This window comes from Poromitra crassiceps (genome assembly GCF_964638095.1).
Source record: "Poromitra crassiceps genome assembly, chromosome: 6".
In the NCBI taxonomy this organism is placed as follows: Eukaryota; Metazoa; Chordata; class Actinopteri; order Beryciformes; family Melamphaidae; genus Poromitra; species Poromitra crassiceps.
The window spans coordinates 40,862,079-41,006,257 of NC_139627.1; the positions used below are offsets into that span (position 1 = coordinate 40,862,079).

The 144,179-nt window shown below is 43.7% G+C and overlaps 6 protein-coding genes across 10 annotated transcripts; 3 read left to right on the forward strand and 3 right to left on the reverse strand.

Moving 5' to 3' along the window:
- Positions 1 to 13,017: 13,017 nt before the first annotated feature.
- On the reverse strand, positions 13,018 to 22,590 carry LOC310778974 (immunoglobulin superfamily member 2-like). Its single transcript, XM_083639446.1, has 11 exons — positions 22,491 to 22,590; positions 21,361 to 21,738; positions 20,680 to 21,096; positions 19,827 to 20,228; positions 19,320 to 19,694; positions 18,254 to 18,631; positions 17,772 to 18,152; positions 17,210 to 17,629; positions 16,045 to 16,446; positions 15,538 to 15,912; positions 13,018 to 13,255 (listed from the first exon to the last, which is right to left on the reverse strand). Exons 1-11 carry the CDS (start codon positions 22,558 to 22,560, stop codon positions 13,038 to 13,040), a joined length of 3,816 nt encoding a protein of 1,271 aa, XP_083495572.1. The 5' UTR covers positions 22,561 to 22,590; the 3' UTR covers positions 13,018 to 13,037.
- Positions 22,591 to 28,940: 6,350 nt separating this feature from the next.
- On the forward strand, positions 28,941 to 35,326 carry klhl6 (kelch-like family member 6). The gene is made up of 7 exons (XM_083638701.1): positions 28,941 to 29,343; positions 29,419 to 29,584; positions 31,185 to 31,634; positions 32,316 to 32,553; positions 33,386 to 33,588; positions 33,834 to 34,047; positions 35,012 to 35,326. The coding sequence occupies exons 1-7, from the start codon at positions 29,081 to 29,083 to the stop codon at positions 35,308 to 35,310; spliced, it is 1,833 nt and encodes a 610-aa protein (XP_083494827.1). The 5' UTR covers positions 28,941 to 29,080; the 3' UTR covers positions 35,311 to 35,326.
- Positions 35,327 to 35,788: 462 nt separating this feature from the next.
- LOC310778359 (uncharacterized protein) lies at positions 35,789 to 44,610 on the reverse strand. The gene is made up of 8 exons (XM_083638757.1): positions 44,526 to 44,610; positions 43,999 to 44,278; positions 43,659 to 43,801; positions 40,087 to 40,375; positions 39,165 to 39,307; positions 38,534 to 38,848; positions 37,753 to 37,920; positions 35,789 to 36,405 (listed from the first exon to the last, which is right to left on the reverse strand). The coding sequence occupies exons 2-8, from the start codon at positions 44,118 to 44,120 to the stop codon at positions 36,206 to 36,208; spliced, it is 1,380 nt and encodes a 459-aa protein (XP_083494883.1). The 5' UTR covers positions 44,121 to 44,278; positions 44,526 to 44,610; the 3' UTR covers positions 35,789 to 36,205.
- A 187-nt stretch (positions 44,611 to 44,797) lies between these two features.
- Positions 44,798 to 45,591, reverse strand: LOC310777891 (protein rapunzel-like; the record flags this gene model as incomplete). Its single annotated transcript, XM_083638237.1, has 2 exons — positions 44,798 to 44,812; positions 45,004 to 45,591. 2 exons carry the CDS (start codon positions 45,589 to 45,591, stop codon positions 44,798 to 44,800), a joined length of 603 nt encoding a protein of 200 aa, XP_083494363.1.
- Positions 45,592 to 48,173: 2,582 nt separating this feature from the next.
- On the forward strand, positions 48,174 to 90,689 carry LOC310778983 (uncharacterized protein). Of its 5 annotated transcripts, none has more exons than XM_083639461.1 (15): positions 48,174 to 48,308; positions 63,539 to 63,871; positions 66,106 to 66,387; positions 67,786 to 67,893; positions 68,790 to 68,867; positions 69,153 to 69,227; positions 69,336 to 69,449; positions 78,580 to 78,645; positions 78,782 to 78,895; positions 79,106 to 79,470; positions 84,372 to 84,507; positions 84,586 to 84,681; positions 86,012 to 86,518; positions 86,597 to 86,692; positions 88,032 to 90,685. In XM_083639461.1, the coding sequence occupies exons 2-15, from the start codon at positions 63,589 to 63,591 to the stop codon at positions 88,421 to 88,423; spliced, it is 2,712 nt and encodes a 903-aa protein (XP_083495587.1). In that variant the 5' UTR covers positions 48,174 to 48,308; positions 63,539 to 63,588; the 3' UTR covers positions 88,424 to 90,685. The 5 variants fall into 5 exon arrangements, with proteins under 5 accessions (XP_083495587.1, XP_083495585.1, XP_083495586.1 ...); XM_083639459.1 differs by lacking the exon at positions 48,174 to 48,308 and adding an exon at positions 49,010 to 49,294 and having other exon boundaries at positions 88,032 to 90,686; XM_083639460.1 differs by lacking the exon at positions 48,174 to 48,308 and adding an exon at positions 49,010 to 49,294 and having other exon boundaries at positions 68,793 to 68,867; positions 88,032 to 90,686.
- Positions 90,690 to 101,463: 10,774 nt separating this feature from the next.
- LOC310778490 (uncharacterized protein) lies at positions 101,464 to 118,236 on the forward strand. The gene is made up of 12 exons (XM_083638934.1): positions 101,464 to 101,740; positions 102,475 to 102,771; positions 108,684 to 108,956; positions 109,247 to 109,342; positions 111,719 to 111,832; positions 112,265 to 112,555; positions 113,347 to 113,409; positions 113,501 to 113,605; positions 114,038 to 114,325; positions 114,593 to 114,655; positions 114,747 to 114,860; positions 115,293 to 118,236. The coding sequence occupies exons 1-12, from the start codon at positions 101,692 to 101,694 to the stop codon at positions 116,291 to 116,293; spliced, it is 2,754 nt and encodes a 917-aa protein (XP_083495060.1). The 5' UTR covers positions 101,464 to 101,691; the 3' UTR covers positions 116,294 to 118,236.
- The last annotated feature ends 25,943 nt before the right edge of the window (positions 118,237 to 144,179 follow it).

A 144,179-nucleotide genomic window follows, 5' to 3' on the forward strand; every position in this document is an offset into this window, starting at 1 on the left:
AGATCCCCGTGCGTAATCACTGTGGCAGCTGCTGCAACGGGGAATTGCGTTCAGGTGTGTGCGCCGTCACTCAAACTCAACTTCAATGGAAACGCCTACAAGTCGCAATTGTACATTGTCGAAGTTGTAGAAATATCGCAATTATTTTGCGAAAAACTGTAATGGAAACACAGCTACAGAAACAGAAAATGACATACATTTTAAAGTGGATAATTTCAAATCCTTGCCTCCATTAATTTTTTTGTTTTCTTTTTAAAACCGGCCTTTCATGCCCGCTGCACATGCTTTTATGAGAAATTACAACATTTAAACAATTAAGTAGATTTTCAAAGTTGTCTAGTGTATCATAGGCTTTAATGTATTTTGGAGTGTCCCCCCCTATCAATTCCCCAATGGTCAAAAATTGTTAAGTCCCCCCTGCATTTTCTTCGTGTGTGTGTGTGTGTGTGTGTGTGTGTGTGTGTGTGTGTGTGTGTGTGTGTGTGTGTGTGTGTGTGTGTGTGTGTGTGTGTGTGTGTGTGTAGGGGGAGGGGTTATTGTGTCCCCCCCACTTCTCAAACCAAAGTTACGCCCTTGCAGACTATCTCCATTTCACGCTGTACCAGTGCAGGAGAGAGTCTGGCTCCTCTTACTCTCCCTCTGGTATAGAAGAAAAAGCTCCGTTATCTTTACAACCATCCACCGAAAGTACCAAGCAGGCCTGCTTTATTGCACAATCCAAATGTTCGTCAAAACTCGCCCTTTTCAGCGTGTAGGTTGTTAGCTTGCGTTGTTGTTTCACAGTGGCGGAGGCATTTAAAGGGAGACATGCAGGGAGTGGAAAGGGATTTCCCTTCCGCGGCCTCCCTACCTGTCAGCGGTGAGGTAACTCACAGGTCATCGTCTTATTGTTGATCACCCACTGCCCACTGAGAATTGGGATCTGGACACGGTTGACGTGGCACAAATCTGTGACTCGGATCCTGTGCTGGTTTGCACAGTCAGTAGATGTGTGAGAATCCCAGTCCCAGACAGTGATGATGATAACAAGGTACGATGGCTTGGTATGGAAAATACATCGATGTCCAGGTCTACTTTGGTTTGTATAGTAACTAACATCGTCCCGCTAGCTACTAGTAACTTGATGTTCTCAGTTGCATTCATCTCCGGTGTGCGTGTCTTCTCAATGTTCACACCCACAGCTGCTTTCGGCCAACAGCGGCTCCAACCCTGAGTCCACAGGATAGCCCTCTGCTTTGCCCAAACGCAGTCCAGTGCCAGCGTCAACGTGCTTCAATAAGTCTCACATGCATTCATCCTTCCAGTCTCTCTCTGACGCAATCATTTATAGATCAGGTCACCTTTCACCCCCGGAAGTACAATGTCAGTACTTTCCCTAGAGCTCCCCCTAAAGGCAGACCTCCAGTACTACATTAATAATAGTGTCATGATACTATGCCTCCGCCTAGTGTTCACTTAAATCCCTATAAACATAATAAGTACTCAAAGTAAAAGGAAAATATATATTCTAAAACTTGAAGATTAATATCACTTATAATTTCATGTCTGAAGGGCGTAATGTAACAGTAGTGCCTGCCAGCTAATTTCCTAATTCAGTGAAAATGAATAAATGAATGAATGAATGAATGAATGAATGAATGAATGAATGAATGAATGAATGAATGAATGAAAAGGAGCTTCTTGCAATGGCCAAATCTGTATAACAATTAGAGAGAGACTGGAAGATGATGAGAATGTATGAAAATGCCACGGGATCCTACGCTAACTTGTCTGACTCTGACTCTGGCTGTGCTCTGGACATGAAAAAGATGAGATATGTAGACGTAGACCAGATCGTTGCTCTGCCCTCAAGCCCAGCTGTCACACTATAAGACCCTGATGATGTGTGACAGCCAGGCCTGCCTGCCTCAATGTCAACCAGCCGCTTAAAAAGAAAGAGACGCAGATGAGAAAGAGAGAGAGGGAGAGAGAGAGGGGTAGAGAGAGAGGGAGAGAGAGAGAGACAGAAAGACACACAGACAGATAGATAGATAGATAAATATATAAAAAAATATATATACATTTTCATATTTCCCCAACCTTGGCCAGTGAGCCATAGGAATTGATGCAGGTGTCACAAAAAACACTAATAAGGATCATTATGAGATGTAACCGAGATAAATGTCAGTCATAATAAGTGGTATTGTGCATTTTCTTAACTGCAATATTCTCAAGGAATTGGTTACCATGGTAGCCAGACAATGGGGTGGGGGAGGGGTGAAGAGAAGCATATCCTTTTTTGTTAGTTCAAATGATTAAATGGAACACATCACACATGCCAACAATAGATATTGTTTTGGAAAATATGGGGAAAGATAACAATCTCCAAAATGTCTGTCAACTGCTTGTTAAATACAAATGTATCACCAATTAATGATGGCATATCTATTCCTGATGAGAAGATTTAGAAAATAATTGAGGAAGAACGATTTGACTTCAAGAATATGCGCGCATGCAGTATGTAAAACTATGATAGATTGAGCAAAATAGTAATGTTTATGTGACTGTGTAGCTCTTTATGGTGGTGTGTACGCTACTGTGCATGTTTATTGTGTGTGTGTGTGTGTGTGTGTGTGTGTGTGTGTGTGTGTGTGTGTGTGTGTGTGTGTGTGTGTGTGTGTGTGTGTGCGTGCGTGTGTGTGTGTGTATGCGTGTATGCGCGTGCGCGTGCGTATGCAGATGTAGGCGCACGTGTGGGATGAGTGCACCAGGCCCTTGGTGGAGCTATACAGAGTTTGTCAGCTAATTAGCGACATGAGTTAGTGCGACAGCAGTTGAGGGAGAGCTTCACATGCAGAGAGGGGCTGATGGAAGCGGATGGGCGCAGCAGAGCATCGGTACTGGTGACAGGGGAAGGAGGAGGGAGGATGACAGCATCTAAACCATTCTAATGAAGCTATCAGCTCACTGGCTTAGTCACAGGCAGCCGTCAAACCTGGCACGGTGGTGTGCGTGTATAATATGTGAATGGCCCAGACAGCACAGATGCAGCCTCAGACATAATATGCGCCTGCTTAGAGAACCAACAATTGTGTAGTGCATGTGAATGCACTGCCATCTTTATTACCTCCGACCAAGGAGGTTATGTTTGGTGCCGTTTGCTTGCTTGCGTGTTTGTTTGTCTGTCATTAGAATTGCGGAAAAGCGACTGTCCCGATTTTCATGAAACTTCGTGGAAGGATGTAGGGTAACGCTTTAGAATACAGCCCGCAAGATCTTTACTTACAGGGTAAGTACAGGGTACAAAGTCTGTACGGTACAAAGTCTGTACTTACAGGGTAAGTACGGGGTACAAAGTCTGTACTTACAGGGTAAGTATGTGGTACAAGATGGGAATTTACCCTGTAAGTACAGGGTACCAAATCTGTACTTACAGGGTAAGTACAGGGTACTACATCTGTACTTTGGCGCAAGATGTGACTTACAGGGTAAGTACAGTGTAGCTACAGGGGCACGGGCTGTATTCTAACGCAGTGTTAATTCCCTTGTAGGTACATACTAACTATACAGTGTAAGTACAGGGGTGTGGACTGTATTCTAAAGCAGTGTTGTACCCTGTACTTACCCTGGAAGTACAGATGTGTAAGTACAGATCTTGTTACCCTGTACTCTGTATTCTAAAGCGTTACCGGATGTAGCATGGGCCAAGGAAGAACATTTTGGAGTGGATCCGGTGTTATGCCGAGCGTTGCTGGCGGCAGCTAGACCTACAGTAGGCTACTGTATACTTGAACGGCTGGGGATGCAATTCTCGGCAGGGATGCAGAATTCGGCATAACAATTATGGTTCTACCTGATTTGAATTGCTCCACTGCCTGGTCTTTTCTTCTAATTCATTATATGAGAGGTAATGTGGGGACAACATCCACTAATCAATCCACAACTGTTGGCATGGGGTGGCTAAGCAGCAGTCAATTGAAATTTGCAATCATCCTTTCTATTAGTGAGGTAACCTTCTGTGTCTGTTACCATGGCATTTTGAAGGTTACAGGTGTGTCTGTTACCATGGCATTTTGAAGGTTACAGGTGGGGAGGAGGGGCATCTCCCTCTTAAATGTGCACAAGAGAATGTGATGGATGTGGGTGTCGATCTCCCTGAGTGAGTTTGGCGAGAGGTCTGCATGAATGTGCTTATTGTTACAAGTTGGAGGATAGATGACTGGGAGATGAAGAAAAGGACGATTATCATACATCTTGAGACACAGAAGGCCCAACCCAATGAAATGTAAGCACTGCTAATGAGAGCTATGGAGGGAGAAGGAGAAGGAGAAGGAGATGAAAGCAAACTCATACAGTACAGACATGCTGTGAAGTGTGTAAGAAGACGACAGTCACTGTGTCTCCAGTTTTCGCATGAGCTTTCCAACAGGAACAGCAGAGCTCCCATGCCTCCTCCCTTCCTCCCTCAGGCAGATGCTACAGGACAACGCACCAAGGACATCTTGAAGGCTAGGCCGTGATTAACCTCGCGTCACCAGGCTCTCTCAGAGGAGAGAGAGCCTGGTGTGCGTTAATACAGGCAGGAAGACAGAAGAAGACCCGCCCCCGTCTTTCGGTGGCCTGTGCTGCAGTGTTTTCGTTCCCCCACAGAAATACAACAGTAGGCAGTCGCTACGAGTTAGAGAAAAAATAAGAAGCATGGACATACCAAACGGAGTGTTTGTTTTTAGTTACGCTAGTTACTCGCGTCGCCCATGTTTTCTAAACGGAATGCAAGAATTGAGCGGAATATTTTTCCTGGAGCACCGCACTTTGGTTCCGGGTGTTCCGCCCATAGAGTGAGGTTTTTCCATCCAGGCTAGGCCATGATGGGTGGGATGTGAGGAAGGCCTTACTGTAGGTATACTGGCAAAAGGCCTCAAGTGGTATACTTTATTGTTATTTTATTTCACCTTTATTGCACCAGGCAAGTCATTAAGAACAAATTCTTATTTACAACGGCGGCCTGGAAAGGGACAAGAGCCACTTGAGGAAGAAGTGGGTTAGACAATAAAAACAAGTTAAAAGCACAAAATGCAACAATAATATCAACAAACAGGCACAATGAAACACGGGCAGACAAATCAACAGATGAGATGTGGGGAGAGAGAGAAGTGTTATGGGGATATTACATGGTGGAGAAACAGTTGCAGGTATCAGTGAGAATGGCGTCTTTGAAGGCAGAGATGGAAATCAATGTTTCCAGTTTGGGATTTTGTTTTTTTGTTTTTTTGCAGAGCATTCCAGTCACAGGCAGCAGCAGATTGAAATGATGCAAGTCCGAGGGAGGTGTTGGTTAACTGGATATGGAGTGAGGACCGGGTGTTGTGTGTGACAGACATTGGGAGCAACAGGTAACACAGGTAAGGGGGTGTTAGGCTGAGAAGGGTCTTGTAAACAAGAGTGTATACCGGCGAAAGGCCTTAACTGGCTGATTATCAGCTTGCTTGACCTCCGCTGATAGTCTCACTAGCTGAGCTGTAATTGCTCCCATCCTCTGAAACACCATGAGCGAATGTTTTGGAAGCAGTCCACATGTTCCTCTCTGCTCTCATCCCTCAGCTAACAGGCCTCCTCTCTCTGCAGAGGCTCCGTCGGTGTTGCCATCAGATAAAGCTAAACTGTTCACAAGCAATCTTGAACCAGCTGAACTGTTGTTTTCCCATTTTCTCACGTAGCCAAGTAAAGTTCAGTCAAAATAAATCACAGTTGTGCCAAATGAAATGTCCTGCCTAATGAAATGTCCCTGCTCTATCCGACTTCTCTGACTTCTGCCGCTGTGGCTGGCGACGCAGCTCGCATGTGACGTCCCAGAGCATTAGTCGTATCAGTTATCCATACTGAGCGGATGTCCTGTCACTATAGGGTTTGATAGGAATGCCTAAAGATTGATTAACGAGCTACTCTGAATAATAGTAGGAATGACAGTTACGGTAGCAACCACGAGAGGCTGCAAGATCACACCACAGGAATGCAGCAGTTGCATGCAGTCAAGAACCTTTGAAAAGGCCCCTCCAGACCTATAAACAAGCATCAACACTATTAGGTTTGTTTATCCTGTTACCAGCCAAAAGTGTGCTGGATTTCCCCCCAAAATTGACAATTTGTCATGCGGATGTCTTCCCTGTCTTGTTAAATGGAGTGGTCCATGGAGGATAGAGAAGGAATGACAAAGGAGGGGGGGGGGGGTAAACTCCACCATGAGTCAGTTGAGATTTATTGTTTTATTCATGTGCCTACCGGTGCAATATTCTTTACAACAAATACAAAGAAAATCAAGAGTGATTTCATTACGACACGTCGGTCAATACATGCTTCATGAAACTGATTTCATTATGTCAAAATGAAAGCAGAGATTTTCATCATAATCCTTATTTCGTCTCTGTCAGATGTGACACACAACACAGCGCAAATGTGATTGGAGGTAGCAGCACAAACACATGTCGACGTACGCATACAGGCATGCAGGGCACATGCGTACAGTTACACGTGTGCACGTGCACGCACGCACATACTGTACATATACATGATGGAGACAGACGATCAAATCTCAGTCTTGATAAGAGTAGGCTGGTGGATAAAGCAGCGTCGGGGTGTTCATAGCATGTGAGAATACATACGGCGGTTTGTTGAGACCTCCCTCGACAGTGAGCAGAAACAAGCTCTTACTTCATATTGCACCATTTAAGCTGTTTTTGTTTTGGACTCGCCTGCTCCTATACCAGCCGGCACTGTCTCGAGGGATAACCATCGGGCCTCAACAAGAAAAGCCAGGCAGCTCTGTACAGAGAGAAGGATGTACTGTGTTCGTTTGTGATGGTGTGTGTGTGTGTGTTCTATTTCACACGCACGCAAGGCACGCACGCACGCACGCAGGCACACACACACACACACACACACACACACACACACACACACACACACACACACACACACACACACACACACACACACACCAAGCTCCAAGTAGCCAGCAGAGAGATCTCATATCAACTGGTGATGATGGCACAGAATGAAGTCTATTGGCAGTGACTTAGGACAGGATGAGCTGCTGTGCGTGCATTAGAAATCCTATCAGATGCTCAGACTGGGTACCATGGTGACTGTTGTTGTTGAGCAATGAAATACTTATGTACTAACCCTCGCTCCAGCATCTCACCTTTATCTGTGGACTGTGTCCTTGTGCTTATGGATAACAACGGCCCCCTCTAGTGTTGACAGATGACGAGCCGACCAACGAGGGGAGGGAGAGAGACAGGCACAGTGAGAGAGAGAGAGAGAGCAACATAGAGTAAAACCATGTAGCCTTTGATTCAGCCAAGGAGCAGAAAGAAGGCAGTTCTGTCAGGCCTGTGTGTCTCTGTGAGCAAAGAGAATGTCAAAGAGAAAGAGAGGGGAGACTCAGGAGCCGACGCCTACAGAGATTTGCTGATTCGAGGTGAGGAGACGAAAAGGGGTTCAAACAAGGGCAAATTTGGCCCAGGAGGACCATGTGCGTCCTCTGGAGATGATGCGCCACTTGTCCTCTTCTCCCTACTTATATGCCCACCACGTATATAGCCTCAGCCAGGAACGATCAGACATCACTGATGACATCATCACTGATGATGTCCTATCCGTTACCCGTTCCTGACTGACTGAATGAATGAATGCATGACTCACCCCAAAAAGCCTTCTATTGACCACGTGCTTGCGCACGCTGCGCACGTGGTAAATATACTTTTCAGAGTCACAAGTGGCATTATGTATTTCATGCAGATGGAAGCTTGAGTGTCTCTCTCCCTCTACCGTCCCTTCCCCCGCAGAAACACTGTTCTGTCATCAAGGAGCTTTATTAGGGGTTAACTTTAATTAACTGCGCCATTTATTCATTTATTTTTAATCTGCTTTCTCTTTGTGTTTGGAATGTGCTATAAAGGCCTATAGAAAATCTATTTCTCTCTTCCTCTTTTTTCTCTGTGTGTCTGTACGTGCTGTGTGTACCTGTGTGTGTGTGTGTGTGTGTGTGTGTGTGTGTGTGTGTGTGTGTGTGCACGTGCGTGAGTGTGTGTGTGTGTGTGTGTGTGTGTGTGTGTGTGTTTGTGGTATAAGCTTGTGCCCATGCTCTTGTCTATGTTATTGGTAGTTCCTTTGTTATTATTATACAACTTTTTCATCAAGCCAGTGAGTTCACAGCACATGAGGGACAGGCCATCGGGCTAAAGCCAAATCACAACGGTCTGAGATCACTTAAATTAAAAAAAAAAAAAACGTGAAAAAACATGTGGAACACATGTGAAACCCATGGGAAGCGTGTGGTTTTGGAACATTTTCACATGTGGAAAACATGTTATCACATGTTATAACATGTGATAACATGTTTTGCCACATGTTGTATAGCAACATGTTTTCCCACATGTGGAAAATAACATTTACATGGGTTTCACATGTAATCACATAGGTTTCACATGTAATCACATGGGAATTTACATGGGTATCACACACTTGTTGATACAAGGGAAGCATGTTCCAAAACCACATGCTTCCCTTGGCAAAGCACATGGGAAGCATGTGTTCCACATGTTTTCACATGTGAAATTTAACATGTTTTCCCATGTCATCACATGTGAAATTGCACATGTGCACAAATCACATGTGATCACATGCGATCACATGCGATCACATGTCATTTTGCACATGTGAGCACATGTGATTTAGCACATGTGAAGTTCATGTGGTTTTTCTGTAAGGGATGAAAGTAATGGAGATGAACCAGCCAGGTGTAACACAATGTGGCAACAAGATGTTACTTTATGATATCCTGTGACTGTTCATATGGTTCATGCTCATGTTTTTACCATTTCAAATAGAAAAGGCTACAGAGGCTGCTGCAGTACAGAGGAAAATAATGCATGATGAGCGACTAGCATAGCTGCCGCTGTACAGTAGCCTACATGCCATGTGTATCCCACTTATATCTAAGCTGCATCAACACAATCATTGATTTGCCTCCCAAATTCAATGTTTGCTCTGCCAGGCATTGCCATGGAAACACGAGGGAGCAGAATGACAGTAAAGTTGAGAGGGAGATTTTAACAGTGTATTCTCTTGTGAGAGAGCCAGCCCACTAGACTGTGAAGGGCCGGCATCATGCAAAGAGCAAAGGCAGAACTACTCGTCTCTCTGGGGCCGAGGGGACAACACTCAGCCTCAGTTCTTTGCGCTACTTTAGATTTTCATATTCTTCAGGAAACCACTGTTGGTTTTAGCCTGGGTTGTAGGCTACAGCAGGACTGCTATAGCTACGTTCAGCTGACGAGAGCTTTTCCTCTGATGTCCAGGCATGTTTCCTCAAAAATGAGAGGACAAAATGGATTCTATTGTAGTCTCTCACACAGATGGGGTGTTAAACATTGATACAGGGCTGATGCAGAGACAGGGAGAAAGACTACTTTAATTTGGGGGAGTGTACATTCCATCATCCATTTTTGTTGAGTAGCAACATCTGTTAAAACTCAGCACACCCAAGTTCAAGTTCAAGTTTATTTATTTATTTGTCCCAAGCATAGACTATTATTATAAGTCCATCGTCCCAAGAGGGAGATGTGTGCTGTAGCAAGCATAAAAACCATGTAACAAAATATATACAATATATCATAGTAGCCCAAAAAAAGATCGAAATAAAATGTCACCCAAATTCACACTATCCTGTGGCTCACCTGGTAGCATGCGTACGATGGAGGCTCGGTCCTTCGCGCGGCCGACACGGGTTCGAATCTGACCTGAGGTCCTTTGCCGCATGTCATCCCCTCTCTGTCTGCCTACTGTCCTATCTAAATAAAATAAAGGTGCAATGCCCAAAAAATAAATCACACTATCCTTTTTTGCCACATCACACTCGTCGGACTCACAGTGTGCATGGTGTGAGAGATGTGTACCCGTACGCACATTCTCACGGCCCGTGGATACAATTCTGAAACCTGTGTGGAAAGTGGCGCAGCACACTTTTCGTGTGGACACTGTGTACTACACTTGTACATTTGCTCCCAGATTGCATTTACCACAGCTGGTCGTGGTTCTGTAGCCTCCCTGTGGGAGTGTTGTTTTATTTAGGTAAAGTATTGGTGCTCTAAAGTACCAGTATCTTTGCACTTTATGCGTATCGCATGTGAGGGGGATTGTTCGTCTTCATGTCCTGTGTTCCGTGTGAGCTCACTAAACCAAATTCCTATCAATGATGTTGAATGGCAATAAAGTAATGGCACTTGAAACCTGAGATGTCTCCCAAGTCAGCTAACCAGCCCTCTGTTTGAAAATGTAACACCCTTGACAATAGGACAATAGGGACACTTAAACGTAACAGCTTGTAGGCTACTCTGAGCTAAGAGGATGGGCACTATGTAGTCTAAACGGATGGATGTCGCTTTTTTAAGCACCTGCTTCTTGAATATGAATGAATGAATGAATGATTGAATGAATGAATGAATGAATTCAAAACAGTGTCATTAGAGTCAATCTGGAATTTACAGTAGCCTAGCAAAAAAGCCATAGCTGGTCTTTCTACACAGCATTTCAGTGTTTGAATCCAATTTCCGGTGGTTATCAATGATGGTGCCCAGGTATTTATAATGACCATCTCCACTGCCTGACCCTTCACAACACTGCTCAGGGGGGCTGGGGAAGGTCAAACACACATACGGTAAGCAAGCAACACAAAGAAGTACAAACGTTTGTTTATTCACACATCCGCTCATCTCACGATTGACAGATATGGCATATTGTGAATTGGGTGGCTTTTCATTTTTAAAAAGTGAGTCTCCAGAAGACAGAACAAAGTTTGGGAACCACTGTATTATTATTAATGCATAAAAAAAGGCGAATCATCAAAAAAGATGGACACTCATTGAGTAAAACAAGCACACCATGAGAGCAAATGCACTGAAAGAAAACTTTCCATGGCCTGAATGCAACATCTTACCAGAGACCCTGAGTCACTTGACACATTTCGACAGATTTGCGGACCGCAGAGCCATCCTGTTCACAGCAGAAGAACCACAGAGCACTTCCCGTCTCGCCATCATGCTGATCGATGTTACCACATGACGTGCCTCGCTCTCTCTTCCCCACACTGCCAGACATGCTATTGAAAGGATTCCTCCCTGACATGCGTGTGTCTATGTATTTCTTCATCTTGCATCAGAATACTGTATGTCACTTTGCGAGTGTAAACCCACAAAGATGAGCGGCTGCCGAGCTCATTGTCCATTGTAGGCAGAACGAATCTGGTGATTATGCAAATAAGCTTTGGCGATGAAGCTAAAAGTGTCTCTTTAATTGTATCCGTTTAATGAAGTTCATCAGTTCAACAGGGGGAGACGATTCCCAACTGCATGACGAGTACAACATTTAGACTACATTCATAATGAAACAGCTGCATCACACATTCATTCAAAAAGAATCGCTAAACTTTTGCTCGAGACAGTAGCTTCTGAAGTCATGGTCATGTCTTCTACCTCCAGAAGTTCTTTCAAACGTACAGTTAGCTTATACGCTTACTGTGGAACAATGTTACTGTGTTAAATGTACTGTGCACACACACTCACTATTTGAGGTACGTTTTTTCTGGGAAATAACTGTGCAACACCTGACTCAAAGCCTTGTTCACATTGAACGGTATTTAACTGTGCAATATCTGAAACATCTGTATTTAAACCTCTGTACAACATCCACTTTTCCCCCATGTTGAACGGCATACAGTATAACCATGCAATATCTGGAAACATATAAGCCTTTGTTTACAATCCTATGTGGAGTATTTACAGTACACATTTACTGTACATACATTCCTTCATAATATACGTATTTAAAATAGACACTTACACCACACTTATTATTGTATAGTAGTTACTGTAAATTTACATTCCTTCATATACGTATTTAAAATTGACAATTTACACCACACTTATTGTATACTGTACATTTTTGCTAATCTTAAAATTAATGTATTAACATGTATCTTGGCCAAGTGATGCACTCTTGCACATTCACGGATGGATTTACAAGTTTACATGAAAGTCGACAGTCAAAGATACTTATAGACAGATATGAGATTACTACATGTTTTGACGTCCACATTGAAGGCAGCCCTCTCTAGACTCAAATCTGTTATCATGACGCTGTACACAGGGCATGGTGGGAGAGGGAAATCTTCAAATGTATGTGTCTGTGTATGTATCTATGCATAATGCTATAATAACTATGTGTAACATAAATGAAAATGTATATGAGTACATTAAACTATTGTTGTCTAAATAAAGGCTAATGTAACTTAAATTGTATCCGTCAGTCTAAATGTAACCTTCTTGCCTGGCCTGTTTTAACTTGTGCACATCTTTCTTTCGTCCTTTTCTGTATGTTGAGAGCAAAGCAAACCAGAGCCCAATTCCTTGTATTTGTACATACTTGACCAATAAAGCTGATTCTGATTCTACACACTGTATAAAAAGTCAACATTTGAATGATAAAACATCAATATACAATCCTTCCACTATGCCTATATTTTCCTATCCTATCTTATTTTCTCCCCTCTCCTCTCCTCCTCCCCTCCCCTCCCCTCTCCTCTCCTCTCCTCCTCCCCTCTCCTCTCCTCTCCTCCCCTCTCCTCTCCTCTCCTCTCCTCTCCTCTCCTCTCCTCTCCTCTCCTCTCCTCTCCTCTCCTCTCCCCTCTCCTCTCCTCTCCTCCCCTCTCCTCGCCTCGCCTCTCCTCTCCTCCCCTCTCCTCTCCTCTCCTCCCCTCCCCTCTCCTCTCCCCTCCCCTCGCCTCTCCTCTCCTCTCCTCTCCTCTCCTCTCCTCTCCTCTCCTCTCTCCTCTCCTCTCCCCTCCCCTCCCCTCCCCTCTCCTCTCCTCTCCTCTCCTCTCCTCTCCTCTCCTCTCCTCTCCTCCCCTCCCCTCTCCTCTCCTCCTCTCCTCTCCTCTCCTCTCCTCACCTCTCCTCTCCTCTCCTCTCCTCTCCTCTCGCTTCTCCCCTCCATCCACTCGTCTAAGAAGTGCAGTCCACTGAGTCTGCACTGGGTTTGGTTTTCAGAGGGTGTTCTTCTGCCCACAGAGAATCACCTGGCTTCTTGACTCTTGAACCCCGAAATATCTTCAGCACCAGTAGGAAGACGACCACCAATAAACAGATGATAACACCTGTGAAAACACCCACCAACATGCTTTGGGTAGATACTGGCCCAGAGACTTCTTCAACATCCCCTCCTGAAGGCAAAAAGAAGCAATAAGGTGTTAGTTGTTGTGGCTGGGAAAATGCATTGCAGTTCACAAGATTTACAAATTGATTTCCCAAAATGGCAGACTATTTGTTCAAAGCAACTCCAAATCACATCACTCTGTGTTCACCTTCTGCATAAACACTGACAGTCAATATTCCTGACTTTTCCGCTGCCATCTTCCTCGCGCTCGATTCCTAGGCTCGCCCGTCCTGCAGCTTGCCAAGCTGGCCCTGCAGCTCACATACGCAGCTCAGCTGTTGCAGCATATTGGCGCGCGCGCAATGTCCCCCTCTCTCTCTCCCTCAGTCTCTCTCCCTCTCCTCCTCGCCCTCAGTCTCTCTCCCCTCTATCCCTCTCCTCTCTCTCCCTCTCCCTCAGTCTCTCTCGTGAGCCTCAGACTGATGACATCATCACTGATGACATCACTGATGGCATCATCACTGATGACTTCATCACTGAACTATATAGCCTCTGCCTTAGGGCAATTAGCCTTAGGGCAATTCATCTGCCCTAATTAAAAAATCCATCTCTGTCAGGTCACCCGCACGGGTGCTCTTTACACCCCCTGAAAGTTTCAGTCTGATCGCACGTAGCGCGGCATAGCTGTGGCAGAGCGTGTGACTGTTTGACAGGATGTTTGAGTGTCTGTGGTTGTGTACGTGTTATGTCTAATGCACATCAAAATAATTGTGCTTTTTCCTTTCCTGTAAAGGCCCCAGACAATGTGTGAGCCATCGCTGAGCGTCTGTCGCTCGAGTCTCTGCGGTGTGTCCCCGTTCATCACGGTGTGTCACCGTTGGCACAGTCGGCCTTGTTGGCAGCGATTCAGCATGTTGAATTTGCATCGGAGGCGTCGGTGAGAGAAATCATTCTGATTAGCTGGTCAGCCACTGTGGCCGGGTGCCACTGTAATGCCATGCTAAAACATATTTTCAAAATAACAACATTTTTGGCCGAAATTGTCTGAGAGAGAGAGAGAGAGAGAGAGAGACAGCACACTGCTGCATCTACCCTGTCTACATTAGAATAATTAATTTTTATAATAATTGCAGACATCAGGCTTGCAGAAAGAGGAGCAACTGCCTCTATAAATATTTAAAGACCCCCTAAAGTCAAAAATCAGTTTTTCTTCTTGCTCTTTCAGTTGGATGTCCGAGCTTCACTGTGCAGAATGATGTCTGTGTGCAGAGTTTGACACTAGGAGGCTGTTTCCACAATCGTCTGCTGAAAGTGGAAAGTTTCTCTGAGCTCACTGAAAAGGCGATTTTCAACGAGCAAGCTTCGTGACATCACGAATCTTTGAGCCAATCCCTGTCCAGTATTTGGCAGTTGAAGCATCAACACATTCTTACTCCCAACTCGTCATGTGCTGCAGATCGGCCAGGAACCCTTGTCTTCACTTTATCAATAGTGAGAATGTGTTGAAAAGCCTGTGTTGTATGCTGTGATTGGCTAGTTACTGTATGTTCTAACTAGATAACCATGATTGGTTGCTTTGGATTTTTAAATGAGGGAGGAGGGGAAGTCATTTTAAGGATTCTAACAAGATAATTTAACCTTTTTTGTGGGAAAAACCATCAGACAGACACAAATTATTATTCAAAGTAGAGTATTTTATACACATCTTGAAACATGACTTTAGGGGTCTTTGACTCTGTACTAGCTAATAACTGCGAACAGTGTTTCTATATAACTCAGTCTTATAGTAACTGCTATAGTGTTTCCCATCTGTGAGATGAAATTATTGGGGAAACACTAAATAAACACCCAGCTTGCTGCCCTGCTGGTATGGAGAGTTCATTCGTCTGACACTATTAGTACATAGGTTTTCCGTGCTATAGTTGACCGTCGGCTGTAGTCATTTCGGTGTGTTCAAGGGCAACCTTTTTGGCCACGACACAGGCGACACGAGGCGACACAACAGTCAGCCTTCGTTGCCACTAGTCGGGTTGGTGTGTTCTGGGCTTCAGTCAGTGTGGGCTGAGGTGCTGACTGAAAACAACAGCAGTAGCGAGCACACTTCAAAGGTGCAGGGCCACGGTAGAAACGCACAAAAGAGAACAAAAGTCCTTTAGGTTTTTTTAATACTTAGCTTGTACAGCAGCAACAACGAACACGTTTCAGCGGGTAGCCTTCATCAGCGTCGTGCCGAGACAGGCGGACATGGCGTATATATACAATCAAACTGGAACTACATCCAATCATCAAATCAGTTACCAGGTAAGCTGGTAGCTACTGTATAGGCCTAATAAAAAACATGTTTCTTACCTATAAGATTGACTGACACATTGGCAGTCTGCGATTGGCTGTTGGTCTTTTGTATTTTGCCGTTGCTCGTGATGGTCCATTCAGACACGGTGCACTGGTAGACACCTGCGTCAGCCTGTCTGACCTCATTCAGCTTCAGGGTGAAGGTGTCAGCTGATGGACGCATTGCCGTGACGCTGCGCTGTCGGAACTCCTCCCCTACCTCCATCACCCCCTCCTGGCTTACACCGATGACATCCCTGAAGAGTGGCGATGTGCGTTCCCAGGTGACAGAGAGCTGACCTTTGACCTCGCCCACTTTACACATGAGCTTCAGCCCGTCACCTTCATTAACACGGACATCCTTCTCTTCCATTTCAACCGAGAGTCCACTCTCTGTGGTCACACAAGACACGGTGTGAATAGCAGGCATGTTTGAGTGTCTGTGGTATAGTTTTGTCTAATACATGTCTAGAATTGTGTTTTTAACTTTACTGTAAGTCAGTGTGGGCTGAGGTGCTGACTGACCTGTGGCTGAGATGGTGACCTGCTGGGAACTGGAGTCCTGGGCTGCTCCCTGTGTGAAGGCCCCATCTGCGCCTCTGTCCTGAGGCCATGCTCTGCATACATACTGTCCCTGGTCCTGGGTTCTGACAGGCCGCAGGATGAGCCGGTGATCTTTGTTCCCGGTCCGGGTCGCCCTCAGCTCTCCTTCTTTCTCTCGCCCGCTGTACTCCGGCGCCACAGACACAACCCCCGTCGGGCCGATGCGGGCGAGCTCCACATTTTGCCGGAGCCAGGCTACCGAGAAGAACCGCTCAGCCAGGTTCTGAGTGTCCACACTGCAGGATAAAGACAGCTCCTGCCCCTCCTGCAGAGCTGCCTGCTGTGCAGAGACTCTCACCACCAGAGACCCCTTGTCTACCACCTCTAACCAAGACAAGAAATAAGCACAGCGAGATCAGAAACCACACATCCTGTCACATCGTCCACAAACGCTACGCTTAGAAGAGGAGATCATGTGCAAATTGAGGACTTGTAGACAAAGAGGCAATTTTGGGCGAATAAGAGTATTATCAAATGAACGGTCTCAGTGAGATCTTTTCAGCGCCAAAGGCTTTGCAGAAGGCAGAACATAATCATTTAGTGATGTTAAGAGAGACCGTATCAACTAGAACAAGCTAAAGCTGAACTGACACACACACACAAACACACACACACACACACACACACACACACACACACACACACACACATGGACTTGGAGACAGCAAACAATGTAACACGGTACCATCAACAAACATCAGTTAAAGCCATAAAAAACATACAACATAGAGAAGTTAGTGCAGTCATTTTGCTGAAACCAAGGTGCAATTGTGCCTCTAAGTATGCAACACAAGCAAGTGCAAGCACACAGATATGCACATGAGATGATGTTGGTAGGTGAATAGTCATAGTGCTGTACAGTACATACATGTGTTCACTGTTCATAGTGCTGTACAGTACATACTGTACATGTGTTCATAGTGCTGTACAGTACATACATGTGTTCATAGTGCTGTACAGTACATACATGTGTTCATAGTGCTGTACAGTACATACATGTGTTCATAGTGCTGTACAGTACATACATGTGTTCATAGTGCTGTACAGTTACATTGTGTTCATAGTGCGAGTGATGCAATCATCATACCTGCAGCTTTTACACGCAGTGCGATCGGGCCAGAATCGTCTGAGGCCTTCTGCTGCCAGCCCCCTCCTTGCTGATCCAGTTGGTACTGTTCCACTTGGCACCGGTAGGTCCCGCTGTCTCCCTGGCGGGCGCTCTGGATTCCTAGATGGAAGCTGCTGTGAGTGGGCCTGGAGAGACGAAGTCTGCCCTGCAGGCCCCGGAGCCCCTGGTTGTCTGGGTACCTCAGTAGCCCGCTGTGATCGAGCTCCACCAGGGGGACCATCGTCGTCAGGGCAGGATCAGATCCTGTGTAGAGCCAAGTGAGGGAGTAGAGAGTGGACGGGCTGGAGGCACCTGAGGCCAGGGCACACGTGAGCTCCACCTCCTCCCCCTCCACAGCCCCTACCTGCTGCTCTGTCTTGTTACAACGCAAGTCATTGGCTGGAACATGAGAGAGAGAGCAGAGAGGAGAAATGTAAACGAATGGAGAACTCACTATTCTGTCCACTTAATGGCACGGGTTCGATGCCACTGTGTAAGTGTTTTGTTAAATCTGTGCACACTTTCAGCAAACGTACTGTACCTGGCTCACTAATGCGTAGCTCTGTGGTTGCGTTGACTGACGAGAGCTCATACCACCGGCCACGAGGATCCTGTAGCCACTCCAGCACCTTACACATGTACACGCCTCTATCCCCGATCCGAGCCTGCCGAACAGTCAAGTCAAAGCTAGGACCCTCACTGCGCTTCATGCTGATTCGCTGGCCATGGCTCGACTCTACCTGCGGTCCAAATGTGACCACGGCATCACGGTTGGAGCTTAAAATGGCCTTGCTCTGGACCAGCCAGGTGACGGCGAAGCGAGACAAGGGAGAGGTTGCCTTCTTAACTGAGCATGTGATGTCTATGTCAGTGTTGATGTTTCCTTCCATAGTGGGGGTGGAGGTCAGAGAGAGTTCACTCACTAGAGGGAGACACAAGAATTTTGTCATAACGTGCTGAGAAGGGAGAGTAACACAATGCACAACACAGGAGTCAGAACATTATGAACATAAGCAGCAATACCTGGGTTCTTCACCCTCACAGCCAGCGGGTTGGAAGGCAGCTTCTTGTATCTGCTCTCCAGGATGACAGATGCCTCACACTGGTAGCGTCCCGCCTCCCATTGGCTCGCACCCATGATGAGCAGAGTCTGCTGGACTTCATTCTGAATCGGAAGGGTCTCTGTTTTGACCTGGTAGCGGGGCTGGTCTCCTGACCAATTGATGTCACCATTAGGGTGCAGTGTCAGGATGTTATCTGGGGATGAGGCGTTCTCACGCTGCACGCTCCATGTCAGCGTCATCGGCAGGCGTGGCCCTCTGAGCCGACACAGCAACTTCACCTCGTCGCCTACAGTCGCTGAAGTGTCGCGACTGTGTAGAGACACTCTTAAAAAGGACTCTGTAGGATAATTATAATAGTGTTAGCAGTGGCTAGTAAGAAAGGAGAAGTTGGCTCAAAGTAAAAGAAAGTGGTTAGAATGATACTGTCTGTCTCTGCTTTCAGGTATGCTACACACGATCAGAAATCTGTATTACCTGGCACAAAGTTTCTCAATCTTATTTCCTTCTTTAAAACAAGATGAACATACGGTAGTGTCACCCTGGTATATTAAACATGACCAGTTATGCTAAAGAAGTAATTAATTAAGCAAATTCATGTATTAATTACCTCCACATTGGATGGAGGTTATGTTTTCGCCCTTTTGTCTGTCAGCGGGATATTTCAAAAAGTTATGAACGGATTTGCATGAAACTCGGCAGAAAGGTTGGTCATGGACCAACTTAGAAGTGATTAACCTTCCACACCCACTAGCCAAAAGGGGGTGTGGCAAAGGCTGTGGCCATGGGCCAACTTAGAACTGATGAACTTTCCACGCCCACTGGCCAAAGGGAGGTGTGGCAATCGGGGGGTCACATGCCGTTACAATCTACTCCATAGGTACATCATATCATATCTTATCTTTACTTATTGTTTTCACAAGAATTTGTTGACACAAATGCTAAAGATGTCACAATGTCCCACATACAATAGGCTCGCTATACCATGGTAGCTACTGTATAGGCCTAATAAACAACATGTTTCTTACCTATAAGATTGACTGACACATTGGCAGTCTGCGATTGGCTGTTGGTCTTTTGTATTTTGCCGTTGCTCGTGATGGTCCATTCAGACACGGTGCACTGGTAGACACCTGCGTCAGCCTGTCTGACCTCATTCAGCTTCAGGGTGAAGGTGTCAGCTGATGGCCGCACTGCCGTGACGCTGCGCTGTCGGAACTCCTCCCCTACCTCCATCACCCCCTCCTGGCTTACACCGATGACATCCCTGAAGAGTGGCGATCTGCGTTCCCAGGTGACAGAGAGCTGACCTTTGACCTCGCCCACTTTACACGTGAGCTTCAGCCCGTCACCTTCATTAACACGGACATCCTTCTCTTCCATTTCAACCGAGAGTCCACTCTCTGTGGTCACACAAGACACGGTGTGAATAGCAGGCATGTTTGAGTGTCTGTGGTATAGTTTTGTCTAATACATGTCTAGAATTGTGTTTTTAACTTTACTGTAAGTCAGTGTGGGCTGAGGTGTTGACTGACCTGTGGCTGAGATGGTGACCTGCTGGGAACTGGAGTCCTGGGCTGCTCCCTGTGTGAAGGCCCCATCTGCGCCTCTGTCCTGAGGCCATGCTCTGCATACATACTGTCCCTGGTCCTGGGTTCTGACAGGCCGCAGGATGAGCCGGTGATCTTTGTCCCCGGTCCGGGTCGCCCTCAGCTCTCCTTCTTTCTCTCGCCCGCTGTACTCCGGCCCCACAGACACAACCCCCGTCGGGCCGATGCGGGCGAGCTCCACATTTTGCCGGAGCCAGGCTACCGAGAAGAACCGCTCAGCCAGGTTCTGAGCGTCCAGACTGCAGGATAAAGACAGCTCCTGCCCCTCCTGCAGAGCTGCCTGCTGTGCAGAGACTCTCACCAGCAGAGACCCCTTGTCTACCACCTCTAACCAAGACAAGAAATAAGCACAGCGAGATCAGCAACCACACATCCTGTCACAAGGGCAACACAAACTACACTTAGAAAAAGAGTACAACTTGTCCTGACTGCACCTTCTAGTGACAATGGGTACAAGTCTACCTCATTGTATTTCTATTGTATTGTGTGTGTGCATGCGTGCGTGCGCGTGCGTGTGTTTTCACGGATTGCCTTATATACGTACCATTGAGTATATGTATTACTGTTTTTGAAATGATGTACCTACTGACTTTCACTATGTCTTGTAGTGGAGCCCTTACATAAGAATTTCACACGTACAGTATGTCCTTATACAATGAACAGAGTGACGATAAATATCTTGAATCTTGAAATAATGTGCAAATGACAACTCATATCACACGAGTGTGTGCTACACAGAATAACACATCAAGCAATCAAATGCTGAGATGCCTCCAACCTTTGGCTTTGACATTCAGGGTGGTTGCCTCTGCGCTCCTCTGTGCGATAGAGTGCCAAGAGCGGTCCGGATCCTGGATCCACTCCTGAGCCTGGCAGTAGATCTTGCCCTGGTCCGACAGCTTCAGCTGAGCCATCTTTAGCCTGTACGTGGCCTCTCCAACCTTATCCAACCCAATGAGTCCAGCTTGGTAGCGCCCTTCAAACCCCGGCCCCGGACTCAGTGTCAAATCCTTCTCCAGAGAGATGATAGGGTGGGCATTCTCCTCCCCGTCTCTTTGGAGATACCAAGTAAGAGACAGATGGGTGTGCTGGACGGTGTTGCTGGAAGCTTGGCACATTAGAGTGAGCGGGTCGCCTTCATTATGGCTCAGGGACGCAGGCACGGGCAAAGAGATGATTAGGGAATTGTCGATCACTATGGCATGACATTGGAGAGTGAGACCAAGACATCAAAATTAGATACAGCTTCTCATTAACAATCAGATGGTTTACTGTTTACTCTTGCTTTGCAACACAGCTATAAAGTGACTTTGGTTAATTTGTTTAGAAGAAATTTAGAATTCTAATTGTGAATAAAACTGAAATAAAAATAATTATTAAATTAAATATTTAAGTCTAGCCATAACATTTTAACATCAGAGCTAGTGGTGAATGGTCATTATATTTAAAAAGTTCTTACCTTTAACTGTAGTCTTAACGCTGTACGTTCCATCATAAGGTTGTCCCGGCGGGTTTATTACAAAGCATTGATAATCCCCTCCATCTTTCTCCTCCAGATGTTTGATCTTAAAGAGGACTGAGTTTGGCAACACGTGCTCCACAGTGATGTCATTATCATGCACACGTTTGCTATAGACAGAATAGCTAAAATCTTGGTCATTGGTGCTGATGATGTTGATCTCTTTGTCAGGTCGCTCAGGTCTAAACATATGAAATTGAAATTCCTTCCTGGTATCTGGATTGGGGAAGCCACTCACATTGCAGGAGATGGAGAGCGGGTAGCCCAGCACACGATAAAGAGGGCCAGATTGCGCTTCAGTTAGCACTCTGGTCTCTCCTGAGTATAGAGACACAATCACATGTCAATCACCTTTGAAACCAGTGTTAGACTCCAGGGTCTAACATCCTCTGTCGCACTGTTACACTTTAGATGCAGGCAAGACAGCGTTATCATTTAGAAACTGTACATAATTACAATAATATGTCTATATGTTCTGCTTTTTCATTACATGTTGTATAAGGACAAGACCTGGAAGTAGGGACAACTTTTTGATGGTTTTCTCCAAAATGTAAAGAATGATAATTAGTTGTTGCCTTATTCTAGTTTGATGGAAATCATTTGCCAGGGTTTGTCTGTGTCAAGAACAAATTGTTTGTGTCTAAGATAGTGTGAGATGAAAACAGAAGTGAAGCATCTTCTATAGCTCAGTTACACCAGAGATATTTCACAATGTTTTCATCATAGCATGCTTTGCAAATTACAATTTTATAACAATATGAAGAAGATACCATTTCAAAAGTACATTAGGCCATTTTTCAACGTGTCAGATCCATCAAGTGTACCTTGTCTATTCTCAAGATGAAAATGGAACAATGGGCTATACTGAAGTCAGACAGACAATTATGCTTTACTTAAGATGTGCTCAACAGAGATAACAAGCATGACTGATCTGAACAATCAAAATGTTCTACATGAGAACTATATTTCGCACCCTCTGTTATATCACATTATTATCACTCAACCACTCAGCAGAATCAAATCAAAGTGCAGGAATTTCATGTGATGTACAAAAATAATGCTCTTCTTACCACAGTGACTAGTGAGCAGACCCAGGCAAAACAGCAAAGTGGCCCAAACGGATGGCAGGCAGCGCCTCATCGTGAACCTGCAGCGCTCATAACACTTGTGACTAAGTGCATTCGGTGAGCTGTCTCTTTGTGTGTGAATCTGTCCGTCTCTTGAGAAAGGCTTTCTGCTTCCTGTCTATACAGCCAGAGGAAGTATGATATGTTTGCTCACCACTGCATGCAGATGTGAGTTATAGTCATTGGAATGTCTCAGAAGGCATTTCAATGACTATAACTCACAGTCATTTGCAGTCCACTGACAGGTGTCAATAATGTGAACGTAGTGTTAAGGAGTAGTGAACTACATGTAGTTGAACTACATAGTTTAACTACATTTTGCAGTAGCTTGCTGGTACTGTACTTCAACTACACTCATATTTGCGTAGTGAATCAGTTAAACTACTTTTTGGTCATCTTTGTGTAGTTTAACTACTCAAACTTCAATTTTGGCCAATACAATGAAAGGATGCATATTTTTTTACTGGCATGTGACTTTTTTGTAGGCTATTATATTGTATTTCATGTATTGCATGTGTACATTGTCAATTGAATGCTTTCCTTCACCAAGTAGTTTGAACGACTTTTTCTGTGTAGCTTACAGTAGTTTCCTAAACTACATATCTGCCAGGGTAGCTTTGCTGTAGTAGTTCACCTACTTCCATGGTAGTTGGTCACTTCCTAAGCTATGCTTTCAAAGTAGCTTCCCCAACAGGTGCACGCCTGTGAGCATGTGTGCCGGGAGAATTGTCAGAGAATATGTTTCCTTGTCAAATCTATCTTTGTTCCACTCTAGATAAATGCATTCTCTTGCACACTTGTCTTGTTACCCAGGCTTGTGACCTCGAAAGAACTCATGGCTGCTATTGTGGATGAGTATTTTAAACGAGGCAATAGTGCCACTTGGTGGAAAAGCTGAAAACTTCAACATGTGTCAACCTGTGTCATTTTTTATTCACAAACTAAATTGCTCTTAAGTATGTGAGTAAGCATGTACACAGGCATTGTTTGTGACTGTTTGGAGATTTTTTTTTAAATAGAGAAGATGCAGAGAATTCATATTGTACTTAACTGATAAAAAGAAGTTAAAAAGGAGGCAATCAGTTTAACCTCAGAATACAGACAAATATAGAATAGTCTATGTAGGGGTGTCAAACTCATTTTAGTCCATGGGCCACATGCGACCCAATTTGGTGTCAAGTGGGCCAGACAATGAAAATCAATAATCAATAATAACCTATAAATGACAAAACCTCCCAATTTTCCAGTTTATCTTAGTGTAAAGAATGACAGGTACAACCCTACAACACGTAGGGTTATCTCAGCTACCATCATGCACATGATCAAATCTACTGTACTGTGCATTACAATCAGGGGTGTAGTGGAGGGTAAACGCAAGTAAACACAATTTACCCACCCCTTTAATAAATGAGGCAGATAGTTTACTCACCTATTTTCAGATCAACTCTATCAATCAATGAGGGCAAACAAGGTGGGTAAACTACTCACCTTGGATAGTTTACTGTACCCACCTCTGTATTTATCACTACACCTCTGATTACAATTGATGGCCACTCTGCAGTTCTCTATAGTCAAGCAAAGGTAATGAAAATAGCTGACCATTTAGTGATTAATACAGATAACATTATGCGACTTAATATTTAACTTGCTCCTGAAACCTGCTACCTCTTAGCCTTCACAAGTGCATCACATTGGATTGAAGGACTTCTCAGTGCAATTTTCACACTTTGCAAAGTCATCCTTTGGGACGGATTGTATGGAATTATTTATCTAAATGCAAGAGGTCCTTCAAGCAATTTGCGAGCATGATTTATAAATTTCACATTTAGATTTTGCACCCGTGGACTGAAAAAGCCCTCGTGTGTGCTTAAATTTGCTCTGCTTGTCCTCAAACTGTACGCTCACACTCAAACATTTTCTGCCTGGACATATTTCCTGCACTTGCACTCAAAGAACCCCTCACACTTACATTTGCTCTGTTTGCGCTCAACCTCTGTGCCTGCATGCAACTGTCCTCCCCTCCCCCTTCAAACTGCTTCTGTGCGCTCTTGAAACTTCTGCTCTCGGATCTCTTCTCTTCTCTCAATTTTTTTGTGCAACAATCCTGTCAGAAATCCACAGCCAATAGAATGCCAGGATAGTGTCACATAATCGCTGAGATCTTTGGGGGGGCTTTTTGAGTCCAAGGGTGCAAAATCTGAATGTGACATTGATAAATCATGCTCTCAAATTGCTTGAATGACCTCTTGCATTTAGATAGGCAAATAATTCCATAGCATTGGACCCTTTGGGGGTCCGGATCTGGCCCCCGGGCCGCATGTTTGACACCTCTGGTCTATAGACACAAAGGCCTATGCACACACTCTAACCTCCCCCCACCACAGCTACCATCAAGTGCCATTGAGTACCTTCAAAGGACAACACAAATGGTTCCGATAAATGACCTATTCTTACAGGTCTATTCTAACAAGACAAATGATATGGTAGTATTAAGAAAGACACTTGCAGTGCAATTTAAAAAAATAATTTTGTGATTTTTGTTCCTTTTAAAGCTCACATTTATTGATAGCGTGCTGTAGCTAATTGTTCAGACAGCAACTTTTGTTTTATTTGCTTTATATTGTAGGAAACCACACCTATAATAACACATGTAGGCTACGTAGGAGTACAGAAGCTCAAGTGTTTGTGAATCGTGTGGTAGTGCCCATGTTTAAATAGGAGGATTGAACCTGACGCTTGGACTTGTGATTCTGACAGATCAGTGGTGGACTCGTTTCTCTGATCCCCTTCATTTCACATGGTAAGTGAAACATGACATGAAAACATTCAAACTGAAGGATGGGTTCATTTCAATATTTATGGTGATTTTTAAAGGAGGCGAGGCAGAGAGTGTAGTCTTCCAAGGGTTTTGGACCTTGTTCAGGACAGCAGCTCTTCAAATATCCGTCAACAGAAGTGAAGACCTACAGAGAGTGTGCCTCCAGGGCCAGACAGCAGGCAGACAAGTAGTAAAGTAGCCTACTCTTTTTTTTGGCACTGACAGAACTTGTTTCAGCCAAAGTGAGCGGTGCCAACTTGTGTGTGTTTCTGGTTCAGCCAATCTGCCAATCTTTAGTGTTTACAGAGATGCACATTCACCCACATACTTGAAATGACTTGGCTGACTTTTTCTTTCTTTTGGCAATCTGGCTTAGCCTACAATCTGGTTTAGCCTACAATCTGTTTTAGCCTACAATCTGCATCAATCTAAGTAGACATTGTTCATTCCTGTAGCCTTCCTAGCCCGACCTTGTTTATGAGCCCGACGAGTCAGACTTGAAAGGAAGCTTCTTATACTGCTAAAATGGTACAAATCAATTCCCCCCCTAGCTGTGTGTGTGTGTTTGTGTGTGTGTGTGTGTGTGTGTGTGCGCGCGCACGTGCGCGCGTGCATACGTGCGTGAGTGAGTGCACGTGTGTGTGTTTGTCTGTGTGTGTGTGTGTGTTTGTCTGTGTGTGTGTGTGTGTGTGTGTGTGTGTGTGTGTGTGTGTGACAAGCTGGTAATTCTTTGTTGTCAGACACTAATTGGGACTGTTATGAGTGACACATAGACCACTTATACTGTCCCCTAGCATAGGACCAGCATGAATACACATGTTCTCTATAAATAGGATGTAGACTATCTGACTGGTGATCAAACATAACACTCAAAACTTTAAAATACATTGTGAACATTCCCAGCTTTTCACATACACAAAATCTCTCCAAAGTGGAGTTGTTCCCGCGCGGCCGCCCTGCACCACTAGTGAGCCGTGAAAAAAGTTGCATAAAGCTAGTTTAAGAAAGCATTTAGACTGGTCTCAGGTTGGAATAGTCTAATTAATATGTTACTTGAATATTACAACTGGCTTATTTTGGAGTACAGTGTCTAAAGTTGAATTAAGGATTTTGTTGTTATGGCAACGAGTCGGCTTAACTGCCAGAGGAACTTTAAATGCTGAAGCTGTTGTGCAAGAAACTCCAAATATTTCTCTCTTTTTTAGAGCAGGGGTTCCCAAACTTTTCCGTCCAAGTACCAGTAGGCCTACTACGTACCAAACCAAATTTCCGAGGGACCACTTCCACTGCGTATACCGTATACTACTGCGTATTAAAACTGAGCCTGCTGCAGCCTCTGAAAGTAAATGCTCAAAATAATATAATAATATTTCTCAAATATCGCAATATTTTTGAAAATCGGCCCAATCCAGTTACTCCTCAGGGTTAATGTGTGTAAAAAAACAACAACAAACAAACAAACAAACAAAAACAATTCTCTGGCGGATCACCAGGCCGGTGTCATGCCGAGTTTTGCACCCCCGCCGAGAATTGCATCCCCACCTTCCGGGAGCATATTGTAATGATTTATACGGAAACTTAACTGTTTAAAAATGATATAATTGTCGGTAGACGTGATCTCCAAGCCAGGGGGTCTGTCCTGGCTCACGGAGACCGACTTTGATGCATTAGATCCGCGTGGAGGTGACTTCCATGCTTGGGGCTCTCTTCTGGCTCATGGAAGCCGACTTTGGTGCTTAAAATCCGGGTACAGATGACCTCGAGACCTGGGGATCTCTCCTGGCTTTATGGAGGGGGGTGCAGATCTCGGCAGTTTGTACCTGCCGAGATTTGCATCCCTGTTTTTAAGTTAAAACAGCCCCAAAATATGGTGGGGGTGCAATTCTCGGTGGGCAAAACTCGGCATGACACCGGCACCAGAGCCCCGCAGTTTGGGAACCAATGGTCTCTAGAGACTACAGTAGATAGCTAGTCTTTACAGTAGAATGAAACAACCAACACATTCTCACTCCCACACTGCGTTGATTTGACCACTTTGTCACGTGCCTTTGGTGTCAGATGTTGATGCCCACGGTACCCTTGTGCATCGTGTTTGGACGCACACGGATGCACACTGTGTTGGGGTGAGGCACCCTGGTGCACTGGGGTTGGGTGAAGGCACTGGTAGCCACTTGGTATAGGGTTTGCATCAAGGTTAGGGATGGATGTCATCCGCTTGGTGGTTAAAAGCCGCGAAGCAGGCTGACCCGTGCCTCAGTCACCTCCGATGAAGCTGTGTGCATCCTAAGCCAACGTGCCGGGGTCCAATGGACACAAGGTGCCATGCGAGTTAAACTCCGTGACAAAGCGACACAAATTGATGCAGTAGGAGTGAGAAACAAACAAGAAGTCGTAGCAGCAGCAGGTAAATAAATATAAATGTCTCTAGCAAGTTTGACTTAAAGTCACATTTAAATCGCTGGAACTATGGAAGATGCGAGGCAAGGCACGCCTCCATTGTTTGTGACCTGTCCTGTGACATGATCTATGGCAGGGTTCCCCAAATAGCATGCGGCCCGCGTGCGCCCGCTGTGTGGCCCGCACTGGAATTGCATTTTTCTTTCTGAACACAGTGACCCTCAATACAGGCTTTGAGCATCCCGGGGCACTTACTGATACTTATGCTTAAATTAACCCGCTCATATTCTGGTTTATTTCGAGAAAAACATTTTGGCTAGGGGAAATTCTAATTGGCTGGTAACTTTAAAATCTAGCAGCCATATTGGCAGGTGATCAAGAAAGTCAATTTCAAGCCCTGTAGGGAGAGCAGGTGGTGACATAGGAGTGAGTGAGAAAAGGATAAAATATTGGTGGTTAAGACTGAATAATGACATCACAACTATTAATTTAAAATTAGTTATTCCTCTAAATCTGGCTTCAAATGCCCCCTTCGGCCCCCAGCCCTCAGCAAAATGTGGCCCTTGGTGAAAAGTAAGTGGGGACCCCTGATCTATGGCATTACTTAAGTTAATTAACAAAATAAGTTCAGCAGCAAAAATGACCACTTAGCCTATATGGTTACTTTGACTTACTGGGGATGGCATGTGTCTCTCTCCCCGCGATATATTCATGACGATGTCAAAACAAATGAGGAAGCCTATTTTCTGCATGTCTCTGTACTAACATCTTTCCCCAGACAATATGCACATGGAAGCTGGACTTCAAACTATGGTCCCTACAATTCAGTTGATTCTGCATGGGTGTGGCATGTTTGTTAGGCTAAAGGACACTTTTACCTGGCAGGTGGGTGGGCACCGGCTGATGTGTGCACGTTCCTGCATGTGCAGGACAGTCTGGCCTGTTCAGAACTGAGGAGGCTAAATGAGGAGATATTCACTCAGCTCAGCTCAGACCACAGCATCACATGACTCCAGAAGAGGAAGTACAGTATGAAGAAAACAAGCCTTGCTATAGTAGATATGTTCCACAAAGTGGGTCTCCACCAATCACAAACCAATAAGAACAGGAATAGGAAGTGAGTAGAAAACAGGAAAGACACATCGACACCTCCAACCCACAGAACTGTAACGGGGCGCAGACCTCATGGCTGTATTTGAGGTCTTTCTCCTATACTGAAATTGCACCTGACATAGCTGGACGTGAACTTGTTGAACTGAACCCGGGAGAGAGAGTGACTTTCACACAACGCTGTTGCTGATGTGTTGTCGGCGTGAAGATGAGTGACTCGCCGGAGAAGACGACAGACTGTCCCTCGTCCCTCATGCCTGCTGACGTCTCCAGCCCAGAGGGGGACGAGGCGGGCAATGTGAGAGGTTCCAGTGACTTGTGCTGGGAAGACGGAGGTCTCCCTGTGGAGCTACAGAAAGGGATGGAGACGCTGCGTGTGAGCGGAGAGCTGACCGACGTGACACTGTGTGTTCAAGGACAGGACTTCTCCTGCCACAGAGCTGTACTCGCTGCTGCCAGTAACTACTTCAGGTACACATAATCCAACATATAGATCTGCTTTGGGATGCGATTGCTTGGTTTTCGACTGAATGTTTTTCTCTTTAGGGCAATGTTCTGTGGCGGTCTGAAGGAGAGCCATGAGGAGCGTGTGGAGATAAAGGGGCTGGACAGTGGGACCATGCGCTCCCTCCTGGACTACACCTACACCAGCCAAGCCATCATCACACACAGCAACGTCCAGAGAATACTGGAGGCCGCCAGTCAGTTCCAGGTGAAATACTGATTAAAACACTGTGGCTTGCTTGCTGTGACCATTGTAATGTCAAGGAGATTCAATGAAACTGCTTGATATAGTTTGCTCTCTTTAATCATCATGCTGTCTTCCACTCAGAGAGTTCCTTGTTATACTTGAACCCATCAATAACATACAAACACAAATTATGAATGAGCATTAAGAATAGAGCCACTCTTAAAATAGTAATCACAATAATAATAAAAGGTTTGAAATAATTACATGTTAATATGTCTCATAATTGCCATATTATCAACCACTTTCTGGTATTAACACCCTATTGTTGTCAACCAATATGTTGTTTATTCTAATTGCTTATTGGTTACAAAAAAATCTTTGTTTATACATTATAGATTCCCTGCATTGGCAGGGAAGTAGGGAACACTACTGAAGTTTGATCAGAAGTTAGTTGGAACAATGTATTAAAGACGAGTGCAGGCCGCTATACTACAGGACTGGAATTAAAAAGCATCCAAGATCATTCATTTCATGACTGTCAAAAAGCCATATCTGGCAGGTTTAAGAAGCACTTACGGACTGGTAAGAATATTACCTTTGCTCTCGTCTTGGCGGTTGAGTTTCTCCTCTACACAGCGTCACAAACATTGTCAAGTGGGTGAAAGATGAGTCAGACGGGGAAGTGAGAGTTGGCCAGTTGTTGACACTCAGGATCAGCTTTCCATACAGGCTCAAATTACCAACACAGCTGGGCCAGGTGTGTGTGTGTGTGTGTGTGTGTGTGTGTGTGTGTGTGTGTGTGTGTGTGTGTGTGTGTGTGTGTGTGTGTGAGTGTGTGTGTGTGTGTGTGTGTGTGTGTGTGTGTGACAAGCTGGTAATTATTTGTTGCCAGACACTAATTGGGACTGTTATGAGTGACACATAGACCACTTATACTGTCCCCTACAGGCATTTTCAGGCCAGGTTTTCACATTGTTCAATTATCTTGGGCCACCATACACATGTTCTCTATACAAATAGGATACAGACTATGTGGCTGATGGTCAAACATGACACTCAGTAGTTTTAAAATACATTGTGAACATTCCCAGCTCGTCACACACACAAAAATCTCTCAAGTGGAGTCGTTCCCGCGCCCCACACCACGAGCCGTGAAAAAAGTTGCATAAAGCTAGTTTAAGAAAGCATTTAGACTCGTCTCAGGTGGGAAAAGTCTAATTAATATGTTACTTAAACGTCTTATTTTGAAGTAGGAACGTTCACCACCATGTCTAAACTTTAATTAAGGATTTTGTTGTTGTTATGGCAACGAGTCGGCCTAACTGCCAAAGTGGGAACTTTAAATGCTGAAGCTGTTTTGCAAAAAACTGCAGTCTAGAGACTAGAGAGCTACTCTTTACAGTAGACAGAAGTGTGTGTGTGTGTGTGTGTGTGTGTGTGTGTGTGTACTGTGTGTGTGTGTACTGTGTGTGTGTGTACTGTGTGTGTGTGTGTGTGCGTGTGTGTGTGTGTACTGTGTGTGTGTGTGTGTGTGTGTTTCAGTTAGTGTCTATGAATATGTGTGTATCAGTGTACTCCCTCAGTTTTGGGCTGAAAGAATTGCCATGTCCTCCCCCTGTAGTTCCTGCGGGTCGTGGAGGCGTGTTCTGGCTTTCTGAGCAAGTCTCTCCACCCAGAGAGTTGTGTCGGGGTCCTGCGTCTAGCGGACACCCACGCCCTGCCGGCTCTGAGGACCAGGGCTCAGGACTACATCGTCTCTGAGTTCTCCCAGGTGCTCCAGCAGGAGGAGTTCCTGGAGTTGCCAGCGGATGCTCTGGAGAGCGTCCTGCAGAGGGACGACCTGAATACGACACGCGAGGAGTGTGTTTTCGAGGCACTGATGCGCTGGGTGAGAGCCCGACAGGAGGAACGCTGCCCTCTACTGGCCAGGCTGCTTTCACATGTACGCTTGCCGCTCTTGGAGCCCACCTTCTTTGTGGGAAAAGTGGAGTCGGACGAGCTGATTCGCTGCTGCAGCGAGGCATTCCCTGTGATGCAGGAGACCCGCGACTATCACCTGTCCGGCAGGGAGGTAAGTGTACAGGGAAAGCCAAGACCTGTTTCTCTTATCTGATATACTGTATGAAGACTTCTTTTTCAAAATGGTCTTTGACTATTTTGGAAAACATCATTACCTTCAATCAGAGATGGAGACTTGGACTTGTGACTTGAGTCGCACTTAAGTCAGACACACAGTGACTTGAGACTTGATTTGAGACTTGCCTTCAAAAGACTTGAGACTCAAGAACAATCCTTTTTTGTGTGCATTAACATTGAGGGAATGTCTAGTACTAATAATTTCATCTAATGCTGATACTGTATGCTTATAGATAAAGGAGTGAGAATCATACAGTACATGCTTTGAATTGATTAGTTAGCTATGCAGTGTTCTATTCTAAGCAGACCGGATGGCATGCAGCAGATGATAGAACGCTCATCCATAAGAAACTTGAGACTTGACTAGGACTTGTGACCAAATACTTGAGACTTGTGAGCATCTCTGCCTTCAATATACTGTAATAGGCTCCAGTCTGCAAATGGTGATTAAGCGCAAAAGTGTATTGTTGTTATTTTGTTATCCACTAGCCTTTAAAATGTCGATGATTTGTTTTGATGCATGAGATCATTGATAGGTAGTTTTGTAAGAATTGTTGTCAAATGATGGATAGCTGATGTGGTACCATGCTTTACACCATGTGTCGTGTGCTTGCAGGTGGTCTCTGAGCGAACCAAACCCCGCCTGCGTCACTTTCTATCGGAGGTGTTCATGATCATTGGGGGCTGCACTAAAGACGAACGCTTCATTTCCACCGTCACCTGTCTGGACCCCCTCAGACGCAGTCGGCTGGATGTCGCCAAGTTGCCCATGACAGACATGGAGGAGGAGTCCCAAAGCAAGAAATGGGTGGAGTTCGCTTGCATCACCTTCCGCAATGAAGTGTATATATCTGGTGAGAGATTACACTAAATGCGTCTTCACATTGACACAATGACTTATTAAATATGGCTGACTGACTCCTCCAAGTGTAACTGAGGTGAATCAGCGCGGATTCCTCATGAGTCCAGTATGGTAGCGAGTGGATTGGTTAAACTCACTCCCCAGTATAAAGGCATGTTAATCAGCTCCACCAAGGGAGCTAGCTCTCTTGGTGGAGTGGTTAGTGTCTTTGACTCCCAAGCCGAAGGTCGGCGGTTACACGCCGTTACACAAGCACAGATAAAATACTAATTGTCAATCAAACATCTACTGGTTAAGGATCGGCCAAATTATGGTTTTCATGTATTTTCGCATGAAGTATATATTCCCATGCATCTTCTCATCAGGTACATGGACTATCATAGAATGTGTGTCTAGTTCCTCTCACTCAGACAGAGCTGTTTGTCAGTTAGGCCGTAATGTGCAACTCAACCCAAACAACAGGAAGTCGGGGTGACAGCATCTGCTGCAACAGTGGTTGTGGTTTAAGGTGTTTCCCAACTCAGGAACTACCTTGGCACCGGTTTCCTTAACTGCTGTAGAAGAAACAGCTACACTGTGCCATAGAGTTCACAGCTCTGTCACCACAATGATGACCTTATGGCTCTGTGTATCGCTCAGACACACCGGCATGCTCATTTACTGGCAGGGTCATGACCTACTTCCCTAAAGTGCAAGAGCGCCTGCAACAGAAACCATCACCCTACCTCTGTGGGTGTTAAGCTTCAGCATTTTTAGATCTGATGGGATGTCAGCTGCTGGTCTGCGGTTGGTTACACTTCTCTCTAATGCTCTCGTTGTTGTAGGAGGCAAAGAGACAAAGCAGGAGGTTTGGAAGTATAACGGCGCTCTGGACAGATGGATCCAGATTGAGCACCTGGCAACTGGCCGCTGGAGACACAAGATGGCAGTTCATGGAGGGAAGGTCTATGCACTCGGCGGATTTGATGGGGTTCAGAGACTCTCTAGTGTCGAGGCCTATGAGCCCTTTCACAATCGCTGGAAACAGGTACACATACCCGAGTTTGAAATGTAGAATATTGGTGGTTTTGTCTGATGCATGAAGATGCAGTCCTCACCGGGAATTTCTTTAAGCACATGGCCTGAGAGCCATGATATTATTTATTTAATACTATAAGTAACATATTAATAACTGTTCTGCTCCACAAAGTGTATTGCTTTGTAATCAATAACAGTATAACTCACATAGCCTTACTTACATGCCTGTGTACATGCTATATATTTTTTTTGCAGGTGGCACCTCTTCTGCTAGGTGTGAGCTCTTTTGCAGCAGCAAGCTTTGACAGGTGGATCTATGTGATTGGGGGCGGGCCCAACGGGAGGCTGGCCACTGATAGGGTTCAGTGCTGGGAGCCCGGGACAGACTGCTGGGAGCTGCGGGCGCCCATTCCCATCGAAGCCAAATGCACTAACGCAGTCACATTCAAGGAGCGCATCTATGTGGTTGGTGAGTGGCCTTAAAGTCGATGTGAGGGATGATTCAAAGACGATAGAATATGAGTTCAGCTAGAGAACGTTTTATTTTATGGTTTGGTATGTGTATGTGAGAAAATTGGCGCCTACTCTCACAGAATAATTGCTGGCACTAAAGCAGTGGACATCAGGGTGGGAATTTCTTCATTTTAGGATCCTTTTGGCCTTCAGCGTCGCTGAAATTCTTTAGGGCACAAGGCCATGAGCCAGGGCAGAAAGGCCATTGCTCTATTGACATCGTGAAGAGCGATTTTTCATAAATGTGTGTTAAAATGATTCAATGACACATTGAATCCTTTGCATAGGGCAGGCTACATTAACCACGGACGCGTTTAAAGCAACTGACAGCAGCAGGCTGGTAGCAGGGCACTGCCAAGGTGGCCTTATAGGTTGAGGCGATGTCGCGTCATAGACTCAGGGTTAGCTGGCTCAGCCTGGCTGGGGGCGTGGTCAGGGTGGGGTAAATCCCCCGTTCTATCCATTCAGCAAAGTTAGAATTTAGCTGCTAGCCCAGCCCAGGCAGCCACGATCGGGGATTTAACCACCGCAGTAAACGCACATCTGAGCAGACGTCTTGTGTTCTGCTCTAGAACCCCCAAACCTGTAGTTTAGAGCCGCAGCACCGTCCTTTGGTGAGTCAGCCCATTGAGATATATCGGCGGTTTTACCCCAGTCGCACGCCAGCCGTATAACATTTTGTGGCCGTTCCCACACGTGCCGACTGTCTCTATAGGGACGTCACGGCCAGAGGGAGGGGCAACGGAGTCCGTGTAATTCCCACCCTGGTGGACATGTTGGGTTACTGTTGAAGATGTGAGTCATTTTAAGACAGTTGCTTATTAAAGAAGTAGAGGCATCTGTTGAAATCTTGACTGAGGGATTTCAGGAATCTATATTGAAAGGAAACTTCACATGCACTGTTTGATGTCTGCTCTCAGGTGGTGCCATGCATGCCATGTTCTGCTACTCCCCTCTGTCGGACTCCTGGTCCCTCGTGACCCGACTGGGCGAGAGGGCGAGCTGCGCCCTCGCTGCCTGCAACAACAAACTCTTCATCACCGGGGGCCGCGATGACAAGAACCAAGTCATCCCCACGGTCATGTGCTGGAACGCCACCAGTGGTGCGTTGACAGAGGAGTGTGTTTTGCCTTTAGGAGTTTCACACCATGGCAGTGTCACACTCATGAAGTCCTACACACACATACACAGAATAGTGCCTGCTGCCAAGAGTGTATGACACCAGCTAGCGCAACCCAGGATTTGTATATACATGTATATATCTACACATATATATATGTATTTATATATATATATATATATACGGTATGTATTTATATATATATATATATGTATTATATTTACATATATATATGTATATATATATATATATATATATATATATATATATATATATATATATATATCCAAAGCGCTCTGCCATGGAAAAAATATCCTTTTGTGGATATGGCCCCTAAGCTGTGATAATAATGATGTTGCCAATGCCAGTGTTGCATCGTATCTTATACTATGAGGACTCAGTCACCATACCAATAATATTTTGTTATAGTGACTGGAGAAATAACATGTGATTTCAGACTAATAAACATTGAATGTGAAATGTAATAACAATTCAAGAAGTGATAGTTTTGCCTCCTTGACTACAAAAAATTAAATAATTAAAAGAAACATGCAAGCCAAGTGCTAAACAGGAAAAACAAAAGTGTTTATTCTGAAATTGTCAAATTGTCTCGAAATGCTGCCATCTCATGGTGAACTGACCTTATCACAGTGTTTTAGTAATTGAAATATCTACGTCTGAATTACTGCAGATCCTTAACTGGGCCTATGATGTGCTGCATTACCTTTAACAATTGTAAACTTCTACACACAATATAAAAAATCTATCAAACAAAAAGGGGGGCGGAGTAGTGAACTGTGGATGGTGGGTCACAAACTAAACTAACACGACACATTCAATTATTATGACCCCTCCCCCGCATTACTGGGAAAAAAAAGTAAAGTAAAATGGTCAAAATACAAGAATCATGTATTTAGAAAGCCTACAATTAAGGGTGCATTCCAGACATGTCTAAACAAATTGATGAGAATTGTTTTAAAAACTGAACCCAGATTTAACATTTGCACCATTCCCATTGCTTATCCCTGTTGTAGTCAGGGGTGGTTGCACACCAATCAGCACCACCAACTGTATTTCTATCCAGTATGCAGTTGTTGTTGTTGTCCCACCTGTTAACCCAGTTTCCAACCGACCAACCGTAGGTGAAGGGGAAGTGGCAGGGCTTTCCTTTGGATCTCTCTATGGGTTGGACATCTGGGAACAGAGAGGCAATGCTATTAGAACACATTCTTCTCACATAAAAACAAGTCAAACCATAAGCCTAGTTAAGCCGGAGCCAGACTGCTGCCACTCAACTAGTAGATTAGGTGATTACTTTCACCTGTGTCACAGGCTTCATTTAGCTGCCTGTAGCCCCATAATGTTCTGCTATTCTCTGTTCCTCTGCGATCCACTCTATAGGCTCTTTCACACACAGATCACGCAAAATTGTAGTTCGGGAAGCCCGTAAAGCCGGGCAGCCTCGCCACAGAAATTGCTTTCACACAGAGCCAAGCAGCACGGCCACATTCCCGTGCTGCTGTGTACTTTCAGGTGAAATCCCCCGCTCCCGGATTGAAAGGCGAGCGGAGGGATTTCCTGCTCCTCCTAGCCCAAATGAATATTTTCATAGGTTAGTGTAGCCTGGCTACTGTATGATGAACGAATTCATTCAACAACCAAGACTTCCCTCCTTCTCCTAGTCCGCTGAGCAGGGAAGATAGGTGCACTCGCATGGTGGGCGGACTCGCCAAAACGGGCTCCACCGCGGAGTGCTCTGGCCGATTTTCTGGCAGCGAAGTGTTGCATGAATTGCATTCAAGGAAAGCCAACTTTATTTATACAACACATTTCATAGAAGTAAATTCACCTACTAAGCAGATCGATATGGTGTCACCTTGTGTAATTCATTCAACAACCAAACAGTAGGGAATGCACAAGTGGCTTAGCTACCCGTCTCCGATGTCCCCCTACCGAAGCCGATGTCACAATGCACAATTGCTCAAGTGACATCACTGATGACATCACTTCCGGTTGAGTGACATCACTTCCGGGACAAAATTGAAACAGAGCCCATGCTCCCTTTTATAGATAGATAGTCAGTCAGTCAGTCAGTCAGTCAGTCAGTCAGTCAGTCAGTCTGTCTGTCTGTCTGTACTGCAACATTTTAGTCTTTTATTCCAAGACTAATTTCTCCCATGGCCATGGGAGACAAATAAAGTGAACCTGGACCTTGAACCTTGAAGTGAGCTGGAGTTCAATTTAGAATCTTTGTTGTCAAGTTAAAACCGTCTATGAAGCACAGCTGGTACTACTATTTAACATATCAGATGTGATTATTAAATTGTCTAGTATTTTTTCCCTCTTTTACATTATATTAAACATAATTGACATATTGTATATTAATTTATTGGGCAAGTAGCTTTGGTATAAGCAGGTTTATATACAGAGAGCAAGTCCATGCTAAATTAATTAACCAGAACAACACTTTCATTCATTTTGTGTCAGGTCGAGTGCTATATCTCTCTGTACATTATCCTTTACATAGTGTCGGATACTCACCTCGGCAAACCCCCCATCTCTTGTTCCTGTCGTAATCACCGTAGGTTGAACACCATTTTTGACCATTGCTGCTGTCAACAGCTGTGCAGGAGGTGTATGTCCTGCCCTTGTAGGTGAAAGGAAAGTAGCAGGGAGCTCCAGCTGATCTTCTTCCAATCGTATCTACAGCTGTGACAAAAGTGGATACAGCTTTTAGAACTAGTTTTTCTTATCAAACTTTGATCAACGTGAGAAGAGGCGCGCACAAATTTGGAGCATTATTTATCCCCCTTCCTGACAAGGTAACGTGATAGCTGGTACCAATGGAAGCATTGGGTTTCCTAGCTTCATACACAGGCCTTCATTCTAGCTTTAAAAATAAGTATATATATATATATATATGAAGAGTTCATTTGCAAAAACAGGTAAACGCCATTCTTAAAATGAACAAACAACATCGGTTTGATACTCCCTGGAGTGCACATAGAAAACATTATTGAGGTGATTTATGTGGAAATGATCAGATGAATATGTTTTAGTTATGATTGATAATAAACATTTCCCAAAAATAAATTAATTACAGTATCAATACATCAATATATAAAATAAAATGATAATAAATCCAAACGGAGATACCTGTTTTTGCAAATGAACTCTTCATATACATACTGTATGTATATATATATATACATATACGCCATATATATATATTCTTGTAACATTCACAAACATTTATGAATAGATACATTCAGTATATAACTTTTTACCATATTGCAAAAACACAACAGTAAGATTAACTTACGTGAGCACACAACACCGGCATCTTCACCATGCCCACAGTTATGGGTTCCAAATCCTCTGTGTGAGCACTGGGATAGAGAACTCTCACTGCCAGAGCAAACAACATCATTCAGCCATATCTGCCCACTCCCTTGACCAAAGTAGGCACCACCAGGGGCACTAACGGCACTCTCACACCCCATCTGCCTGCACACCACCTCAGCATCGTTCATGTCCCAACCATCATCACACACGCTTCCCCATCTGCCATTGTGTTGGATCTCCACTCTTCCAGAGCAGCGTCCATTTCCATCAGCCAGTCTAATCCGGGTATTATCTATAAGACAGAGGAAATGCCTTGTTATTTTAGCAATCAAAAAGTGACATAAGTGTATTATACAACAGTTAGTTCCGGCTGAGCAATTTGATTGGACAAGAAGCATTTTATTGAAGTATAAGTAAAATCACTGCTCTAAAAAAATATATATTTAAAAGTAAAAAGTAGCTAATTAGCTAATTTATCCAGAGTAAAAGTAGTTACTTAGTTACGTGTGTGCATGTGTGTGTGTGTGTGTGCGCGCGCATGTGTGTGCGTGCGTGTGTATGTGTGTGTATGTGTGTGTGTGTGTGTGAGGATAGTTCATACAACTCACCACTTGCAACATAGACCTCCACTTCACACAGTGTCAGGTATTCTGTCCTGCCAGGAATCACAATGTTGACATAACGGCCCTCCATTCCATCACACCTGAAGGTGTGGGAGGAGCCAGCTGGCATAGATGGAATCACAGCACATCTGAAGAACAAGACAAAAGAGTTTAAAAAGTACACAGACTGTAACTTCATAAACACCCAATTCATTCCCTTCAGTAGTTGTGGTGAGGTACTGATGATGGTAAATTGGTGGAACAAGTGCATTGCAGTTTGGGGATCATGTTAAGATATCAAGTACAGTTGTGATATACATCCATGTCACTGTCTGGCTGAATATGATCATACAATGTATATCCACTTTGACAAGCATCACAGGTATCTCTTTGCTAAAGCTGTGACAGGGGGGCCTCTGACAGGGCCTTGCTGCACCCGCCCCCTCCCTCTGGAATGCCCTCCCCAGTCACATTTGACAGGTCAAAACTCAGTCTTTCATATGTCACTTCCACTTCATACATACAAAACATTTGTGTTTCCCCCTTAAATGGGGGCGGGAACATGTGCCACCTACAAAATTACGTATTGACGATCTGATGTAATACGGCTGGCGTGCGAGTGGGGTAAACCCCCAACACCCCCCCCCCCCCCCCCCCATACCGTATATCTCAACTCACCAAAGGACGGTGCTGCGGCACTACAGTACAGGATGGGGAATTCTAGAGCAGGTACATAGACGTCTGTTCAGATGTGCGTTTACTGCGGGGGTTAAATCCCCGATTCTGTCTGCCTGGGCTGGGCTAGCAGCTAAATGCTAACTATGCTGAATGGAGAGAACGGGGGATTTACCCCATCCTGACCACGCCCTCAGCCAGCTAGCCCAGCGAGCCCAGTTGAGTCAGACTATAGGTAGGACAATACAGATACCTGGGATTGGTGTTTCCATTATCACTGAGGGAATTTCCAATGCGGATCTCCGCTCCATTGATCCGTTCAGCACAGCAGTCCTCTCTGTTGGTGATGGTGACTTTACTGACTTTATGAGATGTCAGAAGGTCCAGTCTCCACCAAGGTTTCAATTCTGCTGCAGTGTGGGTGCAAGACCTCTGTTCCCAGTGGCTAGCACGATTCCCATCAATGGCTCTTTCAGGTAGGCCTACTCCAACATCGTAGACTGAAGACTGAGTTACTTTTCCACCTAGAGCAATATTCTTACCTAGACAAAATAATGAGATTTGCCAGCAAAGATGGCAGAATCACAACACAGAAGTGTTAGAGAGTCATGGCTGACATCCTGGTCGTTGCTCCACCCCCTCTGCCGATCTGGGGAGGCGTAGAACACAACACAACACACACACAGACCTTCAAAATAAAGCCCTTAGACGTTCAAAACAAAAGCCGAAAACACACACAGACCTTCAACATCAAAGCTCACAACCCACATGGACCTTCAATATAAAAGCCCACCCAAAACACAGACATCATATCATCTTTTTCTTCAAGTTCATCCTCAAATTCAACCAAAACCGGTGCGCAAAAACAAAATAGCAAAAACTACGCAGACGACACCCAACTCTATATAAGTCTTTCCTCAGGTGAATATGCTCCCTTAGACTCATTCTGTCAGTGCATTGACCAAATAAATGACTGGATGCGACAGAATTTCCTCCAGCTAAACAAAGACAAAACAGAGGTGATTGTCTTCGGCCCCAAAGAACAAAGGGTTAAAATCGCTGCACGCCTTGAGTCTCTATCCCTGAAGCCAAAGGATCAAGTTAAAAATCTTGACGTTATTATTGATTCCGATCTCAATTTAACTCCCACATTAAGTCAATCAGAAAATCAGCTTTCTATTATCTTAAAAATATAGCAAGAATTAGGGGCTACATGTCCAGACAGGATCTAGAAAAACTAATTCACGCCTTCATCTACAGTAGGTTAGACTGTAACTGTAATAGCCTTTTCTCTGGTCTCTCCAAAAAAGAACTTAGACAACTCCAGCTCATTCAGAATGCTGCCGCTAGAGTTCTAACAAAGACTAAGAAAGCTGATCATATTACTCCAGTTCTTAAGTCCTTACACTGGTTGCCAGTGTGTCATAGAATATATTTTAAAATACTGTTACTAGTTTACAAATCACTTAACGGCCTAGGCTCAAAATACATCGCTGAATTGCTCCCACGCTATGAACCGTCTAGACCTCTCAGGTCAGCAGGGTCCGGCTTACTAACTGTCCCTAGGATCAAATCAAATCATGGGAAAGCCGCATTCACCCACTATGCTTCTGCTAGCTGGAACAATCTGCCTGAAGACCTCAGATTTGCCCCAACTTTACTTACTTTTATAAATAGACTAAAGACTTTTATGTTTACCGTCGCTTTTAACTGCTGAAAATTTGTTTTATTCCTCTGTAAGTTTTTTTTTTGTGATAAATTTTTTATTGACATCATTAATTCAGCATAGTTACAAGACATTATGACAGACATTAGCCAGGATGCATGAGCCCTCCTCCCACCTGCCGACTCATATCACCCACCCAATACCCATCAGAACATGTGCTGAGTGACATCAAGTTTTTATTTACCACCAAACAAAAAGAAATAAAAAAGAAATAAAATATAGGAGAGCACCCTCTCCACCCCAAACCCCCCACCCCCCACCCCCCGCGGTCTCTTGTTTAAAGTAACGGTCTCACACTTCGCTATTGGAGCACTGGTTCCTGAGGCACTGAGGTCATTAAGTCAGAGATCTGAGATGCCACATCTCTCCAGAGTTCAAGAGTTGAGGACTTCGCTCTATTAATCCTCGCTGTGGAGAGTTCAAGCATTACTATATCACGAAAGTATGCTAGCCATTTGTGAATGTTAAGTGAGTGAGGGGGAAGCCATCTTTGGACTTCCTCTGTAAGTTTTTAACTATTTTTGCAACTACTCTGATGTGATGCTTTTAAATGTCTATTTTATCCTCTTCTTTTATTCTCTTATTTTCTTGCGTCGACCATTTTATGTGAAGCACTTTGAATTGCCTCTATCTGATTTTATGCAAACCCAATGCTGCGGCATGTACGGGCAACAGAAGACGCAAGGTACCAGTAGAGCAGTGCTGACCATTTTGGGGCCCGCGGGCCGATTTTTTATCCAGAATGCAACTCGGGCAAGTTATCAGATATCTGCACTGATTGCAAAGGGTGGACAAGCTTTTTCATGTGGTGACTTTGTGAAACAGTGTCTGAATGTGGCTGCGGATACTGTGTTCACTCCTGAGATTGCATCCCTGCAAATTGTCATGACAAATTGTTTACAAAAGATGGACAATAAAGCTGATTTTCAAAGTACCTTGAGGATTTTTCAAGTTGTGAATTAAGTCAAATTTCTCTCTTGATTACAAAGGTGGAAAATACAACTGTTTTTAACTGGATGTTTACTGATTAAATGTTTAAGCTCCCCACAAATGCAGATGCTTTTTTAAATATATATAACCAATTGCAAATTATTACAATTACCAAACAGATAAAAAGTAGATTATTATATTGAAATCTTACTCCTTTCCCTGTTCTCTCCATATAGTCTCCCATACTCCTCTATACTCCCATACTCTTCCATACGCTCTCTCCTCTCCCACATTTCCCATTCTCTCCCCACCTCCTCCCTCCCCCTGCTCTCTTCTCCCCCACCCCCCCCCCCCCCGCTCCCCCCCCCTTTCCCCTCTCCTGCTCTCTCTTCTTGCTCCTTCCCCACCTCCTATACCCTCCAACATTTCCCATTCCCTCCCCACCCCATCACTCTCTCACATTCCCCCTGCTCTCCTCCCTTCTCCTGCTCTCTCCTCTGCTCTATTTTCTATATTTCTCTATCAATTGTTCAAAATGTTATCTTTATTCTGTATATTCTTGCTACTGTTGTGTCAGCTAGAATTAGCTAGACATATTTTCTGTGAAGCCCTCTGAGACATGCTTGTGAATTAGGGCTATATAAATAAACTTGACTTGACTTGACTTGACTTGACTTATTTTAGATTTAGAATGTTAATTTTCTATAAAACACAATACATTTTAATGTATTTCCACAACGTTTATTTTTGGCCCTCGGCCCTCCACCCAGATTGAGTTTTGGCCCTTCATGGGAAAGAATTTGGGCACCCCTGCAGTGGAGGGTATGCTTGGCGTCCAAACTACAGTATAAAGACAAAGCTGTTATGAAATGTCTATTTTATCCTCTTTTTTTCTTTCTTATGTCATCCATTTTATGTGAAGCACTTTGAACTGCATCCGTGTATGAAATGTGCTATACAAATAAACTTGACTTGACTTGACTTGACTTGAGGCTTCAGGTGGATTTAGGTCTGCAGGAGTGTTTTCTAACTAATCCGTCTCCATCTTTGTGATTACAAGTGCCAACGTATTCTCGTTGCTGTCTGGCTCTTGGCTACTCAGGTCCATGTTTGATCTAACTAGGCCTACTGTAGGTTTGCACGCTTTTAGGATAGTTCATACAACTCACCACTTGCAACATAGACCTCCACTTCACACAGTGTCAGGTATTCTGTCCTGCCAGGAATCACAATGTTGACATAACGGCCCTCCATTCCATCACACCTGAAGGTGTGGGAGGAGCCAGCTGGGATAGATGAAATCACAGCACATCTGAAGAACAAGACAAAAGAGAAAAATACACAGACTGTAACTTCATAAACACCCAATTCATTCCTTTCAGTAGTTGTGGTGATGATGGTAAATGAGGGGGAACAAATCCTTTGCAGTTTGGGAATCATGTAGATATCAAGTGCAGTCATTGTCAAACGTTGAAAAATAACGAAGTGATGACAATGCAGATACTGTACCTGGGATTGGTGTTTCCATTATCACTGAGGGAATTTCCAATGCGGATCTCCGCTCCGTTGATCCTTTCAGCACAGCAGAACCCTCTGTTGGTGATGGTGACATAACCGACGTTATAAGACATCAGAAGGTCCAGTCTCCACCAAGGTTCCAATTCTGCTTCAGTGTGTGTGCAGGAGTCCTGTTCATAGTCGCTCGCATGGTTCCCATCAATGGCTCTTTCAGGTACTCCGCCAAACGCCACTGAAGACTGAGCTACTATTCCACGAGCTATATTATGACCTAGACAAAATCATGAGATTTCTTAGCAAAGATGGCATAATCACAACACAGAAGTGTTAGACTAACGTGACTCTAACAAAATCAGAAAATTGTTTGCATTGTTAGTGCATGCACAAGACGGTGTCTGCTATCATGTTGCAATGCACCATGAACCCCCCCCCCCCCCCTCCTCCAATGAACAATTCTATTGTGACCCCACGTACATGGCTGCACCCTTGGGGACAAACCATAAGAAAAAGTAACCCACCCGTCTTTACTTCAGTCCTCCTCAAAAAGAATGAGAATTTGCTTTGCCAGGTGTCCCAACCATTATCCTTGGCACATCTCAGTTGTACATGTCCTTCATTTGTAGTTTCAGTAACTGTTCTGCTTTGGTCTTCCCAGGTATTTCGGTCGAACATTAGGTCTATATGTTTCATAATGTTTGCGGAGAAAATATTGGGCCACAGGCATGTTTTAGAACTACATTTAGATGATTTCCTGTTCCACTCTGTGGTCATTTGCTCTTTAATGCTTTGATCAATTGTCCCCTTTCTTTGAGGGAGAAGGCGAATGATGTCCTTAGTGTGGGCAGGAATTTCAATAAAGTTTCCATATAGTGTATCAGTTACTGTGTCCGGGGGAAAAACAATGACTGTCCAGTCATAGAAGTTAAACTTTTGGTCCAGGTGATGCTTAATGTCCGATTTCTGGATGACTGAGGATGATGCTGTCATTTTTCTCACGTCATTCTCAGCCCATCGGTTAAAGTCGTTGGCACAGTCAATCAAGGAGTCTTTGACCACGTGTTTGAAGTTGGACAGCCACGTGTCTGCTTCTTTCACCTTGGGTGCAATATCATGGCCCTTGATTTTGTAATAAAACAAATTCACCTGCAAGCCAGAAACCATCAGGGCAGTAAAGTGGCAGGAGAAGTCCACCACCAACTTGAGATCACCACTGCTCTTCTCCATCAACAGTTTTAAGAGATTGCGGTTTAAGGTGACATGGCCACCAGTCATATACCTGTAGAAGCTCATGACACTGTTTTCTGTTCCACTGCTTAAATAGAAATCTGTGAATTCCTCTCTCTTTCTTCTCTTCTCCTCCTCAGTCTGGGCCAGAGGAGCACTGTTCACATACGCATTCATCTTGTCCCAGGAGTTTCTGATGTTGTTCTCATCTGCGGAATACACACTTGCATAGTTTGTCCATTCCACCATTGTTTCCAGGGAGGTGATGCGGCCTGAGATGAAATCAAGTTTCCTGTTGACCTCAGCAAACTCTTGTTTTATGAACTCAAAGTGTGGATCAGTCTTGGAGACAAAGGCCATGGTAAAACCAACCAGTGCTCCAAAGAAACCAAGACTAGGTGCAATCTTGGACAATCGATCAAAGACATTGAAATCGTATATGTCTTTCATTTTTGCTGAGACACTTCCCAGAGTTGTAAATAGTTCCTTGGTGGCACTTAATCCCTTTTCAATTTGATCTTTCTGCTTAGTGGTCAGCTCAGCAACTGAAAAGGTGCCGTGCAGAAGAAGGTAGAGCACAGAGATGAGAGTCTTTGTGGTGCCCATAGTTTCCCTGTGAAGACAAACAACAAACATTTATTACACAGAAAATATGGAGCTCCTGAGTGGCATAAAATCAGTTGTTCCTAGACCTTCTCAGCTAGTGATCTGGCTCTCTCCAGCTGCCGTTGAGGACAACGGTTGTGTGACTGTGGTACTAATAGCAGTGTGGGCCTCACGCTTGGCAGCTGACACACTTGGTGGGACCTGTGCCAGGCGCAGGCCTAGGCCTGTGCGAGGCGGAGGCATAGTTTGGTTCCAGAGTAGCTCTGAGGCACATTCTCTCTCTCCAGCCCGGCGGCTGTTGTCCGATGGCGTGTGTAAACCCGAGGTGGCTATATCGACAGTAGCCTACTCTTTCCACCTCTGCATCCAAGATGAGAGTAGCTCATTTTCTGTTTGCTAACATGTGCTTGCACTTAATTTGGTATTCAGAAGGCAGGGCCAGAGATAAGTCTAACCATCAGGTAAATAAATAAAGTCAAACATACGGCCCATGGGCCAGAACCACCCCACTGAAGGGTCCAATGCGGCCCGCGAGGTGACTTTGCAAAGTGAGAAAATTGCATTAATGAAATGTAATGAAACTATTTTCATTACCCTTGAAGGTAGAGAAGAGCTGTTTGTGGTAGCTGAGATGTCTTTTCCTCATGTTACTGAACAGAGTATTGTCATTATCCTTTCCATCAGTTTTAATGAGCAATTTTGATTTATGTTTCTCAAGGCATCAGGCTGTCCATCATCTGTTTTGTAAATGGATGGTCCATTCAATGTGAATGTTTTCAAAATGCACCTGTACTGTTTACGCTAAAAGAAATGGGAAAATGTTGAGCCATTATGATTTTCTTTGTCTGGCCTACTAGATCAAATTGGGTCACATACTAAAATGAGTTTGACACCCCTGAAGGCTAAGTGTCATGGGAGTGTGACACTTTATAGCCAATAAATAAAACTTTCATAAAGTGATATTATGTTCATTATTATATTCTCGGCTGCAGTTATTACATTTTCACATTTGTTTTTATAACCCAGCTAACAATGTAATAACCAGCCAATATTGTAATAACTTATTACATTATACAAAACAAAGTTATTACCTTATTGGTTCAGAAATGCATTGCATTATTGGCATTATTTACATTATTGAATTGTACAACGTGTCTAACAATAATAACCTAATTACAATGGATCAGTTTTTGTCAGGTTTCATCATTAGTACATACGGTATTTACATTTAAGTGGAAAACCAAAAAGTGGGACACAGAAGCACTGTTTTTATTTTATCTTTTTAAATTGTAATATTATGGTAGTTAATATAGCTAATTATACACCGCATCTGAGGGATTTACTCTGCTTTGCAAAGTTTAGGAAATATGTTCTTTTTTCCTTTTTCTTTTTTCTCTTTACACTTTACAGTATAACAAGTTATTAGAGATTAGAATGAATAAATGGCAAACTATTGTAGCCTATTTGATGGATGTGCAATAGTGACTTAAGTTACCTGGTAAGTTAACACCTTTCAACGAATCAATTGTCATCCAACAGATAAAGTAAAGCTTACCTTCAGTATGGCACAGATTAAGTTATTAGCACCTCTCTCGCTCTCCTTTGCGCCCTTCTTGCTGACTGAGTTGCATGTTAGTTATACAGTGAAGGTTGGTTGTTTTATCAGATTTCATTTTTGAGGAAGTCAATGACTAGGGGTATGTGGTAAGATGAGTCCCTTTTTACTTAATGTTGTCCTCAAGGCAAGGGCAAATGAGTTGTGTCATTTTTCTGATTATAACTTCAAAAGATTGTCTGAGGTAGATTTGAAGTTATGTGGGAGAAGAGCCATGGAGACAGAACACATCCCTGTGCTGGTTGTAAGCGGGTGGGAGGTGATGTTGTTGGTTCTAACAACTTGATGTCTGTCCTTCAAAAAGTCCAGGACCCAGAGGCATAGTGATGTCTTAATGTTCATGTCTTGTAGTCTCGTGAACAGCTTGAGAGGGTAGATGATGTTATATTTCCTTGTGTCAACCATTTTATGTGAAGCACTTTGAATTGCCTCTGTGTATGAAATGTGCTATACAAATAAACTTGACTTGACTTGACTTAAAAGCATTACTGAAATCAATGAACAGAATTCCTGTGTGTGCTTGGACTCCAGATGTTGCAGGGTGAAGTGCAGTGCCAGGTTGACTGCATCATCTGAGGAACGGTTTGGGCGATATCCAAAATTGTAGTGGATCCATCAGAGGGGATGTGACTGATTTCAAGTGTTCCAGGATTATACGCTCAAGTGTTTTCATAGCCACTGATGTCAGGGCCACAGGCCTGTAGTCATTGAGGTTAGATATTTGTGTTGCTTTGGGGATGATGGTAGAGTTTTTAGAGGAAGCTGGGACCTTCGGTTGGCTGAGTGAAGAGTTCTAGATGTTCGCGAAGACTGGATGGAGCCAATTGCTCTGAGCAGTAGCTTAGAAAGGCTGGAGGTATGTTCAGTTATAAATAAATAATATATCAATTATAGAATGAATGTGGACACTCGATGATTGTGGGGCATGACATCATTAGTGGGTATGACACATCAGTCGGGGGCGTCTGCGTGTGTTCATGGCAATTGACTCGAGACCACCCAAACCGAGTCAAGACCAAGACCGTGGGACTGACTCAGCTGACCTTTAACTGACGAGGGAAGCTGTGTTGGGTAAAGCTTACTAGGAACTCTCCATCATAGGACATACTTCCTCGAACCTGCAGCGGAGCGTGTGGGGGGGGGGGGGGGGGGGGGGGGGGGGGCTGGAAGGTCAGAGGGTTGTGGCCGCCCCGGGCCCACGGTTCTCTCCGGTTACAAAGGGCCCAGTCTGCCTGAGTGGACATACAGGCATTATAGTTTAGTTGAATATTTTGAATAAAGTTTGTTGATTGGGGGGAGGGAACGCAGCCTCAGATGAGTTTCAGGTGGAAGCGAGGAGCAACCTTGTGCTTTTTTTCCTGTAACCTGGGGGGCTGTCTGTGGCACAATGCTGCAGAAATGCCTTCACATTAGAGCTTGAGTTTAAGAGTTTGACTTTCATCATTCTAATATTTTATTATATTATTATTATATGATATATTATTAGTATTATTAATATTATATTATTAATTTAACTTTTTTTTAAGGCTCGTTTGAAATGACTTGTGGCGTGACTGGAAAGCAGGCGAGAGCAGCGGAGTGCAGTCAGGCATTAAGAAACAATCAGAGGCAGAGAAGGGTGGCTCATGCCGTAACCTGACATCTGAGCCAGCCACAGTTCCTGTACCTTGTACCTGTGTGTAGCTCGACGGCTATTGTTATTTACGAGCTTGTCTGAATGTGCTTGAGTTAAAGAAGAAGAAAATAAACCCGACTGGACGACTGGTGCTCCTGCTTCTCCTGCCTTCTGCCATATGGCTCTCTGGTGTATCTTGGGCTGTTTCATATTTACCTCTTACCTAGGTGAGTCTGTTTGACCTGCTGTGATTGTGTTGATTTTGTGAGGCTTAACTGATTTGTTTTGTAATCTGCAGTGTTCAGTAGTACAGTACTAGTGACCAGGTAAAACAGAGGTGTTTTGAACAGGAAGTCATAACCAGTGTTGGGGGTAACTCATTACAAAAGTACCATATTACATGTAATAATTACTTTTAGCAGTAACTCAGTAATATAACTGATTACTTATAGGATTTCAGTAATATTATACCAGTTACTTTGTCAAGTAACTCAAGTTACAAATTGAGTTACATTTTATTAAATCAAAGCATATTTAAAAAAGATACAATCATTTCCTAATCAAACTGTGTGTTTTTATGCAAATAACCACTAGAATCTAGATGACAATAACAAAGGAAAAGAATAACATTTAGAGTGACTTCAAGGCGGTTGAAGTAATTTTTCGGGATGATTCCGGGGCGGCGATGTCATTCTGCTGCTGCTGTTGTTTTGGTAAAAGTAATGCAAAAGCAGTGTAATAAGTAACGAGTTACTCTACACAGAAAGTAATATTGTAAAGTAACTTATTACTTTCATATGAAAGTAACTAGTAATATGTAGTATATTACATTTTGAAAGTAACTTGCCCAACACTGGTCATAACACAACTGGGTCAAGGGCGAGGCTACATAAGGTGAATAGGGGGGGCGGGGGAATCGCTTGTGGTGAACTGACAGCTGTGTAATCTGAGCCAGCCACAATTCCTTTACCTGTGTAAACTCGTCTGTACTGTAGCTCGAGTGCAATTTGTTATATATTAGCTTGTCTGAATGTGCTCAAATTAAAGAAGACAACAACTGGACTGGTGCTCCTGCTTCTCCTGCCTTCTGCCATGGCTCTCTGGTGTATCTTGGGCTTTTTCATATTTGCCTCTTACCTGTGAGTCTGGTTGACCTGCTGTGATTGTGTTGATTTTGTGAGGCTTAACTGATTTGTTTTGTAATCCGCAGTGTTATAACACTGCACTGTCTGTTCCATAGCAGGGTGGCATCAGAGCCAGATTAACACCCCCAGGGGCCCCTGGGCACTGAAGCTCCCAGGGGCCCCCCTACCCATCGTCCGGATGTTTGGATGTTTTTTCGCCATATTTAGAGGAATATCTCATTTTAAATTAACATTAGTATTATACTGTTATGTCATTATTCAGTTTCTGAGATTCAGTTTCTCACTCACTCATAGGCGATTCTAGGCTTTGCAAACAGGTAGCACCAGCAGGATAAAAATATTAGTCTGACTGGGGGGTTTCTAGGGGGGGCTGGAAGACTGTGGGTTGGAAGACTGGGAAGACTGTTCCAGAGGTGTGGTGCAGCCTGTGCACCTGACCAAGGCAATGGCAAAAGAACTGGAGTTGGTCCCCAGGCGCTGCACTGCAGCTGCCCTAGTTCTAGGAACGTTCTAGGAACAAGCCCACCCTATACCAAAAGCCTCCAAAATACAAGCCAGCAAATCTGATTATTTTAATTTAATTCCTGTTTGTATTATTTTTATCAAATTGTTTTATTTGTTCTAAATTCCGTTTGTGGGAATCCCTGAGAAGCATCTAACTAACGTTAAGGACCCTGCATCCATACTCAGTGTTCCCACAAGCAGAGCTCACAGCTAACTTTAGAAATGCACTGAAGCATAAATAAGCATCGGATATACAGCAGGACTCAACACAACTCAATCTTTCTTTCTTTCTTTCTTTCTTTCACTTTCATGGACAGCATGAAGGAAGCAGAGCTAACAGACTTACCCTTGTTGTACAATGCAGTCAGTGACCCTCCTTATTTGTCACATGTGTTTACTCTGGGAAAGTTGTCAGTCAGGAAGTTAATGAATTGTGAATTGTAAAATAATAAATGAAAGGTGGTGACGTCAGATGATATGAGGATCTGATTCTTATCTCTGATCACAAGGTCCTATTGTTAGAGAAAGCACAGTGATGTCACAGTGGCTCAGTGGTTAGCACTGTTGCCTCACAGCAAGAAGGTCCCAAGGTCCCGGGTTCGAACCCCCGGTCCCGGGTGCGACCCCCGGTCCGTCCCAGATCCTTGTGTGGAGTTGTTCTCCCTGTGTTCATGTGGGTTTCCTCCGGTTGCTCCGTTTTCCTCGCACCACCACGACATGTATGTTAGGGTTATAAATAATAAGAGTGCTACAGAGTTAAACATAACAACAGACGGTACAACTAATAATAGTAAAAAAGTTAGCACGAGAAAGCCTTCCCAAAAAAAAAGCTTTTTAGGCCTGTCCTCAAAGAGCAGAGAGTCTGTGCTGCTCTTAGGTGGGTTGGAAGACTGTTCCAGAGGTGTGGTGCAGCCTGTGCACCTGACCAAGGCAATGGCAAAAGAACTGGAGTTGGTCCCCAGGCGCTGCACTGCAGCTGCCCTAGTTCTAGGAACGTTCCTAGTAGAGGATGCAGAGGATGAATTTCCCCATGGGGATAAATAAAGGATAACTTAACATAACTTAAGTACCAACATACTAATACTAATAATACCAATTATTATTTTGCATAGCCAACATGAAGGAGTTCATACAGTATCTAATCTCATGTCAGGGTGAAGTAGTAGGCTAGTAGTTTCAGACTGCATTTTAGATTCCATATTTGTACTTTTTGATTACATTTAGATAACATTTCTATGGTGCAATTACTTTTGAGCTACATCTCCACCCAAAATATTTTCATCTATTAGCATTTAATTTTATTCTTATCTGAACCCCCCTTCGGTGGATTCGTTCTTTGGACTTCCTTGTCCATCTTCATGCTTCAAGGTTCAAACGTTCAAATCTTTATTATCCCTGATGAGCAATTTGTTGTACAGCCAGCAGTAACCATATAACCATCAGAAAAACCCTAATAGGTAACACCTTACAAGTTAGCATGACGGTAACTTGGTACCAATGGATGCATTTGGTCCGTTCTTCTACTTTCATAATGATATCAGTATCGTCACTATAGCTTTATATATGAGCCTGCTAGAGCCTCTGAAAGATAGTAATGTAATGTTGGCCGCTGGATGTGTCTTGCAAAAAGGGCACTCATCAGTCAGAGGTTAAAAGGGCAGCAGTTTTGGCACCACCTGGGAGACCTCCCTGTTTTTAAGTTAAAACAGCCCCAAAATATGGTGGGGATGCAATACTCGGCGGGGGTGCGTAACTCAGCACAACAACGGGTGCAGGCACAAATTGGAGGCGTGCCAAGTCATTTGGGGGCTGTGCCCCCCCTGGACAAAGAAATTTTGTACATTTTAAAGTAAAATGCATGAATCTGATGCACTCTGAGAGCAAAAGGAAGAGGCTAATCTTCACATCAATATCCTCTTCACTGTGCTGTGGCTTTACAATGATGAAAAAATAATTGACATTACATTTCCAATACAAAACAGCAGAGGGTGCCGCAGCACCACAAGCACCCCCACTTCCCGCGCCCCTGGTCACCACTTGCCCACAGGCATCCAATGAGACTAAATCATCAGACTTCATCTTCTTGGAAACACATTTTATTTTGTCCTGATTGGTCTTAGATTTGTGTCATAGTTCTGTGGAGCCCAACCTGAGCCCGACCAAAAAAAAAAAAAAAAAAAAAAAAAATTGGAGGGCCCCTTCACCCCGAGGGCCCCGGGGCACCTGCCCCGGTTGCCCTATGGTTAATCCGGCCTTGGGTGGCATAGCTATAGAACTCTTTCGGCTATGCTACCCTAGAAAGAGTCCCGTCTCCCTACATAGACTTGCATGCGACTTTCGCTCTCAAGCTGTCTAAATCAGCGATACGGACGTATTTACAAGTGTCACAGAAACATTTCAAAGCCACATACTTGAGAAGAAGGGTTCATAGCTTCTCGACGTCAAGTCAAGTCAAGTCAAGTTTATTTATATAGCCCTAATTCACAAGCATGTCTCAGAGGGCTTCACAGAAAGTATGTCTAGCTAATTCTAGCTGACACAACAGTAACATGAATATACAGAATAAAGATAACATTTGAACAATTGATAATATAGAAAAGATAGGAATGAGGGGAGAGCAGAGGAGAGCGCAGGAGAAGGGAGAATAGCAGGGGGAATGTGAGAGAGTGATGGGGTGGGGAGGGTATAGGAGGTGGGGAAGGAGCAAGAGGAGAGAGCAGGAGAGGGGAAGGGAGGGGAGGTGTGGGGGAGAAGAGAGCAGGGGGAGGGAGGAGGTGGGGAGAGAATGAGCAATATAGACGGAGGAGAGGGGGGAGGTGGGGAGAAGATAGGAATGTGGAGGAGGAGAGAAGGAGAGATGGGGATGCAGGGGAGGGAGAGCCAGGGTAGAGAAGCAGGGCGTCCCACATCCCCCCCCCCCCCCCCCCAGAGAGGACAGAGAGGAGGAGAGAACAGAGAAGGAGAGGTGGGAGGGTGCAGGGGAAGGAGTGCAGGGGGAGAGGAGGAGAGAACAGAGAAGGAGAGGTGGGAGGGTGCAGGGGGAACGCGGGAGGAGGAGGCAGGGGAGGGAACAGACCTCTCCGCCCCCTCCTCCCCCCCCCCCCGAGAGGACAGAGAGGAGGAGAGAGCAGAGAAGGAGAGGTGGGGGGGTGTAGGGGAAGGAGTGCAGGGGGAATGTGAGAGAGGGGAGAGGACAGGGAGGAGGAGAGAACAGAAGGAGAGGTGGGAGGGTGCAGGGGAGGGAGAGCAGGGGGAACGTGGGAAGGGGCGGCGGGGGAGGGAAGAGCATGGAAAGAGAGGGGGCGGGGGGGGGAGTGGGAAATGTGGGAGAGTGGGGGACAGGAGGGGGAAGAAGGGAAAGGAGCGGGGGAAAGAGAAAGAGAGGGGGGGGGGGAGATCAGACAACTGACTACTCTAAGCATTAACCAGAGCTAGCTGGGACATAGTATCTAGCTAGTCTACAGCCTAATCTGGCCTATCCTACTCTGCTCTAGTCTGATCTTTGCCTGAACACTATAACAGGTCAGCCTTAGGCTGTAGCTAATCTATCGCCTACCTAAACTGTTCTAAACCAACCGGCAGCCCTCGACCAGTGATGAAGAGCACCGATGCCCCCCGCCCCGGCCCCCCGCCCACATAAGGCGTGGGAGAGAAGGCCGGGCCGGGACACAGCGGCGTCCCCACACCCCCAGTGAACGCAAGAAAACCTTTCCACCAAATGGATTGCCCCAGTGACTTGGCTTGGCTGAGGAGGAACCTTGTGAGGTCGTTGTGGTACAGGGGCCCAGCAATGGTCGCCTGGGTAAGCCCACCCCCCACGCGACCCGCTCCCAGACCCGCCCCCAGCCAGTGACTGGGAACTGAGAGAGCAGGCCACGCAGGCCACGCGGGCCCACCCAGGCAGTGGACCCAGCAGCGGACCCCCATCCGGGGACTCCCCTCCGAGACAGGCCGAGAGATGCCGGGCTAAACCATGAACAGAGTTTTCCGGCAGTGAAACTCTGTAAATGGTTTATTATGGAAATAAAATTTACAAGAGAACAGAAAATTGAAAATGTAAAAAGAGTCCAACAGAGGGATATAAAAATGTAGTTTTTCAATTATCCTAAAATCAGGGAAGGGAGTTGAAAATGTAAAAAGTAGAGTCCAAAGGAAATAGAAAATGTAGTCTTTAAGTGTTCGTAGGTTTAGAGAATACTAGCTAAGAGGAGGGGAGGGGAGGATAAGAGTCGGAGGTGGTGATTAAGGGGAGGGGAGGATAGGAGTTGGAGGTGATGAGGCCGGGGGGGGGGGGGGGGGTCCCCCCCTTCCCTTAGGCAGGCAGGTGACCAGGATGATGAGGATAGGGGTCGGTGGTGGTGAAGAGCCCGGGGTGTCAGACAGTAGAAGGAGTAGCGGGTAGATGGCCTAGAGTGACGACAGGTGGCTAGGGCGATGACGGCCGGACCTAGGGCTGCAGCGGCGGGGGTGTACGTCAGGCCAATGAAGGACACCTGAGGGGAAGAGAGAGAAGAGAGCGGGGGAATCTGCGCAGAGGTGGAACTAACTCTATAGACAACAATAAAATTAGGTCAAAACAAAATTTATTAGGATTTATTTTTTTATTTTTTAGGATGACTAATACTATACTGCTAATTCAGGTCTAAGTACCACCTAACACCACTGTCAATGATTCAGCCCTGTTGATGCGGACCGTAAATCATGACCTACAACAAAATTTATTAGGATTTTATTTTTTATTTTTTAGGATGACTAATACTATACTGCTAATTCAGGTCTAAGTACCACCTAACACCACTGTCAATGATTCAGCCCTGTTGATGCGGACCGTTAATCATGACCTACAACAAACAAAACTAAATTAGGTCAAGTCTAAGTTTATACTGATACTGCTGGCTTGTGATTGCCCGCTCAGCAGTTCAGGACTTATTTTTGTTCACCAGCTATTAGATTTTTGTATCTAAGCTACTGGGTCGACTGATGCCATATTATTAAATTAGGTCAAGTATAAGTTTATAATGATATTGCTGGCTTGAGACAGCCCGCTCAGCAATTCAGGATTGTATGTACTCAAGAGCTAATAAATATTTCTAGAGAATGACATCATCAAACACAACTATCAAGCACAACCAAATGATTGGGAGAATAAATGGGTTTTGAGTCTAGTTTTGAAGATTTCAGTGGAGCCAGCTTCCCTAACTGACAGAGGAAGCTGGTTCCAGAGATGTGGAGCACGGTAAGAAAATGCTCTGCTACCTGCTGATTTTTTCTTAATTTTAGGGACGGTAAGATAATTACCGTCCTGTGAGCGGAGAGTACGCGTGGGAACATAAGGAATGATTAGCTCAGATAAGTACGGAGGTGCGAGCCCATGCAAAGATTTATAGGTTAACAGAAGCACCTTAAAGTCTGATCTGGCCTGAATTGGGAGCCAGTGGAGGGAGATTAAGACCGGAGTTATATGATCAAACTTCTTAGTTCTAGTTAGAATTCTAGCAGCGGCGTTTTGCACGAGTTGTAATTTATTTGTGCTACAAAGTGGAAGGCCAGAGAATAAGACGTTACAGTAATCGAGTCTAGATGAAACAAAGGCGTGTATTAAGGTTTCGGCATCCGTTGCATTTAGCAAGGGACGGATCTTTGAGATATTGCGAAGATGAAAGAAAGCTATTTTAGTGATATCCTTAATGTGAGCATCGAATGACAGAGTAGGATCAAAGGTAACACCTAGGTTTTTCACCTTTGAGTTTGGAGTAATTACGCAGTTCTCAATGTTCAGACTAAGATCAGCGAGAAATGGAAGTTGGGTTTTTGGGCCAACAACTAGTAGTTCAGTTTTGTTGGCGTTTAGTCGTAAGAAATTATTTGACATCCAGTCTGTAACAGCGATTAAGCAGGATTCAAGATTAGCGAGTTTAGAGCGATCGTCTGGTCTAATTGGTATATAAATTTGGGTATCATCGGCATAACAGTGAAAGTTAATGCCATATCTACGGAAAATTTCGCCAAGAGGCAGTAAGTAAACTCCAAAGAGTATGGGACCCAGGACTGATCCCTGCGGTACACCAAACTTCACTGAGGAGAAAGTGGACATAATATTTTTATATGAGACAAAGTGTGTCCTATCAGACAAATATGACTTTAGCCAGGATAGGGCAGTGCCCCGGATACCTACGTAGTTAGATAAGCGGTCTAGGAGGATCTTATGATCGATTGTATCGAAGGCTGCGCTTAAGTCTAATAAAATGAGAAGAGAGGAGAAATTAGAGTCGGACGCAAGGAGAAGGTCATTGGTTACTTTTGTAAGAGCAGTTTCAGTACTATGGAGTGATCTAAAACCATATTGAAAGGGATCGAGAAGTTTATTATGTGAGAGGTAGTCAGTTAATTGTGTCGAGACTACTCTTTCAAGAACTTTAGAGAGGAAGGGGAGATTTGAGATTGGCCTGAAGTTGTTAAGAACCTCAGAATCAAGGTTTGGCTTTTTAAGTAGAGGTTTGATTACAGCAGATTTGAAGGAGGTAGGGACAATGCCAGAGGAGAGGGAGCTATTGATAATGTTAAGTAAGGGGGGGCCTAGTATTGGAAGGAGTTCCTTAATCAACTTTGCAGGGAGAGGGTCGAATAAACAGGTTGTGGATTTAGATGAAAGTACAATTTTTGAAAGTGCATTTAGAGAGATAGTCTCAAAATTCGGGAGTATAGTACTCTCGTCTAAGGTTCTAAGGACAGGGCTAGGAGAGGGGTTAGCACCCTTTGTGAGTAATAGAGAGTTGCTAATTTCATCTCTAATACAGATAATTTTACGGTTAAAGAAGTCAAGGAAGTCATTAGCTGTAAATGGAGAGTTTGTATTGGGGGAGGGTTTGCGAGTAAGATTTGCGACCGTGTCAAATAGAAATTTAGGATTATTTTTATTAGTGTTAATAAGATCTGATAGGTAGGAGGCTCTTGCAGCGGAGAGCATACATTTGTATTTTAGTAGGCTATCACTCCAAGCTAGTCGATAGACTTCAAGCTTGGATGATCGCCATTTACGTTCTAGTTTTCTGCATATTAATTTTTGTGCGCGTGTATCGTCAGTATACCAAGGCGAGGGTTTTTTAGGACGACGGATTTTAGTACGTAGAGGTGCGATAGAATCAAGCGAGGCGAGTAAGATTGAATTAAATTGATTTGTGAATTCATTAATGGAGTCGATCCGCTCTGGGAGAGAGGAAAGCGGCCCCGATAACAAATCAGCGAGTTCAGTGGGAGTAGAACTATCGATAAGCCGGGCGGTGTAGGTATCGGCTAGGTTTGATTGCCGGAGGGGCAGGTCTATTTTAAATTTAATTAGATAATGATCTGACAGTGCTGGAGGGTATATCATGACTGACAGATCTGAGACGTTAATCCCACGAGCGAGGACGAGATCAAGCGTGTTGCCGTTAGAGTGCGTTTGTTCATGAACCAGCTGATCAAAGCCAAGGGTGTCGACTAAAGATAGAAAGGCTTTGCAGAGTGGGTCAGCTTTACGGTTAACATGAATATTGAAATCGCCAATGATAAGGATACTATCCGTGCGGGTTACGAGGTCAGAGAGAAAATTGGAAAATTCATCAAGAAAAGATGAATAGGGCCCAGGTGGGCGGTAGAGCATAACTAGGTAGAAGGCTCCAAGGCCAGCTATATTAGAGTGTCTCATAGTAAGTATCTCACAAGATAGGAGCTTATACTTTTGATCCTGCAAAAGACCTAGATTTGAGTTATAAATTAGGCCAACGCCCCCACCATTTCTTGACATTCTGGCAACATGCGAATTGTCAAAGTTAGGGGGGGAGGCTTCAATGAGTGGAAGAACAACGTCCGGTTTTAGCCAGGTTTCGCATAATCCCATAACGTCAATATTATGTTCAATGATTAAGTCATTGACCAGGAGGGCTTTATTGGTGATTGATCTGATATTAATGAATCCAAATTGAATAGATTTATCATCAATGTTAGTTAATTTAGAGCATTCGATACCAGGAGTAGATTTAATCTCAATGAGGTTGGTGTTTAACGTTTTGGGGGGTGGACGAGAGCGGCGTGAGGGGACGGAGCGACGAAGAGAAACTGTGTTAATTTGAGAGATCGTGGTATAATACGGAGACGGAGCGGCGGTGGTAACAATCGGATTAATAACAATAAGGTTTGGGTTAGGATATTGCAGAGCGTTTATGGGTCGGTTACTAGTAATAGTTCGGTGCGGACGGAGCACAGTCTGTATTGGATAGACTAAGTTAATTAAACTAGCAGACTCCATAACCGCACAAGTAGAACTAACAGGCTGTCTAGCAGCCTGTGGCCCTGCATGTTGTGGGTGAAACTGTCAATCAAGGATAGCAGTCTGGGTTTGCCGTAGGCAACTATCCAGGTTTTTTGATAAAGTGCTGGCGCCCAATGGGGTAGGGTGGATGCCATCCATCTTAAGCATGCCAGTCATGCCTCTAAAGGAGGGCCAGTTATCTGAGAATAGGTAGCCCTTATCAGCACAGTGTTTGGCCAGCCAGTTGTTGAGCCAAAACAGCCTGCTAAAAATGTCAGAGTTAAAGGATGGGTTTTCCGTGGGGGATATGAATATATATTAAATCTCACGCCCCTAAGGTTTTCGAATCCGTTGAAATTCTTGAAATTGGAGCTTCACTCCCAGAGATATCAAGCATCTCTCACATATTTTTTGGGCCAGCCGACGCGTTTCGCGTCATCTGGCCTAAGTCCGCCTTGCGGAAGTCGTGCACCTATGAACTACAACTGTTGTTGGCCATGGTCCCGCCTCTAGAGGTCCTCCACGCCCCTTCAGAGGCCTTGACAAAAACCAAAAGGCAGCCATCTTTCCAACCGCCTAGCCTGCTGTAGCTAATATTAGCTTCCCATAGTTCCTTGCAAAGAGACCATTATCTCGGGAACGGAAGCACTAATCGACACGGGACTGGCGGCATTGGAAAGCTCGTCAAATTTTACATCTAGTAGTAGGTGGGTTGAAGTAACGAAATCAACGCTGAGCAATGTACCCGTTTTTACACATTTTTACAGAAAATAGTTACAACATCAGATGCGCGTAACTCCTACGAAAATGCCTTAAATTGCATGAATTTTTTTTTATGAAGACATCTCCCGACATATATACTACCGTTTACATTTGGTGCAATTTGGAGGCAATTTTATTTTCGATTTATTTCTTGTTCTTTGTATATTTTATTGTCGAAGCCTTCTTCTTCTTCTTCTTTGAGTTTTATGGCGGTTGGCAAACATATATGTGCATTACCGCCACCTACTGGAGTTTGATATCAGCCAAATGCCTGAGGGGTGGGCATAAAAACGAAGGCCACGCGAGCCCAGTGCATTGTGGGAAATGTAGTATTTCGAGTCCCCGCACCCGCACCTCCCCCCCACCACCCCCCCCCACACACAGAGTGGATTTCGGTTGATATCTCTGTGAGTAAACCTCCAATTTCAAAAATTTCAACGGATTCGAAAACCTTAGGGGCGTGAGATTTAATATATATTCATATTCCCCACGGAAAACCCATCCTTTAAGTGTGACAGGGAGGGGACCAGAGACAATTAATGGATGCCGACTCATCTTGCTAGCAAAAGCACAGGTCCTAGTTATGCTGTGCTTTGTGATCTCCGATTGTTTAAACCTAGCATTGTTGGTGCCAACATGTAGTATGATGTTGTCATGGGTAGCCTGGGTAATTGTCTGTCTATGGCTGTTTGTTAGCACCCTAAGAGTAGCTTCAATGTCGGGTACTCTGGCCCCGGGCAGACAAACTATCTCGGCTGGTGTGTTAAGCTTGATATTGCGGGTTATAGAGTCTCCAATCAATAGAATAGAGGGTTTAATATTGTCGGGCGGAGCGGACGACGCAGCATGCTGAACAGGAGAGTTAGCAAGCGGCGTGAATCTATTCCGAATCTCAACCGAAGTGGTTTGTTGGGAAACGGGCTGCACAGCGGCGGGCTGTGCACGTTTAACGCCACGGCAGTGTGATACAACTGTAAACCCATCATCCACAGACTGTGGGACCAACGAGACATTGGCCGGGTTGTTCTGGTCGTGCTGCGGGCTAGCATTAACGGGGGCACCAGCTGGACCGCAGCTAGCATCCTCGCTTAATTCACAATGCACATCAGCTACTGAGGTACATTGTAAATGATCAGGGAAGCCGGTCTGGTTAAGTGTAACAAGACTATCATTAGGTGACTGGCGTTTATCGTTCTCTAGTTGGGAAACACGATTTTCTAATAGATTAATCATATCTAAGAGAGAGTGGATAGTAAGAGTTGGATCGATCTTACCCGATTCGGGAGGGGGATGGCTGACGTTAGCCATGTTTGGAGCGTGTCGTAGTGCTGCGGCCAGAAGCAGCTCACGCCGTTGCGGTGCCCGGGGACCTGAGGCCTTGGGAGCAGAGGCTGGTAGCCTAGGTTGACGCCGGACCAGTCCGGGCCAGTCCGGGGACCTGAGGCCATTGGGAGCAGAGGCTGGTAGCCTAGGTTGACGCCGGACCAGTCGCTCGGATGTTGTGGCTAGTTGTTGTGCGATGAGGGCCCGGGCTACTGAGGGAGCTGGTGTTGAAGTAGCATCAGGCAGCAGCTTGAAGAAAACTTCATCATCCGAAGGAAATGAGCGTGATTCCACGGATCCACTAAGCGTCGTCGTATTGAATAGTTCCGTAGCATGGTGATAATCCGGGGGATTATCCGGGGGGGAGAGCGAGAGCATTGTAAACAGTTTAACGTTAGCTGCTAGCTGGTGGCTAGCAGCTCTTGTTTACGTTAGCCTAGCAGGCGGCTAGGCTAACGTTTAGCGATAGAACGGTTGTTTCAGATGTCCGCGGAATGAGAGGGAAGAGTTATTGAGTAGCGATGTGGATATCGCAGGCAGAGAAAAGATAAGATAGCAAAAGGTAGGCGAGGAATTGGCAAAATAAGTCGTAATAGGCAGAGCTGAAAAAACACCGGTATCACACAGCGTCGCAGCGTTGTGACGTCGGGGTTAGAAAGCTCGACGCTGCTCATAAATGCCTCTTTTCATCCGAAGTCTGTGCTGGTGATATTATTTTTTCCGGGTTAGAGCCCAGCCGTCACAGCGCTCAACAGCGCCACTCTGGTCGAAAGCTTGGTAAAAAATAATATCACCCGATTTTATTTACTCTAACTCTGTGACATGTCTAACATGTAAAAACCTATAAAAGAATGCCCAGATTCCAATTGCACAGACACTGCACATGTCCTGCTTCCTCCTCAATTTTGATAGCTATCAGTTGCAGCACAAAACATTCCACATTTGTGTTTTTATACTTCCATGAACCTTTCCTCTGAAGACTAACAAGGTCATTCATAACTAAGCAAGTGTTAAAGAAACACAACAACATTTTTGGAGATTCACCTATTTGCCATATTCCCTATAGTAAAATGAGAATATGCCTTTCTCGTCTCTGTCCGTGTAGTACAAGATTCGATGCATCCCTCCTGCTAGTTAGATTAACACAATGAATGGTAGTCGAATGGTACAGCTGGTGGCATACCCCTTTACAGTCACCAAAAATACACATTGCAACAGCGCCAAAATGCTCTATGTACAGTAGAGCCCGACCGATACTGGATTTTTGAGGCCGATGCCGATACCGATATTGGGGAGTAAAAAAATTCAGATACCGATAATATCGGCCGATATTATTTTTATTTTTTAATCAAATTGTTATCCCCCATTAGTGCTAATTTTTATTTATCCTGGTTGCTGCTCCACCCTCTCCCGATCTGGGGAGAGCCAAAAACTGGCTCCATGCTTCCACATGGGCAGTTAGCCAGCCGTTTCTTTTCACCTGACAGGGGAAGCTTCACCGGTAGGACATAGCACGTGGGAGGATCACGCTATTCCAACGAGTTCCCCTCCCTCCGAACAGGCACCCTTAACGACCAGAGGAGGCACCACATCAGCAACCCTCAAATATCAAACACTTGACAAAGATGAGTTGACATGAATTGAAATATGTAATGTAGGCAGGATATTTTACAGCTTATTAATAAACTCAATGCAATGAAACAGTAAACAACTGGGAATTTAATAATGATAAATAACTAGAAATACAAAAACACAATAGAACAAATAGTTAAGAAAAAATATCAAATATACACAACATGCTGTCTATAACTTAAAAAAAAAAATCGGCAATATCGGCGCACCATATCGGCCGATACGATATATCGGTAATCGGCCAATATCAGCCGATAATATCGGCGAACCGATATATCGGTCGGGCTCTAATGTACAGTACATGTTGCGACTCACCACGCTATGAAATAATAATCCAAAATTATGAGAAACTGTAATTTACAAATACATAGCCGGAACTATACTTTCCAAACATGGCTACCTGGCACAGTGATTGCACACAGCGCCTCAAAAGCACCATGGCAACTAACATTACTTCTGTCAACAAAACAAAAAGGACTGATGATTGCACACAGCGCCTGCGCCTCAGTCAACGCATGTCTGCCCTGCTAATGTTATCTCTCACCTTTTTCAGTTTGCATCCCTGTGTCAGTCCCAGCAGAATGTTCTCCTCTTGTGATCACAATTTAGAATGCCACCTCTTTCTCCATATTTCTGCCCTGGTGGCCTGTAAAAAATTGTATCATTTCTGGGGGTGTTTTCATACTAATCATGAGCCCAAAATGTAAATTCAGATTTTTTTTTTACCTGCACCATGTTCTTGAATTCTTTAACACATGTGCCACATGTGTTTTGGAGATAATTAACCTGTTCACCTTCTCTGTCTCTGTGTCCAGTTGCAGGGGAACATCGGTGTACAGGGAAACCAGAATACAGACGCAAGGGGATGGAGGCCAAATTGACCCCAAACCTAGCCCTCAATGGAAAACCTGTACATATTCTGTGGAAATATAACAATAACAAAGTGATACAGTTTAATCTTGACAAAGGGCAGGTCTACTACGGCACCTATTTAAAAAACAACAGGTCCTTTGTCCTGAACCAGACTAGTGCAGAGCTCACCATCAAAAACCTCACTCTCAATGACAGCGGATGCTATACGTTGGAAGTAATCATGAACAACATAAACAAAAACCTTCAGTATTCAGGTCATATTGTGAAGGTCATAGGTGAGTCTGTCTTCTTGAACATATAGATTAAATAGATCAATATAGATCAATAAATGAATGAAGGGGAAAAACAGATCAAGATTAATAACATCGACCGCAAATTAGCCAAATTATTCAACATTGGGTTTGTTTGGTATCCTCAGGGGCACTTTACACGAGGACGGTTTCCTATGGAAATGGGGAATTATTTTATCGTTAGTGCCTCCCGTTAAGACGGCGACGGCGAATTCGCGCTTAGAAAACGACACATTTTGGAACCACCCTCCAGAGTGAAATTGTTTAGAGACGCTTCCCGCTGAGTGGGGCTGAGGGCTCCATGTAATCGCTTTGGAACGGCACATTTCAGAAACTCTGACGTGACACGCGACACACGCGATTACGCCATAGCCGTGCGCGAGTTGACCAACAAATAAAACGTCAGTATGAATGAATTTTGGCAACATTCAGAATTAAGCTACACTGTGGCCAACTTCAGTTACATGTTCAGAACGTTACTGCTGCGAGGAGCTGATGGCTGTACCCGCTCGGCATTTAACGTTAGTTACAAAAGCACATCGACAGTGTTTTCTCACTGCCAGTAGCAGTAGGGGCTTGACAGATCACAGTCAGTCATGCAGTAAGCGTCCTTGTATGGGCAAAGAATAAGGTGATCACACTGCCACCTAGCGACCTGGCATGTACATTATGGCGTTTTAAAAATTCAACAGCGCTCATGTAAACAGGGAGAAGGTGTGAAGGAAAAGGTGTGAAGGAAACGCTATTGTGTCGTTTCTTTCAGAAACTGTCCTCGTGTAAAGGGCCCCTCAGACTGACATTCATGGTTTGACTGAGTGGTTACAACAATTACCTATTTTAAAGTTAGTTTAAAGTTAGTTTAAAGTGCTGAGCAGGTTCAACCACATCAAGAGGACACACCCTTGTGCCTCTTACAAAAGATAATACTCAACCACTCATAACATGGCATACCTGTAACACTTCCTGTCTTGTTTTCTATAGTGGAAAACCTTGGGGTCATGAGAGAGCTGTTAGAACGTATGTGGGGGAGCTTTTGTTCCCAGTCCCTTGTTTAGAAGGGTTATGCTGGGCAGATTTAGCAAATCCCATCAGGAAAACAGATCATGTCCAGTTTAGATATCTGTTTATAAAACCTGGTTATAAAATGGATAGTTCCGGTCCTTGATTCTGATTGGCTGAGCCACATTCAAAGCCCTTGTAACTCTATAAACACACACCTGTGACCGCATCATTACTGCGCCAAACAGCCTCTGTGTGTTGCTGCGACTGAAGGACGACATTGCTCTGCGGAAGAATGATTGTTATCAATATTGCATTTTTGTTGTTGTTGATGTGTTTATTTTATGAAACCTTGCCAGGTAGGCTATATAGTAACTGTTTTATAAAAGCAAAGGAAAAGTGGCTTATTGATTTATTTGCCATCAGTGTGCATGTTTGTGCACGACTTCTTGTTAGGGCTCATTTGAAAAAGACGGCTCCATTACTGGCTAAACAAAAGTTAAACTGAACAACAGCCAACCAAATGTGGAATCCACATCATCAAGAGCAATAATATTTAAGGTCTCATTAAGGGTAAACGCTGCTACCAGAGTAAGAAAAAAAAATACTTTTTATATCCAACCACCACATGGTATGCAGGACATGATCTTGTCATGGCAGCATCTGTCTGGCTGTGTATAAACACATTCTTTGTAACATAACTCAACTCATTGAGATTTCTATCTTGAGCTGGATGATCTGATTCAAGCCCAGACATGTGACAGTCAGAGTCAGGTAAGGTTACTCTGCCACACAGTGTGTGTGCCGGGGTTGGGACCATTCATTAATTGAGAATGATGAAGAAAAACTTCTGGAGTCACAGATTAGTCTTACTTGATCATATACTGTATTTAGGAATTAAAGGATATTTAAGGGATTTGCCTTCCACTCAACCATGTAGTTATCCACGTGGAGATTTCAGTGGCAAATTATTTTTCTCTGCATTTATGTTAGTTAAAATAGGTTGATATTCTGGCCCTGGGCCAGATCTGACTGGTCATGATATGACTTGATCTAGCCCCTATCGGGCTCTCGCTGATTGGTCCTAGCCCGTCCGTGTTTGCTGGGATGTGATCTGTGGTAAGACCTATAGAAAATTACAAATTCCAATTCTTCAGTTGAATTGGAATTGACCTCGACCCTGGTTATTCGTTCTGATTTGTCTGGTGTGTAATTTGCAGAGGAAGTGGCTGCACCCTCCATATCCTGTGTGATGATTAACGACACCAGTGGCTCTAACGCGTCTGTCCAGGCGAGGCTGCTGTGCTCTGCAGAGTCCAGAGGTCCTCCAGACTTGATGAAGTGGTCTTGGAAGCCTGAGGAGCAGCAGCCTGTCCCTGAGTACAACAATAGCTTAACAATATCTCTGCGGGGCAAACATGACGATGCAGTGTACACTTGTAGCGTGAGCAACCCTGTGAGTGCAAAAAGCACCACATTCACTGCACACGCTTGCTACCCAGGTAAGATTTTATTAATGCATTTGCTGTCTGTTGTATAGATTTGTCTTCACCCCCAATTCCCCCTGCTGTCCCAGTCGTTGCTCCACCCTCTCTGCCGATTTGGGAAGGCCTTAGATGAGCACATGCTTCTTCCCATACTGTACGTCATACGCTTCTTTTCACTTGACAGCGAGGTGTTTCATCAGCAGGATGTAGTGCAAGGAAGGATCACACTATTCTCCCCCAGTTCCCCTCCCCCCGAACAAGCCCCCTGAGTGACCAGAGGCGCTATTGCAGCGACCACAGGACTCATACCCCACCGGCTTCCCACCCACAGACACGGCCTGTAGTAGGAACTTCTAAGTTCTAACCAAGCCGGAAGTACCACTACCGGGAATTGAACCCGGGTCTTCGCGGTGGTAGGCGAGTGCTTTTTTACCTCTACACTACCCAGACGCCCAGATTTGTCATTTAAGGAAAAAAGAAATCAACCAGAAACAAACTCACACAGGCTTTTCCTATCCTATTTCCATACATATTTGTGGAAAAAGCAAAAATGTGGCAGAAGGAAGCTCAGCAGGCCAAAAGTGAATCAGAAAAGAGAAAAAAGCTTCTTGGATACTTAGAGACATTTTAATTACGAAGTAAAGTACTGTACATGTCTATTGCAATAGTTAAACAAACAATGTACATCTTCAAGAATAGACAGGAACATAAAACGCAACCCGTGTTTCAACCTCTCTGGTCTTCGTCAGGCTGTAGGACTGAATGTGGACTGCCACACCTGTATAAAAGGCATTCAAAATGTATTTCGAACAGTTAAAAAAACAATAATATTAAAACAATACATAAAAAAAGACAAAAGCATCTGAGTAAAACAAACGAAAAATACACAAACTCTGTTGAGAAATAATAATCACTGCTCGAAAAGGGGCAGGAAGAAGCCAAGCTTTCCGGGTCCTACCCCCAGATGTACATCGTTTTTGTTTAACTGCAGTAGACATGTACTTTACTCCATAAGTATTTGTGAACATGAATAACTCTTCCAGAGAACCAGTCTCTACTCTTGGCATGTCATCGAGAAACAACACATTGCACTAAACAAAATTCTTTAAACCCAGTGGAGCTTTTCCTTCCTGTAGTAACATTAACGAAACACAAAACAAAACACAGAAAAGTGCTTACCGTATGTCTGCTTATATTCCTGATATTATTTGATGATATTGTGCATAGAGCCTAGATAACTCTTGCTTGTAGCTTCCAGATGGACTACAAGAGCATTGATGTTCAACAATGACTAAAATGTCTAATATAATTACGCTATATGCATTTTGCTTTAAAGTGTAGCTGCCTAATGCAGGTCTACTCTTGCCAACCACTGCTGTGGTTTGACTTTATCTTTGTTGTGTTTCTTTGCAGATAACGCCTGGTCTACAGAACAGATTGTAGGCCTAGTTGTAGGCCTAGTCCTCTGTTTAGCCATAGCTGTGGGCAGCATCTACTATTGCAAGAGGAAACAAAGGAAAGGTACAGTCAAAACGTTTTTCAAAACAACACATTCATACTGAAGTTGATCACAAAATGTATTATTGGTGTACTGGACAAAAAAAGAGAATTTTCAGATGTGAGTTTTCCAGCAACTGAGCAGAAGTAAAGTACCGTAAATTCCGGACTATAAGCCGCACCTTTTTTCCCGTTTTTTGGCCTTTTTTGGCCCCTGCGGCTTATATAACGGTGCAGCTTATCTATGGATTTTTTCAAAAAAAAAAAAAAAATCTCTCTTTTTTAGCACTCTTTCTAACTATAAATCCTATATACCGTAACTATAATAAGTTTTAATTTCCTCTCTTGCCCTCTTTTCACCACACTGTATGACACTGTATGACACTGTGTGCACTGTAAAAAACAACACAGGTGGTGTTGTGTTATGTTGTTTTGTTGAAATGTTAATAAATGGGAGCTTCCTCAAACAGCCATCTCTTTCCCGACAATCCCCTCTGTGCATGAACCCTTACATATGGTAATTAAACATTAAAACACAAAAAAAAAAAAAAAAAAACATTAAAACACCCGCGGCTTATAGTCCGGTGCGGCTTATATAAGAAAAAAATAGTCAACTTTGCAGGTGCGGCTTATACACCGGTGCGGCTTATAGTCCGGAATTTACGGTAGCCCATACATGTACATTCAATAATGTCCATGTATTCTCAGAGCTATTTTCAACATTTTAGTTGTTTTTAAAAGGCTCATATGATCATAGGTGGAGCGTGATCTGTAAAGGAACAGTGTTCATGGTCATTTAGGCATGCAGACGCAAGGTTTTCCAGGATACCAACCATTTGCAAAGAAAAGTACCGGTAGTTGTTTTTTAATTGAGCATGGCTTGCTGTAAGCATTGACCCTCGTCTGACTCTTGGCTCCAGCAGAGAAAGAAAGAGGAACTGATGTGGAAAAACAATCAGCAGTGGCACAGCAGTCAATCACCGATGACAAAACAAACAGTAGGCTACATGCTTGTTTGTTTGTATGTATGTTTGTTTTTCATGTTAAGAATCATTTAGTTTTCCTATCGCTTGAATTGTTGGTCAGCCTCAGGATTCAGAGGTTTGGTGTGTTGAATTGTTTATATCATATCCATTACTCCTGCTTACATTTTTGTTTTAAGAGTATTTTTCTGCATATCTGTGCAGAGTGAGAAGAAAGCTGATTATAAGCCTGATTTGCGCCCGTTATGCGTTGGTCGATGGAGAAACCCTGTTTAATTCCTGTCTTTTCTCATTCTACAGAAAATAAAGGCTCACTGGATGGCAAGACTGCAGCGAAACAAGAACCAATAACCGTGATACCAATAACGCCGCCAGGTGCATACTGATATTATTATTATTATTATTATTATTATTATAACTGATATGCAGTATAAAGGGTGCAGCAGTTTCATTTTACTTGTCATGACTGTTCATTCTTTACAGGGAATGTGGAAGATAAGAGAAAACTATTCAATGCAATGTCACCTGGCTCAGAGACAACACCAGCTCAATTCAAACTAAACACTCGCTCTGCAAAGCCAGCAGACACACAGCCAGGTCAGTTTTCTCTCTCTCTCTCCAGTAGATGATCAATTAGTGTGTGTGTGTGTGTGTGTGTGTGTGTGTGTGTGTGTGTGTGTGTGTGTGTGTGTGTGTGTGTGTGTGTGTGTGTGTGTGCGTGCGTCTCGTGTGTGTGACAACAAAACGCAACCACCAAATGTCTTAGTTTTGGACATTAAACTGTATTTGTAAACTGTGTGTTCAAAGCAGGATGAGAGGCTGTAATTATAGTTTGTGAAAGTGTGTGATAGGGTAAAGCAGTGGTTCTCAACTGGTGTAGCCTCAGGACCCACTATTTTCCTTGTCATGAAGTCGCGACCCAAATTTCAGATTTTTTTTTAAACCACTCAAATTTATTGCACAAAAAATAGCGCATTAATTTAATACACAATGCCTTCATGCACTGTTATAAACCTCAAATGAACAAAAAAGTGCAACAGAAGTGCAACTATGGCTAAAAACCAATTGAAATAAGGCAGACTTGAATTACAGGCAAGTCAAACTGGTCATGCTCAGAAAGTCTTATTTGAACTGTATGAAATATGAAATAAAAGGCAGACTTATCTTGAATTACATGCCTATATGTTTTTAAACAAGTTAATAATAATAATAATAATAATAATAATAATAATAATAATAATAATCATGCTAATCCAGTTTCAATAGTCTGAATTTAACTAATATGAAATAAAAAGGCAGACTTTTCTTGAATCACAGGCAGGCTATATGCTTTTTAGTTAAACTGGTCATAACTTTTAATTAAACTGGGGCCATGCTAATCCAGTTTCAATCATCTGAATTGAACTAAAATTAAATATGAAATGAAAAGGCAGACTTCTCTTGAATTACAGGCAGAGCATATGCTTCAGCTTGTTAAAGTAAAACTGGTCAGGCTAATCCAGTTTCAATAATCTGAATTTAACTCAAATGAAATATGATTATTTATTTATTTTCTTTTTTTTTTTTGGGCCAATGTCCGCGACCCAATCAAAACGGCCCCGCGACCCACCTTTGGGTCACGACCCACCAGTTGAGAAACGCTGGGGTAAAGGACATTGAATTGAGGGGAGCACAGTCTTCAGTTTGCCCAGCAAAGAAAAAGCCAGAAGACACAGACAGTTAAATTTTGTTTATCTCTCACTGTAGATAACTTCACACCAATGAAACCCATAAAAAGTAATAGAGATAACTAGATAGATAGATTGATAGATTGATTGATTGATAGATTGATAGATTGATTGATTGATTGATTGATTGATTGATTGATAGATAGATAGATTGATTGATTGATTGATTCACATTTAAGTAGGCTACTGTATTGCTGGTATTGCATTAAACGTGTTAAAAAGGAACCACAAAATTTCTTATTTTTGGACAGTTCAGAACCTGTGTTGAAAGCAGGAGGAGGCGCTATAGTTGATTCACTTCGTTTATTTTGACGCTGTCAGAAGCAAATTCATTAGATGGAGATCTTTATTGGACTGTTCCACTCAAGTCTTCGATGGACAACGTCAGATTCAGAATAACTTCAAACTACCTGATTGAATGAGTTCTCCACTTTCAGCACTCTTAAAGTCAAACTGAAAAAGATAAATGTGTTGTTGTTGTTTTTAGATCACATCACAGTACACCTATTTAACAATGTATGCAAAAAAAAACATTCTTTGGTTTTTCAATTTTTTCCACATCAAAAGTTAATTCATCAAAAGTTAATTCATCAAGAGTTCATTCATAATGACATGTTGCAATACAACAACGAGAACAAATATTTAGCTGTCACTTCTTATCAATTTAACGTTAAGTCCTTTGCTAAGGTTAGCCGATAAACACACAACACATGCAGGCAGGCAGGCAGGCAGGCAGGCAGGCAGACACACACACACACACACACACACACACGCACACACACACACACACAAGTTGTATACAGTTTGCTGACGTCAGGTAGGTAGTACTAATCAAATGACCCCCGTTCAACCTATAATATGACATGACAGCTGCCAATCAATCTTAATGGCTATGAGAAGATTCTGAGCAGGCAACATGGTTGCCTATGCCTATGGACAGACTTTTCTAGCTGGCCAATAAGTATAACATACAAAATAAAATGAACGGTAATGTCTTCATACATCTGTAATAAACATTGTGTTTTGATTAAGCATTGTAATAGAAAAATAGCTGAAATGCCTTGTTGATCCATCAATAACGAGATGCCCGTTTAAAATGTATATAGGAGGATATTATTCCACAAGTAAACATCTGTGCACAGAGTCTCCCTGACAGTCCTGAAACGTTTTTGTCAAAAGAGCCACGAGTTCTCTTCTTCACACTCTCATATAGTGATAGTAGGGTGCCCTCCCCACCCTGATCTCTGCTGTGAAATTCCATTAGCTCATACAAGTTCTAGTATATTTCCACAGTTAGCTTGAGTCCTTTATAAGAGACAATACAACCTTGGTCTACTCACACAAGACAAAATACATGTTATCTCCCTTCAGGAATGTCTCTGCATGGTGGAGCAGAGTCCATCTTAGAAGAAGCAATCAATCAATACTTTTACTATAACAGCATCTATTCAAATGTTGAATGTTTAGAGTAGCTATATAAGGGCTTAGACCATTATGTTGGAAATATGATGGCCATCCCCATGCCATACAGTACATCCCCTGAATGCCCTAGGTCTCTAGTTTGTGGTTGTAAAGTTTCATGAGGCTGTGATTATCTTAGAGGTCACAATAGGTAATTTTATACAGTGAGGTCAAGTTTCAACTACAATGAAATGGCTACTATGGGGACTAACATCATCACACAGGAATACAACTGGGCTGATTGAATCCACAAGAGTCTCAGCTTTCCAGTCATACCCAATTTATGCAATTCCAAGATTGTTTAGGGGCCCCAGTATGGGGAAATATTCAAATACTGTAGAATAGAACAGGCAAAGACAACACATTTATAGTCCATGCAAAAAACTGCATGTTTATTACAAAAAATAAGATAAAAAAATACATGGTATTAGCCTAACGTGGGCTTGTCTGTAAAGGGGAGACTTGTGAGTACCCATAGAACCCATTCTCATTGAGATATCTTGAGGTGAGAGGTCAGAGGACAAGGTGGGGTGCCGTGTCCAAAAAGACAAACAGTGCAAAAAGTAGACAGGGACACGCAGGTCAGAGGACCCCTTTGAAAATGGCCAATGATGCCTGTTTTTCCCTCGCTAAAAGTTTGCTTAAAGGCCCATTCCGTCGGATCTGGCGAGAAATAAATGTGCACAAAGTGTTTTTTATTGGCAATGAGTGAATGTGCCTTGACGTAACTTAAAAATGGCGACCAGGGGCGTTTCTCTCCGACCAGCCGTTCAGAAGATACATGGAAATACCGCAGTTTCGAAGGGGTGAGCATTTCCCGCCACAGCTAGAGGATGTGACGTCTGCGCGTTCACGAGCCTGCCTCTTGTCCTAGACGGCTAACAGGAAATGGCTGAAGTAGCTTTTAACGTTACGTTCGTTGCTAGCTGCTAGCAAAAGGAAACAACAACACAGACTCCAGAATAAGTCCACACTAAATAAATATTTATCTAATGAAGCCCGTCTGGCCAGACAGCAGCAATGTGACCGACATCGGGGGGAAACTAGAGTCAGGACTGTGTTTTCGGTTCATGAAGGGAACTTGCTGCTTGTAGCTACTGTAATGTGGTTTTGACCAGATAACGTTAGTTGCTTGCTAATGGATTTTCAAGATTCAAGATTTTTATTGTCACTCCGTAGTACAAGTATCTGACCACCTGGTTAGAAACTCTGCTAACATTACCGTCTTGTGTGAAGTAATGCAACCCTAACGTTACTACCATTATGCTTATGGTCATGGAAGTCAAGTCAAGTCAAGTCAAGTTTATTTGTATAGCACATTTCATACAGAGAGGCAATTCAAAGTGCTTCACATAAAATGGTTGACAGGAAAAGAAAAGAAGAGAATAAAATGGACATTTAAAAGCATCACAACAAAACTTTAAAAAAGAGTATAAAAAGTGCATTAAGCAACAGGCGCAGCAGTTGCAGAAAGAGCTAAAAACTTATAGAGGACTCATTGGGTTTGCATAGTAGCTGTCAGCAGAGCCAGATTAACACCCCCAGGGGCCCCGGGGCACTGAATCTCACAGGGGCCCCCCTACCCATCGTCCGGATGTTTGGATGTTTTTTCGCCATATTTAGAGGAATATCTCATTTTAAATTAACATTAGTATTATACTGTTGTGTTATTATTCCGTTTCTGAGATTCAGTTTCTCACTCACTCATAGGCGATTCTAGGCTTTGCAAAGAGGTAGCACCAGCAGGATAAAGATATTAGTCTGACTGGGGGGTTACAAAGAAATTTTGTACATTTTAAAGTAAAATGCATGAATCTGATGCACTCTGAGAGCAAAAGGAAGAGGCTAATCTTCACATTAATATCCTCTTCACTGTGCTGTGCCTTTACAATGATGAAAAAATAATTGACATTACATTTCCAATACAAAACAGCAGAGGGTGCCGCAGCACCACAAGCACCCCCACTTCCCACGCCCCTGGTCACCACTTGCCCACAGGCATCCAATGAGACTAAATCATCAGACTTAATCTTCTTGGAAACACATTTTATTTTGTCCTGATTGGTCTTAGATTTGTGTCATTGTTCTGTGGAGCCCAACATGAGCCCGACAAAAAAAAAAAAAAAAAAAAAAAAGGGCCCCTTCACCCCGAGGGCCCCGGGGCACCTGCCCCGGTTGCCCTATGGTTAATCCGGCCTTGGCTGTCAGCAGTTAAAAGCGACGGTAAACGTAAAAGTCTTTAGTCTATTTTTAAAAGTAAGTAAGGTTGGGGCAGATCTGAGGTCTTCAGGCAATTTGTTCCAGCTAGCAGAAGCATAGTGGGTAAATGCAGCCTTCCCATGATTTGATTTGATCCTAGGGACAGTTAACTCATTCACCGCCAATGACGTCTTTGACGTGTTATCAGCAATGGCCTTCCCCGCCAAGGACGTGTTTGACGTGTTTTTGTTTTTATTGGTGCAGCGCCTGCAGCAAACACTTGCCCAGCCTGTCACACAGACACAGGTCCCTGCCTTCAAAGGGTAGCCGACAGCACGCGATCAAACACATACCGCAGCTGTTGTTTTGAAATCTAGCAAGAGGAAAAGCAGAGAACGGGTAACGCTTCCTTGTGCAGACAGGAGAAACGCAATTGAAACGCCCTCGGCACGAGCTGGAGTCGCCTTCCTCTGTGCCAGCCAGGAGAAAACGGGAGAAAGTAATCAAGAGATGTGTTTGATCATCGGAGGAATGAGGAAATGATCGATCAGTTTGCGAGGGCGGTGAGGACGTGTTGAATAGCCGAGGGGAAAACGGGAACGATCAAATAGCAGAGTTGATAGGGAGACGGGTGTACCAGAACAAATCAAAAATAAACACAGGAACAGCTAGGCAGCAGCGGGCAGAAGGCACTCACAGCAGCCCGCTGTCCTTCTCAAGAGCTCTTCAGTTATGAAATCGCTGGGCTGCGTGCCCTCCAGTGTTGCTCCTGGCCAATCCCAGCGCCACAGGGCGTGGTTATTGCTTATCCTATGTTGGGTTAGAAATCTAAAAGGGGGATCGTGTGTGTGTGTGTGTGTGTGTGTGTGTGTGTGTGTGTGTGTGTGTGTGTCTGTCTGTCTGTCTGTCTGTCTGTCTGTCTGTCTGTCGGTCTGTCTGTCTGTCTGTCTGTCTGTCTGTCTGTCTGTCTGTCTGCACACTCACACCGAGTAAACTGTATTGTTGAATGTAAAAAAAAGCACTTTATGTGTGTATATATATATATATATATATTTTTTTTTTGTCATTTGTGTCCTAACGAATAATATTTACATGTCTGATGTCAATACAGTTCAAAATAAAAGAATTGAGAGTGAGTTATGCCTGAGATTGTGCCCTTTTACAAAAATGCTTTTTTCTCCCTTTTCTCTTCCCAGACAGGCTTTTTTGATGAACATGGGGTGTATAAAAAGGGTTATAAGTAGAGTACAGAACATGCTAAAAGCTAACTTTCTTTTTGGGGGTGAAAGTAGAGACTTAGATCTTCATTTCGAGGTATTGGACATCACTGTAGTCCTAGTACAGAATTTACTGTGGGTCTTGAAAGATGACCAAACATTATGGAAATACTTGGCCTGTGCCAAAAATGCCAGTCAGATATTGGCAGTGAATGAGTTAATAAGCTGGACCCTGTTGACCTAAGAGTTCTAGACGGTTCGTAGCATGGGAGCAATTCAGCTATGTATTTTGGGCCTAGGCCATTAAGTGATTTATAGACTAATAACAGTATTTTAAAATCTATTCTATGACACACTGGCATGGCAACCAGTGTAAGGACTTAAGAACTGGAGTGATATGATCAGCTTTCTTAGTCTTCGTTAGAACTCTAGCAGCAGCATTCTGAATGAGTTGAAGTTGCCTAAGTTCTTTTTTGGAGAGACCAGAAAAAAGGCTATTGCAATAGTCTAACCTACTATAAATGAAGGCGTGAATTCGTTTTTCTAGATCCTGTCTGGACATGTATCCCCTAATTCTTGCTATATTTTTAAGATGATAAAAAGCTGATTTTCTAATTGACTTAATGTGGGAGTTAAAGTTGAGATCGTAATCAATAATACCGCCAAGATTTTTGACTTGATCCTTAGGCTTCAGGGATAGAGACTCAAGGCGTACAGTGATTTTAAGCCTTTGTTCTTTGGGGCCAAAGACGATCACCTCTGTTTTGTCTTTGTTTAGCTGTAGGAAATTCTGGCACATCCAGTTATTTATTTGATCAATGCACTGGCACAATGATTCTGGGGGCATAGTCAGCTGAGGAAAGAGTTATATACAACTGAGTGTCGTCTGCATAGTTATGATAGGCTACTTTGTTTTTTTGCATAATTAGGCCTAGAGGGAGCATATAAAGGTTGAAGAGAACGGGCCCCATAATGGATCCTTGAGGCACCCCACAAGTCATCCTAGTTAGGTCAGATGTGTAATTGCCAATGGAGACAAAGTACTTCCTGTCTTGAAGATAGGACTTGAACCACTGGAGGACCGTACCCGATAGCCCAACCCAGTTTTCCAGTCTGTCCAATAAAATTGAGTGGTCAACAGTGTCAAATGCAGCGCTAAGATCCAGTAGCACTAGAATCAAATTTTTGCCTGAGTCTGTGTTCATTCTGATGTCATTTATGACTTTAGTAAGCGCGGTTTCTGTGCTGTGGAGTTTATCTAGGAGATCATTTGAGGTTAGGAATCTATTGAGTTGTAGGTAAACAACCTTTTCAATTATTTTGGCTATAAAGGGGAGATTAGATATTGGTCTGTAGTTACTGATTACCGATGCATCAAGGCTACGCTTTTTTAGTAGGGGTTTAATAACTGCAGTTTTCAGGGACTCAGGAAAAGTGCCGGTCAAAAGGGAGCTATTAACTATTTGCAATAGGTCCGACGACAGACAGTTATAAACGCTTTAAAAAAAGCTTGTTGGAAGGGTATCGAGACAGCACGAAGATGATTTAAGGCCTTGCACAGTTTCCTCTAAGATTTCGTGGTCGATAACGCTGAACTGGGACAAATTTATCGAACTAGGGATCTGCGGGTAGGATGATGTCACAGCATTTCTTGGTGTGGAGCCACTAATAGCCTGCCTGATATTAATAATTTTATCCGTAAAAAAGGCAGCAAACTCATTACATTTGACAGTAGAGAGGAATCCTCTCTACTGGATGGAACATTATTGTTTGACTGCAGTTAGCTGCGGTGGTGAGTCTGCCTATTATAACCATAACGTTAGCTTGATGCTATACGTGGCTAACTAATAGATTTAGCTATATTTATAGAAATTACCACCAGCCCCACTAATAACGTTACTGTCTTGTGTTGATAATGAATCTAACAGTCGGAAATATGCCTAACGTTAGCCTACTGTCTGTTATGCTTACGGTAGGCTACATTGTTTGACTGTTCAGTTTGGTCAAGACGTACCGGGGGAGAAGGCTCTGACTGCAGTTAGCTGCAGTGGGACTGCACATAGTAACGTTAGCTTGATGCTAATCGCGGCTAACTAATATTAATTTACATTTATAGAAATTACCACCGAGCTCCACTAATAACGTTACCGTCTTGTGTGGATAATGAATGTAACAGTCGTAAATATGCCTAACGTTACTGTTATGCTTATGAAACATTGTTTGATTGTTCAGTTTGGTCAACTCCAGGCATTACATGGTACCGTACATACAGGGGAAGCAGGGTAGTTCCTGGCTCACGGTAACGTGAATATCCTATCCATTCCCCCGCAGCCAATGTAAGCCAAAACACGGCCAAACATGCCACAATAACGTCCAATAATTCATCCAGAATCCTTCCTGGGCATCTCGAGGCTGATCTGACCGATAAATTGTCCAGGTTGCCGTTTTCAAGTGACTTTTATGAGTTAACGTTACAAAGCAAACAACACCTCTGCTGTTGCCAGGCAACTGCTTGTGCGCGTGCGAGTATGGTGCCCGCGCGTCAGCTCGTTCACACACTGCCTGCCGGCGTCAGTAACAGTGACAATTGACGGAATGGGCCTTTAACTTTGGAGCGTTTTTTTTTTTTTTTTTTTTTTTTTATACCATTATTCATACAGGGGGAGTCTCACAGAGAGCAATGCTCTCTTTTTCAGGAGTGCCCTGTTCACATTCACACCTGGAAGCTGACCAGTACAACCACAGTCTGATCTGCTGGCCACTGATCAGCTCCACTGGAGCGGTTGGGGTTAGGGGCCTTGCTCAAGGGCACCTCAGTGGTGATAATGAGGGAGGGGCAAGCGCTGCCTTTTCACTTTCCCCACACAGATTTATCCTGCCAGTCCCGGAGATTGAACCGACGACCTTCCGTCACAAGCTCGCTTCTCCAACCATTGGGCCACCACTGCCCACCACTATTTACCTTCCTGACAATTTAGTATGTGATGCTTGGTAGCAATGGATGGCTTAGGTCTTCTACTTTCCTCTAGCTTTAAACATGAACCCGCTACAGCCTCTGAAAGACAATCAGCCGTTGAACCATGGAGAAACCCTGTTTACTTCCTGTCTTTTCTCATTCTACAGAAAATAAAGGGTCACTGGATGGCAAGACTGCAGCGAAACAAGATGAAGACCCAATAATGCCGCCAGGTGCATACTGATAATAATAATAATAATAATAATAATAATAATAATAGTTATTATTATTATTATTATTATAACTGATATGCAGTATAAAGGGTGCAGCAGTTTCATTTTATTTGTCATGACTGTTCATTCTTTACAGGGAATGTGGAAGATAAGAGAAAACTATTCAATGCAATGTCTCCTGGCTCAGAGACAACACCAGCTCAATTCAAACCAAACACTCGCTCTGCAAAGCCAGCAGACACACAGCCAGGTCAGTTTTCTCTCTCTCTCTCTTAGATGATCAATTAATCGTGTGTGTGTGTGTGTGTGTGTGTGTGTGTGTGTGTGTGTGTGTGTGTGTGTGTGTGTGTGTGTGTGTGTGTGTGTGCGTGCATGCGTGCGTGCGTGCGTGCGTGCGTGTGACATGTCAACGATTTCTTAGTTTTGGACATTTGACTGTACTAGGCATTCTATGTTTCAGCATCAGAGGACAAGTCAGTTGAAGACCAGGAAAAACAGCCTCTTCTCCTGTTCCAGGACAACGCCAGCGAACACAAAGAAGGTGCAGACTCAGACCAGCCTGCAGTGACACCTACAGAGGAAGACCTCCCACAAGCAAGAGGAAGAAATGAAACAGCCTCAGTTGGTGAAGCAGAGGGATCTAGTGAGGAGAAAGAGTCAGATCTGCAGTCTTCCTCCACTCCTGAACAGCCTGCTTTGAAAGTGACGTCCCCTGAGCCAGATCCAAACTCATCACAGGAGGAAGCAAACGCTCAACCAGAATCTAACCAGCCAGAAATGGACACTCAACGTGAAAAGGAAGCAGACACAGGAAGTGACTTGGGAGTGAGTGAGGTGTCAAATCTGCCTCCCCTTAGCAAAAAGAAGTTTATACAAGTATACAATTAGTATACTTTAGTATACTTCTTTTAAACTTAAAATGAGAGAGTATACTTTCAGTTTACTTTTTATATACTTATCAAATTATATACTTAAAGAATTTACTTAAAGGAGAATTTCGGTTTTTTACACCACGGTCCTCATTTCCAGCTTAAAATATGATGTTTTACTCACCCAAATACGTTTGGTTTCATTCGGATTCCCACAGAAGATTTTGAGCTCGGAGTAGCATCCTCAAACAGGCTATAACGGGAGCAAACGGGGCAAGGTGCATGCGCTCTGTAAATAACATATTTTCTGTCACATCGCGATTCATTATGGTTGTTAATATAATTATGAGAACATGAAATAGCCTCCGAGTGCTCTGTTTGCTGTCCGGGTGCCCCGGATGTGCTTCAGAAGAAGCAGTGAGAAGTGCTTCTGTTTGGTTACAGAAGAAGAAGAGAAACCACAGAAGAAGAACATAGCTCTGTAAGCCCATCTGGGGCAGGTCAGAGAGTTGACTCGCTCTCTGTTGTGTTCCTGTTAGCTTAGCAGCCTAGCTTGGCATATATCTGATGTCAAGATTATGGACGTTTCAATTCCATTACCGCTCGTGTGGAATCAGGCCACATATCGACAACAACAAACAGCAGCGGGAGATGTTATCTATGTGATGGACACCCGGACAGCAAACAGAGCGGGCTGTCGGCACTCGGCAGCAGAGGATGGCTAGTCAGATAGCTATTTCATGTTCTCATAATTATATTAACAACCATAATGAACCGCGATGTGACAGAAAATGTGTTATTTACAGAGCGCATGCACCTTGTCCCGTTTGCTCCCGTTATAGCCTGTTTGAGGATGCTACTCCGAGCTCAAAATCTTCTGTGGGCATCCGAATGAAGCCAAACGTATTTGGGTGAGTAAAACATCATATTTTAAGCTGGAAATGAGGACCGTGGTGTAAAAAAACGAAATTCTCCTTTAAAGTCGAGCTGAACCCAAAAATGACTTTTCTTTTCTTTTAGTTCAAATACCTGGGTATGCAGTGCACCTATTTAATAATGTATGCAAACAAAATCACAACAATCTAATTTCTTTAGCTTTTCACACTTTTTCACATCAAAAGTTCATTTTTCAAGATTTCATTGATAACAGTAATGTACAGTTTGCTGACGTCACCTAGTACTATCAAATTTCTACCCCATTTCAACCAATCATATCACGACATGCAGCTGTCAATCAAATCTTCATTTCAGGATAATTTTCTCTTCCAAATGAAGTCGAAAATGGCGCCTATACGGCAACCATTTTAGGGCATCCTCGTCCGTCAGAGTATAGGCTATCGTTCCTCAGTCTAAGCGTTGTCAGTTGTCATGTCTCCTATAGTAAACCGTCGAGTGTGCTCTGAAACACCTTCAGTCCTCACACGAAAACGTTGTCATTCCTCCTGCCTCACTTATCACTCAAACTAGCTGTCAGGCATCACTCCTCATGTCTCACACAAAAACGTTGTCGATCCTCCTGCAGACTAGCTGTCAGTCACCACTCAAACTAGCTGTCAGGCATTACTCCTCACGTCTCACACAAAAACGTTGTCGATCCTCCTGCAGACTAGCTGTCAGGCATCACTCAAACTAGCTGTCAGGCATGTTAATTCTATTGGGTCTCATAGATTACTACTTTAATCTATTGTAAATATAAAAAAACGTGCGCTTTTATTTTGAAAGGCAAAATCATTCAACCGGAAAATCATTCAACCGCCATGCAAAATTTCAGCCCAATCCGAAATGGGCTGTGGGCATGAGGTGTTTTCCAGGTCGTTTCCAGGATTTTCCAGGTGATTCCAGGACTTTCCAACCTGCTCATGACCTTCCCCAGATCATAACCCACCTCCATGCAAATTCTCAGCCCAATCCGACCTGTGGTGTTAGAATAGAGACAGATACACATAGTGGTATGGTCAACATGCTCCATTTCACTCAGCTGAACGGATAGCCAACCGGATAAGACACAAGACATCCTGCCGAATCTCGCATGCTCGCATGGTCATACTTTTTCCTTACACTTACTGTAAAGTATACTACTAGTATACTTACTTAGTATACTACTAGCATACTGAATTGGGCCAATTTATTGCCAATTTAGTGTCAAGAAGTATTAGGCAAGTACACTTGGAGTATACTACTAGTATATTGATATTAGTATACTTGGTGCATAAAGTGTACTTGCATATAAAGTACACTTGGTCTTTACTTAACACATTCACTGCCAGCCATTTTTTTTTTTTACTGTAGGTAGCTTCTGCCAAGCCGTTTTTTGAGGATTCTGGCTCATTTTACAAGAGCCGAGGATAATTTTCTGCTTGGACTTTGTGAACACGAAGTTCACAAAAGTACTAATAGAATGTGTGCTTTCTCTGTCTAAAAGAGTTAGTTTGTAGAGTTAGTAGTTATGTAGATATTAGCCGTTGAGTACAGCATGGTTTCAGCGTGTGAGACAGGAAGCTGAGATAATCGCAGTTTTGTGAAATTCAATCAAACAGGCAGAACAGTCACTTTAACCATTTATTTTTGGCATCAGTGAGAGATCAGACATCTGAACAATATAGTTCTGAACACCCTCTCCTTTAAACTCCTCCCTCCGTGGGCGTGTCTGGTGGCGTTTGTCACAAGCCAGTTTCTCCTGCCTGTCTGAGCAGTGAGCAGCCTCCCTCTCTGGCGGCCCCTCGTCGGCGAGTGTGGCGAGTGTGGACTGTGGATGGGACTCAATCGTTTCTTGGATTTTCGGTTGAGAGCTTTGATGAAGCTTTGTGCGATTCTAGGCTTTATGCTGCCCACCCAGTCTATTTTTGGAACCCCCCACCGTTGTGCGCCGGTGTGCAGCAGCGTGAAAGCGTTTTCGCCTACAGTATGAGAATGAGGCTCGTTCGTTTCTGGGTTTTCGGAATGCGTGCGATTCTGGCCTTTCTGCGGGTGTTTCAAAGTGTGTTTCACCCATAATCTATTATGCAAATTTGCAATCCCCCACGCCAGCACCGCTCTCCGCTCTCGGTGTGCTGCTGCTGGCGCGGCCGCTCTCGGGCGAGTCTGGTGACTGATGACTGTAAAATCGCCAAGCCATTTCCTTGAGAATGGCTTGCTCCCGCGGCTGTTTTTGGTTGGCTTTCTCTCTGTCGGGAGAGCACTGTCGCCACTTAGTTGGTCGGTAAAATAGATTATACACATTCAATACTTCCAATATTTTTATAGGAGACGGGGGGAGCGTTGATCCACGCCCGACCGTCAAATTTTTTTTTTTTTTTTTAAGACGAGATATCTCGTCTTTGGCACTCAACGGTTGGATTCTGTAAGACGAGATATCTCGTCATTGGCAGTCAACGTGTTAAGTTTACTTAATAAAATAAACTTGAAGTATACCGTAATTTCCGCACTATAAGCCGCACCGGAGTATAAGCCGCAGCAGCAAAATTGCCTGTTTGTTACATATATAAGCCGCACCGGACTATAAGCCGCAGGTGTTTTAAAGGAGAATTTCGGTTTTTTTGAACCTGGAGCCATTTCCTGGCATTAATTAAGATTTGGCCACTCACCTAGCGATGTCTGCGGCGTTTCTGGGCGTCCTAGCGTTGTTTTGAGATCAATATCGTCCAAGTCGGTCGTAAAATGGAGTTGATTTGGGGCCAAGTGGAAGCCTGTATTTCCTGCATCTAAATAGCTATTTTTCTTCCCGTTTTCACCAAATATCGCCGTAATCGGATCAGTCTACATCCAGCAGAGTAATATTTCACCCCAGGCTGTTTCCTGGAGTGCACAGGGATCCACTACAGGGATCAAATTACCTCAAACGTGATCTAGGTCACCAAGTCTCGTGAAGTCCCGCGATACTTTCCTGTCGACTGGCCAAATACAGGCAGGACGCTTTGCGGTCGTGGTTTTAGCGTAACCTATGTGGGGTTTGGCGTAACCTATGTGGGGTTTGGCGTAACCTATGTGGGATTCGAAAGAACGAAGGTTATGCCAAACCCCACATAGGTTACGCTAAAACCACGACCGCAAAGCGTCCTGGCTGTATTTGGCCAGTCGACAGGAAAGTATCGCGGGACTTCACGAGACTTGGTGACCTAGATCACGTTTGAGGTAATTTGATCCCTGTAGTGGATCCCTGTGCACTCCAGGAAACAGCCTGGGGTGAAATATTACTCTGCTGGATGTAGACTGATCCGATTACGGCGATATTTGGTGAAAACGGGAAGAAAAATAGCTATTTAGATGCAGGAAATACAGGCTTCCACTTGGCCCCAAATCAACTCCATTTTACGACCGACTTGGACGATATTGATCTCAAAACAACGCTAGGACGCCCAGAAACGCCGCAGACATCGCTAGGTGAGTGGCCAAATCTTAATTAATGCCAGGAAATGGCTCCAGGTTCAAAAAAACCGAAATTCTCCTTTAATGTTTTTTTTTATTTTTTTTTATTGTGTTTTAATGTTTAATTACCATATGTAAGGGTTCATGCACAGAGGGGATTGTCGGGAAAGAGATGACTGTTTGAGGAAGCTCCCATTTATTAACATTTCAACAAAACAACATAACACAACACCACCTTTGTTTTTTTTTACAGTGCACACAGTGTCCGCGGTGTGGTGAAAAGAGGGCAAGAGAGGAAATTAAAACATAAGTGGATTTATAGTTAGAAAGAGTGCTAAAGAAGAGAGAATCTTTTTTTTTTTTTTTTTTTTCTGAAAAAATCCATAGATAAGCCGCACCGTTGTATAAGCCGCAGGGCCAAAAAACGGGGGAAAAGCCGCGGCTTATAGTCCGAAATTTACGGTACTTCTTTTGCCTCTACACTCCCCACAGAAGCCTCAGAGCCCCAATCAGACGATACCAGACAACACCAACAACACCAGTAGCTTCCCAGTGCAGGCAGATCCAGACTCAGAAGAACCATCTTTGGATAGCCGTGACCCAAACATGACAAATCCTGAACAAAAGGGTGAGACCAAGTGTGACTCAGATCAGATGAGGGTGGAGCAGTTTCATTTGACTTGTCATGACTGTTCATTCTTTACAGGGAATGTGGCAAATAAGAGAAAACCACCACCAGTCCAACAGAGACCACCAGTCCCACCAAAGAATCGCCCTGCAAAGCCACCAGACACACAGACAGGTCAGTTTTCTTTCTCTCTCTAGTGGCTTTTAAACATGAAGTCTGGATCATGTCTGGCTAGCGGCTAGCAGGATATTTTCTGGTTTTACCTTTTTAAACATGAGGGGTCTTTGTTTAGAAACAGCTGGAAATGGTCAGTATTCTCTCTGCCAGTGGGCGGGGGGAGGGGGTGCGAGAGCATGCACGTTATTCCCTACAAGGCAAATAGTTGTCGTGTGAGTCGTTGTCGGCGCTGTGCTCAATTGAAACAGCTTTAGCGAATCTTTAACCAAACTCCATTCAAAAACATACCGTTTTAACTTGAGGGTCCATTCCGACCGCGAGGGGTGGCAGTATGCCAAAAATGAGTGCTTCCGCCTTTGTTACATAAAGCCGCCCAGTCAAAATAGTGGTCGGACCGTCGTCAATCACTGTGGGTGATTTATTTTACAAGTGGCATTCAAGTCATATCTGACTCGTTTTCAATGTATTTCTCCCCACAAAAGTTAGGCTAGGCCTATGTCTCACTTTTTCTGACATGGATCAGCAGCGCAGCAGTAAGCTCTCCTCTCCTCGGTGTGATGGACCTGCCTGCCTGCATAGCTGAAGCGCGTTGGGATCCCTAGCTCTACCAAACAATTCAAAGCCGTTTGCAGCACTTGAGGAAACCGTGAGTTTGCTCGTTTAATTCGTTGATATAAGCGATTGCCCGAACGATTCATTAATTAATAAACTAGTGAACGTGAGGTGCCACCACCCGCCCACTCAGACATGATCGGGATTATGAGCTGCCAGTGTTTAACAGCAGTCGCTTTTCCTATTATGCGGATTCTATACCAGCGACCGAGATGAATATGATACGGACTCGCGGGAGTGCGCGTAGGCCGGCTAATTGTTGTTTAACATGCAGGCCAACCGGCTAGGAGCTGGTTATAATACGGATTCCACTGCATGTTAAGAATTGGCTCTGTGTGTGTGCGCGTGTGTGCGCGCGTGTGTGTGTGTGTGTGTGTGTGTGTGCGTGCGTGCGTGTGCGCGTGCATTATTATTATAACTGATATGCAGTATAAAGGGTGCAGCAGTTTCATTTGACTTGTCATGACTGTTCATTCTTTACAGGGAATGTGGCAAATAAGAGAAAAATTACAATGTCTCCACCACCAGTCCACCAGAGACCACCAGTCACACCAAATAATGCTCTTTCCTCTCTTTACAGTAGACAATCAATTAATCGTGTGTGTGTGTGTGTGTGTGTGTGTGTGTGTGTGTGTGTGTGTGTGTGTGTGTGTGTGACATATGAACGATTTCTTAGTTTTGGACATTTGACTGTACGAGACATTCTATGTTTCAGGGTCAGAGGACAAGTCAGTTGAAGACCAGGAAAAACAGCCTCTTCTCCTGTTCCAGGACAACGCCAGCGAACACAAAGAAGGTGCAGACTCAGACCAGCCTGCAGTGACACCTACAGAGGAAGACCTCCCACAAGCAAGAGGAAGAAATGAAACGGCCTCAGTTGGTGAAGCAGAGGGATCTAGTGAGGAGAAAGAGTCAGATCTGCAGTCTTCCTCCACTCCTGAACAGCCTGCTTTGAAAGTGACGTCACCTGAGCCAGATCCAAACTCATCACAGGAGGAAGCAAACGCTCAACCAGAATCTAACCAGCCAGAAATGGACACTCAACGTGAAAAGGAAGCAGACACAGGAAGTGACTTGGGAAGTGACTCCCCCCAGAAGCCTCAGAGCCCCAATCAGACGATACCAGACAACACCAGTAGCTTCCCAGTGCAGGCAGATCCAGACTCAGAAGAACCATCTTTTGATAGCCGTGACCCAAACATGACAAATCCTGAACAAAAGGGTGAGACCAAGTGTGACTCAGATCAGATGAGGGTGGAGCAGCTTCATTTGACTTGTCATGACTGTTCATTCTTTACAGGGAATGTGGCAAATAAGAGAAAACCACCACCAGTCCAACAGAGACCACCAGTCCCACCAAAGAATCGCCCTGCAAAACCACCAGACACACAGACAGGTCCGTTTTCTTTCTCTCTCTAGTGGCTTTTAAACATGAAGTCTGGATCATGTCTGGCTAGCGGCTAGCAGGATATTTTCTGGTTTTACCTTTTTAAACATGAGGGGTCTTTGTTTAGAAACAGCTGGAAATGGTCAGTATTCTCTCTGCCAGTGGGCGGGAGGAGGGGGTGCGAGAGCATGCACGTTATTCCCTACAAGGCAAATAGTTGTCGTGTGAGTCGTCGTCGGCGCTGTGCTCAATTGAAACAGCTTTAGCGAATCTTTAACCAAACTCCATTCAAAAACATGCCGTTTTAACTCGAGGGTCCATTCCGACCGCGAGGGGTGGCAGTATGCCAAAAATGAGCGCTTCCGCCTTTGTTACATAAAGCCGCCCAGTCAAAATAGTGGTCGGACCGTCGTCAATCACTGTGGGTGATTTATTTTACAAGTGGCATTCAAGTCATATCTGACTAGTTTTCAATGTATTTCTCCCCACAAAAGTTAGGCTAGGCCTATGTCTCACTTTTTCTGACATGGATCAGCAGCGCAGCAGTAAGCTCTCTCCTCTCCTCGGTGTGATGCACCGGACCTGCCTGCCTGCATAGCTGAAGCACGTTGGGATCCCTAGCTCTACCAAACAATTCAAAGCCGTTTGCAGCACTTGAGGAAACCGTGAGTTTGCTCGTTTAATTCGTTGATATAAGCGATTGCCCGAACGATTCATTAATTAATAAACTAGTGAATGTGAGGTGCCACCACCCGCCCACTCAGACATGATCGGGATTATGAGCTGCCAGTCTTTAACAGCAGTCGCTTTTCCTATTATGCGGATTCTATACCGGCGACCGAGATGAATATGATACGGACTCGCGGGAGTGCGCGTAGCCCGGCTAATTGTTGTTTAACATGCAGGCCAACCGGCTAGGAGCTGGTTATAATACGGATTCCACTGCATGTTAAGAAGTGGCTCTGTGTGTGTGTGTGTGTGTGTGTGTGTGTGTGTGTGTGTGTGTGTGTCTGCATGTGCGTGCGTGTGTGTGCGTGCATTATTATTATTATAACTGATATGCAGTATAAAGGGTGCAGCAGTTTCATTTGACTTGTCATGACTGTTCATTCCTTACAGGGAATGTGGCAAATAAGAGAAAAGTTGCAATGTCTCCACCACCAGTCCACCAGTCACACCAAATAATTCTCTCTTTCCTCTCTTTTACAGTAGACAATCAATGAATCGTGTGTGTGTGTGTGTGTGTGTGTGTGTGTGTGTGTGTGTGTGTGTGTGTGTGTGTGTGTGTGACATATGAACGATTTCTTAGTTTTGGACATTTGACTGTACGAGACATTCTATGTTTCAGCATCAGAGGACAAGTCAGTTGAAGACCAGGAAAAACAGCCTCTTCTCCGGTTCCAGGACAACGCCAGCGAACACAAAGAAGGTGCAGACTCAGACCAGCCTGCAGTGACACCTACAGAGGAAGACCTCCCACAAGCAAGAGGAAGAAATGAAACGGCCTCAGTTGGTGAAGCAGAGGGATCTAGTGAGGAGAAAAAGTCAGATCTGCAGTCTTCCTCCACTCCTGAACAGCCTGCTTTGAAAGTGACGTCACCTGAGCCAGATCCAAACTCATCACAGGAGGAAGCAAACGCTGAACCAGAATCTAACCAGCCAGAAATGGACACTCAATGTGAAAAAGAAGCAGACACAGGAAGTGACTTGGGAGCAGTGTTGGGAGTAACTAGTTACTAAGTAACTAGTTACTGTAACTTAACTACGTCTTGCAGTAACTAGTAATCTAACTAATTACTTTTCAAATTTAGTAACTCAGTTACAGTTACTAAAATTGTAACTGAGCTAGATACTAGTTACTTTAGGACAGGGATACTCAACTTGCTTTGCCCGGGGGCCACTTTCGTGAAATGATAGAAGGCCAGGGTCCAGTTAATAAACAATCACTATACATTTTTCTGTAGCGGATTGTAGGTTTTTGGGGTTTGTTTTTGTTTGTTTATTTAGATCCCCATTAGCTACTGTAAAAAACAGTAGCTACTCTTCCTGGGGTCCACATTAATATTTTACAATACTTCAATTATGAAAATACATTATATTCACATACAAACATTATTTACAAATATACATATCTGTATCATTCTTACTCATACATGCTACTACAACCACTTAGACACACAAGGCAAAAACCAACAAAACACATAACCACAAACACTAGCTCAAAACTTATCTAATACATACAATTGCTCTATATAATAATTGAATATGTAATTAATTGAATAAGTGAGAAAATAAATTCCTTTATAACAATGTATGAAAAGCTCAAAAACAAAGGTCATGTTATATTTTACAGTTCTTGTGTAAACAGATATAATTTTAGTTTTTTGTTAAAGCATGTTTTATTACTTTGTGAAATCAAAAAATGTGGTAATGAATTCCATGCCACCATTGCTCTGTAATAAACTGTTCTCTGAAATAGACTAGTTCTGCATGGAGGCAACAAAAACCGACCTTCTGACGACTGGCGAGTAGAATAATTATGACTATCTGCAAAAAATGACAATTTACTATAAAGTATTTTTGGGGTTTTAGTTATGATGATATTTTTCACATAGCACACGAGAGAATAATGCAACCTGCTCTTTACACTTAACCAAGCTAAATTATTATTCATTATACTTACACTCGTTCTATATGGACAGTGCAGAACAATACGTGCTGCTCTGTTTTGAGCTACCTGTAACCTGTTTAAATTATTTTCTGTTGTATTTGACCAAATAACCGAACAATAATCTAGCTGTGATAGCACCAATGCATTGATTGTTTTATTAAATGGCTAGGCATGAATTTTCGACAGCGTTTTATTGCAGCCATACCTCTTCCCATTTTTACTACTAATTGGTCAATCTGACTGTTCCAAGATAGTTTACTGTCAATAGTGATCCCTAACAACTTTACATCAGTGACTTGTTCTATAAGTTTATCCCATCAGTCATCTGATTTAATGCTGTAGCTGTGGAGTGCCCCTTTTTATAAGCATGTTGATACACACACAGTATTTAATTCATTTTTACAGAAGTAATTTTGTATTTGTTCATATGCTATTCTCTCCATAATCTTACTTAAAGCTGGTAATAAACTAATTGGTCGACTATTTTTTCCTGAGAAAGGTTCTTTACCATTTTTTTCTAGTGGAACGATTTTGGCTATTTTCCATTCTGATGGACAAATACATTTGTCTAAACTTAGATTAATAATATAAGAAATAGGCAGAGCAATCAGTTTTGCTACAGGTTTCAGTAGCTTCACTTCAAGATTATCAACACCGGAAGGTTTGTCTTTACTCTCACTTAACAATTTTTCAATTGTTCCAGTACAAATCTTTTCAAATTTAAACTTACATGATTTATTTGTCATTATTCTATCTTTTATTAACCTACTTGAAAGCTCATCTTCTTTATGTCTGAGATCCATACCATCCCTTAATTTCTGTATTTTATTATTGAAATAGTAACTTAAATAATTGGCAATATCTATTGGTTTGGTCAGAAATTTTCCATCTACTTCCAAGAAGGATGGTGTTACTTTAGCTTTTCTTCCCATTAATTCATTGAGTGCATTCCATATTTTCCTACTGTCTGATTTAGCATCCTTAATTCTATTTTGATAATACATCCTTTTTTTCTTTTTATTCAGTTTTGTTACACAATTCCTTAATTTACAATAATTACTCCACTGCAAAGCATCACCTGATTTCGTTGCTTCTTCCTTGGCTAGGTTTCTTTGCACCATGTATTCTTTCAGTTCATGATCCAACCATGGAGCCCTAGCATTTTTTACAGTTTGCTTTCTTACAGGAGCATGTTTGTCAATAACAGGCGTTAACAAGTTAGTGAAAACTTCCAAAGCCAAATCAGGATCTTCCTTCTGTAGGACACTTGACCAGTCAATGTTACTTACTTCATCATAGTAATTATTTTCATTAAAATATTTAAATATCCTCTTGTATATTATTTTCTGACCAGCTTTTGGAACTTTGGTCCTTCTACCGATTGCAATTAAATTATGATCGCTGCAACCTACTGTAATTGATACTGCTTTTGAGCACAACTCAGCAACATTTGTGAAAAATAGGTCGATACAAGTTGATGTTTTTGAACCATCAGCTCTGCAACATATTCTTGTTGGCTTTGTAATAACTTGTGACAAATTACATGCATCTGCAAGAGAAAGCAACTTATTTCTAAGAGGACAAGACCTTGAAATCCAATCAATATTTAAATCACCTACAAAATATATCTCATTATTTGTATCACATATCCTGTCAGCCGGAGTTTAGTCTGACAATGTTGTGCACACCAGATAGTTAGTTAGGTTAAGTACATACATAAGTGCCTGGGTAGCGAGCAGATGGCGGTATTTGACAATTTAGCAGCTAAATCATAGATTATTGAAAGATATTCCATATTCCAGACTGAAATACTATAACAGAAGTGGAGTATTGGCCAGAATGACATGAACATTTGGACACTTATTCAGCGGGTATCTTGCATGTTGCGTTCAGGTGCACTGTATTTTTCTTTTCTTTTCTTTTTTTCGCCCGCGGGCCGCCAGTTGAGTATCACTGCTTTAGGACATAAAATAATGGACCACTTCAGAGGATTATCCGGTTTCTGATCCTCAGACCTAGTCCGGGGAGAGAGCTGCAGCTGCAGCCAGATCAGCCCAGAGGCTAATGACCTTGATAGGCTATAAGCATCCCCAATAAGTGAATGTTCAATGCCACACTGTGGCACAGCAACACTAACATAATGTGTGCATTAATAACAATCGAAGCAGACTTTTAAAAGTAATGCAAAAGTGACTTTCCCTAGTAACTAATTACTTTGAAGTAACTAGTAACTTTAGAGGTATTAACTTACTTTTTGAGAGAAGTAAGTAACTATACTGTAACTAATTACCAGTGGGAAAACTAAACTAAACTAACTAAACCAGGGACAGGGGTTGCAAATTAGCCTTGGCTAGAAACCTGTATGCATGACATCTCTTTTGTAGGTCATATGAAATAATGTTCTATGCATTTGTCCCTGCTCAATAAACGAATAAATAAATAAATAAATATATATGAGGAAGAAGCACATAGTGATACTGAAACTGCAAACCTGATGGAGCAGGAGATAAAAATGGAGACAGATCTAGATGAGAAAGACAAAGTTAAGCAATGAGGAGGGTCTGAAAAACAGACAGAGAATGAACTAATTGAATAACAGGGAACATTGGAGCCGTTGAGGTTTTACAGCTGATTAAAACGAGTAAGCTGTGCTGGGAAACATGCTGTTTCTGTTTTGTTTAGAATCCTGGAACAATCTATCAGAATACATGGAGGGTTAGAGGCTGCCTGTGTCTTCTGAAAACCAGACGTACTGGAGAAATATGCTAACTTGATAACTGGAGAAAACAATCTAACAGGATTTAAAACAGCAGAGATTGCCAACATACAAAGTAAAACAGCCAGCCTTCCACAGAAAGATGGCAGGCGGTTAAAATTACACTACAGCCTCTTTGCAATAAACTTTGTGGCAAGTCCGTGCAGGCTGCCATGCAGGCTGCCAACATACCAGGAGCTAAAACTCAGAGGACATCAGAAGAGTTTTGTTGCTTGTTTAATGCACTTGAATAATGTGCAAAAACATTTTGCATGTGCTTGAGATTGTCAGCCTCAGTATCACTGTACACTGTACAGTAATCAAGCAATTTGTGTAAATCACTGTGGCTGGATCAGTCCAAACACAATAAGATGACACAAGTGAAACAACTGCACAGGGCTTTGTGTGTGTGTGTGTGTGTGTGTGTGTGTGTGTGTGTGTGTGTGTGTGTGTGTGTGTGTGTGTGTGTGTGTGTGTGTGTGTGTGTGTGTGTGTGTGTGTGTGTGTGTGTGTGTGCAGTATATATATATATATATACATTATATGTGTGCAGAAACAACGATGTCGTTTCATCATTCCATAACAGGAGGGTGATTATATTTTGTATAAATATATTTTTATCGAATCTCAAGCCTACAATATTCAAGTATACCTTATGATATGAATAGCACAGTGTTTTTAAATCTGGGCTCAAATATCCTTTGTCTTACCGGTATATCGTTGTTACATGTCTTTAAAAAAAAGTTTTTTATATTCCAAAATGAATTGTTCCGTTGATTGAGTAGGGGGTTACTCTCCCCTGCTCTCTTTAATTTGTACATGGATGACTTATCTGTCCAGCTAAGACTGTGTAGGACTGGGTGTATGATTGGTGACACCCTGGTAAACCATCTTATGTATGCGGACGATCTGGCAATCTTTTCCCCCAGTAGTGCTGGGTTCCAACAGTTATTGAATATATGTTCTGCTTATGGTGTCAAATTTGACGTAAAATACAATGCTAAAAAGAGTGTTGTCATGATCTGCAGAACAAAGGGAGACAGGGATCTCACTTTTCCTGCCTTTTATTTGTCAGATAATGTTCTGTCTGTTTGTGATAAAACAAAATATCTGGGTCACTTCATCACTGACCAAATGTCTGATGATGAGGACATGTATAGACAGCGGCGTGTGCTATATGGGCAGGCTAACATGCTGATCAGGAAATTTCATTCATGCTCTGATGATGTAAAGATGAACATTTTCAGAGCCTACTGTACCCCCATTTATACTGCCCCCCTGTGGGTGAGCTTCAAAAAAGCGAGCCAACATAAGCTTCAGGTTGCATATAACGATTGTATGCGGATTTTGATGAAAAAACCTAGGTGGAGTAGTGCAAGTGACCTGTTTTGTAAGGCAGGAGTCTACACTTTTCAGGCCCTACTTACAAACCTAATGTATAAATTTATCGGCAGACTAAATGTGTCCCAGAATGCCATCATAGTACTGCTAACCAACCCTGTGTTTAGTGCTGTGAGATACATATATATATATATAGCATATATGGCTGTGGTAATATGTTGGCATGTCTGGACATAAGTTGTTTGTGATTAACATCATGACCTTAGATTTCTCTGTAGTCTTTGCTGATGATGAATACTTGATGTTACAAATATTTCAAATTTTTAATTTCTTATTATTTCCCTAACTGTTAATGTTTCTTTCTGTCAATGTTAAAAAGTCAAATTTCATTTAATTTAAAAGGCAAAAAGAAACATGCACCATTCAAAGTCGCGGAGTTCAACTGTCTGTAAATGCTGCCATCTTGTGGTGAACTGTCCTTATCGCAGTGTTTTGGTAACTGAAATACGGTAGCCTACTACTATGTCTAAATTACTGCAAATCCTAGTTACTGGGCCTATGTGCTAACCTATGTGCTGCATTACCATTATATTATTGCAAACAAGTTCTACTTACAATATAGGCCTAAATACTAAATACATCATTCATTAATTTTTTTTGTCCAGCGCAAGCTGGCCCTATATCTGGCTTTGTCCAGTCTAATTTGGTGCCGATTTGAGTGCAGATTTGGGTGCCACTTCTGTTGAGAGATAGATGTCTGCTGCACTCTTTGCACTTTGCATGATGCTGTCATAGATATTGTCATCAGTGAATCTAACCAAAAATCCACAATTGCACAACTGACATCACTGATGATGTCACAATGCCTATGGTATCATCAGTGCCTATGACATCATCTCTGCTCTATTGGCATGCACAGCACACAATTGCCAACTTTGCATCATTGATGACATCACTCACTGATGACATCACAATGATGTCACAATGTCTATGACATCATCAGTGATGTCATAAGATGATTTTGGTCAATAATTATGTTACTGATTATGTCACCAAGAGCCCTCACATTAACAAAGCCGCTGCCTGCCAACAGGCGAGGTTGGTATGCTAGGTTACGGGTTACGACCTAGCCTTGTTCTTTACTCTGGATGGTCAGACACAAACTAACATGACACATTGAATTATGTTAACACCTCATGTGCTATTCCTTACAGCCATAACAAAATACTGTAACCACAAAACTACATCCTTTACAGACAGTCAAACATGCCAGTCAAACATGCCAAACTTCCAATTTCGAGTTTTCAAAACCGACACCTAGTAGACAAATCTCTTCCAGTGATAAAAGATAGCCTACAGCAATTGAAAAATCAAACAATAGCTTAATACCCATTTGGCAAAGGTGTGTCCAGTAAAAAATAAGTTGTAGGCTACGCTCATTACCTGCTGCATTGCAGTTTCCTGTGTGAGACCGTCGGCGCTTCCATGACACCCTCCCTCCCTGTTTCCAGCTGCCGGTTGCCTGTTTCCGCCCAGGACCGTTCATAGCGAAAGAGACTGAAAATAATCATAATATTTGTTGTGACTTTACCTATGTCTTGTAAGGGACAAAGGGAGCCCCCCAGCATAATAATTTCACACGTGCATAATTGTACAACTGAGTGACAATATCTTGAATCTTGAAAGAGAGAGACCGCTAAAGTTACGTTTAATGACCAAATAAGAGTTCCGGTTTGGACGTTTAGTTTTCAAAACAAAAGCGGCCCCAATGCTGTGATGTATTGTCCCTTTACTATTGCCGTAGCGAACGCAGTGCATTCTGGGTAGTCTGCTATGACTGGCATGTTTGGGTATGTTGGCTGCTGCTGTGAATAAACAACGTTACACTCACGTTGGTATCCGAGTGACCTTGTTATACCAGGCGAGATTAAAGATCTCAAGATATAACAAAAGTGGCGACGAGGACGACTGAACCTATGCGGAAGAAGTCGGGTTAATTGCGTCGGCGAGTTTGTTTTCTCCGTTGTTGTTTTTATTAGCTGATATCAATGCTAACAGTATTAGCTTGTAGCTTAGCTTGCGCGCTGATGGTGAACGGCCAGCGCGACGTTACAGGTGTGTAAGAGGAAAAACGCAACTGTGTGAAACAGCTACAAGGGGAGGAAAATCCAGTCAACAATGAGGAGAGAAGATTAACTCCACAGTAAAGGCTGATGTGACAGACTGTTGAATAAGTGTCTACACAAATACTTCACAAAGGAATATTGCAAGGAAAAATAACCAGGAGCTGAGAAGATGGCTGGAGTTATTATTGGCAATATGGGACCCTTTGATGAGAGTGTGGAGCAATGGAACTGTTACACAGATCGCTTCGACTACTTCATTGCAGCTAATTACATCGAGGATGAAAGGTTGGTCCCTACATTTCTGAGTGTAATGGGCCCAAAGACATTTACTATGCTACGCAACCTGCTACAGCCAACAAAGCCAGGTACCAAGACCTACAAAGAAATAGTGGATATCCTGACACGGCATTTTTCACCAAAACCTTTGGTAATTGCAGAAAGGTTTAGGTTTCACAGACGCAGCCAGGAAGAGGGTGAGTCTGTCACCGTGTTTGTTGCAGCATTACGGAGGTTAGCTGAACATTGCGAATTCAAGGATACACTAAATGACACTTTGAGAGATAGGCTTGTATGTGGATTATGGAATGAAGCAGCCCAGAAGAAACTACTGACTGAGAGTGATTTGACACTGGAGAAAGCTGTCAATATCAGTGTGACCATGGAAATGGCAACAAAGGAAGCTCATCAGTTACATGCAACGAGCAGAGTGCATACGGTTGCCAGTGACAGGCAAAGTGGGCAAGGCCCATGTTTCCGTTGTGGAAAAACAGGACATCTTGCATCTGCATGCTGGTGTAAAGACATGGACTGCCGCAGTTGTGGTAAAAGGGGCCATGTAGAGCGTGCGTGTAGAAATAAAAAAGGCACAGAAAAACCATCAAAGTTTGGAAATAAAAAAGACGATGCAAAATACAAAAAGAAAAGACATGTTCGCACTGTGGAACAAGGAAGTGCAAGTGATTCTTCAGAGGAGGAGATATCTATAAATACACTGAGAGTACTGAAAATGGATGAAGGCTCAGATGGCTACTGGGCTACACCTATGCTGGAGGGACATTCAGTAAAAATGCAGATCGACACTGGGTCAAGGGCTTCAATCATCTCAAACAGAGTCTACAGGAAATTCATGAAGCACCTCCCACTGCGACCGTCTGACACAGTGTTTCGGACCTACACAGGACAGTCAGTGCCTATGAAAGGAATGACTGATGCCACTGTTCAGTGTAATGGCCAGACCGAGAAACTTCCTGTATACATTGCAGAAGGGAGTTATCCTGCTATCATGGGACGTGTATGGCTGGAGAAAATAAAGTTGGACTGGCAAGCAGTACACATAATATCGAAGAATCCAGGCCTACAGGATGTTTTGGATAGGCATAAAGAGCTTTTTCAAGACGATCTAGGAAGCATGAAAGACATAACTGTGAAACTAAAGGTTAAAGATGACAGTAAACCGGTGTTTATGAAAGCCAGAAAGGTGCCATACGCTATCCGACCCAAAGTGGAAGCTGACTTGGATGCTCTAGTTAAGGATGGAGTTCTGGAGCCAGTTGCTATCAGCGAATGGGCAACGCCAATAGTTCCGGTGCCAAAGAAGGACGGAGGAATCCGGACCTGTGGAGATTTCAAGGTAACACTTAATCCTGTGTTAGCTCCAGAGCAGTACCCGCTCCCTCATATCGATGATTTGTTTGCTGGACTTAGTGGGGGACAAAAGTTCAGCAAGATAGACTTGTGTCAAGCATACCTGCAAATGCATGTGCATGAAGACTCACAAGAACTGCTCACTATCACCACGCACAAAGGTCTCTTCCGATACCGTCGACTACCTTTTGGAATCACCTCAGCACCGGCCATTTTCCAACGTGCTATGGATCAAATCCTCAGTGGACTTCCTGGAGTGCAGTGCTATCTGGACGATATCCTTTGCACTGGAGCCACTGACGAGGAACACCTTAAAAACCTGGACGCCACTCTTCAGAGATTGAAAGAATATGGACTCAGAGTTCGTAAGGAAAAATGTGACTTTTTCCGGTCATCTGTGGAATACTTGGGACATGTTATAGATGCTGAGGGCTTGCACACAGCCCCCTCCAAGACCACAGCCGTCGTGGACGCACCACCGCCGCAGAACGTCAGCCAGTTACGTTCTTTCCTAGGATTGCTTAACTACTACGGGCGGTTCCTTCCAAACCTGGCATCAATGTTAAGGCCGCTACATGAGCTGCTCTGCAAGGACACAACCTGGAATTGGAGTGATGCATGTCAGGAGTCTTTTCAGAAGGCAAAGGACTTGTTGGTGGAGTCAGATGTCCTGACTCACTTTGATCCATCGCTACCGATACAGCTGGCCTGCGATGCATCTCCATACGGGGTGGGTGCAGTTATCTCACATGTGATGCCGAATGGGGACGAGAGACCCATTGCTTTTGCGTCAAGGACTCTAAACAAAGCAGAAACCAACTATGCTCAGCTGGAACGGGAAGCGTTGAGCATAGTCTTCGGTGTTCGTAAATTCCATCAATACTTGTATGGACGGAAGTTCACACTTTTTACTGATCACCGACCCCTCACAACCATCCTTGGACCACACACAGGAATACCATCTCTTGCCGCAAGCCGTTTGCAACGATGGGCGCTGCTGTTGTCTGCACATTCGTATGACATTAAGTATCGTAAGGCGGACTCACATTGCAACGCCGATGGCTTGTCAAGGTTACCACTCCCCGTCACTAAACCGGAGTTGCACACAGAGGACGTCTTCTACTTCAGCCAGGTGGATGATGCACCTGTTTCAGCTTCACAAGTGAAGAAAGCTACACGCAGTGACCCCGTCTTGTCAAATGTGTTGGACATTGTGGTAAAGGGGCACTCTGGCAGCGACGACAGCAACTTGAAGCCGTACCTCTCGAGGAGGGCGGAGTTGTCAGTACAGTCGGGATGTTTGCTGTGGGGGAGGAGAGTGGTCATTCCACCGTCACTACGCAAACTAGTGTTGCAGCAACTCCACTCTGGACACAGTGGTATAGTACGGATGAAAGAAATAGCAAGAAGCTATTTTTGGTGGCCAGGCATGGATGGACAAATTGAGGATATAGCTAAAACCTGTTCCTCATGTCAGAAAATCAGAAACACTCCTCAGATCGCTCCTCTGCATCCCTGGAGTTTTCCAGAAGAACCATGGCATCGTGTGCATATTGATTTTGCAGGGCCATTTGAGGACAGAATGTTTCTTGTCGCTGTTGATGCACACAGCAAATGGCCTGAAGTGGCTATCATGAGATCCACTACGACCGAGAAGACAGTTGAGAAGCTGGGAGAGATATTCAGCCGCTTTGGATCTCCCGCTCAACTAGTCTCAGATAATGGGGCACAATTTGTATCACAGGAAATGGCTACATTCTTGCAAGCAAATGGCGTGCAGCACATAAGATCAGCACCATATCATCCAGCAACGAATGGTCTCGCTGAAAGGTTTGTGCAAACCTTGAAACATGCTCTGAAGGCATCCCAAGGTCAAGGAACACTCCATCAACGGTTGCACAGGTTCCTGCTGACCTATCGCAACACGCCACATGCAACCACCAAAACATCACCTGCCAGCCTGTTGTTAAACAAAGAGCTTCGATCCAACTTTGACCTCCTGAAACCAACATCAGTGAAGGACACAGTTTGGCAGCAGCAAAAGAAGCAGATAAAACAGAGAGAACGTCATGCTAAAGACAGAGTCTTCACTCCCGGTGAATCTGTGTTGGCGAGGAGCTACTGCCGCGGACCTAAGTGGATTTCCGCCACGGTCATAGCACAGACTGGACCGGTATCGTATACAGTACAGACCGTTACCGACCTCATCTGGAGAAGGCACGTTGACCAGCTGTTGAAAACACCAACACCCACAGGACAGCCTTCTGAGGACTGTACTGAAGCACTGCCTGTCGATTCATCTGTTTATCAACCGTCACAAGTCCAAAGCTCATCTACGCCTGATGAAGTTCCAGCTCCTGATCCTCAGGTCAAAGAGACTGTAACTCATCATCCTACATCATCTGTTTCGAGCTCACCACCGAAAACGAGAGAGACTGAGGTTCCAGTCGAGCGCCGATACCCTGCAAGACAGCGCCGGCCTCCTGAACGTATGGACTTATAAGCTAGGTTAGAGACCTACCCAAACCAACTGGGGCAGAATAAACCCCCTGGGTAGAGTCACTGGGGTCTGAGGTAGTCCACCCTCAACCCTGAGTTATTTTGATGTTAAATAATAAAATAGATTAAACAAAGAGTTATTAATAACGTAAGCAGCAGGTTATAAAAGATGTATGTTCATAGACATCAAAAGAGCCAGAAGGACTGTTTTAAAACCCTTAACACTATTTATCCTTAAAGTGTTGCTAATTGTTTTATGTTGGAAACTGAAGTTCTAGCTAATGGTTAAATGGGACATTTATTGTAAGAGGGGAGGAAATGTGATGTATTGTCCCTTTACTATTGCCGTAGCGAACGCAGTGCATTCTGGGTAGTCTGCTATGACTGGCATGTTTGGGTATGTTGGCTGCTGCTGTGAATAAACAACGTTACACTCACGTTGGTATCCGAGTGACCTTGTTATACCAGGCGAGATTAAAGATCTCAAGATATAACAAATGCAACCACATAGGCTACTATTTTTAGCCATTTCGGCTAAAATAAGCCCATGCAGTAGGCTACGAGTGAATTGACATTCACCTCGTTTTTGTAAAATATCGCCGGTATGCAACCACACAATGTTACTATTTTTAGCCATTTCGCATAGCGGCGCCACCTCCTTGCTAGTGAAAAAATGTAAACAGGAAGTCGACAACCGGCAACCGCTGAGAATCATGGGAAACGTAAATCCAGAAATAAGGTGAATAAATGGTGGATGAAAATTGCGGATGAAAATCTCTGGTACAGTGCTGAAGCAGGAAGTGACGTTCACTTTGCCTCTCTACTGCTACAGACAGGCAGTTGGCAGAAGCAATGGGGGATATGAAGTGTGTGGGGGGAGGGGGGAGGAGACAGAGTGGGGTTTAAACGGTTAGAAAAATATAGCAGTGGCTTGTGTTAAATGGATGAAACTTTGTTCTAACGGCTACTACAACCACACACAATTCTGAGCTTTTACTCAATGGGTGAAATGGGTAAACTGCCGGCTGCCACTGGACACGGGGGTGTCCAGTCCAATAGCTGTCCAGAAGTATCACTATTAGTGCGTTTGGGTGGGTTTGATGGGCCGCCATATTTTTTTTACTCCTACTACTGGCCTTAGCTGAGAGTGGGATGTCATAGAGGAGGTCTACCCGAGCGCGTGCATATATGGTTTGTGCTGACATCTTGGACACGGGGGTGTCCAGTGCCCAATAGCTGTCCAGAAATGGCACTATTAGTGGGTTTGACGGGCCACCATAATATTTTTTTTACTCCTACTGGCCTTAACTGAGAGTGAGATCAGGGATGTCATAGAGGTCTATGAGCTTGTGCATATAATGGTTTGTGCTGACAATTTGTAAATGCCATGTGATGTAAATGTCCCAGTGAACAGATATCCATTTAGATAGCCTACTGAGAAGAATGTTCTCAATGTTATTAAAACAGTTATTGTTATACAGAAACATCATTTGTATTGTATACCTTAATTTAAATGCTTAGTTTATTAGTTTAATGTGGAAAATAATAATTTTTCAATCGCCTCTGTCTGCTCTATAATTGTGCAGAATCGTTCTTTTAATTTGAAAAACCTCACCGGAACTTCTTATATTCGCTGGTAAAACACAGGCGCCGTCTAGCTTGGCATTGGCAGCGGTATTCCAGAGTTCAGGACAGGTGCGGTCAAGTAGTAGGACTGGTTTCTTCTGTGGGACTACTGGGACACTGGCAGCTGAAATCTGAGCCAGGCAGCCATGACCACGCCTATTAATTAGCTTACCTGTAGGTAGCTCGAAAGCGATTTGTTATTAGCTTGTCTGAACGTGCTTGAGTAAAAGAAGAAGAAAATAACAACTTCCAACTCTTTAATCCATCAGGAAGCAACTCTGCGACTGGAATTACAAGTGAAAGTAAAAGTCAACTGCACGACTGTGCTCCACTTCTGCCCTCTACAATGGCTCTCTGGTGTTTCTTGGGCTGTTTCATATTTACCTCTTACCTAGGTGAGTCTGTTTGACCTGCTGTGATTCTGCTGATTTTGTGGTTGTGTTGATTTTGTGATTCTGCTGATTTTGTGGTTGTGTTGATTTTGTGAGGCGTGACGGATTTGTTTTGCGATCCGCAGTGTTTTTTTTAAACAGGGACAGACACCTGGCACTGCACTGTCTCTTCCATAGCACGGTGCATCGGGCCTAACTGTTGGCCAAAGTTCAGTGATATAAAGTTAATAATAATTAATCCCAAGTTTTCTATGTATGTATGAGTGAGTGAGTGAGTGAGTGAGTGAGTGAGTAACCTAAAAATCAATAGAACATTCCTATTATTCCATTGGGTATTAGTGCCATACATAATCGTGACTTCAATCATATACGTTATGGTTATGGTATGACCCCCCCCCCCTCACCCCCCGTGTTGTCACTGTAATAATATTTTATAGATTTGCTATGCTGAGTCTATAGTATGCTGAGTGTATAGTATGCTTCTAAAATTGATTATAGGAATACTGCAAGTTGTTTTCTTAAGAGATGGACTAGAACAGACTCAAAAGCACAATTTAATGCATTTAATTTGATTTACTCTAACCATATGCACAGATTCCAACAGCATTTTTATTGAAAATGCCAAGTCCTTAATCTGTTATTACCAAACCTTTAAATGTATTAAACTCTTTCTCTGGCACATGTGCCACATCTTTTTGGAGAAAGAACCAGTTCACCTTCTCCATCTCTGTGTCCAGTTGCAGGGCAAGATCCACAATACAGACGCAAGGAAGAAGAGGTCATATTGACCCCAAACTCAACCCCTCAACGACCTGATCAGATTCTATGGAAACATGATGGCAACAAAGTGGTAGAGTTTGATGGCAGGCAGCAGACGGTGTACGGGACCTACGAAAACAGGGTCATCCTGGACTGGCTCAGTGCAGATCTCACTATCAAAGACCTCACTCACCAAGACAGCGGGAGCTATGTATTGGAAGTAATCGTGAACAAAAAACTTCATTATTCACGTCCACATATTGTGGAGGTCATAGGTGAGTTTGTGTGTCTGTCTTCTTGAACAAAAAATGGATCCATAGAGTCAAACACTTTACAATAATGGTCACTAAATTAAGGGTTACAGTGTTTCCCCTAGAATTTTTTTCAGGCCTGGAGGGACTTCAAAACGCAAACCGACCGCAGCGGGGACCCTCACTGGCAACCAAAATGTTGGCCGTTTGAAGCCAGATTTGGATCATATTAACATTTCAATTTAAAATTTCATCCTGGGCCACATCAGCATTCTGGTTGCCCTCAAAGGGATGAGATATGAGATGAGATCAACTTTATTGTCCCCTGGCCCTGGGAGAAATGTCTTGGGCAAAAAGTGCATATAGCCACATCCCGGCTTAACAAACAGACCACATACAAACGGTCAACAAACAAAGAACACAGAGACACTCCATAATTGCACTAATTTCAACAGAGATAAGTGCACTCCAAGACATAATAGTTGCAAAGCCCCATTGCACTATTTGTTCAACTCAGACATTTTCAAGATAACAAAATAGGCAAAGTAAAATACTAAAAATCCCTCAGTCAGCATCACATGTGCCGAAGGTTGTGCAAAAAGTGTACTGTACATACACTGTGAGGAGATTTAAAACAGTGTTACCTCTATGAGGTAGAATAGTAAAAAAAGAAGAAGAAAACCCTCAACCAATCTTCAGAGGTAAAATTTAAGATAATAAAAGAATAGGCCGGTTGTAAATGTAACATGACATAAATGTATCTAGCCTTCTTCAATAATAATGTCATCAGAGGCAATTATGTAATATAACAAATCACTTGTTATATGACATAATTGCCTCTGATCACATTATTATTCTTTATAGTTTTTTTTGTCATAAATTAATCATTAATAACTAGCTCTGAAAGCAGAAGTAAACGAGGACACGACATGTCACGACGACAACACCTGACTATTGGGGAACTCCGCGGGGTGGACGCACAAATCCATGCGCGTCCCTCCGTGCATCCGCACTAGGTGCTAGCTGTTAGCTGTCAGCTAACGTTAGTTGTGTGGCAATAAAACGCCACTGAATGACCAGTTTGATATAACGGCCCACCAGCTGTGATATCTGTCGGCTAGTTGTTGATATTTATAACAATATTGTAGCTCTAAAATATCGTTTTTAGCTATGCGGTGACATTGTCATTCCGCTTCTCTCTGCTGTGCATACTCTACGCCAGGCCTATTCAACTGGTGGCCCGCCAAAGTTTGATATAAAAAAAAAAAAAAAAAAATTTGGGTGGGGGCCAAAGATCTATGACTGGCCCGGGAGAAGCTTTTTTATTTTATTTTTCGTTATTTGTTACATTACAGTGTTTGATTTTCATCATAATCTGGTTTTCCATAATAATAATAATAAGTTCAGTGTTTATGCCTGTGTTGCTGTCTGTTGTAGTGTAAAACGACTAAAGGGAGAGCAGGTGGTTACATGAAAGTGAGTGAGAAAAGGAGAAGATACGGAATAATGACATCACAACAGTATACTCCTAATGTTAATTTAAAATTAAATATTCTTCTAAATATGGATAAAAGTCCAAAAAACATCAAATTTTCGGTTCCATTCCTTACAGAACCCCCTATTTAATAATAGTTCCAGCACGGCTGCGAAAATGTGGTGGCGCATTGTGTCAAGTGTACATATAATGGCTCGGGGAACGGTCCGGCCCCCGGCCCCTTAGGTTTCTGACAATGTGGCCCCCTGAACAATTTAGTTGAATAGCCCTGCTCTACGCTCTGCACGTACTAATTTCTCCTCCGGAAATGCGGTTTGTTTACCAAAATGCTGCTCGGCTGATCCCTCGTATAGGAAAAATAAAGGCAAACAAACAACTAGCCTACAACTACTAGAACTAATTAGAAGGTGTCGGGCTGCATTTGGCCTTGAGTTTGACACATAGGAGCTTTTGGTCCCAGTCCCCACTTTACAAGGGTTATTATCTTGGAAATCCCATCCAGGAAAACAGATGTCCAGTTTAGATATCTGCTTATAAAACCTGGTTATAAAACAGATCATAATCAAGGACCGGAGCTATCTGTTAGCCGTCTATAAGCCGTGTTTGAAGCCGTTGTATAATAATAATTATAAAACGGCTCTCTCAAATCAAGCAATCTGATTGGTTCACAGCCATCGTATAAATCCCGTAACCCACTCCAATAACCCATGGCCATGGGTTATGAGTTGCCATGGCAACTCTCTTACTAAAAGGCTTTGGTTACCTCAAATGACAATGTAGAAAAAACAAAATGGCGGAGACAGCTGTCAGATCCTTGTGAATCGATCTTCGATTATAACTTTACTAATACTTCGCAGAAAATTATGTTTTGTACAAGAATAGACGCGGGCTAATGTCTTCTTTGCAAAAAAAAGGCTGTTAACCCCGCATTTAACCCCGCATTTAACCCCGTAACGTTAGTTGGTGTCGGGCTTTGCAGAAAGCTCTCAGCTTCTCAGCAAGCGCTGAGAATGCAGCGCTGCGCTCGAGCTGCGTGTCGGGCTTTGCAGAAAGCTCTCAGCTTCTCAGCAAGCGCCAGGATTGGCCAATGTCAACTTCAGTCTCCAGAACGATCCAATCAAATCACCCGCACGTCTATCTTCTTGCTAGAGGTCCCGCCTTACAGTAGTGTTTCAACTGACTCTATCAGAATGCCATGCCAGTCGGACTTATAGTATTATTATTATTATTATATTATCATACTTGGAAACCGTTTTATAAAAGCAAATAGCACTCGAGCTGCGTGTGTTGTGGCATATATCCCGCTGATCAGCTGATCAGCGGGATATATTTGCCACAACACACTGGCTCTCATGCTATATTGCTTAAGTACACACCTGTGACCGCATCACATTATTATACTGTGTGTTGCTGCATTAACAACCATTCTGCTAAATGTAGCAGCTGAAGGACTACATTGTTTGGCGGAAGAATGATTATTTGTTATCAATATTGCATTCTTTGTTGCTGTGTGTTTATTTTATGAAACCTTGCCAAGTAGGCTATATGTAGTAACCGTTTTATAAAAGCAAAGGAAAAGTGGCTTATTGCTTTATTTGACCTTGATTCAGTGTGCACCTTTGTGCACGGCCTCTTGTCAGGGTTCATTTGAAAAAGAGGTGTCCTTACTTTTTTCTTTTCTTTATCAAGTTTTTCTCCCCCCGCTCCCCAATTGTACTTTGCCAATTCCCTGTCTGGGTCATTGCTCCACCCCCTCTGATGATCTGGGGAGAGCCTTAGACTAGCACATGCTTCCTCCGATACATGTGCAGTCGCCAACCACTTATTTTCACCTGACAGCGATGAGTTTCACCGGCATCATGTAGCGTGTGGGAGGACCGCGGCACCCCGCTATTCCCCCCAGTTCCCCTCCCCCATAAAAGGTGCCCCGACCGACCAGAGGCACTAGTGCAGCGACCATGACACATACCCCTAATCCGGCTTCCCACCCACAGACATGGCCAATTGTGCCTATGAACGTCCAACCACCACGGGTGTTCGATCTGCGACCCTCTTGTTGGTAGGCAGGGAATCTACCACTACACTACCCCTGACGGACCACCAGGTGTCCATCTTATTGTGATGAAACTGGCTAAAAAAAAAGTGGAATCCACATCAAGAGCAATATAAAAAAAAAATCAATATTTAGGGTCTCAGTAAGGGTAAACGCTGCTACCAGAGTAAGAAATAAAAGTACTTTTTATATCCAACCTTATATCCAACCATGGTACATGGTATGCAGGACATGATCTTGTCATAGAGACACTGCGGAGCGCGTCATCATTCAGAAACCACGCCCAAAACGGGGGGAAAACAGAACCCCCCCCCCTCCAATCCTGGCGTTCTCCTATGTCGTGTGCATGGTTGCGTGTTGCACAAAAAGATTGTATATACGGAAGATGAACACTCCAACTTACTTCTTGACAGCTAGATCCACATTTTTCTTCTCGCCAATTCTCAATTGTTCCCTTGTTTTGCTCAGGAGTACAAAAAAACTTTTAACTGGCGATTTTTTACATTTGTTGTCTGCGCAGCCCACCACACAACAGCTTTTAGCTATGTTTAATTCAAGGAAAATGACGCTGGTGTGTGGAAATGAATGGAGCTTTTCTCCCGTGATGGGCGTGGCCTATTTCATGCAGTGTCTCTATGGCGGCATCTGTCTGGCTGTGTGTAAACACATTCTAAGTAACATAACTCAAGAATCCATTGAAATTTCCATCTTGAGCTGGATGACCTGATTCAAGCCCAGACATGTGACATTCCAACCCATTCTCACTCCGAGCGTGTAGCATATTGATGCTTTGTCCCGTCCCTTGTGCGTTGCTTGTTAGTAACACGGTACCCTTGAGCGACCCATGAAACGACTTGGGCTTTCCGACTAAACTCCAATGTAAACCCATGGAAGTCATCTTTGACGCTCATGGCAACTGCTCCCCCTTAGGGTCTGGGGGGAGGAGCTAACCTCTCCCAGCCCCCATGCCTAAACCTAACCTCCCCCAGACCCTAACCCTAAACTAACCTCTCCTACCCCCCATGCCTAAACCTAACCTCCCCCCAGACCCTAACTCTAAACCTAACCTCTCCCACCCCCCATGCCTAAACCTAACCTCCCCCCAGATCCTAACGGGGGAGCAGTTGCCATGAGCGTCAAGGATGACTTCCATGGGTTTACATTGGAGTTTAGTCGGAAAGCCCAAGTCGTTTCAAGGGTACCATGTTAGTAACAAGCGACGCACAAGGGACAGGACAAAGCGTCGATATGCTACGCGCTCGGAGTGAGAACGTGTTGGACATTCTCACATGGTCAGACCCACCATCGATGTCAGCAAGCTTCCAGCGACGGTAGATATCATCTCCGGCTGGCATTGCGAGACTACAGGTCATGTTACTCAGCCACACGGTGTGTGCCGGGGTTGGGGCCATTAATTTCATTGAATTGAGAATGCATGGTGATGAAGAAAAAGTTCTGGAGTCAGAGATTTGTCTTACTTGAATATACCGGTATATATTTTAGAAAGGACTTGCAAGGGAAGAAGCTCAAGGCTATAACAAAGTTCTTCGAAGAGAAGGAGATTGTAATTGTTGTCTTTTTTTGTGTTGCAATGATGCACAGAGGGCTGACATCACAACAGAGAAGTTAGGACTGATGCAGCGGCATGGTGCATTAACAATTCAGAGCATTGATAGAGATGTCATTTGAGTTTAGGTTGAAAGGATATGTATGGATGTAGGGATTAACTATTAAAGATGTGCTTATGAAAGTATGTGTTATGCGTGTATGTAATTAGGTGAGTGATTAATGAGCTTTGTAAAATGATTTAGAACAATGTCTCTGAGCAATCCGATACAAATCTAATTAGTGTTATAGAGCAGTGAGCTGTTCAGTGTGTTCAACAAGTACTACAATACTTTCATTCTCTATCATTTTAGACTTTAATAGTTACATTTTCCACATCACACGGTAATTTCAAAATTACCACATTGTAATTGAATTGGAATGACAGGAAACATTCCACTCGTAACATTCTAACTTCTAACATTATAAATCAAATATTGTGAATCAAATAAAATACTGTTCAACAAATTAGATGCATTCAATCATAATGTATGCATTATGATTACATGCTCTGCATCAAATACCACCTGAAAGGCACCTTCAACATTTTATGATAGTATTGATAATATACTGCATATACTGTAAGTGTGATCTCAGATACTGTATTGTATGTGGTAAGACCTATAGGTTTTCCCAAATTCCAATCCCAATTCTTCAGTTGAATTGGAATACATGTATGAGGGGGCGGACTACAGGAATCTGATGAGTTAATTCATGAATTCACCCCGACCCTGGTGTGAGTGTGACCTTCATTAGTTCTGATTTGTCTGTGTGTATTTGCAGAGGAAGTGGCCGAGCCCTCCATATCCTGTGTGATTAACGACACCAGCGGCTCTGACGCGTCTGAAGTCCAGGCGAGGCTGCTGTGCTCTGCAGAGTCCAGAGGTCCTCCAGCCTTGATGAAGTTTGACTGGTGGCTGCTTGAGGGGCAGCAGCCTGTCCCCGAGTTAACAATATCTCTGAGGGGGAAACATGACAATACAGTGTACAGTTGTGGGGTGAGCAACCCTGTGAGTGCAAAAAACACCACATTCACTGCACACGCTTGCTACCCAGGTAAGATTTTATTTGCATTTGCTGTCTATTGTACATTTGTCATTTAAAGCAACAAAAAACCCACCCAGAAACAAACTCACACAGGCTATTCCTATAATCTTTCAATAAATATTTGTGAACATGAATAACTCTTCCAGAGAACCAAGTCTCCATTCTGGGCATGTCATCATAAACGAACTATCATAGACTGTATCTTTCATCTTCAAAGCCAAAGTGCCGCTGCCTAATGCAGGTCTGCTCCTGCCAAAACTGCTGTGGTGTGACTTTATATTTGTTGTGTTTCTTTGCAGATAAAGTCTGGCTTACAGCACTGATTGTCTGCCTAGTCATCCTCTGCATACTTGCATGTATACTTGGGGGCATCTGCTACTGGAAATGCCATAAAGGTAAAGTCAAGTTGTTTTTCCAAAATAACACCTTCATAGTGAAGTTGATCACAAAATGTATTATTGGTTTACTGTGGGGGATATGAATTCTCACATGTGAATGCACACGCAACAGAGCAGAATTACAGAAGTCCATAAATGTATTATTCAGTAAAGCCCATGTGTCTCAAAGCTAGTTTTTTTTATGGGCTCATATGGTGATCCTATAGGTGCATGGAGCTTGATCTGTAAAGGCACAGTGTTCATGGTCATTTATAGGCATGCAGAATCAGATCCAAGGTTTTTCCAGGATACCAACCATTTGCAAAGAAAACTATGTACAGTATGCCCAGTAGATTTGAGCGTGGCTTTCTGTAAGCTTTGACTCTCGTCTGTCTTTTGGCTCCAGCAGGGAGAAAGAGAACTGATGAGGAAAACCAGTCACCACCACCACCGCAGTCAATGATAAACGGTACGCACAAAAATGTCCACTTTAAGATATAACATTCATTTATTCATTAATTTCATTGCAATTGTTGCGCAGTCTCATGACTTAGTGGTTTTTACGTGTACAAATGTTTATACAGTACAATTTCCATTATTACTACTTACAGTACATTTTTATTTGTGTATTTTGTGCATATATCTGTGCAGAGCGATAAGAAAGTTGAGAAAATGTGAGATTATAAACCTGATTTGAACCCGTTATGTGTTGAACCAGGGAGAAAATGTTCTCTTGGCTCCAGCAGGGGGAAAGAGAACTGATGAGGAAAACCAGTCAATACATGATCCGATTTAGTGCTTTTTCCATGTAGAAGTGTTTCTACCATATCCATTATTCATACTTACATTTTTAGTGTATTTAGAATATTTTGTGCAGATCTGTGCAGAGTGATAAGGACGTTGAGAATATGTGAGATTATAAACCTGATTTGAACCCGTTATGTGTTGAACCAGAAATCAGTCTTTTTTCATTCTACAGTAAATGGAGAGTCACCGCATGGCGAGACTGCAGTGAATCAAGACGAAGTCCCATTATCACCAGGTTCTGCATACTGATATTATTATTATAACTGATATGCAGTATAAAAGCTGCAGCAGTTTCATTTGACTGGTCGTGACTTCATTCTTTACAGGTCATGTGAAAGATAAGATAAAGAACATTGAATCGGGACAAGCACAGCCTTCTGTTCTACCAAACAATACCCCAGCAAAGAAAACACCAGCAGACTGGCCAGCAGACACACAGACAGGTCAGTTTTGTTTCTCTCTCACTGCAGATAACTTCACACAATGAGTCACGTTGATATTGAGACTGAATTAAAAAGAAAATAATCTTCATATTTCAGTATTGTATTGCTAATACCGGTTAAAAATGAACGGCAAACACCAAATTTCTTAGTTTTGGATAGTTCAGAAACCATATGCTGAAAGCAGGAGGTGTGGCTATAGTTGATTCAGTTTGTTTATTTTGATGCTGTCAGAAGCTAACCTTGTTAGCTAGTTAATTGCATTAACGTTGATCTTTACTGGACTATTCCACTCAAGTCTTCGATGGACAAAGTCAGATTCAGAATGATTTCAAACTAAGCCTGAGTGAATGATTTCTCCTCTTTCAGAACTCTTAAGCACACCGGTAGGTGAGTCTGGTATCATTTACATATTATCATTCTATGTTTCAGGGTCAGAGGACAAGTCAGATGAGCAACAGGAAAAACAGCCTCTTCTTGACAACAGCGCCACCCTTCCCAGCACTCAGCCATTGACTCTTCTGGCCCAACATGGTCAGAATACGAAGCCTGAGGACAACACCAGCAAACACGAAGAAGAAGATGATGAAGAAGAAGATGCAGACTCAGACCAGGCCACAGTGACGCCTACAGAGCTCCCACAAGCTGACTCACAAATCTTTGAGAAGGGAAATGAAGGAGTTGTGACACTTGTCCCGCAGTCGATGACCAATGAGAAAAGAAACGGTATGCACAAAAAAGTCCACTTTAAGATATAACATTAATTTATTAATTCATTTCATTGCAATTGTTGGGCAATCTTACGATTTTGTGATTTTTCGTGTAGAAGTGTTTCTACCATATCCATTATTCATACTTACATTCTTAGTGTATTTAGAATATTTTGTGCAGATCTGTGCAGAGTGATAAGGACGTTGAGAATATGTGAGATTATAAATCTGATTTGAACCCGTTATGTGTTGAACCAGAAATCAGTCTTTTTTCATTCTACAGTAAATGGAGAGTCACCGCATGGCGAGACTGCAGTGAATCAAGACAAAGTCCCATTATCACCAGGTTCTGCATACTGATATTATTATTATAACTGATATGCAGTATAAAAGCTGCAGCAGTTTAATTTGACTGGTCGTGACTTCATTCTTTACAGGTCATGTGAAAGATAAGGTAAAGAACATTGAATTGGGGGAAGCACAGCCTTCAGTTCTACCAAACAGCCCAGCAAAGGAAACACCAGCAGACTGGCCAGCAGACACACAGACAGGTCAGTTTTGTTTCTCTCTCACTGCAGATAACTTCACACCAATGAATCACATTGATATTATGACTGAATTAAAAAGAAAAAAATCTTCATATTTCAGTATTGTATTGCTAATACCGGTTAGAAATGAACGGCAAACACCAAATTTCTTAGTTTTGGACAGTTCAGAAACCATTTGCTGAAAGCAGGAGGTGTGGCTATAGTTGATTCAGTTTGTTTATTTTGATGCTGTCAGAAGCTAACCTTGTTAGCTAGTTAATTGCATTAACGTTGATCTTTACTGGACTATTCCACTCAAGTCTTCGATGGACAAAGTCAGATTCAGAATGATTTCAAACTAAGCCTGAGTGAATGATTTCTCCTCTTTCAGAACTCTTAAGCAGACTGGCATGTGAGTCTGATATCATTTACACATATTATCATTCTATGTTTCAGGGTCAGAGGACAAGTCAGTTGAGGAACAGGAAAAACAGCCTCTTCTTGACAACAGCACCACCCTTCCCAGCACTCAGCCATTGACTCTTCTGGCCCAACATGGTCAGAATACGGAGCCTGAGGAAAACGCCAGCAAACACGAAGAAGAAGATGCAGACTCAGACCAGGCCACAGTGACGCCTACAGAGCTCCCACAAGAGCTCCCAGAAGCTGACTCACAAATCTTTGAGAAGGGAAATGAAGGAGTTGTGACACTTGTCCCGCAGTCAATGACCAATGAGAAAAGAAACGGTACGCACAAAAAAAGTCCACTTTAAGATATAACATTCATTTCATTGCAATTGTTGGGCAGTCTCACGATTTAGTGATTTTTCATGTAGAAGTGTTTCCACCATATCCATTATTCATACTTACATTTTTCAATAACGAGAGACTAATAGAAAGTATAACAAGCTTTAATGATACAACAAATTAATTTTGGCGTATGACTCCATGATATGATGACGCTCTCCTGAGATGATGAGAGGGCGTCGTCAGTGAAGAATAGGATAGGAAATCCCCCATAGGGAATTCTTCAATCAGGAGTCATGACCGATGGTGGTGGTCAGGGGAGGAGGTGGGGCGAAAACAACTGCTTCAGCGATGATGATCAGCAACTGAGAATGACATGGCACATACACAGCACATAGCAAACAGAGTAAAACATGGACCCTGATATACTACGCTGATTAGGTGATTGGGATCAGCTGGAGAGGAATACCTTGGGCTGATTGGTTATTGCCACATGTGTGGTAAACTGTGAATGGGTGAGGAGACAGCATCAGAGAAAGGGGGCGAGCCTAACAATGAATGGGTTATACATCCTCAAAGAAAGGGGGCGTGCACTGTGATATGACGAACTGGGCATTGGCTGTTAAGTAGTCTACATTCTTCAAAATAGTCCAAGACATCATTTAGTGTATTTACAATATTTTGTGCAGATCTGTGCAGAGTGATAAGGACGTTGAGAATATGTGAGATTAGAAATCTGATTTGAACCCGTTATGTGTTGAACCAGAAATCAGTCTTTTTTCATTCTACAGAAAATGGAGAGTCACCGCATGGCGAGACTGCAGTGAATCAAGACAAAGTCCCATTATCACCAGGTTCTGCATACTGATATTATTATTATAACTGATATGCAGTATAAAAGCTGCAGTAGTTTAATTTGACTGGTCGTGACTTCATTCTTTACAGGTCATGTGAAAGATAAGGTAAAGAACGGGGAAGCACAGCCTTCAGTTCTACCAAACAGCCCAGCAAAGCAAACACCAGCAGACTGGCCAGCAGACACACAGACAGGTCAGTTTTGTTTCTCTCTCACTGCAGATAACTTCACACCAATGAATCACGTTGATATTAAGACTGAATTAAAAAGAAAATAATCTTCATATTTCAGTATTGTATTGCTAATACCGGTTAGAAATGAACGGCAAACACCAAATTTCTTAGTTTTGGATAGTTCAGAAACCATGTGGTGAAAGCAGGAGGTGTGGCTATAGTTGATTCAGTTTGTTTATTTCGATGCTGTCAGAAGCTAACCTTGTTAGCTAGTTAATTGCATTAACGTTGATCTTTACTGGACTATTCCACTCAAGTCTTCGATGGACAAAGTCAGATTCAGAATGATTTCAAACTAAGCCTGAGTGAATGATTTCTCCTCTTTCAGAACTCTTAAGCAGACTGGCATGTGAGTCTGATATCATTTACACATATTATCATTCTATGTTTCAGGGTCAGAGGACAAGTCAGTTGAGGAACAGGAAAAACAGCCTCTTCTTGACAACAGCGCCACCCTTCCCAGCACTCAGCCATTGACTCTTCTGGCCCAACATGGTCAGAATACAGAGCCTGAGGACAACGCCAGCAAACACGAAGAAGATGCAGACTCAGACCAGGCCACAGTGACGCCTACAGAGCTCCCACAAGAGCTCCCACAAGCTGACTCACCAATCTTACAGAAGAGAAATGAAGGAGGTGTGCCACATGTCCCGCAGTCAATGACCAATGAGAAAAGAAACGGTACGCACAAAAAAGTCCACTTTAAGATATAACATTCATTTATTCATTCATTTCATTGCAATTGTTGGGCAGTCTCACGATTTTGTGATTTTTCGTGTAGAAGTGTTTCTACCATATCCATTATTCATACTTACATTTTTAGTCTATTTAGAATATTTTGTGCAGATCTGTGCAGAGTGATAAGGACGTTGAGAATATGTGAGATTATAAACCTGATTTGAACCCGTTATGTGTTGAACCAGAAATCAGTCTTTTTTCATTCTACAGAAAATGGAGAGTCACCGCATGGCGAGACTGCAGTGAATCAAGACGAAGTCCCATTATCACCAGGTTCTGCATACTGATATTATTATTATAACTGATATGCAGTATAAAAGCTGCAGCAGTTTCATTTGACTGGTCGTGACTTCATTCTTTACAGGTCATGTGAAAGATAAGGTAAAGAACATTGAATTGGGGGAAGCACAGCCTTCAGTTCTACCAAACAGCCCAGCAAAGAAAACACCAGCAGACTGGCCAGCAGACACACAGACAGGTCAGTTTTGTTTCTCTCTCACTGCAGATAACTTCACACCAATGAATCACGTTGATATTATGACTGAATTAAAAAGAAAATAATCTTCATATTTCAGTATTGTATTGCTAATACCGGTTAAAAATGAACGGCAAACACCAAATTTCTTAGTTTTGGACAGTTCAGAAACGATGTGGTGAAAGCAGGAGGTGTGGCTATAGTTGATTCAGTTTGTTTATTTCGATGCCGTCAGAAGCTAACCTTTTTAGCTAGTTAATTGCATTAACGTTGATCTTTACTGGACTATTCCACTCAAGTCTTCGATGGACAAAGTCAGATTCAGAATGATTTCAAACTAAGCCTGAGTGAATGATTTCTCCTCTTTCAGAACTCTTAAGCAGACTGGCATGTGAGTCTGGTATCATTTACACATATTATCATTCTATGTTTCAGGGTCAGAGGACAAGTCAGATGAGGAACAGGAAAAACAGCCTCTTCTTGACAACAGCGCCACCCTTCCCAGCACTCAGCCATTGACTCTTCTGGCCCAACATGGTCAGAATACAGAGCCTGAGGACAACACCAGCAAACACAAAGAAGAAGATGATGAAGAAGAAGATGCAGACTCAGACCAGGCCACAGTGACGCCTACAGAGCTCCCACAAGAGCTCCCACAAGCTGACTCACCAAGCTTTGAGAAGAAAAATGAAACCGCCTCAGTTGGTGAACCAGAGGGATCTAGTGAGGAGAAAAAGACAGCGCTGCAGTCTTCCTCCACTCCTGAACAGCCTGGTTTGGAAGTGACGCAACCTGAGCTAGATTCAACCTCATCACAGGAGGAAGCAAATGCTCAACCAGACACTACAGAATCTAACCAGCGAGAAATGGACAGACCAGTTTCTGAACGTGAAAAGGAAGCAGACACAGGAAGTGACTTGGGAGTGAGTGAGGTGTCAAATCTGCCTCTACACTCCCCCCAGCAGCCTCAGAGCCCCAATCAGATGATACCAGACAACACCAACAACACCAGTACCTTCCCAGTGCAGGCAGATCCAGACTCAGAAGAACCCTCTTTTGATAGCCATGACCCAAACATGACAAATCCTGAAGAAAAGAGTGAGACCAAGAGTGACTCAGATGAGTCTGGGGGTCATTCACAGACTGACCTCTACAGCGCAGAGGCAGAGCCAGTTGAAGGTGTGAGCCAGCATGAGCTACAACCTACTGATGAGAAACATGATGCCCAGTCAGGCCCAAATGAAGAAGAACCAGGTGAAGAGAGGCTGAGTGAGGGTGAAGAAGAGCCAGGGAGAACTAATGGATGTGAAACTGCTGCAGAGGAAAACTATGAGGAAGAAGCACATAGTGATACTGAAGCTGCAAAGGTGACGGAGCAGGAGACAAAAATGGAGACAGATCTAGATGTGAAAGATAAGGAGTTAAAAAAAGAGTGATAACAGTGAGGAGGATCTGAAAGACAATCCAAAGAAAGACCAGGATTTGAACAAGGAGGTGCCACTTTCTGAAACTCAGGACAGAGAGACGGACAGTAGTGAAAACGAGGATGCAAAGACAGATGGAGACAAGACGGACAGAAGCAGAGAATGAGCTAATTGAATAACAGGGAACATTGGAGCCGTTGAAGTTTTACAGCTGATTAAAACGAGTAAGCTGTGCTGGGAAACATGCTGTTTCTGTTTTGTTTAGAATCCTGGAACAATCTATCAGAATACATGGAGGGTTAGAGGCTGCCTGTGTCTTCTAAAAACCAGACGTACTGGAGAAATATGCTAACTTGATAACTGGAGAAAACAATCTAAGCAGGATTTAAAACAGCAGAGATTGCCAACATGTACACAATGAAACAGCCAGCCTTCCACAGAGAGATGGCAGGCGGTTAAAATGACACTACAGCCTCTTTACAATTAACTTTGTGGCAAGTCCGTGCAGGCTGCCAACATACCAGGAGCTAAAACTCAGAGGACATCAGAAGAGTTTTGTTGCTTGTTTAATGCACTTGACTAAAGTGTGAGATTGTCAGCCTCAGTATCACTGTACACTGTACAGTAATCAAGCAATTTGTGTAAATCAGTGTGGATGGATCAGTCTAAATGCAGCTAAACAACTGCACTATGCATTTTTTATATACATATTTTTTTAATTGTTTGTCTATTTTAATAAAATACAGGGAAAAACTATCAATTTATCCCATTTTATAAGTTTGTAGAACTACATAAATGAGTTTGTAGGACTACATTAATGTGAAATAGAAATGAATGGTTTGATGGTGTTATGCACAGGAGGGTGATTTTATTACATTACTTTTTTTATCAACACTCAAGACTACAATATTCAAGTATACCTTATATAGAAATATGGAATAAGCCTAAATTAAGAACTTATTGTCTTGTAAAAAAATACTTATGAAGTGGAAAAATATGTTGAACAAAATCTACCCAAAACACAAAGATCTCTCTGTGCCCAGCTATGCTCAGGTACCTTGCCTCTTGCCATAGAGACAGGTAGGTTTAGCAGTGTACCTGAGGAACAGAGACTTTGCCTGTTCTGTGATCTAGAACAGATTGAAAATGAGATTCATTTTATGTTCTTCTGTCCTCTGTATGATGAATTTTCGAGAAAATGAGCTTGTTATATAATGATTTATTTTATTTGGATGATTACAAAAAACTTGAATTATGTTTTAGAAAGGGAGCATTCCATACAGCCAATTTTATTTCTAAGCCTGGGAAAAGAGAAAACATATGCTGTATATTTGATTTGAGTTCTATAATGTGTATGTTTGTGCATATGTATCTAGTGTGTATATGTATATATATGCATACATACTGTGTGTATAGGTATGTATATATATATGCATACATACTGTATGTTTGTGTTGAATTGTTTACACACCATGCAAGATTGTTGTTTTTAGTGTCTTATAAGCCCATGCGAGCTGGGCACCCTGTGTGCATGACACTTGAATAAAATATCTATCTATATAGCATACTGTTTTTTTTAATCTGGAATCAAATTGTATTGATATATTGTCATATATCGTTTTTTTATGTCTTTAAAAAAAGTTTCTTTATATTTCAAAATAATTGTTCTGCCGATTTATAAAAAAAACTATACAATAACAAATATGGCTGTGATGATAGTTGGCATTTCTGAGGGCTCCATTTGTTAACATCCATGACCTTACAGATGCATTTTCTCTGTAGTCTTTGCTGATGATAAATACTTGATGTTACTGTACACAAAGATTTAAATGCACTGATCAGCAAAGCTAATGCTATTATGGATGATATGATTTTTAATTGTTAATGGTTCTTTCTGTTAATGTTAAGAAGTCCATTTTCATTGTATTTAAAGGGCAAAAAGAAATATTATGTAAATGCCACCAGGATAGATTGAAGGTTTTAATATCTGACATTAGATTCCTTCGAATACTCAGAAATTAAGTTATAAAGCTCCATTTGAAATTGTATGTTGTTCTATATATGAAAAATGTTATTGCCTGTCTATTCCAACAAAGAAATACAGTGAAAAATGAATTAATGCATTGACTGTGTGTTTGACTTTAAGACTGTTGATCAAAAACCTGAAGGAATGAACTCAGGGGCTGCCCACAAAATAGATTATAGTTTAATAAGGAATTGTAAGAGCCTGTTTGTGTCAGTAGGGGGCACTGTTTATCAGCATACCTCTAGGCATGGACTGGCACGAAAGACACGGGCTGTTCTGTTCTTTTATTTATTTTTTATTTTTTAAGTAATACATTTTTTGAACTGAAAACATGTGAGAGAATCATTCTTTTAAAGTCATTAACACTGATATGGTTGAAGGACGTCTCAGCTTGTTTAACAAATACACAGTTGAAAGACAGTGACATCTTTTTTTTTACAGGAATGTGGTGCAGATCCTCTAAAGTGTTAATTGATGTGTCTGTATGGTTTTTTCCCCCTTTCAGTTTTGGTCCTGGGTAAAGATGGTGAATAGTTGGATATGTAGTCTACTAGGCAAGCGTGGGTCTGACTGATCAGTGCTGGCACTGGGTACCACGGGTGTGGGTGTGTGGAGGGGGTGTTCTGGGACACCAAAATTAGCCGTTGAGCCTCCTGGATCCGTTTTCGCCTAATTCAATATGAGTAGAGCTGCTGCTAATAGTTTATTAGCACAAAGAATACTCACATCACACCCTGCATATTAAAAACTGGGGAGGTGCAGACTTCAATTTAGATCCAGATAATTACAGTTGAATTCAGCGAGCAGCAACACAGCTGTCACATTCAAAAGCATAGAGCTTCCAAACTAACAAAGGGTGCCCACTGATGCTGAAAAAGGCAGGCAGCAGGTTCACCGCTGGCCGGATGACAAGCTGGTGTAGATTTCTGAGGGGACTAGTTAGGCCACGTGAAAAAGTCACGCATGATTAGTTTAACCCCTGAGTCACAGCGAAGCCTGTGATCTGCTACCAGCTGACCTGTGGGTTCAGAGCACAAGTGGGGGAATGAACGCTATCATATTTCTGTGGTCGCAGCGAATACCAAGGGGGATATTGGAGTATTGAATTATTTGAGGGGATCGGGGCACCAGCTCCTCAGATGAGGGTCACAACGCGGTTCCACTGAGACATTGTTGATGTGTCGATGGCAGCGGGGGAGCTCGCATGCTGGCTCTGATGCTCTCTCTGTTTTTGCTTTTCCATGCCTCCCTCCCTGCTTTGTTTTCTTTATTTTACATCTTTGCTCTGGTTTGAGTGCTACAGCAAAAAGGGGGGGTCGGGTTTGAATTTTTCCAGGATTTTCACAAAACTGATAATAATGGCATGGCAGCCCATACTGTACAATAGGCCAGACATTGCTATTAATGTAAGAATGGTTGTTTCCTTTTCCACGTCATATGGTTATGTCTCACTGGAGTGTAATGTTCCCTCAGACAGAGGCACAATTACAGCGTTCTCCTCAGATTGTTTAGGTCCATTTTGGCCTTGCTGCAATCTGAGAGAAAGAGAGAGAGAGAGGATAAAGACAGGAGGGGAGAGAGAGAGAGAGAGAGAGAGAGAGGATAAAGACAGGAGGGGAGAGAGAGAGAGAGAGGATAAAGACAGGAGGAGAGAGAGAGAGAGAGAGAGAGAGAGAGAGGAGAAGAGTGGGCCACCCTCCAGAACAGTCTTTTATACCAGGTTGATTAGCATGCTGGGTTGTTTAAATTGCCTCCTGGAGGGCCTGACGTGGAATCGAACAATATCCTCTGGCTTTAGAGACTGGCCCCATAGCTTCTCATTTATTTTTATGCGGGGGTTTAGATCGAGCCCTGGCTGGCACCGCTCCACCGAGGAGGTTCAGCCTAGGGAGGCCAGATCTGCGCAGGTCAGGATAAATCAATTAATATCAGCTCAATAAAAGTGCCGCTTGAATGGCTCTTTCTGTGGCCATAGTTTACTGTGACAGTGCAACCTGGCTGCCCGGTGGTAATTGCGTGGATAAATCGTTAAGTGTGGTCGAGACGACATAATGGAATAATAAACGAGCCTCCTTTCCTGTTACTGTCGGGGACCTCAGGCTCTATTAAGAGCTGATTTGTCTCTGGACCCACTTTTTATGAGAACAGCAGCAGTGACTGAGAGCATTGTTTGCCACTGTTGTTATCACACTGTATTCAACATGCTCGCTCTCCGGGGGATATGGGCTTTATGACTGTATTACTCCATGTTGCGGCTCACATTTTGGTCACCATCCTGTAAGTGAGCCTGAGGCAGAGGCATGAATAGCTTATATCCGGGGAAATAACAAAGATTATGCTCCTTGTAGTTATTATTTTGACTATAAATTACCTTTTAAATACCATAAGTGGCCCGGGTTCAATTCAAGGTATAGCGGTACTTCCGGCTTGGTCAGATGTTCCTATACAGACACAATTGGCCGTGTCTGCGGGCGGGCGGGTATGAGTCTTGGTCGCTAATGCCGCCTCCAGTCAGTCTTGGCACCTGTTCGGGGGGAGGGGAACTGGGGGGGAATAGCATCATCCTCCCACTTGCTAGGTCCTGCCGGTGAAACTCTTTGATGTCAGGTGAAAAGAAGTGGCTGGCAACTGCACATGTATCGGAGGAAGCATGTGCTAGCCTAATGGCTCTCCAATTGGCCAAGTACTGTACAATTGGGGAGGAAAATATAATAATACTGTAACGAGCCGGGCTTGAAGTATAAGGTTCGGTTCACATGTGCTTTGAAAGACAGACCCGGGTTCGATTCCCACCTGTGCTGTTACAATACGGTAAAAGGGACAGATACAGTAGGTTTATGTTCGAATAAAGAAGGTTGTTTTGACTGTTAATTCAGTCGGTTCATTGAAAACAGTGTCCTCGCTGAACCAAATATGACCTCAGTAGTCAGAACCAGTTCAAGTAACTACTATGTGTCAACACCTTGTGTTCAGGAGGTGTCACTGCATTGGGGAAAATCCGATCAATTCATTGTTGAAACATTTATATGGCCATTATGCTGTCATTACTCCACTAATAAGGAACTTAATTTGAGGATGTTATCTACTGTTTGGTTCTGTTTGAACAACACAGTGTCTATCAGACAAGAGACACTGTTGTCATTTTCATATTTGGTGACCACAATGTAAACACCGGGTTATCAGACCTCCAGGCAGCTCAAAGGTGCGCGTGGTGGCAACCAGTTTGTGTGAGTCTCGTGACAGATCCAGGACAGCTTCAACCTAATTACAGTCTCAAAACATCCCTTTGTGGTCTGGCTGGACTTTGAAGCTTGGTTACTTTGTGCTGGTACACTTTCTGTGGGGGGGTGGCGGGCGGGGGGTATTTATTTATCATAGTGGGTTTATGGTAGATGTTTCAGTGCTAAAATATTTCCATTATGTGATCAGAGAAAACCCTGGAGCATTTACATGTTTTCCTGATGGTTTCTCACAGGCGTTTTGTTGTGTTGGGGAAGGCGTTTCATCTTTGTGTCTAACTTTGTAATTAGTCAGTGGGCCACGTGGGGACAGGACCTGTCCTCATTTGTCCACTTTATCCAAACAGAATGGACAGAGAGATTAGCACCTTCCCAGAGCCAAACACTTGAAGGACGCATAAGTTGTTTTGTCGTAGGTGTCTCGTTTGGCAGTTTTAAAGCTTTAGAAAACAAAAGTAAGCCAGCGCATGTTCGTTTGATTTAAGCATCTGATCATACATAGTTGTTGTTCTGCTTTTAGTTTATTCTTTGGGGAAATCTTAGTCATTTCAAATAAATACTGTAAGAGCATTCAGAGCATGCAACTCCCTGACAGAGAAACAATAGATGGATACCAGATACTATCTTTCATTTACACGTTCCCATGCAATCAGTACCACTCATCATCTGGTTTCACACTCTTTTGTTTCAAACAACCAGCACCATATAATGGCATCTGTCACAGAGATAAGCTCTGTACAAGTTGTTGAATACTCTTGACTGTGCACTGCATAGAGATGATGAGAGCTAAGCTGTCACAAAAGCTTTATGTTTTCAATTTGCTCGCATTTTTTAACTACTCTGTAACCGTTTGTAATTAACTTTGGAATGGGAAAGAATATGCATTGACCTTTTCAGCCATTGAAAATGTAGCCTGTCAGCAGCACCCTGACGACAAAATTAGTGAAACATCAGAGGAAATCTCCCTGCTTGTGTTGCTCTGTTGTCATGTGCATGTGTTTCTGTAAATACATTTCTCAATAGCTGAGTTGCTTGCAGAGCCCTTTGTCAGTGCTTATTTGAACAAGCTGCCTGTCACTGTGCCATGCTGCTCCAGCATCTGCGCTCGTGCACGTGCACAACCTGACACAATTCTCCTGTGGCCAAACGGAAAGCACTCGCAGCATTCTGCCTCCTTCATATTGCCTGATGGGGAGATTAAAGCCAATCCAAACAAAGTCCACTCTCTTCAACTCTGAGTTGGTGGATATGGTCTTTGAGTTGGTGGATATGGTCTTTGAGTTGGTGGATATGGTCTTTGAGTTGGTGAATATAATCTTTGAGTTGGTGGATAATGGTCTTGGTCTGACCACCAAGGGGAACAGCTCACTCAGCTATGTCATCAGATCACATGAGCATTGATCTCTGTCTCCTGCTTCCCTTCACTTGTCTGTCTTTGCCTCTCTGATGACTCCCCTCCCTCCTGTAGCCTACTTGTCTCTCAGTAAGACTTCTCATTGCTCGCAGTTCATCTAAAGATAAGAAGACTTGACGACTTTAGAAATACCAGCATCATATATTTGGCCCCTGAACTGCATGCTATTCTAAATGGGAGCATGTGGGCAATGTTTCTGTTTCCATTTTTGTGCCGGCCACAGCTATGCCGTTTTACGTGCGATCGCGCTGAAACTTTCAGGGGGTGTAAAGAGCACCCGTGCGGGTGAACTAACGGAGCCAGATTTCTTAATTACGGCAAATTAAAGGCCGGTTGCCCTAAGGCTGAGGCTATAGTTCAGTGATGATGTCATCAGTGATGATGTCATCAGTGATTTCATGCTTCCTGGCTGAGGCTATAAGTTCAGTGATGATGATGTCATCAGTGATATCATCTGTGATGATGTCATCAGTGATGTCATAGAGTAGGTGAGGCCACGACGCGCAGTGGTCATCAGTGCTGTCATAAGAGCAAGTGAGCCCGCACAGCGGGCAAGCTGCAGGGCCAGCCGGGCGAGCCCGCGCAGCGAGAGATGCCTAGTTTATCACAAATACTGTAGCACATAAACTTGTCTTTCCCGGACTGTAATTAACAACACATCACCTTTGCTTGAGTAATACTGAACAGCCCCTTGCTGATAATAGCAGGAAAAAATGTGTTGGCACGAAGTCTCTTGGTAATTGTAGCCAATGTGGTGTATTTAGGGCTGCTGTGTCTTCACACCAAAAGGATGGCATGGCTCACTGCCACAGTCACGACGGCCCCCGTAGAGTCTTCACTGACAGCAAGGGACATTGTTTCACCACAATTACTAAATAAACATTTCCAGAGTCCACGCACACGGCTGCTGCCAGCTTTCAAAATGAAACAACTCTTTGAGAGAATAACTTCAGGTTGAGAAGGAGAGGAACACTGTAAAAAAGCAGCAGTAACTAGTAGGGAAAATGTTAAGTAGAGTAATAATAAAAACAAGGAAAAGTTTAATTTGTTTGAATGCTGTGGAGAACGTATGCTAACAGTCATAAAAGATGATGAGATTCATGCCAGTTTTGACATAGAGGTCACCCACATTTAAGCTGTTTCTTGGCTAATTGGTTAATTTGACTCCTCACTAACTAAATAGAATTCTCATTGGGCAATTACGATCCGACCCAAAAGACTCAAATTCCAATTTGATTAGCAAATGTGCTGAGGGCATTTAATCAGTCTGATTTTATTTTCAATCAAAGGCCCCTGTCCAAATGAGAATAAATTGAGTCACAATAATATATCGGTCATTAGTGAACAAATCATTGGTAATGATGATGAATAATTAAGTATGCATAATGTTTCTTCTAGTGAGACAGATTAGACATTTGTAGGGTCGTTATGGACATTTGGGAGAATTATTAAACCCAAACAAGATGAACAACAAACTGTCGGTCTGTTGCGGTTGGGGATGTGGAGTCTGGATATCTCCAAATGCTTTCCACATGTCCCCTCTGCTGAAACATGCCAGGGTGGATGTACTCCATCACTGACCCCTCTGCTGAAACGTGCCAGGGTGGATGTGTTCCATCACTGACCCCTCTGCTGAAACATGCCAGGGTGGATGTGCTCCATGCTGACCCCTCTGCTGAAACATGCCAGGGTAGATGTGTTCCATGCTATCCCCTCTGCTGAAACATGCCAGGGTGGATGTGCTCCATGCTGACCCCTCTGCTGAAACATGCCAGGGTGGATGTGTTCCATGCTATCCCCTCTGCTGAAACATGCCAGGGTGGATGTGCTCCATGCTGACCCCTCTGCTGAAACATGCCAGGGTGGATGTACTCCATCACTGACCCCTCTGCTGAAACATGCCAGGGTGGACTTGCTCCATGCTGACCCCTCTGCTGAAACATGCCAGGGTAGATGTGCTCCATGCTGACCCCTCTGCTGAAACATGCCAGGATGGACGTGCTCCATGCTGACCCCTCTGCTGAAACATGCCAGGGTAGATGTGCTCCATGCTGACCCCTCTGCTGAAACATGCCAGGGTGGACTTGCTCCATGCTGACCCCTCTGCTGAAACATGCCAGGGTGGACTTGCTCCATGCTGACCCCTCTGCTGAAACATGCCAGGATGGATGTGCTCCATGCTGACCCCTCTGCTGAAACATGCCAGGATGGATGTGCTCCATGCTGACCCCTCTGCTGAAACATGCCAGGGTAGATGTGCTCCATGCTGACCCCTCTGCTGAAACATGCCAGGGTAGATGTGCTCCATGCTGACCCCTCTGCTGAAACATGCCAGGATGGATGTGCTCCATGCTGACCCCTCTGCTGAAACATGCCAGGGTGGACGTGCTCCATGCTGACCCCTCTGCTGAAACATGCCAGGGTAGATGTGCTCCATGCTGACCCCTCTGCTGAAACATGCCAGGATGGACGTGCTCCATGCTGACCCCTCTGCTGAAACATGCCAGGGTAGATGTGCTCCATGCTGACCCCTCTGCTGAAACATGCCAGGGTAGATGTGCTCCATGCTGACCCCTCTGCTGAAACATGCCAGGGTAGATGTGCTCCATGCTGACCCCTCTGCTGAAACATGCCAGGATGGATGTGCTCCATACTGACCCCTCTGCTGAAACATGCCAGGATGGATGTGCTCCATGCTGACCCCTCTGCTGAAACATGCCAGGATGGATGTGCTCCATGCTGACCCCTCTGCTGAAACATGCCAGGGTGGATGTGCTCCATGCTGACCCCTCTGCTGAAACATGCCAGGATGGATGTGCTCCATGCTGACCCCTCTGCTGAAACATGCCAGGATGGATGTGCTCCATGCTGACCCCTCTGCTGAAACATGCCAGGATGGATGTGCTCCATGCTCACCCCTCTGCTGAAACATGCCAGGATGGATGTGCTCCATGCTGACCCCTCTGCTGAAACATGCCAGGATGGATGTGCTCCATGCTCACCCCTCTGCTGAAACATGCCAGGATGGATGTGCTCCATGCTGACCCCTCTCCTGAAACATGCCAGGATGGATGTGCTCCATGCTGACCCCTCTGCTGAAACATGCCAGGGTAGATGTGCTCCATGCTGACCCCTCTGCTGAAACATGCCAGGGTGGATGTGCTCCAGCACTGACCCCTCTGCTGAAACATGCCAGGGTGGACGTGCTCCATGCTCACCCCTCTCCTGAAACATGCCAGGGTGGATGTGCTCCATCACTGACCCCTCTGCTGAAACATGCCAGGGTAGATGTGCTCCATGCTGACCCCTCTGCTGAAACATGCCAGGGTGGATGTGCTCCAGCACTGACCCCTCTGCTGAAACATGCCAGGGTGGACGTGCTCCATGCTCACCCCTCTGCTGAAACATGTCCCAGATTATGTGAGCAACATTTTATGTACTCTCTAACTGTGCATAGCTCTCTGGAAAAAGTGTTATGACATATCGTTGCCATTAGAAACCCACTCAGACAGACAGACAGCGAGAGCTATGTGAAGCATACAACCAAAGGTTATGCTTGTTTATTTGTCTCTCTTCGACTTAAAGGCAGCATGTCGGTTCTGTTTCCCAGATCTCTCAGAGAGAGAATCATTCATCTGGACAGGGCCGCAGATTGGGCTGTTGATTACCCAAAATAGCCCTCTGGAGTGACTCAGATCCTGTCCTCTCTTTGTGTGTAGCTGGCATGTGGCTATGTAGGAGTGTTCACATGTGCGTACATGCGTAGAGGAGTGTTTGTATATCTTTGTATGTGCATAAATGTTTGTGCGTGTGTGTGTGTGTGTGTGCACGTGCACTTTCTATGCGCGTGCTTGTGTGTCCACATTCTTGCGTTCCATGTGCATACAGTCTGGGATCTGGTGAGGTTCTCCCCACCCATGGTGGGCCTCTCTCAGCCAGATGGATGGTCTCAGCCAGTGTCAGAGAGGTGACAGCTGGCTGGCCTGGCCTCTCCTGGCCCGGGGTCTGGATCCTGTCCTCTGACAGCTCCTGACAGCTCCTGATGGGTCACACGTCTACCACTGCCCTCGCCCATGAGCCTGCATCATGGAAACTCCTGCTTTTGCTGAGAAATCAATGATGTCTCACGACGTGCTGCCCTAACGAAATGTAAATGATATGAGGCACGCCCCGGTCGGGATGACGCCGGAGCTTATAAGTGTTCTAAAGGAAGTAGCCACCCTACTGATGATTGAATAATTAGGTCTTTTCACTGACAGTAAATCGTGTTTTTAAGTATAATATATTGGCAGATATTACAGAGGAAAAGAGTAGTAGCCTAAAGTTGTTCCACCCCAAACTTCTGTGAATTGTAGATTTTCAATTAGGCCAAAGGCTATATATAGAATGAAAAGCAGAGGACCTGTTGATGTATCATTTCAAAAAGCTACAGACACTGTCAGAAAACCTCTCATGAAAGTCACAAATTAGAGTCGGCTACTACTTAACACCCCTCTCTCCCTCCTGGCTCTTTCGCTCGCTCCCCCCTCAATCTTCTTAAGCGCCTCCAAAATGATGGTCCACTCGAGAGGGCGTCTGGGTAGTGTAGAAGCACTCGCCTACCAGCGCTGACCCGGGTACTGAACCCAGGTCTCCGCTACTTCCGGCTTGGTCAGGCGTTCCTACAGACACAATTGGCCGTGTCTACAAGTGGGCTATGAGTCCTGGTCGCTGCCCTATAGCGCCTCCTCTGGTTGGTCGGGCGCCTGTTCAGGGGGGACGGGAACTGGGGGGAATAGTGTAGATCCTCCCACGTGCTACGTCCTGACGGTGAAACTCCTCGCTGTCAGGTGAAAAGAAGCGGCTGGCGACTGCACATGTATCGGAGGAAGCATGTGCTAGTCTACAACTCTCCCCAGATCGGCAGAGGGGGTGGAGCAACGACCGGGACAGCGGGGGGAATTGGCCAAGTACAATTGGGGAGAAAATAGGAGAAAGACCGGGGGAGGGGGGGGGAGATTACAGTCCACTCGTTAGAGAGGCTGGAGGTCTGAGCTGCAGTAACCTGGGGAGCGGAGCTGGAGCTGGCGACTGTGCACAGGGACTGTGAGTCATTATTTTCAGCCTCCATGCGGCACGGCGGGCTGCGGCGGGCTGCGGGCTTCGGCGGGACAGAGATGGGCTGTGCTAAGCCAGGCCTGCTGGGTGCTGCGTTAATGAGACAGCTCTGCAGGGATGAGAAGAACACACACAGAGCGACTCAGGAGACGTCTGCCCGCCTCCCATAGGTAATGGCCTTAAATGAAAAGCAGACTAGCATGCTAGTCATTTCTGCGTCAAAGGGGGGGTGAGGAGGATGAGCGGTGACGGGGTTGTATTTCAACACACCTCCATGCTCTTTATTGCGGGCCTGAGATGAGTGGAGGCAGCAGTGCCTCGCTTTAGACACTCCCCGCCGATGCTCTTCTTACCCAATTATCCTTGAATGGGACGACTTGTGCAACGCCGGCTGTCGTGCAGCTTTTAGAATGGATGTTCTAGAGAGGCCTTTGCGTTCTCACATCACGGCTCTCTCTCACTCCCACAGCCAAGGACGCCAGCATGACTGAAGTCCATCTGGCAGACATTAGGGCACATCGAAGAGGCTCATTTAAGGGCCTTGTTAGCTCACCTGGCGCCTTAAGTAGGACCATTAAGATTGATCCACGTAATACGTGAGTAACCCCGGCGCACACGTCGCCGTTCGATGAGAGAGAAACCGTGGCGCGTCCCCCCCCCCCCCCCCCCTCAATGTGCGCCGCCGCAGCCGCTGTCTCGATTCCACGCTCGCGTCGGCCATTGCTATCAAAACCGGCCCAAGCTGTGAATTGTAGCTAATAGGCTTTCCAGATGTTCTGCCTTGTATTTCATTGAATCCAACACCTCTTCAGGCCACTGTCCAGCCATAAATCACTGCCTTTCCTTGCTGCACGAGGGGAGCGAGGGGATGTGGCTTGATGCATAAGTCACATGCTGCCTTCATGAGCTCACTGTGAATATCTTCAGGACACCAGCGAAACAATTAGCTGTTACCTTAACCCCCAAGGCCACAGAGGCTCTTAAAGGCCTCTTGGTATCCCCTTTATAAGCTCTGAAGCCCCAACTCAAAGCCGTGGGGACAGCAGAACTTTATAAGAACTATTTGGTTTTATGTGGTATTCTTGGATGACAGTCGACCACGAGTCACTGTGCAGTGTTAGAAACAGTTCACGGCTTTTATTTGATTCTGCAGGCAGGCTTCGATTCCAAATGTCTGAAATAAGTTGTGTTGAACAGATGTCTTGATATAAAATTTAAAAAAAAGTTGTGCTGTCCACCTAAAGCATAAGTACTCTGTGACCAAGCTAGTTATTAATTTCCGTTCTGCATCAGGGAATGTTTCCCCTCATATAGCCGAACAAGAACAAGAAATCCATATACATGCATATTCTGCCTAATGCAATTCACCAGTGGCCAATTTACTGCTCCGGCTCTGTAGTTTTTCAGCCAAGCTAACTAAGTGCATCTTAACCTCAGTCCTCAACCTTCGGAGTTTGGTTATGTGGACTTTTAGGATTATCTCAAATGTTCTGACTCCAAATCCAGGACAAATCACAGAGAGACTTCAAACCTGCGATGGTCATCAAGCCTGCTCTCCAACCGCGCCGTCTTGGTCACTGAGGCCTGTGGGAAATCATGCCACACTAAATCTGTCACCTTGCTAAAGGGGTGTCCACTCAATCCCACTTTTCCAGCTTTTACAAATGGCCGCCGGTGGGTCTGAATTCTTTGAATGTGCAATCCATCTGCTGTTTAGCTCAGGCAGAGGAAATGAACAGATCCATAATCTCTACCTGCACTGGCGAGAGAGTGAGCGATCTGGTGTCAGGCCAAGGAGGATCTTTTCATGAGATGTTTGTTTGGCTTATAGATATGAGAGGTTTTGACGGAGTGAAGAAAAATGCAATTTGCTTTCAATGCCTCGACTCTCCGACACTGTGAATCATCAACCACCCCCCAAAAAAAGGGAAAAGAAAAGAAAAAACACGGCTATGGATGCAAAACTTTACGATCCATTACTCGCACGCTGTTAGACATTTCCCAAATAGTTCCCCACCCTCCACATGTGACGGTGTGTGAATTTGAAGTTATGTGTGACTGCGAGTATTTTGACACCCAGGTTTATAATAAAGGACTTCTGTACCATTCTGCTGAGGCTGAGCGAGTAAGCTCCTCCTCATGCAAACACGAATGCGGTCTTTAAACCACCAGTTTTGCTATTTTAGTATTTAGTTTTCATACTTGCCATTGTTCTGCGAACTTCAGATGTGTGAGAGAGACATTCCTTATTCTCCCCCCTTCCTTGACCTCCTCACCTTTGTGGCCACAGACCCCACAACACTCCCTGAAGAGAGTGTAATATTATGAAGAAAGCACAAGTGAGAAACATCTGAAGGGGAGGAGCCTTGGGCAGCATTGTGTGTAAGGTTTCACTCTGTAGTTCAGTGACAGCAACCTTCTTGTAGTCATGTTTCTGCCCTAAGGCCCCGAGTCCCCGAGGCTCCGAGGCTCCACACATTGTGGCCCTCTGGTCTCCATGACGACAGTTAGAAGCCTGCCACTTCTCGCCTCCAGAGAGCTGCCTCTTCTAAGCCCACAACAAAGCCCACAGTTCTGCACCGACTGTCCCAAAGATCATCCATTTATTTATGCCATACAAATTATTTGCACATGTTTCGCACTGCCTTGCCCTCGAGGTTAAAGCACTTCCCGCTCTCACCCGTGCCTGTGGAGGGAGGCAGAGAGGACCGTTGGCAGACTGATAGATCTGTGCCTGTGGAGGGAGGCAGAGAGGACAGTTGGCAGACTGATAGATCTGGGCCTGTGGAGGGAGGCAGAGAGGACAGTTGGCAGACTGATAGATCTGGGCCTGTGGAGGGAGGCAGAGAGGACAGTTGGCAGACTGATAGATCTGGGCCTGTGGAGGGAGGCAGAGAGGACAGTTGGCAGACTGATAGATCTGGGCCTGTGGAGGGAGGCAGAGAGGACAGTTGGCAGACTGATAGATCTGTGCCTGTGGAGGGAGGCAGAGAGGACAGTTGGCAGACTGATAGATCTGGGCCTGTGGAGGGAGGCAGAGAGGACAGTTGGCAGACTGATAGATCTGTGCCTGTGGAGGGAGGCAGAGAGGACAGTTGGCAGACTGATAGATCTGTGCCTGTGGAGGGAGGCAGAGAGGACAGTTGGCAGACTGATAGATCTGGGCCTGTGGAGGGAGGCAGAGAGGACAGTTGGCAGACTGATAGATCTGTGCCTGTGGAGGGAGGCAGAGAGGACAGTTGGCAGACTGATAGATCTGGGCCTGTGGAGGGAGGCAGAGAGGACAGTTGGCAGTCTGATAGATCTGTGCCTGTGGAGGGAGGCAGAGAGGACAGTTGGCAGACTGATAGATCTGTGCCTGTGGAGGGAGGCAGAGAGGACAGTTGGCAGTCTGATAGATCTGTGCCTGTGGAGGGAGGCAGAGAGGACAGTTGGCAGACTGATAGATCTGTGCCTGTGGAGGGAGGCAGAGAGGACAGTTGGCAGACTGATAGATCTGTGCCTGTGGAGGGAGGCAGAGAGGACAGTTGGCAGACTGATAGATCTGTGCCTGTGGAGGGAGGCAGAGAGGACAGTTGGCAGTCTGATAGATCTGTGCCTGTGGAGGGAGGCAGAGAGGACAGTTGGCAGACTGATAGATCTGTGCCTGTGGAGGGAGGCAGAGAGGACAGTTGGCAGACTCATAGATGTGCTCTTGGCTGCAGCCACTACAGCGGCGTGCCTCTCATTTCCCACCTCACCTCACAGCGAGGCTCAGGCACCGCGGGAAATTAGTTCCAGAAACATTCATATATGACTTTCTATCCATTTCGCAGCCTGTTTGTGATCACACCTTTAGATCTAAATTAAAGTCAAATCAGAAATAACGTGAGGCAACACCCTCACATGGCAAACAATTACAATCAATGTCATTTTGTCCCCGTTGAGCTGCCGGGTGCAATGAGAACTTGAGAGGGCGATGATTTGTGTTGTTTCCATATCAAAGGCAGAGAGGTCTTGGGTTCAGGAGTGCTGTACCTCAACATATGCGGTCAAGGGTCTAACTGATAAATGAGCAAACTAATTTGAGGAAGGGGTCCCGCGGAGCTGGAGGTTCCCTGGCAGGCGGGGATGTCCTGGCTGTCACCAGGCCCTGCTGCCTCAGGGGCCTGAGGGCTGCCCCGAGGCTGGTGTGTAGACACTGGGCACTGACATTATGCCCTCCACAGCACCGTCCATGTAAGATGATGAAGCCGGGAGCAGCCATCCACATTCATCACGGGACTTGTAAATGTCAACGCGGGGAACTGTTCTCGACATGAACCACAAATGAAGGTGAATCTGAACAAAAATAGGTCATAACCTGGATTCCATTACATAGCCTCCAACCTATACGATAACTGGTGCTCCACTTGCGTAGCTAAGAATAAAACGGAAGATCTATTTGTAACAATAACTAACTGTTGACCCTTTAATACACCCCACCAAGGCAATTGGTAAGGAATAAATCATCACCGTAACGTTGGTTGGCTTCCAATGCAAAAGATAGATTTCACCGATGCCAAAAGTGAAATGGCACCACTGCACACAATATAGCAAAGACTCCCAACTAGCAATTCACAAACACACTTTTATAACACTTCCGAGTTGTGTTCCAGGAACATTTTTACAGCATCTCAGATCATTGGCACAGTTAGTTATAGAACTCTTTCAAGTAAAATATATATATATATATTGATAGCAACAGCCATTCATGAAATGTTGGCAAAGCAGTGTGAGCACATTAGTCTCTTAAACTGTGGGACGTTCCACTGGGAATGTTACATCCACATGTGTTCCTTTGCTTGACATTCCCCTTTGCTTTTTAACAAGCTTGCAGAGACGCATAAAGACTTCTCCGTCTATCCAGAGAGTCAGGGTGATGCAACTCAATCAGTATCCTCAGAGGATTCCCTCCCAATCAGACCGGAAGTAAATAGATCAGAAACTAATCATCTTATCATGTACAGATGCTTGAAAATAGACAACCCAGTGAGTAGACCCATCATGCTGTGAACCATGTCCACTCAATGTTTGAAAATCCATATTGTACTGTATTACGTGTATAGGTTTATTTTATTCCTCCATGTTTTGAAGCACATTTTTCTCAGATAAACTCTTTGCTTTCTTTTGTTTTGAAATATGGATCTATTATGAATGGGCTTCTCACAAACAAACACATGCCTGGCTTCCCCCGAGCTCTTTAGAGGATCGCAAAGCGTATAGACGTCAACAATGCCACAGGAATCATGAAAGGGAATAGCAAATCCTCTCCATGGCATGCGCTCTCCCCATATCCATCAGCAGCTTGAAAGGGCTGTTTTAGAATGGCTGGACAAAATGCACATATCCCTGGATTTGACATGGAATCATTTGAACCTCAACTGGGGCATAAATCCATCCTATCCTAATCCTGTGGTAACTTGTAAACAAACAGCCTAGTGCTCAAATAACATAGCCCATAGCAGTGGAACTGTTTTTCAACATCCTTCTTGTCTTACAGAACGTAATGCTTTTGAATCGACTTCAACAAGAATTTGAAGGAAAGTCAATAGATCATGCTTTTCATTCTATCACATAATGCTGCGGTTTCTTGCCGCTGTCTCTATGAAAGCATACATGTTGTTGTCCAAGGCTGCTTTGAAAAGGTGATTATATGCTGCGTGATATCGAGGCTGCTTTGAAAAGGTGATTATATGCTGCGTGATATCGAGGCTGCTTTGAAAAGGTGATTATATGCTGCATGATATCGAGGCTGCTTTGAAAAGGTGATTATATGCTGGGTGATATCGAGGCTGGGTTGAAGAGTTGATTATATGCTGCGTGATATTGAGGCTGGGTTGAAGAGGTGATTATATGCTGCGTGATATCGAGGCTGGTTTGAAGAGGTGATTATATGCTGCATGATATCGAGGCTGGTTTGAAGAGGTGATTATATGCTGCGTGATATCGAGGCTGGTTTGAAGAGGTGATTATATGCTGCGTGATATCGAGGCTGCTTTGTAAAGGTGATTATATGCTGGGTGATATCGAGGCTGCTTTGAAAAGGTGATTATATGCTGCGTGATATCGAGGCTGCTTTGTAAAGGTGATTATATGCTGCATGATATCGAGGCTGGTTTGAAGAGGTGATTATATGCTGCGTGATATCGAGGCTGGTTTGAAGAGGTGATTATATGCTGCGTGATATCGAGGCTGCTTTGTAAAGGTGATTATATGCTGCATGATATCGAGGCTGCTTTGAAGAGGTGATTATATGCTGCGTGATATTGAGGCTGCTTTGTAAAGGTGATTATATGCTGCGTGATATTGAGGCTGCTTTGTAAAGGTGATTATATGCTGCGTGATATCGAGGCTGGTTTGAAGAGGTGATTATATGCTGCATGATATCGAGGCTGCTTTGAAGAGGTGATTATATGCTGCGTGATATCGAGGCTGCTTTGAAGAGGTGATTATATGCTGCGTGATATCGAGGCTGCTTTGTAAAGGTGATTATATGCTGGGTGATATCGAGGCTGGGTTGAAGAGGTGATTATATGCTGCATGATATCGAGGCTGCTTTGAAGAGGTGATTATATGCTGCGTGATATCGAGGCTGCTTTGTAAAGGTGATTATATGCTGCGTGATATTGAGGCTGGGTTGAAGAGGTGATTATATGCTGCATGATATCGAGGCTGCTTTGAAGAGGTGATTATATGCTGCGTGATATCGAGGCTGGTTTGAAAAGGTGATTATATGCTGCGTGATATTGAGGCTGGGTTGAAGAGGTGATTATATGCTGCATGATATCGAGGCTGCTTTGAAAAGGTGATTATATGCTGCATGATATCGAGGCTGGTTTGAAGAGGTAATTATATGCTGCGTGATATCGAGGCTGCTTTGAAAAGGTGATTATATGCTGCGTGATATCGAGGCTGCTTTGAAAAGGTGATTATATGCTGCGTGATATCGAGGCTGGTTTGAAAAGGTGATTATATGCTGCGTGATATCGAGGCTGCTTTGAAAAGGTGATTATATGCTGCGTGATATCGAGGCTGGGTTGAAGAGGTGATTATATGCTGCATGATATCGAGGCTGCTTTGAAAAGGTGATTATATGCTGCGTGATATCGAGGCTGGTTTGAAGAGGTGATTATATGCTGCGTGATATCGAGGCTGCTTTGAAAAGGTGATTATATGCTGTGTGATATCGAGGCTGCTTTGAAAAGGTGATTATATGCTGCGTGATATCGAGGCTGCTTTGAAAAGGTGATTATATGCTGCGTGATATTGAGGCTGCTTTGAAAAGGTGATTATATGCTGCGTGATATCGAGGCTGCTTTGTAAAGGTGATTATATGCTGCGTGATATCGAGGCTGCTTTGAAAAGGTGATTATATGCTGCGTGATATCGAGGCTGCTTTGAAAAGGTGATTATATGCTGCGTGATATCGAGGCTGCTTTGAAAAGGTGATTATATGCTGCGTGATATCGAGGCTGCTTTGTAAAGGTGATTATATGCTGCGTGATATTGAGGCTGCTTTGTAAAGGTGATTATATGCTGCGTGATATTGAGGCTGCTTTGTAAAGGTGATTATATGCTGCGTGATATTGAGGCTGCTTTGAAAAGTTGATTATATGCTGCGTGATATCGAGGCTGCTTTGAAAAGGTGATTATATGCTGCGTGATATTGAGGCTGCTTTGTAAAGGTGATTATATGCTGCGTGATATTGAGGCTGCTTTGAAAAGGTGATTATATGCTGCGTGATATCGAGGTTGGGTTGAAGAGGTGATTATATGCTGCGTGATATCGAGGCTGGGTTGAAGAGGTGATTATATGCTGCGTGATATCGAGGCTGCTTTGAAAAGGTGATTATATGCTGCATGATATCGAGGCTGCTTTGAAAAGGTGATTATATGCTGCGTGATATCGAGGCTGCTTTGTAAAGGTGATTATATGCTGCGTGATATCGAGGCTGCTTTGAAAAGGTGATTATATGCTGGGTGATATCGAGGCTGGGTTGAAGAGGTGATTATATGCTGCATGATATCGAGGCTGCTTTGTAAAGGTGATTATATGCTGCGTGATATCGAGGCTGCTTTGTAAAGGTGATTATATGCTGCGTGATATCGAGGCTGGTTTGAAGAGGTGATTATATGCTGCATGATATCGAGGCTGCTTTGTAAAGGTGATTATATGCTGTGTGATATCGAGGCTGCTTTGAAAAGGTGATTATATGCTGCGTGATATCGAGGCTGGTTTGAAGAGGTGATTATATGCTGCATGATATCGAGGCTGCTTTGTAAAGGTGATTATATGCTGTGTGATATCGAGGCTGCTTTGAAAAGGTGATTATATGCTGCGTGATATCGAGGCTGCTTTGTAAAGGTGATTATATGCTGCGTGATATCGAGGCTGGTTTGAAGAGGTGATTATATGCTGCATGATATCGAGGCTGCTTTGTAAAGGTGATTATATGCTGTGTGATATCGAGGCTGCTTTGAAAAGGTGATTATATGCTGCGTGATATCGAGGCTGCTTTGTAAAGGTGATTATATGCTGTGTGATATCGAGTCTGCTTTGAAAAGGTGATTATATGCTGCGTGATATCGAGGCTGCTTTGTAAAGGTGATTATATGCTGCGTGATATCGAGTCTGCTTTGAAAAGGTGATTATATGCTGCGTGATATCGAGTCTGCTTTTAAGAGGTGATTATATGCTGCGTGATATCGAGGCTGCTTTGAAAAGGTGATTATATGCTGTGTGATATCGAGGCTGCTTTGAAAAGGTGATTATATGCTGCGTGATATCGAGGCTGGTTTGAAGAGGTGATTATATGCTGTGTGATATCGAGGCTGCTTTGAAAAGGTGATTATATGCTGTGTGATATCGAGGCTGCTTTGAAAAGGTGATTATATGCTGTGTGATATCGAGGCTGCTTTGAAAAGGTGATTATATGCTGTGTGATATCGAGGCTGCTTTGAAAAGGTGATTATATGCTGCGTGATATCGAGTCTGCTTTGAAAAGGTGATTATATGCTGCGTGATATCGAGTCTGCTTTTAAGAGGTGATTATATGCTGCGTGATATCGAGGCTGCTTTGAAAAGGTGATTATATGCTGCGTGATATCGAGTCTGCTTTTAAGAGGTGATTATATGCTGCGTGATATCGAGGCTGGTTTGAAAAGGTGATTATATGCTGTGTGATATCGAGGCTGCTTTGAAAAGGTGATTATATGCTGCATGATATCGAGGCTGCTTTGAAAAGGTGATTATATGCTGCGTGATATCGAGTCTGCTTTGAAAAGGTGATTATATGCTGCGTGATATCGAGTCTGCTTTTAAGAGGTGATTATATGCTGCGTGATATCGAGGCTGCTTTGAAAAGGTGATTATATGCTGCGTGATATCGAGTCTGCTTTTAAGAGGTGATTATATGCTGCGTGATATCGAGGCTGCTTTGAAAAGGTGATTATATGCTGTGTGATATCGAGGCTGCTTTGAAAAGGTGATTATATGCTGCATGATATCGAGGCTGCTTTGAAAAGGTGATTATATGCTGCATGATATCGAGGCTGCTTTGAAGAGGTGATTATATGCTGCATGATATCGAGGCTGCTTTGAAAAGGTGATTATATGCTGCATGATATCGAGGCTGCTTTGAAGAGGTGATTATATGCTGCATGATATCGAGGCTGCTTTGAAGAGGTGATTATATGCTGCATGATATCGAGGCTGCTTTGAAAAGGTGATTATATGCTGCATGATATCGAGGCTGCTTTGAAGAGGTGATTATATGCTGCATGATATCGAGGCTGCTTTGAAAAGGTGATTATATGCTGCATGATATCGAGGCTGCTTTGAAGAGGTGATTATATGCTGCATGATATCGAGGCTGCTTTGAAAAGGTGATTATATGCTGCGTGATATCGAGGCTGCTTTGAAGAGGTGATTATATGCTGTGTGATATCGAGGCTGCTTTGAAAAGGTGATTATGCTGCGTGATATCGAGGCTGCTTTGAAAAGGTGATTATATGCTGCGTGATATCGAGGCTGCTTTGAAAAGGTGATTATATGCTGTGTGATATCGAGGCTGCTTTGAAAAGGTGATTATATGCTGCGTGATATCGAGGCTGCTTTGAAAAGGTGATTATATGCTGTGTGATATCGAGGCTGCTTTGAAAAGGTGATTATATGCTGCGTGATATCGAGGCTGCTTTGAAAAGGTGATTATATGCTGTGTGATATCGAGGCTGCTTTGAAAAGGTGATTATATGCTGCGTGATATCGAGGCTGCTTTGAAAAGGTGATTATATGCTGTGTGATATCGAGGCTGCTTTGAAAAGGTGATTATATGCTGTGTGATATCGAGGCTGCTTTGAAAAGGTGATTATATGCTGCGTGATATCGAGGCTGCTTTGAAAAGGTGATTATATGCTGTGTGATATCGAGGCTGCTTTGAAAAGGTGATTATATGCTGCGTGATATCGAGGCTGCTTTGAAAAGGTGATTATGCTGCGTGATATCGAGGCTGCTTTGAAAAGGTGATTATATGCTGTGTGATATCGAGGCTGCTTTGAAAAGGTGATTATATGCTGCGTGATATCGAGGCTGCTTTGAAAAGGTGATTATATGCTGTGTGATATCGAGGCTGCTTTGAAAAGGTGATTATATGCTGCGTGATATCGAGGCTGCTTTGAAAAGGTGATTATATGCTGCGTGATATCGAGGCTGCTTTGAAAAGGTGATTATATGCTGCGTGATATCGAGGCTGCTTTGAAAAGGTGATTATATGCTGCGTGATATCGAGGCTGGGTTGAAGAGGTGATTATATGCTGCGTGATATCGAGGCTGCTTTGAAAAGGTGATTATATGCTGTGTGATATCGAGGCTGCTTTGAAAAGGTGATTATATGCTGTGTGATATCGAGGCTGCTTTGAAAAGGTGATTATATGCTGCGTGATATCGAGGCTGCTTTGAAAAGGTGATTATATGCTGTGTGATATCGAGGCTGCTTTGAAAAGGTGATTATATGCTGCGTGATATCGAGGCTGCTTTGAAAAGGTGATTATGCTGCGTGATATCGAGGCTGCTTTGAAAAGGTGATTATATGCTGTGTGATATCGAGGCTGCTTTGAAAAGGTGATTATATGCTGCGTGATATCGAGGCTGCTTTGAAAAGGTGATTATATGCTGTGTGATATCGAGGCTGCTTTGAAAAGGTGATTATATGCTGCGTGATATCGAGGCTGCTTTGAAAAGGTGATTATATGCTGCGTGATATCGAGGCTGCTTTGAAAAGGTGATTATATGCTGCGTGATATCGAGGCTGCTTTGAAAAGGTGATTATATGCTGCGTGATATCGAGGCTGGGTTGAAGAGGTGATTGCATGCTGCATGATATCGAGGCTGCTTTGAAGAGGTGATTATATGCTGCATGATATCGAGGCTGCTTTGAAAAGGTGATTATATGCTGCGTGATATCGAGGCTGCTTTGAAAAGGTGATTATATGCTGCATGATATCGAGGCTGGGTTGAAGAGTTGATTATATGCTGCATGATATCGAGGCTGCTTTGAAGAGGTGATTATATGCTGCATGATATCGAGGCTGCTTTGAAAAGGTGATTATATGCTGCGTGATATCGAGGCTGCTTTGAAAAGGTGATTATATGCTGCATGATATCGAGGCTGGGTTGAAGAGATGATTATATGCTGCGTGATATCGAGGCTGCTTTGAAAAGGTGATTGCATGCTGCCTGATATCTCGTCCCCTTGACCTTGGCCTTGGCTCACACAAGTCATCGGGAATCAGAAAGAGCTTTTCACTACGGTGTTGTGCGCTGGATTCAGCTCTCTCCTCTCTTTCCATGGACAAAACAACTGCTCTGTGCCAAGGGACAAATATTCCTTTTTACTGCAAAACTTATATAAGCTCATGCGAGGTTAAATGATTTTCTAGCAAAAGCTAAGTTATGCCTTTTATTATGACTTTTATGATTTGATCAGAAGCACATGTGGAGCATACCTACAAATATATAAAGCCATAGCCACGTTCTTTTCTCGTCCACAGATAGGAGTAATTTTCTAGGAAAATTGTCATTGAGGCCATGTGCCACCTTTTGAATGACTTATTATATTTTATGCGAAAAGATTAGCAGCCCTCCGTGATCAAATAAACCATTTGAGACAGAAAACAATTTGTCATTTATAAATGACGAGAGCACAATGTCACGTCGGGCAGCCATCTCTTGTAAGACTCAGTCCAAGGGTTCAGATCAGCTGCACTGTATGTCTGATGTCTCTCCCCCAGTATATTGTACGCAGGCGTCATAGCCCGGGCCCCTCTGCCCTCATAAACACATCCAGAAGGGAGTGATTATTTCTCAAGATGTAGAGATGGAGGACTTGCCAGTTCATGCCTCTTTAAGAGTGTTTTGGCATGGCCGCCTGCTTTGCCTCACAATGCTTTTGTTCCTTTAGTTAGAAGAGATGGTTATCCCAAAGCCTTCAGAGGGCCATGTGTCTTTGTCACCTCCATCACAGGGGCTGGGCTGAGAGAAACTGCACTGTGGGTTCCTGTGTTTGTGTCTCTTCTAATGAAATGTGCCATATCAAGTGTCCCCAAATTAGTAACAGTATTGCAGGTCATAAAACATGGCATCTCCTTAATCCACACTGACACCACCATGCCCACACTCTCTCATGTTGAAACATCAGGAATTCATTTTCCTCTAATGTGGGGCTTCTTAGCTATGTTCGTGCATTTTTGAGGAGACCAATTTGTCCCCAGATTGTGAAATTTGAAGATGTAATAAATCAGGACATTGTGCAGGGATAATATGAGCGGTTGAAGTGTGGGCTTTGGAAAAAGATAAAAAATGTGTGTTGAGTCAAAAGAAAGATTTTTTATTTTCCCTCTCTTGGAGGGGTCCTCTGAAAGTGTGCCAAGGGCCAAGTTTGTTATTGAAAAAGGCACAGATAAGAGCTTAGATGAATCAATTCTGAAAAAGCTATTTCAGTTTGAGGTATTTGTCTTTTTTCCTTCACACCTTGATTGAAATCCAAAACCCAACTCTCCTCATACCCGACACAGAGAAATCGTCCCATCTTTGTCTGATTATTGTCTGTCTGGTATTATTTCTCATCGGTCCTCCATCCATACATGCCTGCAAGCTCATTCTACCTGCAATAAAATCTGAGGATGACAGATGTTGCCAACGCCGACGTAGAAAAAAATGGCAGTTCCTCAAATGGCCACTTGAGGCTGACTCCAAAGGGGACTCGTTCCCCGTTCACCCCCATGTTAAAATGCCTGACTTTACAGCAGAAATAAACATGTTTACAACCTGGTTTAAAAAAAACGGTTTTGGTCTCTATAGCTAATTTCGAGAGATTGTGCAGCTTGCCAAACACGGACCAACAGCAGATGGCACTGAGGCTCTGTGGGCGTGGTCCTGGTCTTGTGCGAGCTGCGTGAGAACCAAGATTGCAGTGGCCAAAACGCCAAACTGGAGGCTTCAAAACAGGAGTCCACAAACCAGAGATGGGGACTTGGACTTAAGACTTGGACTTGAGTCACACTTATAGGTCACACACACAGTGACTTGAGACTTGACTTGAGACTCGTCCTCAAAGACTTGAGACTTTCCTTGGACTCGAGCTCAAAGACTTGAGACTTGACTTGGACTTGCAAAGCATCTCTGCCACAAACCAATGGGTAAGGTCATCTTCACTATGTCCATCTTACAGTCTATAGAACTTCTGTTTTGAACATGAGAATGGTCGTTCTCTCCTCATGAAATAGAAAGAAATCAGGGACACTCAAGAGAGAGAGAAAAAAATCCATAAGAAATCCCTCAACTGTCATAACTTCCTAGGTATCCAGCCCAGTGTTTGCTTCACTGTGCCGTGGTTCTCACTTGACTATTATTCTCCAGACTGCATGCCTCAGTGTTTGTGCTCACTGGAGTCAACAGTGTGAGTTTCACTCTATTATGGAATCATCACTAGCACTCACAGTCACAGCCCAGCTCATCTGTGAATACCTATCATTTTAATTAGGCTGCAGAAATATTACTGGCGCTTTTCCCAGACCTATATGTATGGAATCAGTCACACAAGATCAGGCTTGGCAAGTGTTTATTTTCCCAAAACCTAAATGGGACCCTGGGGGTATTATGCTTCATTCCACTTCGTCTCTCACTTCAAAGGTTCTGCGGGGATTGGAATCGACCAATGTATTTCATTCAGAAAGCGAGCTTCCTTGTCCCAGGAACAACTATACAGAAAATATGGCTTCATCATTTTTCTTATCACTGTGTGTTGCCTAATAAAATCTACATAAATTCTGTGTGCTCGTGCAATGTGTCCCTGCTGAATAAAAATGAATATTGCTCTAAATTCCCATCACTGTAACTGAATACATAATAGCACATCAAAATGATACAAATAAATTCTTGGTTTTACTTTGGGATTTGTATATGTCCTATTGCCAAGCTTGATCACTTTGCATCAACATCAGAGTGGAATGTGCTGGCCGCACACCTACAGACCTTGTAAATTAAGATCTGTAGACAAATTATGCATGACGGCGAAGAAGAAGTTAAAAGGACAGAAATGTGAGCTGTTTATTTAACAGGATGCTGTTCTGACTCCCTGGCTGTCTATCAGGACTTTTTATTATGCTGCTGCTTCCCAGTCTCCCCAAACAAACTCTCACCCTCCTTTCATTAAATCCTCTATTGAAAATGTGTTTATGGAGAGAAATGAGATATTCTGTGCAGAAAACATCTTTGCAGACAATTCATGACCCTATGCTCGCCCCCGAAGAGTTGCTGCTCTAACTCCAATGTAGATTGTGCCTGTGTGTGTTGGCTTATGGGTGGTATATTTATTTCCAGCGGTGTCTCTTTTTTTGGAGGGAACCGGGCACGGTCGTATGCTTTTCTCCCACTGCTGTAAGTTGTCAGTCGACAGAATCCCGGGGTCAATGGAGTAATTAAAATACTTAAGCATGCAGGATTCCATAAGCAATATATTATGGTGGGGTTCGATGACACTAATGAGGCTTCTGACTATGGTTAGGATGTGTTTTCTTGGAAAATGCATTCCTGGCTTGCTGGCAGATCTCATCACCTCCGATGATTCATGTCGTCCTGATCATTGTTTTGGGGTGTCAGAGTGGAGTTTGTAATTATACCTCTGCTCTGCTAATGTCTCTATACTGCGTTTGCATGGGACGAGTGGAAAAGACCCTCTGGCTGGGACAGTGTCAAATCCTATGGTAGAGTGTCTCTCTCCTTTCAGTGTCATTACTTCTCTCTCTCTCTCTGTATCTCTCTTTCTCTCTCTATCTTTCTCTCTCTCTGTCTTTCTTTCTCTCTCTCTTTCTCTCTCTACTAAGCATGAATTTCACAGGATGACGTTTCAAATGGCGGTTACAGTAATGCTCTGGCTGTTATCTGATCACGTGCTGATGCGCACTAAAATAATTGTTAAAGGCCATCCAACATGAACGTCCAAAAGTCGGTCCTGCATTAACACCTTAAGGATTAATGCTAGCCTAACAGCTATAACTCACTCATGGTTCATGATGTGTGATACTTGTGGTGTGCCAGACTGGAGGGGAGGGGGGGGGAGGGAGACTCCACTAGAAACAACCCATGTTCTAGAAGTGACTGGACTATTGTGATTGACAGATTTCAAGTGGGATTTGTTGGGACTGAAGGACCATGAGTGGATCAAGAGTGGAGACGCGCGGTGCCAGAGGCAACACCTGTAACATGAGTTGTATGTTTCAAATGGCATGGCATTACAGTCACTTTCAATCTGTGCTGCGCAAGGAAATGCAACCGAGGCCGTCAGAATCCAGCAAAAAAAATACTAATCCACTTTTGTTTGCCCATGCTTTGACGTGCTGTCAGTCATGTCTCTGGTGACCTGTTGTTTACCAAAACAAGTGTGATGAGGGAGGGGCCATTTCTTTCTTTTCACTCCATACATGTAGCCCGTGTCTTCAGAGATCTTCTGTGCGGTGCGATCCACAGGAGACAGGGGAGTCAGTGGAATGCAGAGAGGGATGGGAGCTCTGAGAATGTGCTTGCCGTAATGAGAAGCAGACAGG

Coding starts and splice junctions, on each gene's coding strand:
- LOC310778974 (XM_083639446.1), bottom strand. CDS start 22,560: ATGAGGCGCTGCCTGCCATCCGTTTGGGCCACTTTGCTGTTTTGCCTG. Junction 21,739..22,490: donor TCTGCTCACTAGTCACTGTG/GTAAGAAGAGCA, acceptor CTCTATACTCAG/GAGAGACCAGAGTGCTAACT. Junction 20,229..20,679: donor CCTGAATGTCAAAGCCAAAG/GTTGGAGGCATC, acceptor TGTCTTGGTTAG/AGGTGGTAGACAAGGGGTCT.
- klhl6 (XM_083638701.1), top strand. CDS start 29,081: ATGAGTGACTCGCCGGAGAAGACGACAGACTGTCCCTCGTCCCTCATG. Junction 29,344..29,418: donor GCTGCCAGTAACTACTTCAG/GTACACATAATC, acceptor TTTTCTCTTTAG/GGCAATGTTCTGTGGCGGTC. Junction 32,554..33,385: donor CAATGAAGTGTATATATCTG/GTGAGAGATTAC, acceptor TCGTTGTTGTAG/GAGGCAAAGAGACAAAGCAG.
- LOC310778359 (XM_083638757.1), bottom strand. CDS start 44,120: ATGTCTTATAACGTCGGTTATGTCACCATCACCAACAGAGGGTTCTGC. Junction 43,802..43,998: donor AATGGAAACACCAATCCCAG/GTACAGTATCTG, acceptor CTTGTTCTTCAG/ATGTGCTGTGATTTCATCTA. Junction 38,849..39,164: donor GGAGGTCTATGTTGCAAGTG/GTGAGTTGTATG, acceptor TCTGTCTTATAG/ATAATACCCGGATTAGACTG.
- LOC310778983 (XM_083639459.1), top strand. CDS start 49,246: ATGGCTCTCTGGTGTATCTTGGGCTGTTTCATATTTACCTCTTACCTA. Junction 67,894..68,789: donor CAAGAGGAAACAAAGGAAAG/GTACAGTCAAAA, acceptor TCTTGGCTCCAG/CAGAGAAAGAAAGAGGAACT. Junction 69,450..78,579: donor GCCAGCAGACACACAGCCAG/GTCAGTTTTCTC, acceptor CTCATTCTACAG/AAAATAAAGGGTCACTGGAT.
- LOC310778490 (XM_083638934.1), top strand. CDS start 101,692: ATGGCTCTCTGGTGTTTCTTGGGCTGTTTCATATTTACCTCTTACCTA. Junction 113,606..114,037: donor GCCAGCAGACACACAGACAG/GTCAGTTTTGTT, acceptor TCTATGTTTCAG/GGTCAGAGGACAAGTCAGTT. Junction 114,326..114,592: donor GACCAATGAGAAAAGAAACG/GTACGCACAAAA, acceptor TTCATTCTACAG/AAAATGGAGAGTCACCGCAT.